This window comes from Calliphora vicina, chromosome 4, assembly GCF_958450345.1.
Source record: "Calliphora vicina chromosome 4, idCalVici1.1, whole genome shotgun sequence".
NCBI lineage: Eukaryota > Metazoa > Arthropoda > Insecta > Diptera > Calliphoridae > Calliphora > Calliphora vicina.
In genome coordinates, this window is record NC_088783.1 from 55,947,411 (window position 1) to 56,091,589 (window position 144,179).

At 30.2% G+C, this 144,179-nt stretch overlaps 2 protein-coding genes across 2 annotated transcripts; both read left to right on the forward strand.

Annotated features, from left to right (window-relative positions):
* Nucleotides 1-20,050: 20,050 nt before the first annotated feature.
* Nucleotides 20,051-73,955, forward strand: LOC135957109 (uncharacterized). Its single transcript, XM_065507783.1, has 3 exons — nt 20,051-20,405; nt 67,270-67,493; nt 73,818-73,955. The coding sequence occupies exons 1-3, from the start codon at nt 20,097-20,099 to the stop codon at nt 73,879-73,881; spliced, it is 597 nt and encodes a 198-aa protein (XP_065363855.1). The 5' UTR covers nt 20,051-20,096; the 3' UTR covers nt 73,882-73,955.
* Nucleotides 73,823-93,027, forward strand: Scgdelta (sarcoglycan delta). Its single transcript, XM_065507782.1, has 5 exons — nt 73,823-74,810; nt 77,558-77,678; nt 82,692-82,953; nt 91,567-91,690; nt 92,146-93,027. Exons 1-5 carry the CDS (start codon nt 74,601-74,603, stop codon nt 92,332-92,334), a joined length of 906 nt encoding a protein of 301 aa, XP_065363854.1. The 5' UTR covers nt 73,823-74,600; the 3' UTR covers nt 92,335-93,027.
* The last annotated feature ends 51,152 nt before the right edge of the window (nt 93,028-144,179 follow it).

The window sequence follows — 144,179 nt, forward strand, 5'->3', positions numbered from 1 at the left end:
TGCCTTTACTATGTTTAAAATTTTGATAAGCTACTCGGCCTTAATGTGTTTTTCGGAAGTGTTCCTTACATGAAACCTATGACCAATTATGAGCAATACAATGAGTCATAAAATCAGCGATTTTTGTGTACATTAAGATTGTAGATGTCGAATTTCAAACTGATTGCGGCATTTATAAGATATCTTTGGGGCTATAATCAAATATGGACGGATATTTGCAAAATTCGGTAATTTAATTATACCCTACACCACCATAGTGGGGGGTATTATGCGCTTGTGCAGATGTTTATAACGCCCAAAAATATTAGTCTAACAGTCTGTCCTTCCGAAATTGGAATTATCGGTCATAAATGTTTAATTTATAAATGTATCTCCACAAATTGCGCTCCAAATAAATTTTATATATACAAAATTCATGTCAGCAAATTTTGTTAAGATCGGTCCATAATTAGTCATAGCTCCAATATAGACCCGCTTCCGAAAATCATTTTAACGTGCATAAATCGCTTAAAAATGTTGGTATACTCACAAAATTCAACATAGTAAACTTTCATATAGACATGAATCACACGACCTAATTTCATGGTGATCATTCCATAATTGGTCATAGCTCCCATATAAGGCCCACTTCCGAAAATCACTCAAAAATATAAATTATTAAAATTTTAAAAGAAAAATGTTTTTGCTATTTTACTTAGTGTAGGGTATTATATGGTCGGCCGTGACCGACCATACTTTCTTACTTGCTTTAATATATAGTTGATATGTGTAAAATTTTGGTCCGATATAGATATTTATAAAATTTTTATATAAGAGATTTATGTGCATTTAAGTGAACCGATCCATATTTCACCATAGCTTTAGTTTAGCTGAACTTTGTATGGATTCTGATATTCTCTGGCCATTTATATAAGATAGAGCCATATTCCGGGAAGAATTTTGATATGTGGGCAAAGATAAATCATGGACCGATGTCCACCATTTCCAACGGAGTAAGTTCTTTTATTATAGAAGTGACATGTGGAACATTTCATTGTAGTATCTGCAATTTATTTAGAGAAATGCTAAAAATATTCTTATAAAATATCAAAATTTTTGGGGTTGTCTTACATTTTGGTCCATAACTTTTGTTCCAATTATATGTTATATTTATATTATTATATTTCGACCCCATAAGTCCTTCCTTCGTGGCCCTATCGAACTATTAGCAGACATCGCTATAGATGAAATTGATAAATTATGACCTGAAATGCTTAATAAGTATCACTTCAAATTCGTTGTAAACTAATGAAAATATTCTTTTATAATATTTCCTAGAAAAAACTATTATTTTTCCATACTTTACGTGATTTGTTAAAAAAAAAAAATAAAAAACCGGACAAGTGGTTCTCATATGTATTAGAATTAGTACATATATGAATGAATATGTGTATGCATGAGTGTATTTGAAAGTAATTGTTTGTATGTTTGTCTATTTTCAGTTTAATTCTGATTTTGATTGCAAATTGTATTTTGTGACTGTTGATGGACCATGAATGAATAAATGTTTATGTCACGTTTCTTTTTTTTATGGATTTTCTACATACTCTGCCATTTAGTTTCACATTTGTTATCTTTCAGTTCGTTATTAAATGCTTGTGGTTAGAGTTTAAAAGACAGTTAATAAATGAACAAATATATGATGATGATTTTTTTTATAAATAATACTAAAAAAATAAAATTTTACACTTAAATTTTTTCCTTATTTAAATAGATTTAAATATTTTTGTTTTTTCCTCCGAATCCGTTATTTATCATATAAATATTTATGCTCTACAAATTCTAATCCATTTTTATATGAACGAGCACGTTTTGTTAACTACTCTTACAAAAATGTATGCATATTTAGCGATAAGGCAGACCAAATCCAACATATAATTATCCTTTATTCAATATGTGGTTTTAATTTATTAAGTGACCAATTTGTGATAAATTTGAGTAATGGTTATAGAAATGTATGGAATTTGTTAAAATTTTGTAATGAAATTTATAATCACTTGATAATTATTGGCTAAATAGAAAAGTATATGTTAGATTTGTTCCCAAAAAGGTTGTCAATGTTGCCAAACAAAAATGAAATATTAGTTTATTTCATCATTTTCATGTCATTACAACCACAAAGAAAAAGAACTAAGAAAGTATGGTTGGCCAAGCCCGACCATATAATACCCTACACTGATTAAATGAGCATAAAACATTTTTCCTTTAAAACATCAATAATTTATATTCGTGAGTGATTTTCGTGGCTCTTATATGGGAGCTGTGACCAATTATCTATGGACCGATCACCATGAAATTAAGTCGTGTGTTTTCCAAAATTATTAAGAGATTTATGCACGTTGAAGTAATTTTTGGAAGCAGGTCTATATGGGAGCTATGACTAATTATGGACCGATCCTAACAAAATTTGGTGACATGAATTAGTCCGTGGTCCGAAAAAATTACATGCACCAAATTTGATTGAAATAACTTCAAAATTGCGACCTGTACATTGCGCACAAGGTAGTAAAACCCTGTACTCAGTTTGTCCATTTTGGTGACAGATTTTTTTTTATGGGCCCCCAAAGTTTCTGAAAATCTGTGGGGCCTCTAAAAAAGGTGTCATCAGTTTTTGGTTAACAGCTAATTCAGACTTTGTGATACGGCTTAACTTTATATGGCAATAATATAGCTAAGAGTCCGCCAAATAAATTCTGTTAAAATTTGTTTCCAAAAAATAACTTTTTCGTGTACTTTTGTTGAAAAAATATAGTAAGAAAAAATTTTTTTTAACTTTTTTTAGAATAACTTCCAGGGTCTCCTAATTTTTCACTAACAATATTTAGCAAAGTTGTAGCTACGGTAAAGTTGAACAACACTTGAGAACATATCAATGCATTCTGAACGTGTCTAGTCACTCTAAATAGCACATAAAAATCACTTTGTACCTTAACAATTTTCGTTTTTACTATTTTTTGACGCTAAAACAAAGATTTCTTGTTAAAATAGTATGATCAAGTCCACCCTTCTATGTTGTGCTGTATTATTTACTCGGCTGAGGTGTTCGGAATGGGGATCAGTGAGTGGACCCTCAATGTCACACATTTAAAAAAAAAAAATCGCCAAAAAGCGATTTATAATCCGAATGAGCTGAAATTTAAAAATATAGATAGTCCTTGAGAAGATCTACAAAAATATGCTTTTATCTGTAGGTTATCTCTTTTAGTTCAAGAGATATTTAGGTTTAATTTTTTTTAAATTTTAATCGATCTTTATTTTGTATTTTATATATGATGGGCCTACGAAAGGTCGAAATTTGTTTTTTATATATGACGTATATTTGCGATAAAATTCTAAAGAAAATAAAACATATCTGATAACAATTATTTTGTCCCTGTAAAAAGTTACACGCATCCAAAGTTGAAGCATCTTTTTATATAAGGAGTGAGATCGAAAAATTCTTAACATACATATATGTTTATAAAAAAGAAACCACTAAACTTACAGCTTTAATTTTTTTTTTATTTGATTGAAATTATTATTACAATTTACAAAAAAAATTATTTTTATAGTTTTAATCACTAGTGATGAAATTTTGAACCTTTTTCGGAAACCCTTCCATTAACGTTTTTATAGTGCTTTCTGTCACTTTGCTCGAACATGTAGTCCATCTCCGTTTAAAATCTACCACACTTTTGGACACCTTTTTTGTACTCTTCAATTCTCTTTTAACAAGAGCCCAATATCTCTCCACTGGCCTTAGCTCCGGGCAGTTTGGAGGATTTGCCTCTCTTGGTACAAATACCACATTATTGTTCTTGTACCACTCAAGGGCTTGTTTGCCATAGTGACAGGATGCCAAGTCAGGCCAAAAATAAGTGGACACATTATGAAGTCTTATGAATGGAAGCAGCCTTTTTTGTAAACATTCCTTGATGTAAATTTCGGTATTTATAGAGCCCGTTGTAACAAATGAGTGGCTTCTTTTGCCGCAACTGCATATTGCTTGCCATACCAAGAACTTTCTGGGAAATTTTGTCTGCTTTTGGGTCCTAAACTTTTCTTCAACATTCCCTCGAGCATCAGCAACATAAAATTTTTGACCTGGAAGTTGCGAAAAATCTGCCAGAACATACGTTTCGTCATCCATTATGCAGCAAGAATATTTTTTTATAAAACTTGACTTCAATTTCCGTGCTCTGTTTTTGGCCTCTAAATTTTTAGTAGCGTTCCTGTCAGGAACTTTTTGAGCCTTGTATGTTTTTAAACCTGCATTAGCTTTAACTTTTCGTACCAAATAGTCCGAGCACTGAGCTAACCGGGCTGCTTTCCTACCGGATGTGTTGGGAGCTCTTTTGAAAATGCGTTCTATTTTTTTGGCTTTAGAAACATCATGTGGACCATTCCTTCTACCTGAACCAGGTTTTCTATCAACTGACAAGTTCTCCCGGTACTGTTTAATAACATTGGAAACAGTTTGACGGCAGACCTTTGTATGCTTGGCCAACTTTTTGTAAGACCAAGTTGGGTTTTGTTGAAAATATTTAATAATTTCAGTACGCACTTTTTTCTGGTCACTCATTTTAATCAGATTAACAAAAAAATTAATATAATTGACATTACACATAATAACTGACATGTTTTTCAAAGGTAACTTGATCAAAAAAAAATTCAAATAATACTTGGGTTAAAAAATGTAATGAAAAACGTGTGTTAAGAATTTTTCGATCTCACTCCTTATTTCAACTTTGCATGCGTGTGTCTTTTCCCAAAAAAGTGCCCATATTTTTACTTTTATAAAAAACTAATTTTCTTCGTGGCAATATACACTTTTCTATGATCTGGAAAGATAACTTAATGCAAAAACGTATAAAGTAATATTTGACTAACTTAAGCGGACATTGTAGCCCCCAGCCCTATCCAAACTTGGCCAATTTTGAAACAAAATTTTAGGTTTGAGTAAAAAATTCTAAAAACGCAAAGCACCGATCCTCAAAAGCTCATCATATTTGTATAGCCCTAAATATTGTTTATACACATACAGAACGTTTTTACTATCATATTGTAAATAATTCTAAAAAAAAACTCAGTTTTTGGAACACATTTTCCCCGTTTTAGGAATTTCGATGTTTGAAAACAAAGAATGGCAACATTGGTGATGCTATTGACTTAAGAACATTTAGATCTATATTACTTCCGAATTTTATTGTGATGTCTGTAACTGTTCAAATTTTACATTAATTCAAAGTTTTTATTTTTCTTGATGGAAAATCACCATTTTGAAATATTGTTAGTTTTTATGGTAAAATACGTCCGAAAAAACACAAAATTAATCCATTTCACTAAAGTGTCAATCTCCAAGTCATAAGGTTTCCACAAACCTTGCCCACTTTAAAAAATTTTAAAGTTTTTTCATATCTTGCATCAAGCTGGTCTTGCATGATCAAGATTTGATAAAGTGATGCGCCCGGATCATACCGATAATGATTTTTCCATTCTTCGTTATTCCAGCACAATAGAGAAGTATACACTCGAACATACATTTTTAACAAAAAATTATTGTTTTAGAATCAAAAAATAGTAAAAAACTAAAAATTTTAAGCTATAAAGTGATTTTTGACAGCTATTTAGAATGCCTAGATATGTTCGGATTGCATTGATATTTTCACAAGAGTTTTTCAAATTTTTTCAACAAAAGTGCACGAAAAAGCTATTTTTTGGAAACAAGTTTTAACAAAATTTATTTGGCGGACTCTTAGCTATATTATTGCCATATAAAGTTAAGCCGTATCACAAGGTCTGAATTAGCTGCAAACCAAAAACTGATGACACCTTTTTTAGAGGCCCCACTGATTTTCAGAAACTTTGGGGGCCCATAAAAAAAAATCGGTCACCAAAATGGGCAAACTGAGTATAGGGTTTTACTACCCTTTGGCAGTAGAGTCGAACCTATACTGTCATGATCTTGTGTTTTTCCAAAAGTCTCCATTTGTTGCATAGTGTTATTTGTGAATATTTTTGCATTTCTTTCTGGACGAAATTATAACAGAAAAATTAGCATAAATTACACTTACTTTGATTAATGATCCTTATCTATTAAAAATTATTTCCGATAACTTCTTGTCAATTATAAAATTTTAGAGCAATTATATACTGCCAGAATCTTTTGTACCTTCTCTCTATATTTACAACCGCCTGAAAGCATGCACCACTTTTCTAAGACTTTATTATATTTCTTAACGAAATTTTGCCAAAAATTTTGCTAGAACAATAAACAATAAACTGAATTGTTGATTAAAGTTTTCTTTGGTTGTAAATATAAATTATGCATTGTTTTGTAGAAATGTAAAAAAAATAATATAAAAGTTTAATGCCATGCTCTACTACCACCAAAACGCATGAGTGAAAAACAATAGAAACAAATTTTTACTAACACAGCCTCATATGAGTACGAGTGTAATCGGAAAAGTTCTTTCGAAATATGAAAATACAATTCATAGCAAACAAAGTTTAGCGCCATTTTGCAACCACTGACTTTAGAGAACAAGAAATGGGTTAAAAAGCGGAATTGTGGTCTAAAGAAATTCCATGAATATCAGTATAAATATGTATTATGTCTCTGAAACTAATTGCTGTTTTTTAATCGAACAAATGATTAAAAAGCCGTTGGAAAAACTGTAACGAATAAAAGTATATAATTTTCAGAAGAAAATATTAGATTGTAATGAATTAAATGTAATTTAAATATTTTCTTATCCTGTTTTCGTATCTTATTTCGGTAGGTATTATAAATTAAAAGCATTTAAACGTCTTTAGCAAAAGTTTTGTTTGTTTTCTTGTTAAAAAATTATTTTTTTTTCTTTTAATATTCTTTTTCACATGCCATCATAAACCATAAAAGACTAAATATATTTACGTGTTCATAAATACATGTATTGTTGTAAATTTTACTTTATTTCTTTTAAATGTTGTTGTTAATTGTCCTTGCAACATCGTTTGCATCCATAGTATATATATTTACATACGAAAGTAAGTGCAGCCCTTGTAGTTATAGTAAATAAAAAAAAAACTGAAGCTGCCCAGCAGTTAAGCAAGTAGTCAATGTATCCCTTATAGACAGTTACTGTCACTAATCTCTGATTACTTGGCTGACTCCAATTTATTTATTTTTGATCATTTGATACGTATGTGCTCTTTGTAGATCAGAGAGAAGTCAATTGATTATTTCATACATCCCAGGTAATCTAGTGTGAAGTCAATTGTCACTTAAGTGTCTTTAAGTAACCTATAGTGTAGTCACTTTAAAAGTTTATTTTGTACTGCACTTTAGGAAGTAGTTATTTTACCAGAAGCAATCGATTATTGAACAGTTATTATAAGATGTCTTGTTAACAGACTATTTAAGATCAATAATTATCCGTACATGTTAAAATAGTTGTGTAGCTGAGTAACTAGTAAGGTAGCTACTAAGGTTACTGACTCTACGTAACCAGTATGAGAGTCCCATGTGTTGACTACTTTGGATCAGTTTTCAGACAGTCCCATTGTAATCGAAAAGGGTCATGCACGTGTTGAAAAACTAGTCACATAGCTAGTTATATAACTCATTGTCCCCTTAAATGATGGGTAAAATCACTAGTTCAGGACAGTCTCCTAAAACTGCTGGGTGGTGATGCTGGTGTTGCTGCCGCTGCTGTAACAATGTTCTAGTATGTGTATTTTTATAAGTGTGTGTAAGCACTATATCTATTGTTTTTTTATTTTTTTTTTTTTGCACATAATGCACGAATATGAACTGGTTCTCTACAAGTACACTTAACTTTTTCTAAAGAGTATTGTTTATATTTGGTGAAAAAGGGCTGTAACTCAGATTTTCATTTATGTTCAAAACATATGAGCAGTTTTCTTTTTACTTTTTTTCATACTTTACATGAGTGAGGTTCTGTTATTGTTGTTCAACTTTAACCTCATATATAAAACAAAACAATAGTTCCCAAAACGCGTATTCTTTATGAATTTATTTGTTCTTTTTTAACAAAAAAAAATACTTTAGGTTAGAAGTTTATGACTGCTTTTATGCATTTTTAATTTTTAATTACAAAAAAACAAGAATTTATATATAAGTGTATAAAGATAGTGTAAAATATGTACTAAAGTTATAATTATTTTTAAGAAATTGGTCAATATGAAATGTTATAGAAATAAGTTTGTTTATAAGAAATATCTCAAGACAGTAAAAAACGGTTATTATTACTTTACTTGCATACTTTATAACACTAGTATCAATATGTAAAAATGGATGTTTGTATGTGGGTATGTATGTGTGTATGTATGTATGTTCCGAGTGAACTCAAAAACGGCTCCACCGATTTTAATGAAATTTTCAGGGAGTCTTCAGAATAGCCTGGCGGGTAACACTGTAAAGTCAGATTTTTGATTTTCGGTACGTGGGCGGAGGGGCGTGGCATTATCAAATTTTTACATTATACTGCTAATACCATCTATATATATAAAAAACTTCTGGACCGATTTTGATGAAATTTTCAGGGAATCTTCAGAATAACCCAGTAGGCAACACTGTGAAGTCAGATTTTTGATATTCGGTCTGTGGGCGGAGAGGTGTGTAAAAATCTAAATTTTACATTATACCGTTAATGCCATTATATATAAAAACAGATGTCTGTATGTATGTTCCATATGGACTCAAAAATGGCTGGACCGATATTGATAATATTTTCACGGAATCTTCAGAAAATCATAGCGGGTAATACTGTAAAGTCATATACATAAATACTTTTTTTATTTCCAAAGTTCAGACAATGTCAATTTTCATTTTGTTGCTTAATATCATTCTAAAAATTAATGATTTGGTGTAAGCGAAAAAAGGAATATATTCCAACACATGTGCGGTACTATAGAAGTTCTTTTATATTATCAATCGATGATAAACAATTTTGTTTACTCTTTCAAATTAGGTGCATGATTAAAAAATTTCCATATGAAATCTATTAAAAAAATAATATTTTGAATAACTCTCCGCATATCACTTTTAATAAAAATAACGGTTTTATTCAAATAAAATTTGTTTTCGAAAGGGCATCTACGTCTAGAGTCGCAGATACGGGAAGAAAACGAGAATCACGGCTTCAGCAAATGCGTCGCAGTGCATCTTCATCGAGTGCTGCAGAAACACCTCAACAGCATATAGTTGTTCGCTCCCGAATGGCTCGATCGAGAGAAAGAATCGATTTAAAGTTGCCGGGATTTTATTACAATAAGTATGATGACTACAGGAATCACAACGATGTACTAATTGGCGCAATGAACAAACATTACTTACATTGCAGCATTTTGAAGTTCCCTAAGGAATCCCTGGGAATGTGCTGTTCGAACGGTAAAGTTATTCTGCCACCAGTTATTGAGCCGTCTGAGCTGCTACTAAGTTACATTTCCGGCGCCAATCCTATTTCCAAACACTTCCTTCAAAATATCCAAAAGTACAACACATGCTTTCAAATGACGTCGGCTTCATGAACACCTTTAAAGTTCAAGGCCAAATGTATCACAGATTTGGATCATTGCTCACGACTTTTGATCCCTCCACAAATGAGATTTCATTTCCGGACTTCTGCCAAATGCAAATGAATATTCAAGACGTTGTCGACAAAGTATTCCCAAGTCTTACAACGAACTACAACAATTCGGATTGCCTATGGGAACATGCAATTTTGGCACCAACAAATTATGATGTTAACAAGATCAATAAGCAAATGCAATTGAAACTGCCTGGCAAAACAATAAAATACAAATAGATTGACAAAGTAATGAACGAAGAACAAGCCTTTGATTATCCTACTGAATTTTTTAATTCATTGGATCACCGACTTTGTCCGAAACTGTGTATTAAAATCGAGATTCAATATAAAATAAATGTTTTCTAAGGGCCAGCAACGCGGACCGGGTTCAGCTAGTTCTTAATAAATGCGAAATTAACCCCCGGCTCTCTTTTGCTATGTCTTATTTCAGACTTTCTGGTTGAATTTTCCGTTTTGGCGTATTTAGGGGCTTATAGTAAAATTTTACGGATAATATTTTTGCGGAACATTTTAACCCCTTAAATCCCTGTTGTAATGGCGTTTTTTGCTCATTTTGAAAAGAAGAACAAAAAGACCCATGCCTTGTGGAGTTAGAGGGTTAACATATTCTACAAAAATATTCTCCGTAACATTTTACATAACTTTTCTGAACACATTTTATACCTAAAATGTATGGATCACATGGTTTCTTATGACGAATAACAATTAGAATGTGCCAGAGTTGGGAAACTTTAACAGCCCCTCAAATGAAATTCAGATGTAAACTTTCAAAACGCCGATACACGTGTCTTTTTTTTGTCTCCTCTATCAAAATTTATTGGTCGGACCTCGTAATTTTTTTTGGTATTGTATAGAGTAATTATGAGTACTAGTTGGTGCATTGTTTTTCTGAGTACTTTCCAAAAGGATACATTTTCCCTTATTGGGCGAATCCATCCATGAAACCGGATGTGTCATCTCCAATTGCAATGAAAAGTATCACACATATTGTGACTGCATACTTGTCCAAAAATATGATGACTTAAATATCAAAAAAATAACTGCGAGACTTTCTAAAAATGTACATTCATAATTTTCCATAACTTTTAAACAATAAAATGTGTAACTTAAATTTTATTTTTATTTTTAAAGATAAAAAGTAACTGGCCTACCTAAACAAAAGCGTAAGACGGTTCGTTTTTTTGCTCTTAGATTTAACGCTGAAATGTCATACCTAAACAACAGCGGCAACGCTACGTCAAATAATAAAAACAGGGTTATCAAAAAAAATTAATATAACAACCCTGATTATTTAGACAATAACCATATTTCTGATAATATAAAATATATAAATGGGGCATTTCATGTCAAGTGAACCAACTTTTGAAATCGATGTCTTCCGATCGGGATGAAATTTGCACCAAGGTTAGCTCTATTGGATAGTAACTCAGACACAATTTTTCAACAACATCGGTCGAGAACTCTCTGAGTTATAGGGGGTAAAATTTTGACAATTTGGTCAAACAGGGGTTTGTTCTTATCCATGTAACTTATTACCTATTGTTCTTAGCAAAATGTGTCCCAAATAGTATAGATAGCTATTTCTTCGATCTTTCGAAAAAAAATATTTAAAAAAAAAATAAAAAATTTTTAATATTTTTTTTCCGAAATCAAAAACTTTTTTGACTTTTTTTTAAAATACGCCCTTTTTTTTCTTAAAATAAAGTTTAGATATTTTCCTTGAACACCTACTTGGTCGCTTAGTGGGATGCGAGTGGGATATCTATCAAAATAAATATTTTGTAACTCAAAACATAAAATTTTTGACTTTTTTTGCAAAATCAAAAACTTTGTTGACTTTTTTTTTTCAAAATGGACCATTTTTTAATCTTTTTTTTTAGGTCAAACAAAAGCTTAGATATTATCCTTGAAGACCCTTTTGGTCGCTTAGTGGGATTCGAGTGGGATATCTATCAAAATAAATATTTTTTAACTCAAGACTTACAATTTTTGACTTTTTTTTTGCAAATACGATTTTTTTTCCAAATGGGCCCTTTTTTTAAAATTTTTTTTGTAGTCAAAAGAAAGCTTAGGTCCATTCCTTTAAGATATTTTTAGTCCCTTAGTGGGATGCGAGTAGGATATCTATCAAAATAAATATTTTGTAACGCAAGACATACAATTTTTTAATTTTTTTTTGCAAAATCAAAATTTTTTTCCAATATGGGCCCTTTTTTAATTTTTTTTTTTGCTCAAAAGAAAGCCTAGGTCCATTCCTTTAAGATATTTTTAGTCCCTTAGTGGGATGCGAGTGGGATATCTATCAAAATAAATGTTTTAACACAAAAATTGTATGTCTTGAGTTACAAAACATTTATTTTGATATATATCCCACTCGCATCCCACTAAGCGATCAAAACCATCTTAAAGGAATAGGCCTAAGCTTTCTTTATAGCAAAAAAAAAATTACAAAAAGGGCCCATTTTAAAAAAAAGTCAAAAAAGTTTTTGATTTTGCCAAAAAATCAAAAATTGTATATCTTGAGTTACAAAATATTTATTTTGATAGATATCCCACTCGTATCCCACTAAGGGACCTAAAATATCTTAAAGGAATGGACCTAAGCTTTCTTTTGAGCAAAAAAAAAATTTTTAAAAAAGGGCCCATTTTGAAAAAAAAATTCGAATTTGCAAAAAAAAATTAAAAAATTGTTACAAAATATTTATTTTGATAGATATCCCACTCGCATCCCACTAAGGGACTAAAAATATCTTAAAGGAATGGACCTAGGCTTTCTTTTGAGCAAAAAAAAAAAATTAAAAAAGGGCCCATATTGGAAAAAAATTTTGATTTTGCAAAAAAAAATTAAAAAATTGTATGTCTTGCGTTACAAAATATTTATTTTGATAGATATCCTACTCGCATCCCACTAAGGGACTAAAAATATCTTAAAGGAATGGACCTAAGCTTTCTTTTGACTACAAAAAAAATTTTAAAAAAAGGGCCCATTTGGAAAAAAAATCGTATTTGCAAAAAAAAAAGTCAAAAATTGTAAGTCTTGAGTTAAAAAATATTTATTTTGATAGATATCCCACTCGCATCCCACTAAGCGACCAAAAGGGTCTTCAAGGATAATATCTAAGCTTTTGTTTGACCTAAAAAAAAAGATTAAAAAAGGGTCCATTTTGAAAAAAAAAGTCAACAAAGTTTTTGATTTTGCAAAAAAAGTCAAAAATTTTATGTTTTGAGTTACAAAATATTTATTTTGATAGATATCCCACTCGCATCCCACTAAGCGACCAAGTAGGTGTTCAAGGAAAATATCTAAACTTTATTTTAAGAAAAAAAAAAAAAAAAAAAGGGCGTATTTTAAAAAAAAGTCAAAAAAGTTTTTGATTTCGGAAAAAAAATATTAAAAATTTTTTATTTTTTTTTTTAAATATTTTTTTTCGAAAGATCGAAGAAATAGCTATCTATACTATTTGGGACACATTTTGCTAAGAACAATAGGTAATAAGTTACATGGATAAGAACAAACCCCTGTTTGACCAAATTGTCAAAATTTTACCCCCTATAACTCAGAGAGTTCTCGACCGATGTTGTTGAAAAATTGTGTCTGAGTTACTATCGAATAGAGCTAACCTTGGTGCAAATTTCATCCCGATCGGAAGACATCGATTTCAAAAGTTGGTTCACTTGACATGAAATCCCCCAAATATAAAAGAAAATAATATATGTATACTATTTTAAATATTTACACTTACCTCCATTTTCTATAACAAATATATATTTTTTTTGCTTATTTGTTTTTCCTTTTGTATGTATGTGTTTACATTTATTGTGTTTTGCAACTAACTTCACTATTAAACGCGCTGTCAAAATTGGATTTTCCAATTGCAAAGCGTTGCCATAGCGTTGCCGCCGCGTTATTTCGGTATGCTACATACAAATTGTATGGGCATGAGAATTTTTGACAATTAAAAAACGCTTGCCGCCCGTGTTAAGTATGCCAGTAAGAGTGTTATATTCTGCTGTGCCGAGTATTGTATACTCACCATCAATACGTAGTTTTTACCATCTATAGGGAAAATGTATTCCAAAAACTTAGTTTTTTTAGGAAAATGACTACTGCGACATTATTTACCGTGTGATACTGAAAAAACTTTGCACGTATTTAAATAAGATATAGAGTTATACAAATATGGAGAAACCTTTTTAGAATTTTTTACTAAAACTTATTTTTTTTTAAATTGCCTAAGTTTGGATAGATCTGGGGGCAACTAGCTCCGCTTAAGTGAGCCATGTTTTACTTTACACGTTTTTGCATTAGGTTCTCCTTTGGTATCATATACAAATTTTATAGAGTCCCGAAGAAATTATTTTTCTACAAAAGAAAAAATGTTGGGATTTTTTTTGGGAAAAAACTTAAAAAATACGGCTATTTTTACATGCTTCAAATTTTGATACTTGTAACTATTTATACGTACGAGATAACTGTTAGGAAAATGTTTTGATTTTATAAGAATTTTACAGAAAATATAGCTCAATAGGCCCTTCATATCTAAATAACGAAAAAAAGATCGAGCAGAATTAAAAAAAATAAATAAACCTAAATATCTCTTAAGGACTATTTATATTTTAAATTTCAGTTAAGTCGGATCTCACATTTATTAAGGAGTAAGGAGCTTTATTTACAATTTTCCGGCAAACATTTTCATAGAATATTTTAATCCTTAAATGTCCTCAAAAATTTTACCCAAAGTTCTAAAATATATCATTTATATTCGAATGATACATTTTAGTTAATAAAATAATTGTTCAATGTTTTAAAATCTCTTGATTTATAAAACTTTGTGCTGCTAAAATAAGTATTTTCAAAAAATTGGCAATACTCCTCCCCTCTTTTCTGATAAACCCCCCCCCACCAACTCACAAACATTTTCAAAAAAATCTCAATCTATATTCTCATAGCTCTTTCCACAAATACCATTTTAAAAAAGTTGCCATTAACCCCCTCCTCACTTTTTTATAACTCCCCTTCTAACACACCAACAATTCTCTAAAAAATTCAATTTATAGTCTCATAACAATATCTACAAATAGCATTTCTTCGTTTGTTTGGCGTTTTCTTAGGGCTCTGCTATAAGTAAATTTTGGGTAAGCAATTGTATATGTATGTATTTGACATTCGCTATCGTTATAAAACTTGCCACATTAAGCTCTCATGCTTTGGTAAAAATAGTTACAAAAAAATTTGAGTATATTTCTAGAAAAATGAAAATTATTTGCTTCGGTGCAATTAGTTGCAAAAAATTTGAGTACGTAATGAAGCCTGACCTTCCCACAAATAACCAGATATGTATCATTCCTTGGGAAAATGCAGGAAATGTAAGTTCTATACTACAGAAGACAAACAACTTTTTCGTAACTTCACAAAGAACATTACTAATAAAAACACGAAATTTTACATATAATATAAATATCTAGTAAAATATTTTAAGTTGTTTTTTAAGTACACACCTCCGATATTGTAATCCATTTTGGTAAAATCTTAGTTATAACCAATTTTTTTAAAAAAAAAAAACTTTTTCCTTATGTAATTTGTTTTAATTATTTAAAAAATGTAAACTTTCATAGCCGTTTATATATAAACTGAGTGGCCAATTGGGATACATTTTTTGCATTTATGTCGTCGAAGTGTTAGGAATTGAACTGTAGATTTTTTTTTTCAAAAAGCGAAAGTTGAACATTTGAATTTTTGCCGCAAAAATTGGAAATGGGCACATAGTGCATTGTTGAAATTTGAGCAGTTTGAAGTCGGCAGCACAGTAGTATATAAATAAATAAATCTCTAACTTCTAAACGTTTAGTTCAATTTGTATGAAATTTGACATAAGCAAAGAGGAAGCTCGACAAGACTTGAGTTTGGACAAGTTTTGAGTTTGGACCTCATTTTTACACACATTGCTCCAGTTTTTTTGATATCAGAGGGTCTAAATATTTCCCGAATTTCTCCATTTTTATTTTATTAGACCAGTATGACAGTAGAGCATACTGGTCTTTACTTGGTATAAAAAAGTGTACAAAGATGATGTGCTCAGTCAACTTGAAAAAAAAATTCAAAAATTCATTCAACGCTAAAAAATTCATAAAATGTCATATTTACAATTGCACAAAAAAAAAACTTTGCAAAAACAAATTTTTAATTAAAAAATAGAAAATTTTACAAATATGTATATTAGAGTTAATTTAAAAAATTTGATTTGCGGGTATCATAATTTTTCTAAAGGTTTTTGCGGAAATAAAAATAATGGCTTTCTTTTTTTTGGAAAATTTTCACTCCTTGTGGTAGTTCAACGCACATAAAGACGCGCATTTTGAGCACATTTTTCTGTAGAGCAAACCCGGTTGAATATATTGCAAATCTAATTTAACCAGTCGATTCTGAATCAAAAATTTATACAATTGATGTTTTTTGAATCCTTAAAAATAGTTTCAAAAGCCCACAACAGTGGCGCAAATCTCATAAAAAACAAAAAAAAGTATTTTAGATTTTTTAAATATATGTATGTACATGATGAAAGCTTATTAAAATGGTACCAATATTTCCTTTCTATCACAACCTGTTAAAAAGTTATGTGGCTTCAAAGTTATTTATTTAACAAGAAAATAATAATTTGTAAAAAAAAGTTTAGAAATTTTTTTATTAGCTTGCCTTAACAAAACTTTAAAACTGCCACATAACTTTTTAACGGAGTGAAAATTTTCCAAAAAAAAGGACGCCATTATTTGTATTTGAGCAAAAACCTTCATAAAAATTATGATACCCGAAAATCAAATGAAGTGACCTGGTCACAAACGAACTCTAATGTATGTCTATTTAGCAAACGATATTATGCCATCGATTCTCGAAAATATTAAAACGTCCATTGCGACATATAAAAATAAATCATTTTCAACTCTTATTTTTAAGGTTTTTTTAGTATTTCTTTTCCAAGTTAAAATTGTACACAAAAAACTATGACGATGGCAGTTTTTCCAAAAAAAAATTTGAGGTTTTGGAAGAGTTTTTGTCGAAATTTTTTTTTCGTGTAAATTTAATTTTTTTTAAATATATCCTATCCAAGGTAAAATTCTACGCTTAAAACGATGGCGATATCATTTCAAAAAAAAAAACCTTCGACCAAAACTAGTTCCATATTATTATTATTTTTTCGAAAAACCATCCATTGATTTCAACGTGTGAATTTCTTTAGAAATGATATCGACAAATTTTGGTGCTTACACATCGGCTCACCCTAATATACAAGTTAACAAAAAATCCAATTTTTCAAAAAAAAAAAAATCATTTCTGAAAAATTTTAGATTTTTGTAAAATTTTTACTTAAACTTGGTTTTTTGATAAAATTATCGTGTTTTTGTGAAAACAAAAATTTTACATTCAATAGTTAATTCATTTAATATTTAAGCGTTGATTGGAATCAAATAAATGTTTGTCATTTATTTTACAAGTTGGAAAATAAATTTTGTCATGTTTTTTCTTTTTTATTTCTTACAACCACTAAGCTAAAATTGTCTCGCATTAATCACTCTCTGACTAATATAAGACACAAAATACTTCTTTAATATTCGGAAAAATATTTATCAATAAGGAGCTAAACTGTTGCTTTTTTCCTCAAATATTTGAAAAACTAAAATGCAATTTCAAAATTATTGTTAGAAGATGATTTTTTGAGTGATTTACGAAATTCAGAATTATTTCATAATAAAACGCATTTAACGTTTTATTGATTACATTTTTGTTGATTAAAATCTAATACAAATTTAAAGCTTCTTGAAAAATTTTAAATATTTTCAAAAAATATGCACATGTGATATGAATGAGATGAAAAATAATATTTTGTATGTTATACTTATTTAAGTCCCTAATTTTAGGCGGAGGTGGTAAGTACTTGCCTCCGCTGACATCACCGTGTTAAATAATGTGTTAAAATGTCAATGTATAAGCGGTGAAGAGTAGTTATATTAATTAGATTGTTAACTCATTACTTTTCAATGTAAGTTTTTAGCTGGGAATCTTATCTTTTTTTTCGAAATTTTTTAACTTTAAATCTTTATTATTTTAAACAAATTCATGTAAAAACAAGTAAGAGATCTATATTCGGCTGTGCCGAATCATATATACCCTTCACCAAATTATACTTTAAAATAATTTTTTTTTAACATTTTTAGGTAAACAAAATTTAATTTTTTTTTAATTGTTTTTCAAATTTTCTTTTTCCAAATTGTTTTTCAAATTTATTTATAAAAAGAAGTTTTTTCAAAATTTTTTTTTTAGTTTTTAATTTTTAAAAAAAATTAATGACAAAAAAAATTTTTTTAAGAAAAAAATTCGTGTTAACAAATATTTTTCCCGATTTTGACCCATTGCAGGTCCAACTTACTATAGCCTTTTCTACATCGTTGCAATGGACTTTGAAATATCTATCATTAGATATCCATATTGTCTATATTAATAACTTAGTAATCCATATATAGATCAAAAATAGGTCAAAAATCGAGGCTGTACCGGTTTTTTGCTCATATCTCCGTTATTTATGGACCGATTTTGCTGATTTTAAATAGCAAACTTCTCGAAAGCATGTCTGACAGAATTCTTGAAGATTTGGATCTCGAAGATATCTGGGGTATCCAGAAAATTGATTTCAACAGACAGGCAGACAGACGGACATGGCTTAATCGACTCCGCTATCTATAAGGATTCAGAATATACATATATACTATATAGGCTCGGAAATGAAAAATGTATAAATTACAAACGGAATGAAAAACTTATATATACCCTTCTAACGAAGTTGAAGGGTATAAAAATTAGAAATGTTTCTATAACACCCTGATAATTTCTAAATAGTTTTATGGATTGTTATCATTTTAATTTCAATTAAACAAAAGAAAAAAATTAAAATAAACTTGAAAATATTGCTAATTTTCTGCAAGTATTAAAAATATCTGGCCACTCTAAATGTATAAAACACGTGCTATTTTACAACAACCCCCAAGTCTGTGTAACAAACTATAAACTGTTGCATTATTAATAACAGAGAACGCACGTGTTGCTGTTTACAAATAAACAAATGTAAACAAACTTTGTAAACAGAGAGTAGAGAAGAAAAACACTCGTGTGTTTTGCTCTCCTAAACACTCACTCTCCTAAACACTCACTCTCCCAAAGTCTGCATCTATTTATATGAGAAAAAGAAAATGAGGAAAAAGAAAAAGCTTTTTTTCACAAACAAAATTGTTTTGCTTGCAGACAACAATAACCAAGTTAAATACAAAAAGAGAGCACAAAGAAAATCTGTTGAGTATATTTGAGTGTATTTCTAAAAGTACTGAAAGAAGAAAAATGAAGGAAACACGAACAAATTTCAGTCGTGTGTGAGTGCTGAATGTGATGAAATTTTAGCAAATAGAAATACGACTTTAGTTTTTGGCAAAACGTGCGCGTGTACGGTTGTTTAGCTCAAGACGGTAACCCAAAACGTGCTCATGATTTTTCTCTATAATTTTGTTTAACTAAAAGCAGGAATACTATTTTGAAAAAGTTAAAAATTTTGTGAAAAAAGAAAAACCAAAAATTAAACTTGAATTTCCCAAAGATAAAACAAAATTTAATTATTTTTTTTTAATATTATGGTTTGGCAGTGTTACTAAATAAAGTGGGTCTAGTTTTTTAGTGTTACTAGTGGTTTAAAGTGTTTCAAACTGATTATTTTTAGCATTTAAATGACTTTTTTCCAAAAAAAAAACAACAGTCAATGGCCATGTGTATGAATAGTTTAGTGTGGTGTGAGAGATAGTCTTTTTTTTGGAAGCTGAACGCACAATTTATTCCAAGTGCGTGCTATAATCGTGTCAGTATTTAAATAATTTTTTTTTTGTTTGAGATTTTACAATGGCAAATGTATGAATGCAATTTTGTTTCATTGCCACATTACAATGCAACAATAACAGATGCTGCTACTAAAGCTGAAAATTGCAACGGCTGTTATATGTTGCATGACACACATATCATTTCAACCATTTTATATTCCAAAGTGCAATTGATTGGAAAATCATTTAATTTGACGTCAGGCCAAACACACAAAAAATAAAATAAATTCTTACAATTGAGATAATAGCAATACAAAACAATTTTCTGTTCATGCATTTACTTGTAAATGGAAATGTAAATGTACAATTTCAGTTTAATTTCATTTTCACAATACGAACAATCAAATAAAAATAATAATAAATTTATTCATTTATTTTTCCATTAATCCCCTTTTTTTGAATAAATAAATAAATAAATATTTGTTTAAAAATCTCTTGATAAATGCATTGCTAAACTTAACACAAAAATTACTTTATTTGCTTAACAACGAATATTTTAAATCTTTTAGCTTTAATACAAAAAAACAAGAACGAATATTTTAAACCAAATTCACTTAACAATTTCATGCCATGTTGCATGCTGCAGCCGATGATTGTAATGCACAGTTAAATTTTAATTTATCTTCATCATCTCTGTCTAAACAAAATTTGGATATAAACAACCAGACCAGTAGTCAATTAAATCTTTTGGATGCCTCCAATGAATCTTCAAAAAAATCCCCTAACAATTGTCTAGAATCAAAAGAAAATCTTTTAATTTCATTTTCATTGAATGCGGCCAAAAGTGATTTATTGCCTTCATCTCATAGTGCTGAAAAATTGAGTTGGAAATTTTTTGAACAAGTCGATTCACTTGATAATCAGTTAAGAAGTGATGTGGTAAGTAATATTCAATATTTTTGTTTGCTTAAATTTACATGAAACATAAAAAACTGGCATTTATGTCTATATTTTTTATATATAATTCACCATAAAAAGATCTATGAAAATATTAATGGGAAAAGTAAATGGAAAATGTTTTTCCTAGGAATTGAAATAGGTTTTTAAAGCTGTTTTTTATATATAAATATTAGACCTGCCCTTAAAAAATAGAGTTGGTTTGGTTAAGCTTGACCGTGTTTTTCAGAATCTAGAACTAAATGATGTAACATTTGAGGACATTTGGATAATGAAATCGATTTAAAGATATAAAATTGATTAAAATATATTTCCCTTTCACAAACATTTGGCTGTCTAATTCATTACACGAAAAAAATATGCAAATTGGAGTCCATAGAGTTCGGTTTTTTTTCTTAAAGTTACAAATTCAAATTACATTTTAGTGTGAAAATAATTTTAAAATAAATTATTTTATTTCAAATATATGAGTTTATTGTCTCACGATCAACGTAATGAGCATGAAGAAAATTAAAATTATTTGAAAAAATTGCGTTTTTTGAAACGACATTTAAATCCTTTTTTTGTAAGCTAAATTATGTATCTATTCAATGACAGAAACAACCAAATTCAAACCAACATATTAATAATTTTTGTGGATATGTAACTTTAAGAATTTCGTTATTTCACCAAAAGGAAGAGATAGAGAAAAATTATAAGTATTTCCGTACTCCAAGCTCTTAAATACGACAGAATTGCTATATGGTGTTAGTTTTAATTCAATTGCTTTCTGAGAACGAACTTACATTAGCTGGGATCCAACTTTTTATTCATTTGATTTTACATATTCGATTTGAATGATATTTAACCCTTTGACGACGAATGCAACACATATGTCCCATTTGCTTTTTTCGTCATTACAGCCACAATTTTCATTGGATTTTGATCTAAGCGATGTTGTTCGATGCAAAACAAATGTGTTCTTTGGTGTTAATATTAATACTAAGGTTATGTTTTTAAGTTTGGCTTAAGGGATTCCCAAAGTCAGAAATTCGTATATTTTTTTTAACAATTTTATTTTTCTTATATCTCGAGTTCTAATTGATACTGTTGGATAAACTTTTAGTATTAGATGTACCAATGCCTTACGTAAATTTATTGACCAACGCATTTTGAATCGGTTCTATACTTTTCCCTAGGGGACTGAAAATATGATGGGACATATGTGTCCCATTCGTCGTCAATGGTAAAAACAAAGGAGCTTTTTCTTTAAATTTTTTTTATTTTATTTAATATTTTATAATTTCTAAACAATGAAATAACAAACAATTCAGTAAAAAACATTAAAATGCACAAAATATTAATTTAAAATTATGAGATCCTGTATATGGTTCATAAAATCTAAATCAAAATCGAACTTATTTGTGATAAAAATCAAAACAATTTCTATTCCAGTAAAGCACTTTTGTTTTGTACATGCGAAACAAATTGTGTTTGTTCGACTATCAATTCAGTTTTTTGTCCTGACTCCTCCATTCTATCTTGTCCAGCTACAGCCATCCAAAAACAGACGATCTTCGATTGATCATAAGTTTATATAATAATATTGGATTATTGGAAATGTTATCGAAATATAACATTTTCCAAGTCTGCTGTCATATCTTGAACCACGAATTCGCCAATGTCAACCTCTCTCTGCGTTTTTGCCTGTGTATATATATCAGTTTTATATAAATAACCAATTTAAACTTGTAACTACACCCAAGCTTATGGGTTTGTCTGTCATATACTGCGGCCCTTTGCGGCATTTGCCTTGGGTCAAAGTTTTTCCAAATGCTAAGTTGAAATGATTTATTACTGGTCGTATTTTTAAGGCCCAGTGGTATAATTGGTCGACGGCTTAGCTGTTCAGCATTGATAGCAAAATGTAAGTTTGAAAGAATACTTTCAAAACTACCTCGAATCATAATCTTGGACATAAACGGTACTGAATATATTCCATCGTAGAAGAGTACAATCTTATTTCTGCCAATTTATGGATACTCATTGCTTTCAATCTGCTTCACTTATGGAAAATATTATAACTTTCTGCTGGGTATAAAACCTGCCCGTATATGCAATCAAGGTCGGTATAAGCTTTCGAAACGTAATTTTGATTGTCTTTTTTCATCTGGAGTTTAATTAAAAATTCTTTGGCCGCTTTAGGTTTGGGAACACTTTATGCCATTGTTCAATTTTATTGGTTTTGCAATGTAAATAAAGCAATACTCGACTTTTTGAAACTAAAAAAAAGCTTTTAATTGTTCAATGCATTTGTTCCCAAATTTTTACCTTTGACGACGAATGGGATACATATGAGCCATGATTTTTCTCGTAGAAGGAGTAATAATTTTTAAATTTTGACAACACTTTAGTCTCGTAATGTCGCCTTTCCGAGTAAGAATCCGCAAAAAAAAATTTAAAATTTCCAGCGGAAAATTCTTCGTCGTAAAAGGGTTAACACATACCAAAACAAGTAAGAAAGTATGATCAGACAAGCCTCTGAGTAAATAGCAAACATTTTGCTTTTAAAATTTCCATAATTTATTTTTGTGATTTTCGGAAGTAGGACCGTATGAATATTATATAATTATAAAATATCACTCATAAGTATTAAAAACGCACAATTTTTCGTTGTAAATAGTAAAATAAATGCTCAGAGAGATATGAACAAATTAAAAAAGAAAGTATGGTCGGTCAAGCCCGACCATATAATACCCTACACTAAAGCTAGGGTTGCACGATTGCCGCAATACATTAATTAGTAGGACAAAAATACGATTGTCCTAATAAAATTCTCTGCAGTTACATGATTGCCTCAAAATTCATAAATTTGGTTGCCGTAAGTTGCCGCACAACGATTAAGGGGCAATAATTGCCGAATTCCAGTTACATGATTGTTATGGTATGCGGCAATACTGAGAAACAGCTATTGTGTTTAATTACACTTTTTTGTTTTGCTAACATACTACAGAATACAATAATTATTTCTAAATCTGTAAAAAATGTATTAAATGAAGTGAAAATTATTTCTTCTAAAAAGAAAAAGAGACTTTGTTTTCATTTTCTTTTTTAAATTTTGATAAGCAGATTTTACATTTGCCCGGGAATTCTCGGGAATATTTTTTTGTAACTTTTGTAACTAACCGATTCGTTACGATGGACAAATTTGTTTTCTATTTTAATATATTAAATTCATAGATTGTCAGTTGGCAAAGAAGCATTACGGTTGAAATAACCAAATTTGATTCACTCAACTCAAACCACAGTAGAAAATTCGGTTAATAAGAATAAATACAATTAAAATTTTATGTTCTTAAAGGAATTATTAAGGTGATTAACAGTCCAATTTTTAAGGATATTCATATTTAGATAAAATAATAACAATAACAGTGGTTTAAATTTGTTTATCTACAATCTGATTTGAAAAATTTCTATTTCGAAACTAACTATGCATGTTTTATAGATTAAACATAGTCGAAATTCTTAAATTTTTTAACTAAACGAAATCTATTGATTTTATACCGACTAAAACTACGAGTGCGACAATACGAAACTAATGCCACTATTAGATTAGAAACTCTTAAAATGGCTAGACGAATATTTTACAACCAAATATAGTTATTTTAAACCTCTTTTAAAATGCTGGTAAAATTTATTCGAAAACAATATTACTGGAGTTTGTGTCCAGTGGATCAGTTATTTCTATTATACAATCATCAAACTCCATATTTATACTACAAGTATATGGGGCATTTCATGTCAAGTGAACTAACTTTTGAAATCGATCGGGATGAAATTTGCACCAAGGTTAGTTCTATTGGATAGTAACTCAGACACAAGATCGGTCGAGAACTCTCTGCGTTAGAGGGGGTCAAAGTTTGACATTTTGGTCAAGCAGGTGTTTTTTCTTATCCATGTAAGTTATTACCTATTGTTCTTAGCAAAATGTGTCCCAACTAGTTTAGATAGCTCTTTCTTCAATCTTTCGAAAAAAAATATTTAAAAAAATAAATAAAAAATGTCAATCAAAATAAATATTTTGTAACTCAAGGTATACAATTTTTGATTTTTTTTTTTGACAAAATCAAAAACTTTTTGGACTTTTTTTTAAAATGGGCCTTTTTTTCTTAAAATAAAGCTTAGATATTTTTCTTGAACACCTATTTGGTCGCTTAGTGGGATGCGATTGGCATATCTATCAAAATAAATATTTTGTAACTCAAAACATACAATTTGGACTTTTTTTGCTAAATCAAAAACTTTGTTGACTTTTTTTTTCAAAATGGACCCTTTTTTAATTTTTTTTTTTAGCTCAAACAAAAGCTTAGATATTTTCCTTGAAGGCCCTTTTGGTCGCTTAGTAGGATGCGAGTGGGATATCTATCAAAATAAATATTTTGTAATTCAAGACATACAGTTTTTGAAATTTTTTTTTTTGCTCAAAAGAAAGCCTAGGTATTTACCTTTAAGACCTATTTGTTAGCATAGTGGGATATCTATCAAAATCAAAAATTGTATGTCTTCAGTTACAAAACATTTATTTTGATATATATCCCACTCGCATCCCACTAAGCGACCAAATAGGTGTTCAAGGAAAATATCTAAGCTTTATTTTAAGAAAAAAGGGCCCATTTAAAAAAAAGTCAAAAAAGTTTTTGATTTCGGAAAAAAAATATTAAATTTTTTTTATTTTTTTAAATATTTTTTTTTCCAAAGATTGAAAAAAGAGCTATCTAAACTATTTGGGACACATTTTGCTAAGAACAATAAGAAAAAAGAAAGAATAAGAAATAAACAACTGCTTGACCAAAATGTCAAACTTTGACCCCCTCTAACTCAGAGAGTTCTCGACCGATCTTGTTGAAAAATTTTGTCTGAGTCCCATGACCCATATACATAATTCTATATAAATAATAATAATCAATTGTCGTTCGTTGGTAATTGCATCAGTTGTGAACGGCCGAACCGATTTATAAATTTTTTTTTTTTAAATTGTTGGTCATAGTCCAACTTAGGTTTTAACGGAATGAAAAATTGACCGCGCCCACTTTTTCAATTTATCTAAAATCGGAAAACGGCTACATTTAAGTTTTTACTGAAGGAAATTTAAGTTTTTACTCAAGGAAAAATTGACCACGCCCACTTTTACGCTCACTTTTTTCGATTTATCTAAAATCGTCGTAGTAAAATTCGTAAGGAAAATTTACCACGCCCACTTTTTTTCGATATATCTAAAATCGCAGAACGCCTGAACCGATTTGGCTATTATTTTTTAAATGTTCCCAATAGTCCACAAAATTTGTTTACGCCCAATAATAGCCTAACTAATACGCCCACTTATTAAATGCTGTAAATATGTGACCAAAGGTAGTGACATGGCATCTGGAAAATGGTTGATCAACCGCATTGACCAGATTTGTTGATATGTGCCGGCAGGATAACTTTGGCCGAACGCAGCTATACTCCGAAATGCAAGGAAATTTCAGGTATTCTCGATTTATTTTCCAACGACACATTAGGTCCATCCGAGAAACGATGAGTGTTTCTATTTGCGTTGGCCAAAAATCGATTTTTTATATAAAAACTCACAATATTTAAAATCGCTAATAACTTGGCCCATAAGCGTTTAATCAAGAATAGCAGCTCGATTTGTGATCACTCATATTTCTGAACAAAAATCGATTTTTTATATAAAAACTCAAAATAACTCAAAATAAAAAAGCGTTTAATCAAGTAAAAGGGCTAGATCTGTGATCACTCATATTTCAGTCCAAAATTCGCTTACTTATAAAAAAAACTCAAAATATGTACATTGATTTTTACATGTATGCTGTTGTTGCTTGGACAGGACAACGTCTGTCGGGTCAGCTAGTTTTTAAAAAAAAATCGGACAACCATTGGCCCGCCATATCTAAAAAACATCGAGAATAAAAAAATAAATAAATAAACTTAAAAATAGTAAAATAAACTAGATATTATTAAGCACTATTTATAGTTTAAATTTCAGCTCATTCGGATCATACTTGAATTTTTGGCAATTTTTTTAATAATCGTGAGACCTGAGGTGTCGTATAATTTTGCTAAATATGCGAAAAGAGCTTTATTTAACACTTTGGTATCTGTGTGACCCCCAATCAAATTTTCCGTCAAAAATATTCGTAGAAAATTTTAATCCTCAAATGTTCCTTATGAAAGGACTTTTTTTGATTTTATCGAAATAAGAGTCAAATTGACCCCTAAAGAGAGGAGCTAGAGGGTTACGATCTTACACAAAAATGATCCCCATAAAATTGCACAATATAACTCTGATAATAAGAATTCTCTCAGACATTAATTTACAATACCATTTTTCATATAAGTAGATGTGAACCTCACATAATATATTTGAATATATTTGAAGCCTATTATATATCTCAAAATATTTTTTGTATATTAAATGCATTTTCTAACTACATATTAAAAATTATGGAATTCTAACTTAATAAACCCCACAACAATGAAGTATCTCTTTAATAAAATTAATTAAAAGCCTATAATATAACTTTATTGCTCTCGTAAGCCTTCAAGTACATGCAAGAGAAATTATACATTAATGGCTCATACTTAATGAACGCAGCAAAATATCAATATTTAATAATTAAAATATTTACATAAACATTGCAAAATCACAAACACTAACATGCATTAAATACCTTAAAGCATTTAATTTATTTTGCCAACAATTGCTACAAAACGTTTTTTGTTTTGCCCAAAAGTTATTTGCCAAAAAAAATTATATTTATTATTAATTATTACACACATTGAACTTTAGAGATGACAAACAAATAAATAATAAACCTTTCCCGGCCAGTACTTGTTATAGGCTTGTTTGTTTGCTCTTAAGCGAGTATTTTGCACAACAAATTGTGTGTTTAAAATAAACAATAAATTTTATTTAAAATATTAAACAATCAACTACAAGTACAAGGGCAAACAAACTATAAAATGAAATGAAAATGAATGTATGTCGACAACAATAACAACAATAACAACAGCAATAATAACCAAATAAGAGCATTTTTATCCTTTTTATGCTCAAACTCATGTGTCGCAATCAATTTTTAGCTTTAAGGGAGCAAAACATACAGCCTGACTGCCTGTGTGTCTGTGTGTTTGACTGCTTTAAAAAATTAAATTAAACAACAACTAAATGAATTAAATACAATTTTCTACTTAATGTAGTGTATGTAAATAATTGTATCTGTGTGTGTGCGTGAGTCTGGTTGAGTGTGTGTGCATTGAAATATAAGTGTATTGTAGTGTTGGTTTAAGTTTGTTAAATGTTTGTATTAAATCTACATAGAAATACACTTTACAACTTTTGAAAAATATATTTTTTTTTTATACACTTATAAATGAATAAGCATTTCATTGTAGGTATTTTAATATGTGAATGCGTTTGTTTGCCAAAATTACCAAATTCACATTTAAAAAGTAACATTTTTGTTTGTTAATTTATTAAAGGATTTTACAATATATGCCAGCAAAAATATTTAAGTAATGAGACCAAGAAGAAATAGTTTATAACATTAAAATATTTCACCTCCACAATCATCTCCACAGATTCATAATACATTTTAAAATTTATCAAGGGCTTATAAAATCAAATTTCTATATTGACCATATTAAAAAAAAACATACCTTTTAGAGTCAAGTGGATAATCCCATTTTCATTCTCTTAAATTTCGAAAAACTTGCGATTTTATTCACATTTAATTTATTTGTGTCTTTAAATACTTGTATTTTATAAATCCGATTTTAATGATATTTACCAGAGTTATAGTGCAAAAGTTTATGTTTATCAAATCATGAAAATGATTATAACCAAAGTCGTTTATATATCTTTTAAAGATTTAGAAGTTGTTTACTCTTTTAGATTAGAACTTATGAACAAAATTTGTCGTTTTGGTGCATAACTCCTAAATTAACAATACTATATGATCAGGGATCGTAACAATTATGACATTTATAATAAAAATCACAATTGTTATTTTCAGATTTTTATTTTTTTTTTTTGTCAAAAATAGTTGTTATTTTTTGATTTTTTTGTCAGAAATATTTGTATGCAGATATTAATTTTAATTTTTGAGTGTTATTTACAAATATGTAAATATATGTAAATAATATGTAAATAAAAATTAAATTTAAAGTTTCAACGATTTATATAAAAAAACATGTAAGAAAGTATGGTCGGTAAAAACATTTTTCTTTTAAAATTTCAATAATTTATATTTTTGAGTTATTTTCGAAGGTGGGCCTAACATGGGAGCTATGACCAATTATGGACCGATCACCATGTAATTACGTGTGATTTATGTCTATATTAAAGTTAGCTACGTTGAATTTTGTGTGTATACCAACATTTTTAAGCGATTTATGCACGTTAAAGTGATTTTCGGAAGTGGGCCTTATATGGGAGCTATGACTAATTATGGACCGATCCTAACAAAATTTGGTGACATGAATTTTGTGTATACAAAACTTATTTGGAGCGGAATTTGTGTAGATACATATATAAATTAAACATTTATGACCGATAAAGTCCAATTTCGGAAGGACATTTGTATGGGGGCTAGGTGAAATAATGGACCGATTTCAGCCAGTTTCAGGCTTGGTCCTTGGGCCGAAGAAGTAATATGTATCAAATTTGATAGAAATATCTTTAAAATTGCGACCTGTACTCTGCGCACAAGGTTTACATGGACAGCCAGCCAGCCGACCAGACGGACGGACGGACGGACATCGTTTAATCGACTCAGAAAGTGATTCTAAGTCGATCGGTATAAGGTGGGTGTTAGACTAATATTTTTGGGCGTTATAAACATCTGCACAAACGCATAATACCCTCCCCACTATGGTGGTGTAGGATATAAAAATTGAGTCGAAAAAATTCGTTCGATATTTCTGTATGATGTAATCAGTGTTGCCAATTCATGGTGAACAAAAAGGGTTAAATACTTAGAAAAAAAGGCTAAAAAAGGGCTAAAAAAAGGTTAAAAAAAGGCTAAAAAAGGGCTAAAAATTTTAATTAAAAAAATACATACATTTGACACAAAAAACAACTTAGAATGTTACATTTGGCTATGCCGAATAGACAAACAAAAATGTATGAATATAACACACGTTCAAATGCAAGAAAATAAGAATATTTATTCCTGTATGTTGATCCTTAACTTTAAAATAACTTAATATGGGGCCACACGTATATCATATGCCGATGTTTTTAAAGCCTCGTATTTCTGGCCTCATCTGGCCTGCAAAATGCTCCTATGCAAATTTATTAATATGAAAGACAAATTATGTATAAAGTAATCCTTTGTGATAAATTCGATGGAGAATATTTTGATAAGTGTATATATGGCAAATATGCCTCTCATGTAATGCAGAAACAAATATCATATCATATCAAAACTAAGGTAGCCAAAATATGCAAACATAAATATTTAATTTAAATTTGGAAAAAGTTAATTTTCTATATTTGATCAGATAAAAATGATCATACCTAAATTATTATCGATAATGAACTGAATTTTCCTTTCTAAATTGGTTGGATTGTAGTCTTTGAAAACGGTATACTACATGTCATGTGTTATAAAATATTTGTTAAAGTACTATATTTACTTCAATACATCGCCCAGATAAAGTTAAAAGTAATCTCTTTAACACTACATATGATTATATAAATGCCCGGACCCGCGCGTAATACATTAACATATTTATTAACAATTTGTATTCAAATAACGTCCAAGAAGGTCCAGCAATTTGTATGTGCTTAAATTGTTTACTGGTTCAACTTTTTTAGTTAATTTTTGTCATAATATCCCTGCCAATTTTTTTGAACTGATTTTACTAATTTTCAACAGCAACAATTTCAGATCATTAGATTAAATATATAATTTTCATTAGAGTAAATATATATGGCTAAATGAAACTAAAAAAGGCTAGAAAAAAGGCTAAAGGCTAAATTATTTTTTTTGTGGCTAAACAAGATTGAAAAATTGCTTGAAATTCTACATCGATTAGTGTAAAAATTTCCAAAGTCAAGTTATTGCCAGTTTTATATAAAAAAAAACATTTTGTTGAATTCGCCACTTTTTACGAAATATTCATTAATTTCACATACTTGAAAATGTACTGATAAAAACTGCGCTAATTTTTTCTCCAAAATTATCTTCACGTATATGAGTTATATTTTCAGTATGCTAAATTAACGTATATATTTAGTAATTAGTAAGCTATTAAATAAACCATTAATCTTTATTTTTGTGATCGCTCTGGAAATGTTATGGTTAGTTCTAAGTGTGTTTTTTTAAGCCGGATATAACTTGAAATTAAAAAAAAAATTCCACAAAAATGTAAATTTTAATCAAACAAATTTGTTATTCCAAAAACAAGGCATTAACATTAGAAAATGATTTCGGACATATGCCCACCAGGGCTGTGAAGCGCATTATGGACGTCCACTTTCGGACCACTTTGGCATTGAATTGATGGTATGTCACAAATAACACGAACAATGTTGGCCTCCTAGACTTCAAGCGTTGCTGGTTTATCAGCATAAACCAGTGACTTCACTTGGCCCTAGAGGAAATAATCGTAAATGACAAATCGCTCGAACTTGGTTGCCAATTGACAGGTTCATTGCTCGAAATCAAGTTATCGCTAAATTTTGATTTCAATAAATCGATAGTTGAAAAGACATCTTTCCCGGATAAACGCAATCCATATTTTCAAAAATAAAATCATGGATCATGGTTCTGTAATGATATTCATTGACCGCAGCGCGAGCTCCGGCTTCATTTCTAAAGAAATTACGTACGATGATGCCACCAGCATGTAAAACATACCAAACGGTGCATTTTTCAGGATGTAATGGAGTGTGTAGAGTTCATTGTGGATTGGTCTTACTCCATATGCGGCAATTTTGTTTATTAACAAACGCGTTAAGCCTAAAAATTGCTGAACTCATTTTTTTGAAAAAACAGTCGTCAATAATATGACTTGAACACTCATAATTGTATTATAATAATCAATATCGTGATGAAATTGGTCATAAACTAGTTTTATATGAACTTTTTACCAACTTTTGTGAGGATCGCACAGTGGGCCAGAATCGAAATTTTTTGGAAATAAATCTGGCATTTCTAAACGGCTAGTCCGATCGGGATAAAGTTTGAGTTGAGTGTAGCCAAGGAGTATTCGAGTTTTAGTTATTAAAATGGGCCCTACAAATAATCCAGGAGCGGCGCTCAAAGTAGGGTACCTTCGACATGTAAAATTTTTAAACACGTGCCATTTTTTTGTTTCCCATCCCATTTCAAAGAATTTTATAGTTTTGGCTAGATCTTGAAAAAACATGCTTGCATGTGCTATTTATCTCTAACAATTTCCTAGTTATAGGCATTTCAAAATTGAAATTTTAAAATGTTGCTATACCTTGGTCCGCTTTTTTAAAAATACAGGGCGCACTTTTGAACCGTATGGACTCAAATTTGTTTGTTAGTTAGACAACTAAATTACCAATAACATAAAAAAGATTTCAGAGCAATATCAATTACGAATCCAAAAATAACAGATTTTCAATTTAAAAATTCAAAAAATAGTATATTTTTGCTGTTTTTTGGACAAAAAGGTAACATAACTCCTTTTTTATTAAAAAACAACTTTCTTTAAGAACATATAACAATTTTATGTTTTTCTATAAAGTTTCTTTACGGAGAACATTTTGGTATAAAAAAGATGTTCTATTTTTCGAATGTGTCGGCCCTACGCCCTTTGGAAATTGACCTATTTTTTTATCAAAATTTCAAATTTGGGCCACATGTTCTAAAATCCCAAAGCTGGGATCAGAAAACGGAAAGCAGTTTTGGAAACCCTGATGTGTTCCCTATTTATCCCTAAATTATTTTCCGAGCCCCGAAGGAAATGTGGACCCTATAGACAAAATTGTAAAAAATACCATTTTTGGGATTTTCACTCCAATTTTTAGGAATTGCGGGATTCCCTTTGACCTTTTGACAAGTTTTTTTACACCTTGTTATTTAGAATGAAAACTTAAAAAACGCTGAAAATTTCATTGAGTTTCGTTAATAAATAAAGATTTTATTACATATTACATATTCATTGAGTTTCTAAAACTAAAATTTATATCAAAATTTTAATTGGATTGCAAATATTTGGAACAATTTGATCCATATTTTTTCCGAGCTATATTTTTTGGTTAGATAAGTTAATTTCTGGTCTTACAAAAAAAATTTCAAGTCAATATCTCAATTAGATTCAAAAATATGCCACTTTAAAACTCCGTCCTTCAAAAATATTGCAATTTTCTTACTCGTTTTTTTTGCAAGTGTGTATCCCACACATCCCTTATTTAAAACTTATCTTTTGAAGTATGTCCGCAGTTATTAGTAAAATAAAATATATTGTATTAAAAAATAATTGAAAATATTTCATGAAAAAACTTTATTGCGTTTGGTCCGTGAACTTTTTTAACAACCGCAAAAAAAATAACACCGTGTTTTTTTATATTTTTTAATGCTCTATTCGACTATGCTATGCCAATTTGCATATTTGCAAAAATTGTCAATAGTTATATCCCTAATGTACACTTATGAATGTGATATTTTTTAGATGTCATATTGTTTGACCTGAAACTGTCTCGATCAAAAAGTATATGATTTGAAAAACACTTGCAATGCATAATGACTGTGGTAAATTAAAATCATTAAAATCACAGATGACAAAACCGTCTGCTGTCCGCTTTGGGATGGTTCATCCTAGATGCACTTTTGGAAACAGCTCTTAACTCTAAAGTCTCAAAAATTAGAGTTATGACGAAGCTTTATGATTCCTATTAAAAACATGAATATATTTCATTTGGGAAAATACATTTTAAAGCGGCCAGTAATTTAATTTAAAATATACGATTTCAATAATATTTACCAAATAATTACTGTCAAAATCAAATAAATAAATAAATTCGCAAAAATTGTTGGCCATATTATATTGGTTGAGCGCATATAAGATTCAGCACTAAGATTCGAAAAAACACTTTTACTTATTCTCTGTTTTATAAGATTTTATTAATCACATTTTTGAAACTTTCTTTATATGCAGTTGGTACTATTAAGTTGCCTGTTGTAACACTCAATATTCTTTAATGCAACTACAAACATTTTACACAGTATTTAAGGATTAAAGGATTTATATTAAACACAAGAAAAGGAAACAAGCAAACTGACACACTCTCAACAGTACAGTAAATACACACCACAGAAATGCATATGGGAATTTGTATGGAGATATAAAGCAATGCAGAGTGTGTGATGAAGATACCAAAGACACAGAGAGAGAGAGGAAAATGAAAATAATATTTACATAGATCTACCTTATGAAGTGTTATTTTAACCAAACATACATACAATCATACTTACAGGTACAAGCACTTACTCTCACTCATTTACTCGTATAAATACAGCATGTATAGAGTAAACGAATGTACGAGTATAATAGGATAATATTTACAATTCACCTTTATTGAAGTGGAAATGGTTGTAAAAAGTTGTTTTTGCTAGAGCTGTTATTACTGTATATCTCTGTGTAAATGTATGTAATTGTAAGTAACTGTTGGAAATTCATTTAAAATTTACATACTTACTCCATGTATTATACTCACGTTGATGGTGTATGAATGTTTGAATGTAAAAAGAATTTACAAAATGTTAAAAAACAGCAGCAACAAAAAATATGTTCACTGGCAAATGAAATATTTTTGAAATATTTGCATTGCAATGCGTTATTAAGGGTGTGGGTGGGGGTTTTGTGCTACATGTATTTAGCAGTTAGTGTAGGTACGGCTCAAAGGTAGGGGGAGAGATAAAAATAAGTGTCATATTGTTGGTAACAAATGAAAATTATTTGTGTTTCCAATCCCCTTGTATATGCCCGGATAATGCTGCATGTCTGCAAGGCCAAAACAAAATGAAACACAAATGTGTTCCAAAATAATTTTTGTACAACAACTTCATCGTTAACTTTTTATTATGAATCTACTTATATTTCTATAAACCTTTTACAAAAATTTTGTTTTTTTTTTTAAATAATGTCATTGTCCTCCATATGTTAACTAAAGAAAAATTTGGCATATCCTTGTTAAAATACGTAGACTTATGGTAATGCGTGCTGTGTGTTCAAGCAAATGTGGGTGTTTGTCTGTTGTACGTAGCATGTAAGTAGGGTAATGTAATGAATGCAAATTCGTTCTAGATGATTTACAATCTGTAGACAAGACACCATTCTTCTTACATTCCATTAGACATTTTTTGCAGCACATTTTACCAGAGTGTTACACATATTTTGGCCAAATAATTTAGTCACTAACATAATTCTTGTTGTATAGATATATATATGTAGATAGGAAGTTTGTTTTAGTTTTGTTACAATTGTGTATCAACATGACAGTAGACAATGTCTTTATGAGAATATATTCGAGGTAAATTACCAGGGAAGAGCAAACAATTGTGTATTTTTAATAGTAATATTTAGTAAAATTTACATGCTCAAATCTTACGATCTTTAGATCCTATTCCAAAATAATGGTAATAAATATATACAGTATACTTCCAGCACAGGCGACTATTGAAAGTACGGCTGATATTAAATATGAGGTTAACGCTCTGGTAGTCTAATTTGAGAATACAACCTGTTTTTAAGCTATTCTTCCCTCAGAGATAGGGTTGACATGGAATTAATCTATGATCAGACGAATGTTACTTTTTCTTTTTTCTGGAGAAGCTAATTCGCTTAATTGGATATATATGTATATATGAATACTGTTTTATTCCGAAATCATGCACTAGATTCAATGTGGTTTTCATCCCAAAGGGTAGAAGAAATCTTTATGAAACCGAATGACTTCAGATGTAATAAGTAGTCTATCATTCTTCCTACTGCAAACTTTGAAGAGAATGATTGATATTCATCAAAGAATGTCAATTATACCCAATCTACTATAAGCCTCTTAAAATGCCTATAAATAAATAGAAAATTTGTCGAGATGACACTTCACTAGCACATGAGTAACATTCAGTTGAATAATTGAAAGGTCTTACGTTAGTGTCTTTCTGGGACATAGAGCGAGTCTTGAATAATGTCACCTGACATTCGATAATGTTATTATTGTCCTCTAATATAGAAAAATCACATAGAATGTGATAGGCATCTCAGACAATCTCTGCTTGGAACACTTTAAGTGAACTAAGGTATTGCAGTCCGAAAAACTTGTACTATTCTCGAGGGAAACTCCCCATCCTAATGGCACACAGTGGTATAACAAACAAAGAGGGAAATAATTCTGTAACTTCTAAACGGTTAGTCCGGTATAAATGAAATTTTAGATGCGCAAAGAGTGTTTTAAAGTTTAAGTTTTGCATTTGGACCTCATGGGCTCACCAGGGGCGCGGTTAGGGGGTCCCCAAAGAAATTTTTAAATCTCCTCTTCGACCGCTAAAACCTCGTCGAAGTTGTTAATTATCTCTTAAAGCTTAGGAGATATTCGCATTTGAAAATTTAATTTTCAACATTTTTACCCACCCTACTCCAGTTTTTTGATAACATGGTGTCCAAATTTGTCCGATTTCCTCCATAACTATAAATGTATGTTTTGAATAAAGATAGAATTGTTTAAAAATAATGACTAAGACCAAAGTTATATGTATTTGAATTTAAAATAAATTAAAAATACGATTTTTCGCTAGTTTTTTGGGAAAAAAAATCTTTTTTTTCTTTTTAAGTCATCTAAAAAATTTTTAAGAAGATGTGTTAGGAATTTATACTATTTAAAAAGCTAAGTTTACACTAAATATTTCTAAATGAAAACAATTTTGAAAATTATTGATGCCGAGGGGACCAGTTTCATCCAAAGAACACCTATTTTTTACGTAAAATTCAACTTTAAGCCAACAATTCTCAAATCGCATAGTCAAAATCAAAATACAACCGACTTCGCAGTGTCTGAGAGTTATTTTGGATTCGAATTTGTCCTGAATTTATAACATTCAGGCGAATGTGTCTATAAAAGGATCATAGCAAATGGGGCATTACACCTACGAATACTGTCGAACTGAAATGTGTGTGTAATTTAACTCAGACAGGTTATATGTGGTTAATATTCGAAATTACACTAAAAGTCATACCGTTCTGAAATATCTTTAGGATTTATACATGACATCCAACCTTAATCTAGAATGCCGGACATTTCTGAACGAGATTGCAAGACATTCTACAGTTGAACGGTTTTATCTGGAAATCAATTCGAAAAGGTCATGTTATATTCTTGGTGCACAACCAAGAATATAAAGGTCATGGCCCATAATCATAGTCAAACACTAGTAAAAACCTGCTTTTAATTATTTAGCAACTATAGTCAAAATTATAGTGTGTTTTAAATTGAACCGACTTTAACTGGGTGCCACCTCAAATGTAGAAAATATTTTCATACAATATACAAACAAATATAGACAAGTGGCACCGCTGAATTTTTAATTTATTAGGAATAATTTACAGCTTGAATTCGCTTATTATGTCGACTTGAATTCAATTATTTCTTGAACTTGAATTACACATTAATTGAAGGGTGGAATTCAATTGTATTAACACTGTAATGTTCAACTTGAATTCAAGTTTCCTTTACACTGGAGAATGCTATTGAAATCAAGTGTAATACAACTGTATTTCAACCCTTGAAATTTGAATGTATGACTGGAATTCAAGTTGTTTTACACTTGAATTCCAGCAAGAATGCTTATTGGGAATATACAAAAAAATATAGACCAGTGGCACCGCTGAACAGCTGACATAGAAAATTAAAAAAAAAAAAAAGTAACAGCGAAATCTAAAAAAAAATCAAATTGTGGTGGAAAAATAAAAAAAAAATCAGATTAATATCATAATTAGGATATTTTGGTTCTAATTTTATTGACAGCTGTTCAATAATTGCAAAATCTCTGCCAATATCTTGTAACATAAACATTTTTGTTTGTTGACGAACTTTTTAACTTGGTAAAGAACAGCTGATGCTGTTGTTAAATGAATTAAAAACAGCTTCAGCTAGTTTTATATTTAACGTCAAAAGTATATTTTATCTTGTCTATGGTAAACCTAAAGTCTACTCTTAAGTAAAGACGACTTTATTTCTCTTAAAATATACTTTATTTCTGACTATAATTATGGGCCAATATCTTTAAAATGCTGCTGTCAAAATTGTATTTGACGGATGCAAAATTTAAAAAGTCGATTAATATTTCTGAAAATTCCATTTGTATTTCAGAAATACTAGCAATACTAATGGAAGGTGTATAAATAAGGCATTTACAATAGATGGCGTATTTTTTGAACGCTTATCTATCATTTATTCTTTCTTAGTTATTAGAAATTATACTGTAAACAAAAAAGTTTTTTTTTGCTTCGAAAATATCGAATTTTGTGCCAACACAGCGTCATATGCAGAAAGTTTTGCTTTCTTTATTATGAAGAAAGTGCAACTGAAGCTCAGCGATTGCTCACCAAAGCTTATGGTGAATGTGCTCCATCGCACAGTGGTCGGTGCTGTATGGAGTCGGCGGCCAAAAATACTTCCAGTGTAGGTATCAACTTGTAATTTCGGTCACGGCTTTATAAATATGTCAGAACTGTTTAATGATAAAATGGGAGTGTTTGATGACTCATACCCACCCCCTACCATACCTTGGCATCCAAATTCACCACAACGCTCAGTGCGAGGTTATGACATTCTAGTTAATCAAAATTCCATATCTCGGTAATAAATAATAGTACATTTATAATTTTTGGTACAATATATAATCAGAATATTACACAAATTTTTTTCAAAAATGGGCGTAATTGTACAACTGCCACACCCACTCCCCATATAAGTGAAACTATAAACTTTTTAAAATTGATAAAAAATTAAAAATCAATAAGAATTCTTACTAAAAAAATTGCAAACTAAATCTGGGTGTGGTCCGCCCGCTCATGTGAGTTTAATAAAATCGACTCCTTTTAGGCAAGCCAATCAGAATATGTATTTTGAACTTTTGTTTTTATACGATTGCATTTTTGCCAAAATTTTGAAATTTTTTTGCAATTATAATTTGAGCGTGTTTCTAAATTACTTTCTTCAAATGTGTAGCACTCATTTTTAATATAGTTTTTCAAGACATCCTTCACTTTTCGAGCTTTTTCAGCATTTTAAGCACCAAATATCAAAAATATGTGAGCGCGAAAGTTTGCAATTATAAGATGTGACTACTGCAAAAACAATTTATAATAAGGACCAAATTCATAAAGTAAAAACACAATTCTTTACATGCATAACAATAACAAAGCAACGCGAACATAAACTAACAAAACACCTCACAAAAATTCAAAGTTGGACATCGAAAACAACGAGGCCGCTTTGGTGTATGGAACATAAATCAAATAGATGCAAAAGGATGCAGCTGAAATTTTCAATTTTAGAATCTTGCAATATTAACTAATAAACCAGAAAAATCCCATTGGAGACATCAGGGGGAAACACAACTAAAACTCTAGTTGAAATTTCAATATATGGTCGAACGAACACTAAAAATGACACTGGGCAAATATTAATTTTATAAAAAATACACAAGAAGCTAAACACATTGTAATTATCTTAAAATTAAGTTAATACCTTCCAATTCAATATTCATTTTGATTTATTTCAAAAAAAACATTTTTTTATATGGTTTTAATTAATTTAAAGTTGCGCCTAATTTTCCACTTTTTCACTCTGCAAAAACCAACTGTCAACATGCTCTCACTTTTGAATCTATTCTTGAAGAGTATAGTTGGAATAAAACAAAAACAACTATAAATATTAAAACCTTGTTTTTATAAGAAATAGTGATGACACATTTGGTGACAAACTTTTCACTTTGTTTTTTTATTTTTGGCCTATGGGATCGACCAGTGTGCATCGGTTTCAATGTGCGAGAGGTGAGTTGTGCGGTTCAGAATAATCACAGTTAAAAAGAAGTGCGTTTTCATCTTATAGGTCCTTTTTTAGAACATTGGAAAAACTAAAAATTTATTGGATATTCTATGTTTTCTACATAATGTCGGTTAACCGAAAAACCGGCAATTTTTCGGTTAACCGGTAGAAAATTCGCAGACTATGCGGCTAGACATGAAAGCCTAATATTCTATCATGACAACGTTCCACTAAGTGTTGAAAACCCTATTAAAAACTATTTTGAAAGAAGTGGCTGAGAAGTTTTGTCTCACCCGCATATAGTCCAGACCTTTCCCCGTCCGTCAACTATGTGTGTCGATCGATGAAAAAACGCTGTCTCTTGGATACGCTTCTTTTCAGAACAGCACTATCCGAAATTTTCATGATTCGTTCTTGGTATGACCAGCTCTTTTCCAGAAAAATGAGAAAATCTCATATCAATGGCCAATACTTTGAATAAATTTATATTGTACAAATGTTTCAAAATAAAAGCTAAAAGTTTGAAAAAATTCCGCATTTTTAGTCAGGCACCCAATAGTCCAGACCTTGCCCCTTACGACTATTATATCCGAAATTGGCTTGATTCGTTCCTGGCCTCAAAAGATGAGCAGTTCTTTTGGCTGTTTTACTGCCAGAGAGATGGGAAAAGGTCATAGCTAACAACGGCGAATATTTTGAATAAATTTATATTGTACAAAGATTTCAAAATAAAAGTTTAAGATTTCGCCTCTATCGTTTTTGAAAGCATGGAAAGCATGGATGAAAGCATGGATAAATAGTTCACTATTTACTATACTAGATGTGCACTGTTTTCTAATTTTATTAAAAAATGATATCTTAACTTTTATGATTTTGATACACTGTCAGTCCAGGAATCATTCCATTTTTATACAGACCTGAATTTATGATGGCTATTAAAACGAGTTTGTGCCACTTACAAACGTTGCCTTATCACAGGGAAATATAAAACTCTTTAATGAATAAAATGTCACTAAAAACTAATATTTGAAAAATATATGACACATGACCTTTTCAAAGTTACAGTGACTCAAACGCAAAATCGGATAAGAGTTTGTCTGATATAAATGTGCTCTAACCATAAAAGCATGTACCAAAAAAATTGTTTTTTTCGCTTCCATTTACACTCCACATACCTATATCTCTAAAAAATAACAAAAACTAAAATTTGCATAATTAAAACTGTAAACTTTTGCATAAAAACCAAAATAACTCAATTTCTTGCGACAAACACAAAATCGGACAGAGTAAAATAGGTATTCAAAAGTAGGCGATAAATATGTAGTTGCATATCCTTTGTTGCCTCGAATGACATGTAATCGGTTTTGAATCGATTTTACCATGTTTTGGCATACTTCCGGCTCTATTGAGGTCCATGCTTTCAGTAAGGACTCTTTTATCTGAACTAACGTGTTAAATTTTATTTGATACACCCTCCTAGCAAATTTCTCTAAAAGATGCTCAATTGCATTAAAGACTGAGCTCTGTGCAGGAGTTTCTATAAGTTCAGAACAGTTATGGACCAACCAAATATTTGCAACACCTAATGTGAGCTTGGGATCGTAGTCTTGATAAATGGAAAAGATGTTTTCTGTATCCACTTTTTCGCACTTTGCTCTAAATTTTGCTTCAAAATGTTGAGATAGACAAATTTGTCCATTTTGCCATTGATAAAATGCAAACTGCATACTTCGCTCAATATGCCAAAACATGGTAAAATCGATTCAAAAGCGATTACAGGTCATTCGAGATAACAATGGATATGCATCTAAATATTTATCGCCCACTTTTGAATACCTATTTTACTCTGTCCGATTTTGTGTTTGGCGCAAGAAATTGAGTTATTTTGGTTTTTATGCAAAAGTTTACAGTTTTAATTATGCAAATTTTAATTTTTGTTATTTTTTAGAGATATAGGTATGTGGAGTGTAAATAGAAGCGAAAAAAACAGTATTTTTGGCACATCCTTACATGTTTAGAGCACATTGTGTTAAATTTAATATATTTGTAAAATTGGTAGTACATGCCAGGCTAAAAATCAAAATATCTGTAGGCAAATGTTTACAGATTTACCAAACTCAAAAATTAAAACAAACAAAAATGCCTTTATAGAAAATAGAATAGTTGCATTGTTCCACTATTAAGCTATCGTAGCAAACATCTCTATATACTCACTGTCTCTGTGGTCTGTTGCTCGCTCCTTAAATCACTTAAAACCTTTCCAAATATAACTCTTAACGCAACATATTTACCAACAATAACTACTTTAAGGCCAAACGAACAACAAAAATATACTTTAAAATAAATGTCCTGTTGTTTATTTTTTCCACTGTAGTTTTCAACCAAAAGGCAACAATAATATCAACAACAACACATGTTTATGGCATAACATTACATGAGTGTTTGTGTTTTTGTATGAGTTCCATATAAATATCAACAGACACTTGCACACCGACAGTCGAAAGAGTAGAAGAAAGGGAAGAAAGAGAAGCAGAGAATGCATGAATGTTAAATGGTAATTTAATGTTTCTATTCTCTCGTAATTTTATAGCTCTTATATGAATGTTTAACTACACTTATGGTACAAGTATGACAACATAAAATGACTATGTTTTGGCGTATGTGTACAGCATTGTATGTAAATACTTACTTTAATGTACAGCAGACAAGATTGTCTTCCTAAACGAGGGTATTAGTAAGATATCCTAATAGATTTGAGGGAAAATAGACTTATTTAAGCATAAGAAAAAGGACTTTTTAAACTAACCTCATATCTAAATATGTGTATAGGTTTCATTATATTGCTTTTTCGTCTGCTTATTTTGAAATTCTTATTCAAATCATGCGTATGTAACATACGGTGCCTCTGCTATTTATATAGACCCGACTCCTATTATGTACAAATATATTTGAGGCTAAACATACAACATTCATAGTTGATGTAGTTGTTGCTTATATGTATATTTCCAGTACTTTGCTAAAGGAACATCATTATTTATTTATTGTTTGTTGATTTTCATTTGCTGTTGCTTTTACTTACTTTAAGATTTTAGTCATTTGCCTAAAGCTGTAGACCTACAATAATTTGTCTTTCGTTTGCTGTGCAAATTTGTTGTTGTTCTTGTGGCCCTCTTGTTTAATTTATTAATATTTTAATTTGTTGCTATAAAATGTTATTAATTTGTATGTTTATAAAAGATTATCCGTATTAAAAAATGTTGAGATACATTATTTAAAGACTTGAATAATTAAGCTATAGAAAGATTAGAAATATTTAAATTCGAGAATGAATAATTAATTATAGGAATTTTTGAGGAATATAAGGGAGCGTATGATTTATAAAATATTACTCATACTATATGGTAAACGTTTAGCTTATCTTTAATAATATTTGACACAAATTTTGATGGTTCCAGATTCAAAATAAACAAATTTATAATTTTATCATTTTGTCTACCATTGCATTTTTTAATAGATATTCTCATATCACGATGTTTTAGGCTTACTCTCTTATATTAAAAAAAAATAAGAAAAAGCTCTAAAATTTCGCAAAATTTTAAAAAGAGCATAACACGTTCACATCTTAAAATATATTAATGCACTTCCGATTCGGAGATGTACATCTTTTAAATGCTAGTGCCAAATTTAATTAGATTATTTTAAATAAAATTTAACTAAAAACAAGTAAGAGTGCTATATTCGGCTATGCCGAATCTTATATACCCTTCACATTTGTTGTGGATGCATTATTATTTTTTATAATTAGTATATAATATATATATACTATATATGTATGTACATTGCCCACTTTCAGCGTACAGCATCCTAAATTTATCAAGAACACAAAAAACAACAACAACGCCAAACGAAACAAAACACCAAAAGAAAAAACAAAATACGCAATGCAATGAAACCAACACAATTGTATAAAAAACAACAACAACGCCAAAAGAAACAAAACACAAAAAAAATACGCAAAGCATGCACATCCAAACATGCGTTTTGTTGCTTTTTTGTGCTTTTTGATGAAATTTTCAAAGGTTGTCTCGGATTTTTGCTCATATCTCCGTTATTTATGGACGGATTTTGCTGATTTTAAATAGCAAAATTCTCGAAAGTATGTCTGACAGAATTGTTGAAGATTTGGATCCCGGAGATATCTGGGGCCTTCAAAAAATTGATTTCAACAGACGGACAGACAGACAGACGGACATGGCTTAATTGATTCCGCTATCTATAAGAATCCAGAATATACATACTTTATAGTCGGAAAATTATATTGAAGAAATTACAAATGGAATGACAAACTTATATATACCCTTCTCACAAAGGTGAAGGGTATAACAAGGAGGAGAGCTATATTCGGCTGTGTCGAATCATATATTATTATTATACTTAGATATATGTACATATACAACTTTCCAAAGTTGTTTTTAATATTTTGGGAAAAAAATTTCCAATTGTTTAAATTTAAATTTTTTTAATTTTTTTTTTTTAATATTTAGCGATGAAATAACATTTGTTAAAAAAAAATTCGGGTTAAAAAATATTTTTTCCGATTTTGACCAATTGTAGGTCCAACTTACTATAGCCTTGTATACGTCGTTACAAAGGCCTTTGAAATATCTATCATTAGATATCCATATTGTCTCTAGTAATGACTTAGTAATCGAGATATAGGTCAAAAATCGGTAAAAAATTGAGTTTTATAGGATTTCCGCATAATCAACTAACTTATGACTGGTCAAACAATATTCCGGGAGGATATTTGTATGATGGCTATGTAAAATTATGGACCAACATTGCCCATTTTCAACCACCAAATACATAGCTATATCGTCTTAGAATTTCATAAGTACCCATAATTTTGTAATGATGAGTCAGCTTATAACTTTTATTTGACAACTTGAAAACAAATGGCAAAAGTTCACTTGATGAATTCACTAAATGTAAAATATTCAATGTCAAAAAATTCAAAAAAAAAAAATTGAAAATATTTGAAAACAAATCATAAATTTCACAGAAAAAAAATTAAAAAAAATTAAAAACTATTAGGTGTATGCATTCAAAATGCGAGATTTTCTCTAATTTTTAGCTTTAATTTTGAAATATTTGCAGAATATAAATTTGTTCACCTTTTCCCATCTTTCTGCAACATAAGAACGAAGAGAGAGCGTTTTGCTATGACCGAAACAAATCGGACGGGATATGGTCTGTATTATAAGTCGGCTAAGACAAAACTTCCCAACCGCTTCTATTTATATAGTTTTTAACAGGTATTGCAACATTCGGCCGAGTGTTATGATGATGGAATGGAATGAACTGCTGTAATATGTGATGGTCAGATTACAGCAGTTGATAATAGATAGGACGCTTTCGCTCCCACCAAATACATATGTATACATATGATTCGACTAGTTGGCCGGGTATAAAAGATACGCCATTTATTTATTAAGTCAAGATCCCAACATTAGATTTTTAAAAAAAATCCAATTTTAAAAACAAATTTTTGAAAAAAACAAAATTTCTATAAAAATTCAGCAATGTAAATAAAAACCAATTAAGAAAGTATGGTCGGTCAAGCCTGGCCATTTTTCTTTCATAATATCAATAATTTATATTCGTGACTGATTTACGGAAGTGAACCTTATATGGGAGCTATGATCAGTTATGGACCGATCGCCATGAAATTAGGTCGTGTGATTTATGTCTATATGAAAGTTAGTCATGTTGAAGTTTGTGTGTATACCAACATTTTTAAGAGAGATTTGCACGATAAAGTGATTTCCGGAAGCGGGTCTATATGAGAGGTGTGACTAATTATGGACCGATCATAACAAAATTTTGTATATATAAGACTTATTTGGAGCGGAACTTGTGGAGATACATATACGATTGTAGCCAGTTTCAACAGCCTTGATCCTTGAGCCGAAAAAATAATATTTACAAAATTCAATCGAAATATCTTCAAAATTGCGACATGCACTTTGCTCACAAAATTTATATGGACGCCAGCCAGCCACACAGACGGACATCATTTAATCGGCTCAGAAAGTCATTCTAAGTCGATACTTTAAGGTGGGTGTTAGACTAATATTTTTGGAAGTTAGAGACATATGCACAAACGCATTACACTCTCCTTGGATATAATGTAAATTTCGCGGTTCTTTTACATTTTCAACCAGCACTACATTAATTCGTGTTCGTCATAGTCTTTCAATATTTACTTAAAATTCATAACAATTTGTTATTGTATGTAAATAAAAGTGAAAGACCCAAACCGTGGAAACACAAACTTTATATAGGCTATAAAAGTGTCCAACGTCTAGCGGTTCCTATTTATGTTGGATGTTAAAAACTGTGAGTACAGACATCAATTTAATGCAAAAACTCTCAAAGAATATTTTAAATTTGTTAACATTTAAATAATCAAAAGAAGTGCAAAATTTGGATTTTTTTTCATTTCGAAACACAAGAATATTACAAGCCATCTAAATTAAGCTTCAACGATTCTCTAAAATGTTTGATTTTCTTCATATAAGGAATACAAAGGTACGTATGATTATTAAAATATTACTCATACGTAGGTGGTAAAAGTTTAGTTTTACTGTGAAATGATTATGGTCTATGGATATTTTCAAAGAAAACTTATTTGAGACTTCTCCCCATTACAAAATTAAACTGCAATTCATTAAATCCTTTGAAGCAGTTTTCAAAGATAATCTATTTCAAGTTTTATTTATGCAATTTAAATTTACAAAGCAGATTTTTATTTACAAAACAACACAAAAATAGGTTAAATAAATTTTGAAAAGGGAAGAAATTTCATACAATTATTATAATAACGTCTGCAACAATTTAGTTGTATAAAAAACGTCACACACGATTTTATACATAAGATTTGAAATCCAATGCTTCTGCAATAAAATTCACTTCATAAATCACATCCTCAATATATGTATGACCAGATTTTCCTACTACTACTGTTTTACCTATTTAATATTGTATATAAAAAGAAAAAAGAAAAAACTTTGCAAGTCGTTTACTTCCGCAACCAATGAAGGAAACGATTAATAAACGCAAACAAATGTCTGCAACAATGCACAGTGGGGGCCACCACAAAGAAAAGGAAAGGCTCTTTTGTAAATTGTACTCTTGGCCATTAATAAAATACTAAAATGTATCAAGTATTCTTTGGAATACATTAAGACAGATTTTTTTTAGAAATAGTTTAACTTTAAACTAAGATCGAAGTAAATTGAAATAAACAAAGGAAAAGGAACAAGTTACAAAACAAAATAAAATTTCGCAAATTTCCCTCCGTCTGTCTGTTAATTGTATAATATGCACTATAGAGAAGGACTTAGATGATGCCATTTTCCTTTAAACTGTGCAAAATCATCTACAGTTCAAAATATATTTAAGTTTGACTAAACAAATTTTTATTTTCATTCTTCCCCACTGTGTAGCACGATGCTTAACTAAAGATTTTCTATTTCTTGCAACAACTATACGTGCCACAAAAATGTACACACTTGATATACTATAAATACTCACACACAATACACCAAAATACAAAAAAAAAGACATGTAAACATTTTTAGAAATTCACGTGAATCGCTTGAGATTTGCGTGTTTATGTGTACAAAGTGTTGCACAATAACAAATGTGCATCATAACCAGAAGGAAACATGCCACAATAGAATACAACATGTTAAATATTCTATGAAGACAGACATTTGAACTTGTCGCTTATTTGTAATGAATGAAACTTGTATAGAGTGGGAGGTAAATTTAGATAGAAATGTTGAATTGTAGAATTTTTTTTGAGGAAAACTTATTTAAAAGATTCTATTTAATATTTATGAAAATTTATAAGAAGTTTTGCTTTTATTGGGAGCAAACTGTTTATTTGCAAATGTTTTGTATGTTTCACTGATTTTGTAAGAGATTTTATTTAAATTGTTTAAATGGTTCTCCTGAGAAAAGGGGTGATTGTGTAAAAAATAAACTTTTTTTAGCGGAAACTGCTCAAAGTTTGATAGAAATACTTAAAATGTTGTTAAATAAATTCTTTAATTAAAACAAGTAACAGAGCTATATACGCCTGTATCGAATCGAAAATTATAGTTTAGAATGATTTAGCACGCGACATAATTTTCCGTTTTTAAAATAACACACACTTACGATAGCGAACGTGACACAGTACACCATTTTTCATTGAAATTGAGAAAATTCCAAATGAAATTGAAAATTTCAAATTGAAATTGAGAAAATTCCAAATGAAATTGAGAACTTCCATCTAAAATTGAGAATTTCCATTTAAAATTGAGAAAATTCCAAATTAAATTTAAAATTGAGAAAATTCCAAATTAAATTTTAAATTGAGAAAATTCCAAATGAAATTGAGAATTTCCATTTGAAATTCAGAAAATTCCAAATGAAATTGGGAAAATTCCAATCGAAATTGAGAAAATTCCAAATGAAATTGGGAAAATTCTAAATAAAATTGAGAAACTCTATATAAATTATTTTAAACTAAACAAGTAAGGAAGTATGGTCGGTCAAGCCCGACCATATAATACCCTACACTAAGTAAAAGAGCAAAAACATTTTTCTTTTAAAATTTCAATAATTTATATTTTTAAGTGATTTTCGGAAGTGGGCCTTATATGGGGGCTACGACCAATTATGGACCGATCACCATGAAATTAGGTCGTGCGATTTATGTCTATATTAAAGTTAACTATGTTGAATTTTGTATGTGTACCAACATTTTTAAGCAATTTGTGCACATTAAAGTGATTTTCGGAAGCGGGTCTATATGGGAGCTATGACTAATTATGGACCGATCATAACAAAATTTGGTGACATGAATGTTGTGTATATAACACTTATTTGGAGCGGAATTTGTGGAGATACATATATACATTAAACATTTATGACCGATAAAGTCCAATTTCGGGAGGACATTTGTATGGGGGCTAGATGAAATTATGGACCGATTTCAGCCAGTTTCAATAGGCTTGGTCCTAGAGCCGAAAAAATAATATGTACCAAATTTCATCGAAATATCATCCAAATTGCGACCTGTACTCTGCGCACAAGGTTTACATGGACAGCCAGCCAGCCAGCCAGCCAGCCGACCAGACGGATGGACGGACATCGTTTAATCGACTCCGAAAGTGATTCTAAGTCGATCAGTATACTTTAAGGTGGGTGTTAGACTAATATTTTTGGGCGTTACAAACATCTGCACTAACGCATTATACCCTCCCCAATATGGTGGTGTAGGGTATAAAAAACAAAATTAACGATTATATCAGATGTGGAATGATGTGTTTGTCTAGATAGAGAGACCAATTTCAATTTATTTTGTCGTATAAAACATGGTTGGTCTCGTGTTGAATCCCGAACAGTTCTTTCGATACCTATTTCCCATGGCCCCGACATTCACCTGATAGATGCAATTGGTACCGCATGCATTATTCAAATAGATAGTCGCAGAGGTTCGTTACTGCCGGAAGCGCAAACGAATGTTGAAATGATTTGGTTCAAAATCAAAAATATTGTAAAGTCAAAGTTGTATATAAGTACCAACCGTAAATAATCCTAATGTAGGAGAGCAGAGGATTTTATATCTTCAAGAATTAATTAACGATTCCAAGTCCTGTATAACTACGCGAGATTGCAGTAGAGCTATAGAACATACAACATCATTCCACCAAAGCGCTTTGGAATTGCAAGATATGCCTGTTGGTCAATAAGACTGTACATACATATGTTTTTTGTTTAATGTACATATATTATAATATTCATTTTTGTAGAGTAAAATAAAATTTTCTCAATTTCATTTGGAATTTTCCTAATTTCAATAAGAATTTTCCCAATTTCATATTGAAATTCTCAATTTCAATTGGAATTTTCTCAATTTGAAATGGAATTTCACAATTCCGTTTGGAATTTTCCCAATTTCATATTGAGATTCCCAATATCATTTAGAATTTTCTCAATTTAAAATGGAAATTCTCAATTTCATTTAGAATTTTCTCAATTTAAAATGGAAATTCTCAATTTCATTTGGAATTTTCTCAATATCATGTAGAATGTTCTCAATTTCAATGAAAAATGGTGTATTAAATTCAAAATAAAATTTTGATTTGTATTGAAATGTTGGGTACAAGTACGCGACATTTGAAATTAATGTTTCTGTGGAAATATCATTTACCTTTTTAAATTTTATGTCATTTTAATTATCAATAATATACTATAAGAATTTTAAGTTTGAAACTAATTAAATTTAATTTCAAGAAAATCAGAACAACATAGTTTTATTTCCATTATTAAAAGGAAACTGGCAAAAAAAATATTTTCTTAAAAACATGTTCAATTTAAATGCAAAACAAATTATCATTAAATAAACATTAATTAAAAATGATTTCCTTTTTGCAAAACGACAAAACATTATAATTAAAATGAAATGTTCAATAGATTTCTAATAAACATTTTCGAGAATTAAACAGTTTGTATACAAAACCATTGAAATAATACCAAAGTCAAAGCTGATAGCAAACAAAAAAAACATTTATTTATTTTTAAGTTTAAACAAATACAAATAAAAAGTGTGGGAATGTTTTTTCTCTAAATTGTCTATTTGTATAATTTATGATATTGTATTTGCTTTTTATTTTTACTAAACAACTAAATTTCATTTTCCATTCTTTTGAAGCCATTATGAACTACAACATGATTGAAGGTCAGTCAAGACTTCTCATTAGTTTGTTGTAGGTAAATGTTTGAGTTTGTGAGTTTTTCCTGCAAAGTTTTTTTTATTTTTGTTAATGATTCTTAATTTTCAAATGGAAATTCATTTGAAGAACATAAAAAAACACAGAAAAACATTGAGTTTTTAATGATGATGACTCATGAATAAAAACTATTCAGTTTGATTTGATTATTTTTGTTGAATATTGTTCTTCTTATTTTCATTTATTTTGCTTATAAAGGTATTTTCAGAGTTTTTTTTAAGTGTACTTGCTGGTATCATAATAAATATTAGATGGCAGCCTTAAAATTAATTTGTTTCTTAGATTTCAATGTTAAAGAATTTAAATTTAATAATTATTATCTACTTTATCTTATAGTGTCCCTTAGAATTAAATGTTTGAAATGTTGAAACGGTACTCGCTAAATACTTTCGCACTGACTCAACGTTTTGTGGTGCATTTTCAGGAGGCAAATATGCAATTTTTTCAGTTTTTGTTAAAATTTTGCCATTAAAATTACTTTTGCAATTTAATTTAAAAGAATCGAAATGTGTACGTAATTTTTGGTCTAATGAGATATAAAAGATATAAATTGGTTAAAAAATGTTAAAGTTATTAAAAAATCGCCGGGCCATTACCGTATCTCAGGCCACTAGAACAAAAAAAACGTTAACCCTTAAATCGTGAAAGTCAAAGTCAAATTTTTCAATACTTGGAATTTCTAATGGAAAGATAGCTAAATTTTATATATTTTTGGGTCGCTTTTGATGAATGAAGTAAAGTATAAAAAATATAATATAAAAAATTCCTATAACACAAGCACTGCAAAATGCTTATTTACATTAAAAAATTTCGTAAAATCTTTAGATAAGAGAAGCTTTAGATAAGACGCTGCATTTCAATATTTATGCAGCGTGTTCTCGAGTCTTTCTGAGGCTAAACTAAAAGAAGGGATATTTGTCCTCAAAAAAGAAAAATTTGGGTTGATACTAAATTTGAGTATCTATTAGTATCTATTTGGGGAATAAGATAAGTCAAAATTACAGAGATATTGTTGCGAATTTATTACATAATTTTGAACTGATGGGTGTAAATATGTCCCTCAAAATTCACTTTTACATTCTCATGTTGATTTTTTTCGTGGAAAACCTCGGACACATGAGTGACGAACATGCAGATCGTTTCCATCAAGATTTTGAGTTTTTCGATAGGAATTATCAAAGTTTTTGGGATCAGAATATGCTAGGAGACTACTGATGGAGTGCCGTGAGGTAGAAAAATGAAAATAATTATAAAAAGAGGACTACAACACTTCACTTTAAATTTTTTTGTTCTAATTTAATGAACATTTTTATATGTTTCGTTTTTAATAAATATCTCAAAAGTTTGACGTCCAGGATTTTTTTTAATATTTTTTTCGAAGTTAGAAGACCTAAATACACAAATCCCCATATGTTTCAATTCATGAGCAAAAACATTGTAAACTAGTGTTACTGAAAGGTTAAATTAAATATGAATTTCGTAAACAAGTACCTATATTTCCTTACATATATAAGATTATATGTCAGCCATTACCAAAAAACTTCTAAGTAATCATATGCTATGAAAATCCATTTTAGACCTATGTTTTCTATGCCAACATTCCTAAGAATTCTTCGTAGAATATTTATCCCTCTAAGGGCCATTATTACAACTTGCCGTTATACTTAAAGGTAACTTTAAGCAATAGAAAAAGGTACTCCTGAAGGTACCTTTAACCATAACGGCAAGTTGTAATAATGGCCCTAAGATTTTTAACTTTTCTTGCATCCATATAAATCGTCCCACCACAAACTTTTCCAAATTTCAATAACACAGGTCAACAGCAAAAAAAGGCTTCACTAACCACTATATAGATTTGATGCATCATGGTTACCTAAGTACAAAAATGGTAAAATCTTTGAATTCTATGGATAGATTTTTTTTAAATTTTATTTTTTCTAAAATTGTGAATATTTTTATATGTTTCTCCATATAATTTATGATAACTCAAAAAGACTAAGTCCGCTACAGTTGAAGCAAACATAGAAAAGTTCAAATTTACATAACCTTTAATCTGTTTATATAGTGCGTTTTAATCGGCTTAGTAATTTCGGAATTATAATAACAAATTGAAGCAAAAAAAATATATTTTTTATAAGAAACTATAAAATTTTTTGTTTTAAAAAATCATGAAAAATCGAAAACGGCAGAAATTGTTTAGATTTATTATTTTATTACAAAGCCACATGTAATAGGAATAAAATATGATATCGATTATAAAAATCGATGGATTACTTTCGAATTTATTCACAATTAAGTGAATTCGCTTATTTTCAGAAAATTGTATGTGTTTACAAGCGTGTACTTCGAGTGTAAATTTGTTATTGTAACAAAATTTTTAACAAAAACAAAACACATGTAAAATGTACTACATGTGGCTTTGCAATGAAGCAATAAACCTAAACAATTTCTGCGGTTTGCGATTTTTCATGATTTTTTCATGAAAAAATTAGCTATTTTCAAGTAAAAAATAAATTTTTTGCTTCAATTTGTTATTATAACTCCGAAACTACTGAGCCGATTAAAACGCATTATATAAACGGATTAAAGGCTATGTAAATTTTAACTTTTTTAAGTTTATTTTAATAATTTTGAACTAAACCTTTTTCAGTTATCATAAATTATGTGGAGAAACGTCTAAAAAAATTCTCAATTTTAGATAAAAAATTTAAAAAAAAAACTTTTCCATAGAATTTAAAATTTGGACTATATTTGTACTACTGGAACCACATAACTCAAAATTGTGTAGTGGTTTAAAAAGCCTCTAAAAATTTTTCGATTTTGTTGCCCCGTGTAATTAAGACTTTTCTATCTAAAACCAAACAAATTAAATTAGTTTTCTGGATAATGGATTTTAGTTAAAACCAAAATATGTTAATTAACAAATAGTCTAAACAAACTGACCATTTAAACTAAACAATTTACACTCAAATATTTAGTTTTTATGATTTCGCACTTTTAGCTGTTATTTTTATGGCTAAAAATATTAAATATGAATAAAATCACAAAACATGTGTTAACTAATTGAATACAAGAAAATAAAAAAAAAACTAATTGGAAATAAAAAATTATGAAAAACATTTGTTTACAGGCTTATTCATAATAAAAACTAAACTCCGAATAATCAGGGTCAACGGTTTTTATATGTAGATTATCATAAAAAAATATTGCTCATGGTTAATTCTCTAAAAAATTGATTTAAAATTTTTTACATAATTTAGCGAACAGATTTTCAATTAGAACTGTCAAGACACTTAGGGCCAGACTAACAGAAATATTATAGTATAATTTAAAAGGCCACCCTTTATTGCAATAAATACATCATGATTCCAAAGAAATATATAGATACCTGACTTTTCTGTGCTCTCAAAATTTATTAATGTGAACATCTATACAAAAAACCAACTATTTATACTACCCAGACCACTTCTTCTGAAGGGTAAACAAATTCGATATAAATAATAAATAAAAATGAAAAAAAAACAAAAAAGCTTTAAATAAATTTTTATTTATTGGCAATGTGCGTGAACATAAATAACCCCAGGTGGCATGTAAAGCTAACAAAATATATTTTTCATTCATTCTTTCATTGCGTTTAGTTTTCTTTTACTTAAAATTTTACTTTATATTTAAATTTATTTCCAACATTTTGCACTGAGATTTCAACACCTTTTCATGGAGAAAACAAATAAAACATTATGAAAACAATTTAAATAGATGTACGCATACTTAAATTTAAATTTAATTAAGCGAAATAAATTTCTAAGAATATTTATTTTTTTTTGAAAAACCAAAAAAAAAGAATCAAATGACCTTTAGAAAAAATTGAATTAAAAGAAGGATGAGGAAATGGAAATTATTTATAGATATATATTAATAATGCTTTGTGTGATTTAAACCAACTATATACAAGATATAAATATAATTGGGGTATTCACACGGTCAACTATTTGGTCATATGCCGTAATATATTATGATTAAATTAAATTTTTGTTGTGTTTCAAACAAAAACGTTCTAAACTATTAAGACTATTTGAGCTCTGTTTATTGTTTTGTCATAAAATAATACTTTTTTTGTTTAAAGCACAACAACAACTATCATAATATATTTGGACATTATGACAATATGACAAAGAGCAGACCATGTGAATACCCCAAATATCTTTAAGTCTATTACAAATAAATATGGATTCTGAGAGAAGGCTAATTCGATTGACATGAAGTTTCACATAGGAGTAGCAGAGAGTAAAGACCTCTCAGTAGCGGCACTATGTTGTCTCAAAGTAAGGCACCTCTGACATGCAAAATTTTTAAAAGCGAATATTTTGTAGTTTTTCATTGTTTAGGCCTATAAAACATGTAGTTGCGTTGTCTATTTATCTCATTTCAATTGATACTTAATGATTTAGTTAAAATATTTTTTTATATAAAAGCTCCATATTGGCCAATCTTTCAAGATTAATCAACAAAATCTGAAACGTAAAAAAATACCATTAAACATTATCATATTCATCTGCTTCAAAAAATGCAGTAAATTTTGCGCAAATTTTATCATTTTGTAGCTGAATTATATTTCAGGATTTTTTATTTGTACTTCAGAAATTTCCAATTGAATTTCAGAAGTTTCTAATTGAATTTCTGAATTTTATAATTTAATTTCTAAAAATTCCAATTATATTTCAGAAATTTCTAACAGCAATGGCAATTTCTGAAATACAACTACAAAATTCTGAAGTAAAAATAGGAAAATAATACGTGTGCCAATATACTTTGCGCACAAATTTATATGGACTAGCATAACCCGGTGCACTACGCTACCCCTACCCTAGGAAAATTAAAAAAATATGCATGGAAATACGTAAATAACACATACAAAATTTGAGAATCTCTCAATTACAGTTCACTTGATATTCGAAAATAGTGCTCTAATCTCAACTATTTTTAAACCTTTTATGTAAATATCTTTACTTTAACTTTCCTTTATAAGGTAGGGGTCATTCCTACTACGCCGATCATGCTTAGCTAAACTTCGAACAGGGAACAGGAATAAATTCGTTTTTAGCTAATGGTAATAAATTGATTAACACCGAGTACCGAGTTTAAATTCTTTTAGAATTATAGTTCTCCAGATATTCAAAATTAATTATTTACTTTGTGCCACAACCACTAATGCAATCCCGACCATTTTCAGCCAATCTGTGTAAAATGGTAAGAGAGTAAAATGTGTGTAATGTAATGTGTGTAAAATGGTAAGTTTGAAGGACCTTGCAATTATTACTTTCTATGGGAGGTGACTCACATCCTTTTCCGACCTCTCCCATTTTGATCTAATGCCATCTAATCTAATTCCGTCTATATTCATTATTAATTAATTCGCTAAAAGTTTAAACACTTTTACAATTATAGTTCTACAGATATTCGAAATTAATTATATACTTTGTATAGGGTATGCCACGCCCACTATTCCAATCCCGAATAATTTCAGCGAAACTATGCAAATTTATTAAAGAGCCATTTAGACTAAGTTTGAAGAATCTTGCAATTATAGTTCACAAAATATTTAGAAATAACTATTTACTTTGTAATTTCCGTTTTTTCCGACCCGTCCCATTTTTCATTAAACTTCATGCAGTGATAAACCGTTGAAAATCGTCACAATTACAGTTCTGCACATATTATAAAATAACTATTTACTTATCTACAATTACATATTTACCCCCATATGCATAAACAGTTTTTTAAATTTGTCAAAGGTTTATAAAACAAATTTTCAAAATATATTTATTAAAGCGAATTTAAATTACTAAAGTCTTCTTCTTAGTTTTCTATAACAACTCTCACTTAAAACAGAGCGAAATCAATACTGTTTAATTGTTTCTCTTATTTATTTACAACAACAAATTGGACAAACACGCATTGCTTTGTTTACCTTTTAGCTTAAGGTTCACATGTACACGTTTTTGCATATGTGTTAGTAACATCTTTAAACGCTTATAACTCCTAAGAAACTGAACTCACTTCTGTGAATAAATCCCTTTAAAATGGTATATTTCTTGCCCAAATTGAATATATAATGTGAGATTAAAAGGGGTCTAAAGAAATCGACTTGCCTATTAATATTATGATGATGATAGCCAGTTAAATCGAATCAGAAACTGATTTTAAATTTGAATTGATAGGTATACTTTAAGGTGGGTTCATCAGAATAATATTTTTGAGCATTACAAACATCAGCACAAACCCACAAATTATATGAAAAAAGTTTCAAAGAAATATCTTTCACGAGATCAAAAATACTTAATTGAATTTGAAAATTGAGAAAATGTTGAATTTTCGTATTGTTTAGCCGAAAAATTAAGTAGGAAAAAAATTCTTAAGGAATATATAATGCCTTTATATTATTCTGAAAGATATTTTAAAATTAATAGCTTTAGAATAATTCCGCTTCCTTCCGAATTTAACCTAAATTGAATTTATTCTAAATATTCTAAAATCTCAAAGATGAGATTTCAAAATGGACAACAGTTTTAGATACTATGCCGTATTCTAAATCATTCATTGAACCAAATGTGGACTTTATGATTAAATTCCAATATTTGAAGCCTCGGTGTCATTTTTGCAATAAATTGATCAATTTCTCAAGCTCATATCTTGCAAACATTTCGGAATTTTCATTTACTCTCTGAGGTAAAATTGTAGCCCTTGTCATAAAGAACAAAAAAAACTTCATCTTCAAGATCAAAATCGCAAACAACTTTAAAAAAATCGATTTTTGTTACCTTTTTTCCCCTGTTCAGGTCCATAGGTAGCAAACCGTTCAAAATTCAAGGAAATAATCCACTACAAAAATGTACCTAAGATCTCAATAAACAACTTTCTAGAACATACAAACTTCCTGGGAATGATTCTTAAAATTCCGAACTGTTTGCATGATATGAGCCTGAGAAAATTATCACTTTTTTGCAAAAATGACACCGAGCCCCCAAATCTTTGGGGGCACATAAAAAATGTGCATGACGTTGAGCAAAACTGGGAGATACGGGCCATTTTTTTTGGTATTTTATCACGTATTGGTGTTCGTATATGATTATATTTCCATGACTCAAAAAATTACACAAAGTGTAATTTAATGTTAATAAACAATCCTTTTACTGAATCTATATATATAAAAGAGTAACGTGACTGACTGATTCATTCATCATCGCACATCCCAAACCGCTAAAGCAAGAAACTTGAAATTAGGGAAATGGATTGCTTTTACAACATGTAGATCCACTAAGAAGGGATTTTTTGAAAATTTGGTCATTAAGGAAGACAAATGGGGCAAAAACAGGTAAAACCTGTACCTCTATATCTCCAAAACAAATAAACATAGAAATAATATTTTTAATGCGTCCGCCTTTTATCAAAAAAAATATAGGGTAAAAACAGAGAACCCTCTGTTAACATGTATATCTCCTACATAAATAAACATAGAAATCCTATTTTAAATGCATCTGGCTCAGATCAATAAAGACTAGAAATCTTTTTAGTACTTTTTTGATAATTCCTAAGGCCTAAAAACTGTATTCTTTTTTGGTACATTTTTATCAAAATGTATTTTCTCAATAAAAATTCACTGAACTATTACTTTCAAATAGTACGTATTACTGATAATTAATAGGTACTTTTTTGAAAATTATTTATGTAGGTAAAACAGGACATTTATTATCTAACATTAACGAACTTATAAAATAAAACAGACAATCCTAAAATCCTTCAAAAACTAACTCACTATTTGAAATTTGATTGCAAACGTGTAAAAAAGGGAAAAAATCCATTTAGAACCGATGTCGGTGTAGTTTTCGTTGCGAGCAAACATTGTGAAAAGCTAAAAACAAGGCAGCAAATGCAATATATATAAAACCAATAAATAAATAATATGAAACTTTTCATTATATTACTTGAACTAATCATTATTTCAAACGTGACGGGAAAGTATGTCGCATACTAAATCCTACTTAAATTTGTAAAAAAAACGAATGAAAACGTATACGGTCAATATTTAAAGATGTATAAAAATAATCGCTTTAAGAAATTATATTCCAAATCGCAGATTTTTGCATTTTCTAGACGCAGTCGAAAATTGGTTCTATTTTATATCACAGCTTAGAATCTATATTTATCGCTAATATATTCTATACAACAAAATGAGGAAACCTACTTTTTGCACTAGACATTGAGCTAGTAAAATTCGAAATTGGGAAATAAGATAAAATATTGAAGACGAATGTCGCATTCTTGATCGTGAAAATTACTATATTTATATTTATTTATTGTGTGTTTCAAACTAACACAATTTGGAAAATTTTTGAAAATTAAAATTCAAACTAATATAGTTTAGAGAACTGTGTGCAAATATGTGAATGTATATGTATTCGTTTTACTTTAGTTCTACCATTTGTAAATTGAAAATTCTAATTCGTTGAATAATCAAGTCTTCCTGGGAAAAAAATTATTAATTTCATTAACTAGTAAAATTCTCCACTTGCTCATAGGGAGTTTTCCAAAAATAAACTTTTCTACTCCCTTCAACTGTCCTTTATTTTATTACCTACATGGCGCTCAAACTTTTTGTATGACCCCACAAAATGAATCTGAATGCCACCTACTCACACATTTGGATTTAAACAAATAACCAAAAGTGTTAATGCTATACTGCAAATGAATGTGTCGCTGTCATGCTGTGCAAGTGCTGCTCTTGATTTTCTATTTAACCATGGAGTAGATAGAGTAGATAATAAAGATTTTTCGTTGATGATTTTTTTTAGGCAATTCTGTTGTGTTGTTTTTATTAAATATACAGAAATCACGTTCATGTTTGTATATGATTATTTTTTGTTTCGCTTGTGCGTTTCTTTTGTTTTTATTTTTGCTATTTTGACTGCCACTTTTGATTGTTTGTTCACACTCAATTATAAAAATAATTATTTCGACATGTTTGTGTCTATACATAGACATTTTTAAAAGCACACATGCAGTCATATTGGCGTTATTAGTTTGAGGGAAAAGTTTTTTTCCGAAAAAAAGCTGCATTAAACATACTATCACTAAATTTTCAATAATGAGTAGTCATGAAATTGTTGAATCCAAATTCGAAAAATAAAAATTTTAAATATTTTTTGTTATTTTTAATGAAATATTAGTCTTAAGTTTTAAATTAGTGTACAGAAATAAACTTAAACCATTTTGAACTTAAAAATTTAGTGCACAATTTGATGTTGCACTCAAATTAGTGCATACAAAAAAGTTGCAATAAACTGATGATTGCATTTTTTTAAATCAACTAATTTAATATTGAGTGCAACATTTTTGAACTCACTATCACTAATGTTTAGTGAGGCTGCTAATTTTCAACTCAGCACTAAATATGAACAAAATGATTGCACTAATTTTGCACTATCACTAAGTATTAGTGCAAACTGCAAAATTAGTGCACTACCCCCTTCTATGATAGTAGAGAGGGTATTATGCGTTTGTGCCGATATCTGCAAAGCCCAAAAATATTAGTCTAACACCCACCTTAAAGTATACCGATCGACTTACAATCACTTTCTGAGTCGATTAAACGATGTCCGTCCGTCCGTCTGGTTGGCTGGCTGTCCATGTAAACCTTGTGCGCAGAGTACAGGTCGCAATTTTTAATATATTTCGATCAAATTTGGTACATATTATTTTTTCGCCGCAAGGACCAAGCCTATTGAAACTGGCTGAAATCGGTCCATTATTTCTCCTAGCTCCCATACAAATGTCCTTCTGAAATTGGACTTTATCGGTCATAAATGTTTAAGTTATAAATTTATCTACACAAATTGCCCTCCAAATAAGTTTTATATATACAAAATTCATGTCACCAAATTTTGTTACGATCGGTCCATAATTAGTCATAGCTCCCATATAGACCCGCTTCCGAAAATCACTTTAACGTGCATAAATCGCTTAAAAATTTTGGTATACTCACAAAATTCAACATAGTTAACTTTAATATAGACATAAATCACACGACCTAATTTCATGGTGATCGGTCCATAATTAGTCATAGCTCCCATATAAGGCAAACTTCCGAAAATCACTCAAAAATATAAATTATTGCAATTTTAAAAGAAAAATGTTTTTGCTCTTTTACTTAGTGTAGGGTATTATATGGTCGGGCTTGACCGACCATTCTTTCTTACTTGTTTTTCATTTGCATTATAGCCATGTCCGTAGCCCCCAAATAACGTACATTCATGATTCATACATCAATATATCCGCTATAGACCCGGTTCGGTTGCTAAAAGAAAACGAGAAATTCGGCCCACAAATGACTGAGATATAAGGAAAAGACCAGGACAACCTAGACTTTTGATTTATGCCTTGATTACTAAGTCATTAACATAAGCAATATGGATATCTTATGATAGATATTGCAAAGACCTTCACAATGGTGTATATAGGGCCTTAGTATGTCGGACATATGTGTACTGGGTTAAACTCGGGAAAAATATTTTTTAACCTGAGTTTTTTTTTTCGCAAAAAAATTTTTTTTTGGTAATAAATTTCAAAAAATGATTTATTTTTTAAAACAGTTCAAAAAAAATAAAAAATAAATTTTAAAAAATTGTTTTGCCATAAAAGATTGAAAAAGATTTCACCAATAAATAAAAAAAAATGAATTTTTAAATTTTGTTTACCTAAAAGTATTTAAAATTTTTATTTTAAAGTCTAATTTGGTGAAGGGTTTATAAGATTCGGCACAACCGAACATAGCTCTCATATTTGTTTTTAAATGGACCCAATTCTGTAACGATCATTGCAATATTTAATATTGTAAAGTGAATGGTTGCATTCACAAACTCTTCAATAGTGATCGTGATAAAACTTAAGTTAAAATTTAAACCAAATCTCATTTTCCCCAACCAACACTTTATTTAACCAAAAATATACATATATATTGAGTGTTTGGGTGCTGTGTGGTAGTTTGCACAATAAATTGAAAAAACGAATACAAAACAAAACTGGTAGACAACAACACAGACAAAGTGACAGTTGGACAAAATGAAATGATGCATGGAAATAAGCCAAATTGTCATACATATTCCCAACTACATACAATCATATATACAATACGTATATACATTAATTTGTTAATACAACTGCAAATAAAATAAAATACACTTGACCCTGCTTTTGCTACAATATTTTATTGGAATGAATATCGGCATTTGAATGAAGGTCTATGTGTATTTTCTTGATGCTGCTGTTTTTTTTTTTATAAATTTTCCTCAACAACTTATTTGTGTTTATTTATACACACAAGTGTATACATTTTTTGCTTGCTGGTATTTTATTGAAACATATTTTTATACATTTTGAGTTGTTTTTTAATTCAAGGTAAATTCAGAAAATGTATGGAAAATATCACTTATTAAGGCACATGAAAGGGGTTGAAATAATTGCTGTTTAATAAGTTGACTTTACTACTTATAACAAATGTAGACTACTGCTTTGTTATTTTATTTAGTAAGAAAATTTTAAAGAACATTAATAGGCAGCACTGATACTCCGTGATAAATTAGTACTTACATATATGCTCAACTATAAAGACTTCTTTCGACGCACAGTGGCGCCATTTGAGCTTTTTCGTTGAAAAAATCATAACTTTTGAACCGAATGAGAAAATGAAAAAATGTAAAAGACATGCGATAGATAATTGATTCACCTATGAAATTAGTGTTTGAAAAGTTTTCTTTTTAACTTTTAATTTTTTTTAATTTTTTGTAAAATATTGCTCTCAATCCGTAAAAGAATGGGTTTTCACGGTTATATGTCACAAGTTGCCCATAAATGCATGCAACACATTTTTGGAAACATGTTCTTTTTAAAAATTTTACCTCTAGCAAAAAATGTTTGTAAAAAAATATCGATTTACCTATACAAACACAAAGCAAACATTACAAATTTTGTATTCATTTCTTAATAAATAGATCTATCAACAAAATAAAAAAGAATGATGATCCTTTACGTATTTTTCGAGATACTGTATCTGAAAGCGTACCAAATTACTTAAAAATGGTCTGCGTTTTTGATCACTGAAAATCAGTCAACTTTGAAGCGCTATACATATCTTCTGAACCAAAAAACTGATTGTAATTCATTGAAAACGTTGGATTATTACCTACAAAATAAGTTTATTTAATATTTTTTAGGGGCACATGAAATTTTTGAATTTTGCAACCTCACTTGTTCTATAGGTGCCACTGGTCGTCGTTTGAAAATTCATTTTTAATACGAACTTTTACTTCTGTCAAGGTTGTGTGGGAACAATAAAATCGGAGAAAATGTTGTTTCCAATTTAAATTTATTTTCCAAAAACTTTTGTTGATGCAAAAATGTGGACATACAGAAAAAAGAAATTCATAATTGTACGGAATTTTTTAATAAATTTTATTAATCGAACATGACTTTTTCCCAAACTTTTTGCGTTCAGAATAAGAACATGTTCATAAATATTTTAAAATTGTACATGACGGATATTTTTGCTTTTTTTACAAAAAAAAATGGTTGATATTTTATAACAAATTGCATTACAATTGCACTACGTAATGATTTAGTTAAAATATGTTTGTATAATGGCCCTATATTTATCAATCATTCAAGACTAATCAACAAAATCTGAAACATAAAAATTATTATTAAACATGCATCATTTTGTAGCTGAAAATCATAAAAAATAAAAAAATCTAAGGAAAATTTCAAACTTTTTTAAACTATGTACATGAAAATATATGTGTACATTAGGCCGGGTCGAATTGTATGGACAATAAAAAAGTAAAAAATCGTATAGCAGAAACGAAATCTACGGAAAATTCTAAGAAAGTTTCCTGAAGAAACCATAGGTGTAAAATCAAATCCTATCTTCGCTTTCGTCTTTTATCCAATAAAAAAAACTATTAAAAAATAATATGTACTGAAATATCATTGGATAAAAGCCGAAATGCGCAAGATAAGATTTGATTTTAGACCTATGGTTTCTTGGGGAAAATTTCTTGGAATTTTCCGTAGAATACGTTTCTGGTATATATGTTTTTTCGTGAAAAAAAATCGACCCACCTTAATGTACATACATAAATGAAAATTTAAATATTTTTTGGAAGTCTCCTAAATTTTATTTGGAACAAAAATACGAATAAAATCATACTATTTATGAAATTATTTATAAATGTTATGAATTGAATTTCAATGAAATCAAATCATACTATTTATGTTGAAGTTTTTTTCTGTGAAATGTTGTTTCCAATTTAAATTTATTATCCAAAAACTTTTGTTGATACAAAAAACTTTTAAATTTGAATCGTTTTTGGTGGACGGTTTAAGTGAATTTGATAGACTCTTCAAGGAAGTATTTTCATTAGACTGTTCAAAATAGTAACTTTGGTCGACTGCTCAAGACAGTTCTGCCAACTATACAATACAGCGGGTTCGGTAAACTACAGGCTCAGTGCTCAAAATAGGTCCCTTTATAAACAGTAGAGACAGAGATTTAGTTTGACTGCTCGAAACTGTAACTGTAAGATAGTTTCTTCGTTTGACAGAAAAATGACACTTCAGTCGAAAGTTTTAGGCAAGAACTTCGTTAGACCGTTCAATGCTTCTGGTGCTACCGACAGTTTAATGAGCGCCTTCGGCTATTTAAGAGGCTTTATCTGACGGTTAAATTCTACAGGATATTTTTATTATTTACAACAACTACTGTTTTCAACAGTCCACAGTCAAATATTGATGATGGTTCATCATCTTAATTCGACTGTAGAAAACATCGACTTTAGACGACCAATTAAAATATATAAAAATATGTAGTACAGTGACTCTACTTAAGACGCTATTATATATTAATACACTATATTCGTTCGACTATTCACGATGCCATATTAAAACGGTTTTGATCGATTGCTTAATGAATTAGGTTCTCTCGATATTTTAACACAGTTACTCCGATCGACTGTTCACTAGAGTTTTTGTAAAAATTTTACCGTTAAATAATTACTTTTGCAATTTAATTTAAAAGAACCGAAATGTGCACGTGATTCTCGTTCTAATAAGATATAAAACACAAAAATTGGTTAAAAATGTTAAAGTTATTAAACAATCGCCAAGCCATTAACGTGCCTCAGGCTACTAGAAAAAGAAATGTAGGAACAAAATTAACATATTTTAGGAAATAAAATTAAGTAAAAATTTAAAATATATCCATATTTACTTGTATATGAGTTTTTGTCTTCGTAACATGGCCAAAAAATTAGTTTTTCTCGAAAATCGCAAAATTTAAATCGCAGGTACGGATATTTTATTTAATACAGCGTCTTCGATCGACTCTTCAAGATATGGTCGATCGTTTAAGACAAAGACTTCTTCCACCAGTTCGCTACAGTGAATTCGGTCGGCTATTTTATAAATCATCTTCGTCCGACATCAACACGGTAACTTTATTCGACTTTGCCTTCTATAGAATATTCAAGATTATGGCTTTGTTCGATTGCTCAAGACAGTTGGTTTTTCCCACCTTTCCATACTGCGTCTTCGGCTGACTTTTTAAAAGACACTTATCAGCATCTTCAGTCGACTGTTCAAGATATTGTCTTATTTCGACAGTTGAGAACATCCACTTTAGTCATCTAGTTATGACATTGATCTACCTCGTCAATGTATCAGGTTCTACCAGCAACTCATTTCATCCCATTCGGTAGACAGTGAAATGCAGGATTTTCGTACGACTGTTCAATAAAGTAAATTTAGTCGAGGTCTTTAATCAATTATGCATGATAATGGCTTTGGTCGATTACTAAATATATTGGATTTTTCCGAACTTTCGATTCAGTGTTATCAACCGAAGATAGCGACTTCAGGCTGCTGTATAAGAAGCAGACTTTGGTCGTCTTTACGTTCAGTACTGCAGGTTCTTCCTACTGTACAATAAAGCGGCTTCGGTCGACTGTTTAAGCGACTTTGGTCGATAGTTTAATACAACTTCTTCGGTTTAATATATCGTCCTCTTGAGGCTGTTGAGAACATCCAATACACTCGTCCATTTAGGACAATGAGCGTGATAAACTGTTCGATGTTCAATATAAGGTTCTTCCGGTTTTGTTCACTATTAAATAATGTGTATTCGGTCAACTGTTCCAGATATTGACTTTGGTCGATTGATCTAGGGAGCAGGATTTTTAGATTTTTCCGTGTCTTTGGCTGCAAACAATGATATTAATCAACTGTTCGGTACAGCAGGTTATTTCGACTACTCAATACAATGAATTTGATCCACTTTTGCAGATATCGACTTCGTTTGAATGTTGGGAGAAATAAATTTAGTCTGCCGTTTAATACAGCGACTTTAATCGACTGTTCATAGCAGTAGGTTCATCCGACTGACCAATACAGCATCTTCGCTCCACTATTTAAGATACTGGGACCGATTGATCAATAGAGCAGGTTCTTCCTATTGTTTTAAACAGCGACTTCGGTTGACTTTTGATGACAGTGTTTCAATGCATTCTGACTGTTTGCCACAATCAAATTTGCGTCATTAGTAGTGGAAGAGCAAAAAATCTCATATCTAGTAGGAGAGGTTAAGTAAAGACCTCCACCATTTAAAATACCACAAGGAAGGGAAGACTGCAAAGAAAATGAAAATAAAATTAAAATTGTTATTATTATTGACTTTAACCAATATATTCGGTCAGCTGTTGCAAACTACAACATAGGCCGAATTTTCAAGCCAGCAATTTCTGTCTACTGTTTAACACAGATACCCCGGCCGAGTTGTTATTAAAAGGAATTCAGTACAGCGTCTTCTATCAGTTGTTGCGAAAGCTTACATTGGTCGTATATCCAAAACTTTTCTCCTCGGACGACAGTGACGTAAAACAAATTCGGTCGACTTTTCACTAAAACGTATTGAACTGCCAATTGTTCAATAAAGCAAACTATAGCCCACTTATTTTGATACCAATTTTAAAAATAAAACCTCTATCAAGAATTCGATATAATATCATCGTATTCACATCCAATATATTCAATAAACTAACTGCTTCTTAATTCCCCGATTAATATTCATATATAAGTAAACTTCATTAAGTAAACCATTTAAGTGACATTAAAATTTTAAAAACAAATCGACCTCCCTTATGTACGGTTAATTCGCTATAAAAGTTAATTGTTCTTCCCCATCCAACAATATTTTAATTTCATGAAACACACAAAAAAAAGTGCATTAAATTATAATATGACTATTTTAATTCCGGTTTTTTGCTCCAATAATGTGTGTTTTTAACAATCTCATCAATTTATTGAGATTTAATGATTTGTTTATGTATATATCTCGCAAACGTACATCCATTAATGTTAAGTCCGAATGTTTATATTGGCTACATTATCGGCCATTGATTTTACATTTGTACATATTCGTACAGGCAGCCACAGAGGCTGGCAAAAGCCAAAAGCTACTTGCAACAAATAACCAAACATTAATATATACAAAAAAAAACTCGCACACATCCGACAGACGTATGTATATACAATGTCAGACAGACAAAAGATAAACAGAAAGACAGACAGACAGACAGACCGACATATGAACTCAATCAGTTGTCAGTACATCATCATCATTTTCGATGTCAATTATATTAAGTGGAATTCTTTTGCACTGCTCGTATTTCATTTTTTTTTTTCATTTCGTTTTTAATGCCAGCAAGTTGGAAATGGTCCAGCACATTTAATTGCTTAAGATATTAAAGAAGACTATTTTTTAATACTATAAGCTTAAGAAATAATAATAATAATAATTTTAATTTAATTTTCTGTTTCTTTGCAGTCTTCCCCTCCTTGTGCTCTTTTAAATGGTGGTGGCCTTTTCTTAACCTCCCCTACTACAGACGAGATTTCTTGCTCCTCCACTACTAATGACGTCAATTTGATTGTGGCAAACAGTCTGAATGCATTAGGAATGCATTCGAATCATCAACAGCATCATCATCAGCAACATACACTTGGACAAACTCAGACACAATTACAGACATTGCCTCAAGGCTGTAATCGGTAAGTTTATGGCTAAAATATATTTGTACTTGTGTGTAGATATGTATATAAATGTTTTCAGTATTAATGGTTTTGTTTTTTATTTCATTTACTCATAGTAATTTCTTTGTTTTTAATTTTATTTTTCAATATGAATTTTTGCTTTAATGACTGCGTTTTTATTTTCTTATTTTATGTGTTGTCATTATTCATTAGACCAAGCTACTTGCTACATTTACGGCTACATTTGTTTTCTGTTTATTTCATTTCGTTTATGACTTAAATGTCATAATTAAGTTGCACTCATACGTAGTTCATAAATTATATTTAATATTCTTTTTTATGAAATTTATTGTGGAAATTTAGTACTTAAAAATACTATAATATTCTATATATAGAGTGATGAAAACTATTGCAAAGTGTTGCCAAATTTGTTTTATACCCAAAATTTTACATTATTCTTTTGAAAACTATGATCATTCTTTGAGCAAATATTTTATATAACCTTGACCTTTTTTATAACCTACACCACCATAGTGGGGAGGGTATAATGCGTTTGTGCAGATGTTTGTAATGCCCAAAAATATTGGTTCTGAGTCGATTAAACGATGTCAGTCTGGCTGGCTGGCTGGCTGGCTGGTTGGCTGGCTGTCCATGTAAACCTTGTGCGCAGAGTATAGGTCGCAATTTTGAAGATATTTCGATAAAATGTAGTACATATTATTTTTTCGGCCCAAGGACCGTGCCTATTGAAACTGGCTGAAATCGGTCCATTATTTCACATAGCCTCCATACAAATGTCCTTCCGAAATTGGACTTTATCGGTCAGAAATGTTTAATTAATCTATGTATCTACACTAATTTCGCTCCAACTTAGTTTTATATATACAAAATTCATGTCACCAAATTTTGTTACGATCGGTTCATAATTAGTCATAGCTCCCATATAGACCCGCTTCCGAAAATCACTTTAATGTGCATAAATCTCTTAAAAATGTTGGTATATACACCAAAAAAAATAAAAAATTTAACATAAATAACACTCATACAGACATAAATCACACGACCTAATTTTTTGGTGATCGGTCCATAATTGATCACAACGCCCATATACGGCCCATTTCGAAAAGCACTCACGAATATAAATTATTGATATTTTAAAAGAAAAATCTCTTTGCTCGTTTACTTGGTGTAGAATATTAGGGCTTGACAGACCATACTTTCTTACTTGTTACTACCTTAAGTGTCTTTCATTATGCACTTCCTATATTTAAATTTCAACAAAACACAGTATTTGTGAGATATCATCAACATTTTGTATTCTTTTGAAATGCCTAACGATGTCATTATGTGTGGAATATAACATCGTGGATATGTCCACCGAAGTTTTGCTGGGTTGCCGAAATATCCAATTTTCCATGACTATGGCGCATGAATCAGGCTGAATTTGACCCATGACATAGGTTTGTTGGGTTTGAGGGTCGATGCTTATTCGCATAGACCTGCGAGTTAAGAAAAAGTGTAACAGGCTCCAATCGCACGATCACAGTAGCCAGCTCACATCGCCCCCAAGTCAGATGACCATGCCCTCAAATCGCTCATGCATAATGTCCAATGTGACATCAGGTGTGTGGCAAGTAGTGCCGTCCTGTTCAAACCACATGTCGTTGATATCCTTTTCATCCTATTCAGGCCAGCAGAAGTTGGTTGTAATCGACCTACAGCGCTTACCGTTGACGGTGATGACCTGGGCAATGTCGTTCTCAAAGAAATATGGTCCGTTGAGGCCGCCAGCGCAAAATCCACACTAAACAGTTACTATTTCCTGATACATTAGATGCTCTTGGATCTCATGTGGATTTTGTTTAGTGATGTACACATTCATTAAGAAATGGACGTTGCTCGAAAAGAACAATCATTTAGATTGAACAAATTTATAATGCTCACGTGTTGCTATACGCTATATCCGAACATGGTGATTTGACATAACAAACAACGACAGATGTACCTTCAGCATTATGGCTATCAACTGTCAAAGTTCGGAAGTCCCTATTGGAAGACCCTTTACAATAATAAAATTGCAAAAATCTCGTAATATTTCCAACACAAGCGATATCAGAGTACTAATGTTGGATACTAGAATATAATATCTTAAAACTTAGCGATTTTGTCTCTATACTTAATTTTTTATTTAGAAACATTTTGCATCTAATTGTGATACAAGTAAGTGACTTTGGTCGATTGCTCAAGACAGCATTTTGTTTGGATTTTTCAATATTCTCGGCATTGAACAGCTTCTATGGTCGAGTGTTAAGTACAGCAGGATCCTCCGACTGCTCAATACAATGAACTTGCTATACAATTCAGGGCAGGGTGGACTGTTGAAGGAATTATTTTTAGTCTATCGTTTATGATATGCACTTTAATCGACTTTTCTATACAGAAAATTCGGTCGACAGTTTAAGAGACTCCCGCTGTTTTATTCAACAAAATCATTGCGAATTTTAACAGCTTTTGAAGATGGTGATTTTGGTCCATGGATGGACTGATGACATCAACTTTGATCGTCTACTCAGTACTGCAGGTTCTTCCGACTACTCAATACAGCGAAATCCGTCGACCTTTTATGAGACTATAGTTGTTAGTTTAATACAGCGCTTTTCTGCGTCTTCTTTCCACTGTTGGGCGCATCCAACTAAATTGTCAGTTTTAGACAAGAACCATGGGCTTTAGCTTTAATTTTGAAACATTTGTACAATATAAATTTATTCAAAGTATTGGCCATTTTTAGTAATGACCTTTTCCCATCTTTCGAATACTCTATTTTAAAGTGAAGCGTATCCCAGAGAGAACGTTCTGCGTCGATCGAAACAAATAGTAGTCGGACGTGGCACAATCTTCACTATAAAGCGGATGAAGCAAAATTTCCCATCCAGTTCATTTGAAATTCTTTTAAACAGATATTGCAAAATGTGGCCTAGCGTTGTTATGATGGAATATTACGGTTTCATGTCTGGCCCCATATTCTTGGTGTTTTCGACCAATGCAAGCTTCAAGCGAATCAGTTGCGTTAGATACTAGTTCCCTGTTATGGTCTGGTCAGATTTCAGCAACTCATAATAGAGATTTCAGCAACTAATAATAATTACCTTAGCACCATGGATATTTGGCTTTGGTGTCGATTCAGCTGTTGGGCCGGCTTTACATAGGATCTCTTAAATTCGGATTATCGTAATGGATCCATTTTTCATAGCAAGTAACGATTCGATGCAAAAATTATTTTCAAACATCACTTCGGACATGCAGAATCGTCTTTCAAGGTCTTTCCTCATCAATTCGTATGCTACCCAATTTCCATGCTTTTGGATGAATCCTGCTGCTCGCAAACATTTCGAAATTTCTGTTTTAGTAGCTGCCAATGGTTTTGCAAGCTCCTGTTGAGTTTGACAACAATTTTCATTGTGTAATGCCTCCAATCTTAAAACTTTGATGGTTGGTCTGGTCGATCTTTGTCTTCCATATCAAAATCACCACTTCTGAATCGCACAAACCATCTCTCGCACGGTGATACCGATCGAACTCAATCACAATAAGCATTGGTGAGCAATCGGTGTGCTTCATCAGCATTTTTTTTTCAAATTAAAGAAGTAAAGAAATACTTCGCGCATATGACGCTTTGTTGGTACAAAATTTTACATTTTCGAAGCAAAACAAAAAGTTGTTGTTTTCACTATAATGTTCAGTAACTAAATAATAATAGAGGACAGATATGTACCCATCAAAATGACATATAAGTTATTTTAAATAAAAACCGCGTTTAAAATATAAGCCAACTATTCTATATACCGCATTTTTAAATCATGCACTCAATATTTTAATAGCCTATTTTCGTTATAAATTTGTTTCTGAAATAGCAAATTGCTATTTGGTCAAAATAACTCTTCTCTATAGATTTTGGCTATTTCATCCAAATAGCATCATTACTATAGATGTTGGGTATTTTAGTTCAGACATTTTTATTCTATAGCTAAATAGCATTTTTTATAAAAGTCGGTGATATTTTGAATATTATAATCTTTTCTATAGAATTTTGATGCTATTTTGAAAAATATACCAGCTTTTCTACAGAAAATGTTTGCTAATTAGCCCAAAAAAATTCTATGAAAAATAAAATTTGCTTTTTTCCTATAGAAAATAATTGCGTCTATTATATAGAATATTTTAACTATTTTAAAATCTTTGATATTTTTTATATGTTTTTTTGGAATATTAGCAAATATTAGCATCATTTCTATAGCATATTTTCCATAGAAAATGTTTGATATTTTACAAAATAGCATTTTTTGTTGGTATGTTAACAAATATCATCATTTCTATAGAACTTTTGTTTGACATTTTAGCAAAATATTATCTTTTCTATAAAAATATATACTATTTTTCCAAAATGTAATATTTTCTATTGACATTTTCTTCTATTTTGAAAATTAGCACATTTTCTATAAAAATTGTTTTGTATTTTTCCGAAATATTTTCTATAAATAATTTTTGGTCTATTTTTCCAAAATATCATATCAACGTCCTAATATTTCACAATGCACAGTGGTCGGTGCTGTAAGGAGTCGGCGGCCAAAAATACTTCCAGCAATCAGAATATGTATTTTAAACTTTTGTTTTTATACGATAGCATTTTTGCCAAAATTTTGAAATTTTTTTGCAATTATAATTTAAGCGTGTTTCTAAATGACTTTCTTTAAATGTGTAGCCCTCATTTTTAATATAGTTTTTCACGACATCCTTCACTTTTCGAGCTTTTTCAGCATTCTAAGCACCAAATATCAAAAATATGTGAGCGCGAAAGTTTGAAATTATAAGATGTGACTATTGCAAAAACAATTTATAATAAGGACCAAATTCATAAAGTAAAAATATTAAAAGTCCGTGGAAAAGAAAAAAACGAACGAACACTAAAAATGACACTGGGCAAATATTAATTTTATAAAAAATACACAAGAAGCTAAACACATTGTAATTATATTAAAATTAAGTTAATACCTTCCAATTCAATATTCATTTTGATTTTTTTCAAAAAAACATTTTTTATATGGTTTTAATTAATTTAAAGTTGCGCTTAATTTTCCACTTTTTCACTCTGCAAAAACCAACTGTCAACATGCTCTCACTTTTGAAGCTATTCTTGAAGAGTTGGAATAAAACAACTATAAATATTAATACCTTTTTTTTATAAGAAATAGTGGCATTAGGAGACAAACTTTTCACTTTGTTTTTTTATTTTTGGCCTATGGGATCGACCAGTGTGCAATGGTTTAAATATGTTGTCATTGACTTTCAAGAAAAAAATTCGTAAATATTATAAAATATTAGGACATTATGATAATATGACATGAGATCTTGTGAATTGACCAAATATTTTACCAAAATAGCATCTTTACTCTAAGAAATGCTTGGTATTTTGCCAAAATAGCATCACATCTAGAAACTGTATGCTATTTTGAAAAATAACATAACTTCTATAGAAAATTTCTGCTATTTTACCAAAATAGCTTATTTCCTATAGAAAATGTTTGCTATTTTGGGTAAATAAAATCCTTTCTATAGAAAATGTTTGCTATTTTGCAAAATAGCATATTTTCTAAAGTTTTTTTGTTGCAGTTTTGCCAAAATAGCACATTTTCTAAACAAAGTTTTTGATTTTTTGTTAAAGTAATATTTTTTTTTATAGAAGCGTATTACTAATTCAAAATATGCCTTAATTAGCAATATTCGCGCTAATTCGCAATATTCATATTCGCAATATTCAGTCTTATTTTGATTCAATTCTACAAGATTTTCAAAATTATTTTAAAATATTTTTTTTGTTTGTAAAATTATTCTTTCTTATAAATTTACAAATGTTTGCATTTTGTTTTTATTTTGCAAGTTTTAACCAAATTAAGTAGACATACATAAATATTATTTTCAATTACTAGATATGTAGTATGTATTTTAACTGTTTGTATTAATAGAATGAATTTTCAAATTAAACCCCGTTAACTGTTTAAATTTTTTTGCATATTATCTATTCTATTTATTTCTAACCTATCCTTGCATTTAACCAAAAACAACACCATTTCAACTTCATGAAATAAAAACCTAAATCGATTAACTAAATTCCATCATTAAACCAACCAACCACTATCAAACCAACTTCATCTCAAAAAAAATAAAAATAATATAATCCAAATATTAAAATAAACCTAACAAAATAAAATAACAAAACTATCCCGTAGTAAAAGTAATGGTTATGCGATCAATGGCACTATACAAACTACCGAAATTCTTTCACAGACTAATGCGCCAACAAACTCTACCACAACTACGGCTACAACTGCAGCAACAACTTCAGATTTGAATATTCTACCACAACTAAGGCTGACACCACAACAGCCGAACCAACAGCCAGAACAGCAAACAGCTACGTTTGTATTTACTTCACCCACTTCCACGTTTAAACGTAAGAAGCAACAACAGTTGTTGAAAGAAGAACAGGAAGTTAAACAACAAAAGCAACAGCAACAAGAACATTATAACAATAACTTGTATAAAATTGGCAAAAGCCAAGAAAGGCCAATAGGCACCACTGAAAGTGCAACAACCTTAAATGAAGATTATCAATGCAGGACTACAATACAAAGCACAAATAATAGAGGAAGTAATTTAACTCCCAAACGACAGTCTCTACTATTGCAGCAACAACGAACCAACAACACAACAACAGCAACAAATGATACAAAGACGGTGATAAACAATAGTTTAGGTGTTACACTACCAGACACCGTTACATATGCCCCATCATCGTCATCTACATTCACATCTTACATCAGCGGAAACGGAACTTTAAACAGAAACTCTAACGGTAACGGATCTACGCGTTTAGCATTCAAAACGCACACACTGCCAGCCATAACAAAAACATCCACCCATTCAACATTCATTACGGATGGTGTGGTGGATTTGGTGGCGGCTACCAACCGAACAGCAAAATCAAAAGGAATCGCAGGAAAAGGCAGTAACATTAACAGTAACAGCAACAACAACAAACTGTCCGCATCGTGTAAACGTCGTCAGAAAATGCAAGCCAGCAGTAGTGGCGGCAGTGGTACGACAACAACAGCAAAGGGCAACAGTACTTCTAGTCTAATGGATGACATTGAAATGCATTTGGGTTTAATTGGATGGCGCAAAAAGTGTCTGTACACTTTACTTGTGCTGCTAATGCTACTGATAATCATAAACTTAGGACTAACGCTATGGATATTGAAGGTCATGGAATTCTCAACGGTAGGTAAAGGTCTAACGTTATTTTTTTGTATGTAAATTTTTTTCTGTTTTTTTTTCATTTTATTGCATTACATACATTCTTTGATTAGGTATTTTATGAAAAAATAGTAAAGATGAAAATTATATAAACGAGTGCATCTTTCATTCCATGAAAGATTTATAGGAATCTCCACAAAATTCGCTCCAAATAAGTTTTATACAATATACGTGGAAGTCATGTGACCTAATTTTATGATGATCGGTCCATAATTAGTCATTGCTCCCACATAAGACAAAATTCCGAAAATCATTTAACGATAATAAGTCTTTTAAAACTGTTGATATCTACACCGAATTAAACACAAATATGTTTCATATAGACATAAATCACACGACATAATTATAAAAAAATAGTTAAAATCAGATGGAGAACAAAAATCTGGCGTCATTTTTAATTGTTCATATATCCGAGATATCCAAATTTAAAACTTAAACTCAGCTACACCTCCTCTATAGTTTGTCCATTTTGGTGACCGATATTTTTTTATGGGCCCCCAAAGTTTCTGAAAATCAGTGAGACCTCTAAAAAAGATGTCATCAGTTTTTGGTTAACAGCTAATTCAGACTTTGTGATACGGCTTAACTTTATATGACAATAATATAGCTAGAAGTCCGCCAAATAAATTTTGTTAAAATTTTTTTCCAAAAAATAGCTTTTTCGTGCACTTTTGTTGAAAAAATATAGGAAGAAACATTTTTTTTTTTACTTTTTTTAGAATAATTTCCAGGGTTTCCTAATTTTTCACTTACAATATTTAGCAAAGTTGTAGCTACAGTAAAGTTGAGCAACTCTTGAGAACATATCAATGCATTCTGAACGTGTCTAGTCACTCTAAACAGCACATAAAGATCACTTTGTACCTTAACAATTTTCGTTTTTACTATTTTTTTACGCTAAAACAAAGATTTTTTGTTAAAATAATATGATCAAGTCCACACTTCTATGTTGTGCTGTATTATTTACTCGGCTGCGGTGTACCTAATGGGGATCAGTGAGTGGATCCTCAATGTCACACATTTAAAAAAAATCGCCAAAAAGCCATCTTTGATTCGAAAGAGCTGAAATTTAAAATGTAGATAGTCCTGGAAAAGGCCTACAAAAATATTGAATTTTGCTCGATCTTTTTTTTGTATTTTCTATATGATGGGCCTACGAAAGGTGGAAATTTGTTTTTTATATACGACGTATATTTTCGATAAAATTCGAAAGAAAATAAAATAAACCCGATAAAAATTATTTCGTCCCTATAAAAAGTTACACGCATCCAAACTTGAAGCATCTTTTTATATATTTCAACTTTGTATGCCTGTGTTTTTTAAGTTTTTTCCCAAAAAAGTCCCCATATTTTTTTTTTTTTTTTATAAAAAACTAATTTTCTTCATGGTTATATAAATTTTTTTATGATCTGGAAAGAGAACGTAATGCAAAAACGTATAAGTTACAATTTTACTAACTTAAGCGGACATTGTACCCCCCAGCCCTATCCAAACTTGGCCTATTTTCAAACAAAATTTTAGGTTTGAGTAAAAAATTCTAAAAACGCAAAGGCCCGATCCTCAAAATCTCGTCATATTTGTATAGCCCTATATATATGTTCGGATTGCATTTATATGTTAACAAGTGTTATTCAGATTTACCGTTGCTAAAATTTTGTAAAATATTGTTATTGAAAAATTAGGAGTCCCTGGAAGTTATTCTAAAAAAAGTAAAAAAAAAAATTTTTTCCTATATTTTTCAACAAAAGTGCACGAAAAAGCTATTTTTTGGAAACAAATTTTAACAAAATTTATTTGGCGGACTCTTAGCTATATTATTGTAATATAAAGTTAAGCCGTATCACAAAGTGTGAATTAGCTGTTAACCAATAACTGATGACACCTTTTTTAGAGGCCCCACTGATTTTCAGAAATTTTGGGGGCCCATAAAAAAAATCGGTCACCAAAATGGACAAACTGAGTATAGGGTTTTACTACCCTTTGGTAGTAGAGTCGAACCTATACTGTCATGATCTTGTGTTTTTCCAAAAGTCTTCATTTGTTGCATAGTGTAATTGTTTAACACCAAATACAAATTTTACCAAAAATTGTTATAGCCTTTGTTAGTTCTACTTTTTTCCTTTGCTATTCCTCAAAGTTATATATTCGTTATAGATCACGGAGTTCATATATCCTTGTCCGTCTGTATGTTGAAATCAACTTTCCATTGCCCAAAAATAGTTTGTATTCATGATTATTACATCAATATATCCGCTTTCGTTTGCTATTTAAAATTGAGAAAATCGAACCAAAATTGGCTGATGTTTTACCTATTTTTGATCCATATTTGGATTACTAAGTCATGAATATAGACAATATGGATATCAATGACGCCATAGTAAGTCAGACCTATAATGGATCAAAATTTTTAAGATTCGGTAAAGCCGATTTAGCACTCTTAGTTACTTTTTCTTCACTTCTTTAAGCAATTTTTTACCAACATTAATTTCACCAAAAATAGTTTTCTCCAAAAAATTCAACTCAGCCAAATATATCTCCACTTTCCTTGTGAACTAACAACAACAATTTCATATCTTAGATCTAATAAATATTATATATTAAGTCCAGCCAGTGTTGCAATATATTCGCATTATTTCATTTTGTATTGTTTAAGGTCTGCTGTGCCTCTCATTCATATTTGTATTTTTAATTATTTTTCTTTACATTTACAGGAAGGTATGGGCCAACTGAAAATTGTTCCTGGTGGCATACAACTAACTGGACAAGCTTTAATTATGGACATGTTAAGAGCATCCACAATACGCTCAAGGCATGGGCAACCTATAGCAATAGGTAAGGATAACAGTTACTATTTTATATTAATTTGTTTTCTTCTATGTATTCAAATGTGTAGACAAACACATTTATGCTATCATATAAATGCCTAATTCGCCAAATTGATTAACTACAGTTATTGATATTTTATATAAAATCGAAACAAAGGTTTTAATAAATTGTTCCTGTCTTTATGCAATATATTTTCTTAATTTAATGTCACATGTTACTTAGTAATAATATATTAAGTAAACACAATGTTCCCTCTTTAGGGACTTACTCCATTTGGCAAATAAGGCATCCACATTTCTATGTATATTTGGCACATTATTTATTCCTTTTATTTACTTCATAAACAACATAAGTAAATTTTATGTTGTTTATTTATTCATATTTTACATGGCTGTACATTCATTTACTTATTACTCGAATTAGTAATTTACATAAATTTTACATTTGTTTTGGCACATACAAACAAACTAATAATAATCATAAAGATCCATTTGAAAATGTGTGTAAGAATCTGTTTAACATCTTCTTTATTTCCTGTAAAATACTCACACACATTACCATTTACATGTTACGTTAGTAGTTTGAATGTTTGTATTTATTCCTAATCATTATTTGTGTTTGTGCGTATGAGTATGTGAAAAGGAAATTGTTACCAGTCATTTGACTTTATTGTTTATTTGTATAATATTTAGTCGTACAAGTGATATTTGCTTTAGCATACAATATTATTTACCTTGAGGTCATAATTTGTAAAAATCATGGCTTTCATTTGTTTGTATTTGTCCAAGAGTTAATGAAGTGGAAGTAGTTAGTATGTAGGATCATAAAATGATAAGTCAAACTTTTACTTACAATTATAGATAAGGGATATATGATTAGGCTAAGGAAAATTAAACAACATGAATTTTTTGGAAAGAGGATTTCATGTGTAAATATACACACATGTATCCATTTATTATAACTTAACTGTTATGCGATTCTTTGTTAAAATTTAATGTCTAATCCAATGACAATTTTCCTAACATAGTAACGCATATTTTTCCGAAAATTCTCCTCAAAAGTCAGACCATTTTTTTAACCTATTAAATAATTTTCCATAGAAAGTTTCGTCCACACAGTGATGGATTTTCTATAGAAAATATCGTCATCGGAGACACTGATTTGCCATAGAAAATTTCTTCTTCGCAGACTCTGATTTTCTATAGAAAATTTCGTTCTCGCAGAGACTGATTTTCTATAGAAAATTTCGTTCTCGCATAGACTGATTTTCTATAGAAAATTTCGTTCTCGCAGAGACTGATTTTCTATAGAAAATTTCGTTCTCGCAAAGACTGATTTTCTATAGAAAATTTCGTTCTCGCAGAGACTGATTTTCTATAGAAAATTTCGTTCTCGCATAGACTGATTTTCTATAGAAAATTTCGTTCTCGCATAGACTGATTTTTTACAAAATATTTTGTCCTCGCAGATACTGATCTTTTATAAAAAACTTCGTCCTCGCAGATACTGATCTTTTATAAAAAACTTCGTCCTCGCAGATACTGATTTTCTATACAAAATTTCGTCCTCGCAGAGACTGATTTTCTATACAAAATTTCGTCCTCGCATAGACCGATTTCCTATATAAAATTTCATTCTCGTAGAAACCGATTTCCTATACAATTTTGTCCACACAGTGACTGATTTCCAACAGAAAACTTTAACCACACAGTGACAGATTTGCTACTTAAAAGGATGAAGGATTTTAAATAGAAAGTTCGTCCACAGATTGACGGATTTGCTATTAAAAATTTCGTTCACAGAAAGGAGGATGTAGAATATTTCCTATAAAATATTTGAGACTGAAGAATTTTCTGTACAAATTTGGTTCACAGAGTGAAGAATTTTCTGCAGAAAATTTCGCTCACAATGTCAAGGATTTTCTGTAATAAATTTCGTCCACAGAAAGAAGGATTTTCTGTAGAAAATTTCGTTCACAAAGTGACAGATTTTCTATAGAAAATTTCTTTCACAAAGTGACAGATTTTCTATAGAAAATTTCGTTCACAAAGTGAAAGATTTTCTATAGAAAATTTCGTCCACAAAGTGAAAGATTTTCTATAGAAAATTTCGTCCACAAAGTGAAAGATTTTCTATAGAAAATTTCGTCCACAAAGTTAAGCATTTTCTATAGAAAATTTCGTCCACAAAGTGAAGCATTTTCTATAGAAAATTTCGTCCAAAAGTGAAGCATTTTCTATAGAAAATTTCATTCACAAAGCGAAAGATTTTCTATAGAAAATTTCATTCACAAAGTGAAAGATTTTCTATAGAAAATTTCATTCACAAAGTGAAAGCTTTTCTATAGAAAATTTCATTCACAAAGTGAAAGATTTTCTATAGAAAATTTCATTCACAAAGTGAAAGATTTTCTATAGAAAACTTCGTTCACAAAGTGAAGGATTTTCTATAGAAAACTTCGTTCACAAAGTGAAGGATTTTCTATAGAAAACTTCGTTCACAAAGTGAAGAATTTTCTATAGAAAACTTCGTTCACAAAGTGAAGAATTTTCCATAGAAAACTTCGTTCACAAAGTGAAGAATTTTCCATAGAAAACTTCGTTCACAAAGTGAAGAATTTTCCATAGAAAACTTCGTTCACAAAGTGAAGAATTTTCCATAGAAAACTTCGTTCACAAAGTGAAGAATTTTCTATAGAAAACTTCGTTCACAAAGTGAAGGATTTTCTATAGAAAACTTCGTTCACAAAGTGAAGGATTTTCTATAGAAAACTTCGTTCACAAAGTGAAGGATTTTCTATAGAAAACTTCGTTCACAAAGTGAAGGATTTTCTATAGAAAACTTCGTTCACAAAGTGAAGGATTTTCTATAGAAAACTTCGTTCACAAAGTGAAGGATTTTCTATAGACAACTTCGTTCACAAAGTGAAAGATTTTCTATAGAAAACTTCGTTCACAAAGTGAAAGATTTTCTATAGAAAATTTCATTCACAAAGTGAAAGATTTTCTATAGAAAATTTCATTCACAAAGTGAAAGATTTTCCATAGAAAATTTCATTCACAAAGTGAAAGATTTTCTATAGAAAATTTCATTCACAAAGTGAAAGATTTTCTATAGAAAATTGCATTCACAAAATGAAAGATTTTCTATAGAAAATTTCATTCACAAAATGAAAGATTTTCTATAGAAAATTTCATTCACAAAATGAAAGATTTTCTATAGAAAATTTCATTCACAAAATGAAAGATTTTCTATAGAAAATTTCATTCACAAAATGAAAGATTTTCTATAGAAAATTTCATTCACAAAATGAAAGATTTTCTATAGAAAATTTCATTCACAAAATGAAAGATTTTCTATAGAAAATTTCATTCACAAAATGAAAGATTTTCTATAGAAAATTTCATTCACAAAATGAAAGATTTTCTATAGAAAATTTCATTCACAAAATGAAAGATTTTCTATAGAAAATTTCATTCACAAAATGAAAGATTTTCTATAGAAAATTTCATTCACAAAATGAAAGATTTTCTATAGAAAATTTCATTCACAAAATGAAAGATTTTCTATAGAAAATTTCATTCACAAAATGAAAGATTTTCTATGGAAAATTTCATTCACAAAATTAAAGATTTTCTATAGAAAATTTCATTCACAAAATTAAAGATTTTCTATAGATAATTTCATTCACAAAATTAAAGATTTTCTGTAGAAAATTTCATTCACAAAATTAAAGATTTTCTGTAGAAAATTTCATTCATAAAATTAATGATTTTTATAGAAAATTTCATTCACAAAATTAATGATTTTCTATAGAAAATTTCATTCACAAAATTAATGATTTTCTATAGAAAATTTCATTCACAGACTCAAGGATTTTCTGTAGAAAATTTCATTCACAGACTCAAGGATTTTCTGTAGAAAATTTCGTCCTCAGATTGAAGGATTTTCAGTACAAAATTTCGTCCTCAGATTGAAGGATTTTCAGTACAAAATTTCGTCCTCAGAGTGCCGAATTTTCTATAGAAAATTTCGTCCTCAGACTGACGGATTCTCTGTAGAAAACTTGGTTCAAAGATTGAAGGATTTTCTATAAAAAATTTCGTTCACACAGTAAAGGATTTTCTACAGAAAATTTCAAATATTTTTATCATTTCTTATAAAATATTTTGTATCCTTGGCTTATAAATTTCAAACTAAACTACACATAAATTACTGTGGGTGTTTTAGTTAAACTGGCCCACATGACTTAAGCATACATGCTCATCACTCATTTACTTCACACATATAAAAAAGAAAATAAATCACAGTAAAAATCACCAAGTCATGCCAGTCATAGATCTTTTAGCCAGAAAAATATGAACACTAGATTTACAATTTCAGATAAACAAGAAAGATAGATGAGATTTGTGGAAAGAAAAAAAAGAAAATCTGTTTTAAAAGGTAAATGACACCTTCAAATGAATAAGAGATAGAAAAAACTAAGAATAATAAGCAAGAAAGAAATTGATAAGGAAATGAAACCACAACTACATGCATACACAAACACTAAAACACTTAAACTATATTCACGCATTTACAGAAATAATCTGCGAGAAAGGAAAGGCATAGGACAGCCAGGTTGTTTTTTAGGTTTCCTTTCAAATGTACAAATATATTTTATCAAACTGTTTAATCTCTATAAAATATTAGCGAAAGTTAAAGACAAAGTTCTCTCTTGAAAAAAAAACAAGAATTAGGGGACAAAATATTACATCTTGCAAAAATGTCACGAAAAAGCAAATATTTCCCAAAACCACAAGATGTCATGATACATTATCAATGATATGTATGTTTGTTAAACTATATTTCCGTTTGGTATGATTTTTTTTTTTATAAATGTTTTATTTCTTATATATTTTTTTACCTATATTTCCTTATAGTTTAGCGTTAACTTGACTTTGAATGGCTACAATTTATTCTTACAATTTTCTTCGAATTTTTTTTGTTTATTTTTTTTTCTTGAATCATCATCAACAGAATCATCACGTAATTTTTCAATCAATACACGTGACACGAATGGTATGCTCGAAAATCATTTATTCCTGGGACACGATAAGCTTGAGTGCATGGCGACAGGTTTTCGTATCAATGATACAAACGGAAGAAATTTATTTTCTGTAAATCGTAATGAAGTTACAATCGGTGCACACGCTCTAAGAATTGATGGTGAAGGTGGTGCCATATTTCGAGAGTCAATACAGACACCGCATGTACGTGCCGAACCAGGACGTGAATTAAGGTGAGTTGAATAGTATTAGTAGACTAAAATTATATTGTATGATGTTTTATTTAGTGGTTTATTAGTGTTTATTACTAAGTATTATTACTAATATTTTTGTTTTCATAAATAAATTATTTAAAAGAAGGAAAAATGTAAGTTGCAGTGTTTGGTATTAATATTAGCTATGTTCAATAACTAAAAGTTGTTACTAGTTAGTAACAATTGTTACTGGAAAAGCGTTCATTAACTCAAAAAACTTGCAAGTAGAGAAAAATTCAAGAGCGTATACATTTTAGAGAGTGCTCTCTCGTTGCAAACTATTACAAGTTCTATTTTGAACTCGTAATAGTTAGCAGCTTATATTTCATATATTTTGTGTTATTGTTTATTTATTTTCAATTTTATTTTTGTGGTGAAAAAATATAAAAAAAGAATTTTCAATAAAATTGAAGAAAATGTGAGTATTTATACATTTTAAAAGGAATAAAATATGAAAATTGTGTGTATAAAACAATTGTTACTGGAAAAGCGTTCATTTACTTTTTACTATTTTTGAGATTTTAAGAGAGTAATTTTGTAAATTTTGATTTTATTCTGTCGTTGCAAGTATTTACTGGGAAAGTAAATGAACAGACCTATTGTTTTTAGAAAACAGGAATCATTCTATTATTTACAGTGGCTTTATTAAGGCTTTTAATAAAATTAATAGCAAATACATAAAAGTTAATTTTTGAAATGCCTGCTGATATTATGGCCAAAAGAGTTTTCCCTACCATACCATTGAACTGTATTGTATGAACCCATAACTATGATTATATGACTGTACATTTTAAGTCTATTATAAATCCCTATATATTCTTTGATAGAAGAATATTGCGACTGGATAGTTGAAATGTTGAAATGATATTCACGATGATCTAGCAAACAGTGTCGAACTATTGCTCTGAGAAAAATTCCGCTGAATAAATAGTGGGTCAGAAAAAACATATACTTGTATTAAGTTAAATAAAACTTAAAATTCAATATAAAAATTCTCAAAATTATGTAAATTTATTCAAATTCATTAAACATTAAAATATTGGCATATTACTCGGTATTTATATATTTTACCACTTTATCCGGATATCCTCTCATTTTACAGTTGCTTCCGTTAACTTTTTTGACAATGTGGTCCACTTACGCTTAAAATCGGACATGTTCTGGGATACCATTCCTGTGTTCTTTAATTCTTTTTTTACAAGAGCTCAATACCTTTTCACAAGCCCAAGTTCTGGACAGTTGGGTGGATTTGCTTCCAGTGGCACAAAATTGACAATATTGTTTGAATTCCACCCAAGGATATTTTTTCAATAGTAGCATGATGCCCAATTGGCCAGAAATATGAAGGAACTCTGAGCTGTTTTTATAAAGGTAAAAGCCATTTTTGTAGACACTCCGTAATACATACTTCTGTGTTTATTGTGCCTGATGTCACAAATGATTGGGTTCTTTTGCGACAATTGTAAATGGTTTGCCACTTCTTAGGGGAATTTTGTTCGGCATTGGTCTTGAATAATACCTCGTCCATCAGCCACATAACAATCTTGATTCCAATAATTCATCCATCACACAACAGATGTACTTTTTTATTCAATTTTACCTATAATTTTTATCTCGTTCTTTTGCTTCTAAGTTTTTTACCGCATTGCGACCTAGAACTTTTTGAACTTGTACGACTTCAACCCAGAATTATCTTTGGCTCTGCCCACAATTTAACTTTACGAACTTCTTTTCTGAAAGAAGTGTTCGGTATTCTTCGAAAGAGTTAGAGCTTTTTTCTTCCTGATCCAAGTTTTCTTTCAATGTTCAAGACTTCCCTATACTGTTTAATGGCTTTTGAAAGAGTGTGACGAGGAACTATCAGATCTTTTGCTAAAATAATAGTTTTTTGGACCAAGGATAAGTTTTTGCTGGACTAGTGTGTATAAGTTTTTTCTCACTCACTCTTTATACTGTAAAAACTATCTTCTGTTAAAGTTGTTAGAATAATTAAGACCAGGAGATAGCTGATAATATTTACCGTCCGGCCTGATAAATTAGATGGTTCGATATGCTTCCTGTCGATCATAAAAGGAACAAAGGCCTACAATGAACTCTCTCCATTTGGCCTTTCTGATGATATGTGTTTAATATATCTCCAGCATAGGCTGCTTTCAGATCCTTGTTATTGTCTCTACGACTCGAATCACCAATTTGCTAAGGACGTACTGTAGCAGAGAATATTCTCAACTATCTCCTCGTCTTTCTTATTTTAACAACTTTAACAGAAGACTAAATGGTAGACAATTCAGCGGAATTTTTCTTAGAGCAAGCGTTGCATTGGCATCATGAATGCATTTTTTGACAACAAAAGCCAACATAAACTCATACGAAAGATTTAATTACGAATATTAAAATCTACAACCCAAGTAAATTTTGTCAAAATTTTAAAAAAAAAATTAAATCGTGAATAAATTCGCAATTTTTTCGAAATTTAAAAAATAAATAGTCGTGTGATCCAAATGAAAGTGCGCGTATTATGTATGAGATTACTTATGTTTGCTGAACAACACCCGTGATAATATCTGTAAAATAAGGATAAGCTGCCTACATTCCGTCGATGTTTTGAAGTATCGATAAACCGGGTAGCAGTTTCATCACCTATAAGATTAACCGCCCTTCTTTGAACCCGGCCCAGCAGCTCTAGACTTGATCTTGAAGCCCAATTTTTGGACGAATAAAGCTAGTGTATATACAAAGAAGGTCGGAGTGGGAGAAATATGTCAGATACCATCTTAAAAAACCCAAGCACCTAAAAGTTTCCTTAGCAACATCATATATATGACGATTCCAAAGGAAGTCACACTGTATTCTCGTACCTAAAATCAAAAGGTTATCTGACACACCAACAGTTGTGTTACCAATACGAAGAATTGAAAACAGCATCGCTCATGTGCGTAGATTAATCCTCTGCTAGTTGTATGAGAAATTGTATGAGAAATTGTATGCCAATTGTATCAGCTGTTTAGAAATTGCAGATTTATTTTCAAAATATTTTGATTATGCCCTACTAAGCGATCGACTTATTCGGGAAAAACACCATAAAATAAATTTTATCAAAATTTTGATAAATTTAGCATTTTAAGAAGTGTATCGGCCTAAAGGATCTTCTTTAAAGATTGAAAGTCACAGAAAATGTAAAAATATGCTACTGAGCGGCAAAATTATAATAGGTATATGTCAAAATGTAAATTTTAAATTAAATTCTAAATATAAATTCTTAGATTCTTAAAATTAGTTTAACAAAATTTGTTTAAAGTTGGAAATTACTTAATGTTTTGCAAATGACTTAATAAAATTTATCTTTTTTGGCAGCGGATGATTTTATTGTAGTTTGACAAAATATCATATCACAGCTTTTGTAAAAACTAACAATGTGACTCAGAGTCGATTGGTATACTTCAAGTGTTAGACTAATATTCTTACGAGTTGCAAATAGAGCTATAGACTATAAAACGAGTTAGTTTAAAACTAACTTTTTAACTAAAATACGTCTACATTACACCTTTAGAAAATTATTTAGTCTGATTATTTTGTAGGTTAAAAATAGCACCGCCAGGCAAAAATGTCTAATGCTTTTTAATAGACTAGTTTTCAATAATTGAAACATGTTCATTGTGTAGACTGCTGCCAGTAGTGCCAGTCAGACAACGTTGAAATTGTTTACATTTTTTTAATACTTTTGAAAAAAAAATAACAGATTTTTTCAAATTGTGAATTTAAGCCCAGTACAAACACCAATATACTCACACATACACACACTTCAACAAACACATGTCATTAAACAGGAAATACTCGTACGAGAGAGACAGACAGACAGAAAATAGAGTTTATTAAAAAGTGCTCAAAGGGTTTTAAGTGACAAATATGGATTGTATTTGTTTACATATGCATGTCAGTGCACATACAAAACCAAATAACTACATACACTTGCAAACGTATACAGACATACACATACGTTGATCCTCACAACATGGTCCATGAACAAACAGTTTGATAAAATGTGGTATGAATACTTGAATGGATGAATGAACGATTGCATGAATGTTTGGATTTTTGCATCAACACTTTAGGCAACAGCATCCTCGTCATCTACAGCAACAACATAAATATGTATATATATCAGTGTAATGGAGTGTGTGTGTATGTGTAAGTACTTATGCCTGTGTGTATTGTATAGTAAATCTATCAACATGATGTTATCATCATATCAAGCAATTTACTTATGCATTCTTTCAATGATTTTTTTGTTGATTTTATATTTATGTATTTTGTGAAAGTACCAATAGGATTAAGGATGCAATGCATCTGTATGGAAACAGTAGGACGGAAAATAATTAATACAAAAATATAACTAGCTATCGATAGAATAAACGATATTGTGCTGGACTATCAATCTGGGGGTTGCGGGTTCGATTCCCGACAGAGACTCTGGGTATATCTGCAGTCTAGTAAAACGCTTCGCTGTTTGTGTTTGTTTTCTATAAAAAATAAAAAATAAAATAATTTTATGCTCCAACGTCCGGCTGTCTACTTGCTCCGAGAATCATTCCGATGCATCAACTGCGAAGATATTTGAAGATTGAAGATAACATATCATGTCTTCTGTAGAAGTTGTTAGAATAAGTAAGTTGAGAATATTCTCTGTCACTGTCCGGCCTAATCAAATAAGTTATTCAAGATGCTTTCTATTATGTCCTGTGTTTTCTAAAAGAAACAAAGGACCTCAGCAAACTCTCTTCCTTCGGCCCTTTTGATTGTTTGTTTTATCTCCAGCTTAGTCCGCTTTGATCAGTATCAGATACTAGTTGATGTTTCCGGGTCCAGGTCTGGTTAAGGCCAAATAGTGGCAGACAATTTTCTCAACTATAAATTTCTACAGAAGACAACATCTACAGTTTATTCTACGACATGTTTATCAGAACAATCGATCGTCTCTGATTGGCAGAACATCCTGAATCACCTTGGTTACCTGGAAACAAGTGGAGTCCAAGTGTGGAATATCAAGCTAAATAGTTAAAAGATCACCGGACTCTTAGGAAATTATTTAATGTAGTAGATATTTCTGACGGAATTCAGGGCTGCTTGGATGTCAGAATAGATGCAGGTATCAGCTTAACCCAGTATGCTAAATGATTAAAATTTGTTCCGAAAATTAATCACTTTTTTGTACAATTTCATCGAAATAAAATTCGATATATTGGCGAGATTGTGCGCGTTTTATTGTGTAAAGTGTAGAACAATAGTGAATAGAAAAGTTGTTAATATTACGATTCCTATGTTTATCGGAATGTTACACTCTTTTCGAAAATAAAAAAGTTCTGCGATGACTCCTATTCCTCAGCAAAGTTACTGGATATCCTACTAAATACTCACTTCTCAGACTGCAAGGATGTTGCTAAGGATATTGTGATATCATATTTCTGGCATATCACTTTCTGGCTTCACGGAATATTTATGCTCTGTCTCTCTCTTAACCATATTCCGGCTAACTAGAGGAGTGTCAAGGTCTTTTTTTTCCCAAAATCGGCAAAATATGTCATAGGAATGCGAAGGACTTTCGACCAGTTAGTCTTTCATCTTTCCAACTTAAAACGTTGGAAGGACACATCGACTCTCATATAAGGCATCTACTCTCAAGCAGTCAGTATGCCCACTTTAAGGGTCGCTCTACAGAGACAGCTCTGAATGAAGTCGTAATACACAACGGCAGCCTTCCTAGTCATAGAGAGTTCTTTAAATAATTTAACTAATCTTGCAATTTAACATGTTCTTATTAACCTGGATATTGAAGAGTACATCAGCGACTGGTTAGTATCCATGTTGGAATCAAATCTTGGTAATAGCGATAAGTCCAAGCAGGTTGGAGGTTGGACTTTGGACAAGCGTTCTTAACTCAATTCTCATTGAACTATCCAAAAAAGGGATAAAAGTTGTTGCTTATGTCGACGATGTGGTGATACTTACCTATGTCAGGATTGTTTCCGGATGTGATTAGTGATATTATGCTCACTGCCTTAGGATTTCTCAACAATTGGGCAACGGGGAGTGGCCTTTGGGTAAACCCAAGCAAAACAGAATTTGTACTTTTCACGACAAAGACCAAAATTCGGGGTTGAAAAGCTGCAAAATCCCCCTTTCAAATAATGCAATACATCTAGCTATTATCCTGGACTCTAAAATACCAGGGAAACTGAATACTCAATACAGGGTTAAGAGGACATGGTCGCCCATTACACATGTCGTAAGAAATTTAGTAAAAATTACGTTCCAAAATAGTAAATTGGATGTATACAGCTAAAGTACATCCAATTCTTACTAATGGATCTCTTGTATGGTGGACTGCAACTACAAAGAACTGTGTTGTAGATCAACTATATAAAGATCGGCCAGCATTGATATAATGGACGCTCTAAGAACTAGTCCTTCAGAGACACTGAACACTATATTGCACCTTGTTCCAATAGACCTTCATATAATGGCCATTTCTGCCTGCAGCACAGCTAGACTTCAGTCATCTGGATGTTGGAGATCTAGAACATATAGCCACGCGAGTATTCTGGACCTTCTGTCTTCGATCGTATACCAACCTTCAAACTACATTGCTACATATAAATATTTTGATAGGTTGTTCATAGTCTCAATTCCATTCAGGAGTTAGTGATGTGGGGTAATGTAGTGTACAAATATGACTCCAGGATATATTCAGACGGTTCTAAAGTGAGCTGTGATGTTGGTTCTGGTACTACCTAGGTATCTCCGTCTTCCGATTGAATATAGTGTTTTTTAGGCTTCATCTTCATTGTCAGGCAATGTAAAAACACTCTGTCAAGATTATATTGAGCATAATTTGGCAATGAATTGGCTGAAGAGTTTGTCAGAATGGGATCTACTTTAGATATATCCAATGCGGTTTCATTAGCAATTCCACTGTGCTAATACTAATATTATCTTCAGACAGTTTCTTTCAAAGCCAACTTAGATACATGTAGGCTGGCCTAGTTAATGTGGCCCTCTTTAAACGAAAACCGAACTATGCAACTAATAATCCGCAAAAGAAGGGATATATCAAGGTTGCTAGCAGTGTTAGCGGGGTACTGGATGCTAGACAAGCATGCAAATTCACCTTCTCTGCTAATGCCCAGCCCTGAGTGTCAAAAGTCACAAATTCCTGGTCAGCTACATAATAACCAACCTTAGTGAGGTATCTGGGTCTAAACTTAATATCTCACGGCTACAGGTTGGCTCTAATAACTTCGACATTTTAGAACACATTACGATGTCAAAACGGAGTTCTTTTGGCTCTACTTGACAGTTCGCGCGCTGGGAACTACCACGAAAACCAACCAACCACTTACTATTAATTGATAAAAAGTGCGGACTTGAAACATTGCATACTATGTCGTATGTAGCGAACTTAACCCTCTAACCCGCAATGTTGAAAAAGCTAAAAACAAAATTGTCGAATAATTCTTTTTAGGGTAATTATGACCCAATAAACTCAGAACAGCCATCAGAAACTAATTTGCAAATTAAGTTTACGAACCAGGTGCAAAAAAATGAAGAGGGTCTCAAGGCATTGTTGCCGGTTTAGATGTAAAAAAGAATAATTATTATACGATTTTATTGAAAAACTAATGCAAAATAACTAATAAAAAATATTTCGGAAGGATCGGGCGACTAAAAATGACACACAAAATTCCACGTGCTAAAATTGTGACATCACTCACAAAACAGCTGACAGAACAAAAATTAAAAATCAGAATGCATTTCGACCTTCGAGGGAAATGTTAACAAATCTGTAGCTAAAGTCAGCGTCAAATTTAAAAACGAAAAATTGGAATTACTTTTTGAGATAATTGGTGTTTTGTAATGCATGCCTTGAGGCACTATTGCGGGTTAGATGGTTAACTTTTTATATTTTTCTAAATTCTCACTTTAATTATTTATTACTAGTTGACCGCCCCGGCTTCGCCCGGTAGCATTTACTAATTTTAGTTCTTCAAATTTCCCTGTTCTTATTTATTTGCATATAAAATATCTAAATTTGTACTGCATACTTTAGGGAGCTTTTATATTACAGTTGACTGGACTCAAAAAAAAAATGTCCGAGTTTTACCCGGAAATTTTAAATTTTTTTCTTTACAAACCATCTCCTGAAAATTTCGAATCGAATAAAAAAAATCAGCCAAATCGCTCCAGCCGTTCTCACGTAATGCCATTATATACATGGACCATTTCATTTTTATATATATAGATTATTATCTAAAATACTCGTATCTGCTCAATTATTTCTCTGCCCCACTGTCCACCTGCCTGTTAATAGATTTTTATAATTTTTTTTTTTATTTATTTACAATTTCTCCCCCAACAAAAAACTCTATATGCAGTGTTTCTGGCACAAGTGTTAAATTGATAATTTATTTAAGAATTTTATTTTAGTTTCTAATTGTTTGTTATTTTCTTTTCAACTCATAAATAGAAATTTGCTAAATATTTATTGGACATTTATTTATTTGTTAATTTTTCTATTTTGTCTGTCTATCTTTAAAGATTGGAATCACCCACACGTCAATTGGAAATGACAGCTGCAAAGGATATAAATTTTCAATCACGTGCAGGAGGTATTGAAATCTCAGCACTGGAGGATGTTAAACTGACAGCACTGGATGGCAGTGTAAGTATGCAGATTATTTTTTAAAGGCTTTTCAATGAATTTGTAAAATAAATATTTATGAGAAATTTAAGAGGTATTAAAATTGTTTTTGAGGGTAAGAAATTTAATATATAGATTTCAGGGGAGAAGATTTTCGACAGTATAAATAATGAAGAAATTTTGTTGTAATTAAAAACAATTAAAGAGCGTTTATTCATGTTTTAGAAATAAAGAATTGATGTATATAAACTACTGCAGTTAAATATCTCTAAAACTTAGTTGAAACTAAAGACTAATAGATTCTGCAGTTGAGCTTTGTCCATCCTACAGGAAGAGTCTGTGGACCATCTCATTTGTGTATAGTCATAGAGGCTTAACAATGCGAAACATTTTTTTACTATAAATTTTTGCCTAAAATCTGTAAAACTTTTCCTACTCCCTCATTTATTTTTTTACTCATTTCTCTCACTTTCCAGCTTCGCTTTGAATCCTCCAAGATTTTCATGCCCAACCTACGTACGGTGCAATTACCCCTGCCGGGGACACCACAAAGTCGTGAGCATCTGCATCGTGTTTTTCAATTGTGTGCCTGTGCGAATGGTAAACTATTTCTGGCGGCACCGCATTCAATATGTGCCGGCGATGATACAACCGTCTGCAGATGATCAACTGAAGAAAACTAACAGGACAATAAACAGAAGCAAACAAATTAAAGAAAGTAAAACACAACAACAGCAAACTTTATAAGAAATAAATAAGAACTGACAATGCGCCTGATGCAGGGGTTTAGATAAATACACTTAGAGAAAACCAACATAAATTATAAAACATATTTAAAATTAGATTTTTAAATATAAATATATAGACATAAATAATAATAAAAGAAACAAAAAAAAACAAAATAATTAATAAGCCGCCGAAAGTTATTTGAGATGAATTTTGTATGTTGATTATAACCAAAAAAAAGAATGTATAATTTATTTTTAGTATTTAGTAGAGTATATTATAAATATTGTTTGTTATTAACTAAAAATAAACCAAATACATAAAATGTATGTAAATATTATTAAATATAAATTAGTTGTTGATTTAGTCCCCAAAAAAAAATAAAAACAAGAATATTGATATAACTAGCAATTATAAAAGGAAAATTAATAACAAATATGGCAATTATTTTGAAACAAATTAATAAATTTAAAAACCCAAAAAAAATAAATAAATTGAAAAACTATTTATAAATGAGTATGTGTCTATTAAAATTTATAGCCATGAATGCAAAAATACATGTATACTTATGTAAATTTATATATATAGAAAGTATATTAAACCCAAATACATAAAACATATTTATATATACATATCTATACATAGTTACATTTACATACTCATAATCAAAGTCAGCAGCAATACGAGGGTGTTAGAAAGAACTTTAGCAGGTTAGTAAAATATTTTTAATTTGAAAAAGATTTAAAAGATTTATTTAATGATCTTAATACCTATTTTTATTTGATTGATTGTTTTTTTATTAATAACACAGTGCAACATTTTCGAAGTCGTCCAGTGCAAACTCCTTCTCGTGTGGAATTTCTCGAAGAACTTATAGAAACTATTGGGTGAATGACTTAAAAATAAGGAATTTTCAATATATTGATATCATTTGAACTCGGTTTTTGTTTGTAATAACTTATTTGGCATTTCCTGGGGTCACGAATGTACGTTCGTATGATTTTGATGTCCAAAGAATATAGAAAACAAAAATTTTCCTAGCAGTTTTTTGTGCGATTCGATAGCATTTTGGTATGTTTAGTGCAAAAGATGGATTTAATCGAGTTTAAGTTTTCAGAATTATAGTTATAAACATGTGGTAACGAACGTACGCAAAATAGAAGTCAAATTTGGCTGACAGTAGTGAAATGTAAAAATCTGCGATATGGAACGGAATATTTAAAAGCGATCAATTTATTTTAAAAGTGTATTAATGTAGGTCTCTATCTGGTATTAACACAATAAAATATCTCCATTGGTTTTTGTTTAATTGGCTTAAGTATCTGTCGCCAACATACGATTTTTCCATGTATTTTTTTATTACACTGCTACAAAATGACACTTTTTGTCAGAACTTCAAAAGCGACCTAATGGGGGTTGTAGGCCTAGGTGAGAACATCTAAAACCGTTTTCAAAGATTTTGAAACACCCTCAAAATTTTGAGATATTTTGAAAAAAACTGTTTTAGTGTAGGTCGTAGTACTTTAGTACCTCTAACTCACACATTTTTAGACCCATTTTAAAATTATAAACAATTATGGATAGATAAAGAATTAAGCTTTCATAAAATCTATGCACAAAATGTATATCAAAAAAAATTGCGTAAGTTTTTATTAAAAGTTTCGCTTTATTTTTATTTTTTTTTTTTCGTAATTTTTCATATTCAGCAATAGTTAATTTAATTTATATGGGAAAAAATGAGATATTACTTGTTAAAATCGGTTTATATTTGCAAAAGTTATTAAACGTTTTTGAAAAAAGTTCGCAGTACAAGTTTACCTTGCAAATTCAAAATTTTACAAATATTTTTTTTTCTACAGTTTTTTGTTTATTATACCCTACACCAGTGGAGCGTTTGTGCAGATGTTTGTAACGCCCAAAAATATTAGTCTAACACCCACCTTGAAGTATACCGATCAACTTAGAATCACTTTATGAGTCGATTAAACGATGTCCGTCCGTCCGTCATCCGTCTGGTTGGCTTGCTGGCTGTCCATGTAAACATTGTGCGCAGAGTACAGGTCGCAATTTTGAAGATATTTCGATAAAATTTGGTACTTATTATATTTTCGGCCCAAGGACCAAGCCTATTGAAACTGGTTGAAATCGGTCTATTATTTCACCTAGCCCCCATACAAATGTCCTTCCGAAATTGGACTTTATCGGTCATAAATGTTTAATTTATAAATATATCTCCACAAATTGCGCTCCAAATAAGTTTTATATATACAAAATTCACGTCACCAAATTTTGTTATGATCGGTCCATAATTAGTCATAGCTCCCATATAGACCGGCTTCCGAAAATCACTTTAACGTGCATAAATCGCTTAAAAATGTTGGTATACTCACAAAATTCATCGTAGTAAACTTCCATATAGACATAAATCACACGACCTAATTTCATGGTGATCGGTCCATAATTGGTCATAGCCCCCATATAATACCCACTTCCGAAAATCACTCAAAAATATAAATTATTGAAATTTTAAAAGAAAAATGTTTTTGCTCTTTTACATAGTGTAGGGTATTATATGGTCGGGCTTGACCGACCATACTTTCTTACTTGTTTTTATTTACATATATTCGCTGGGGGAGAAATTACTAAAAATGGTGTTAATTAAAAGTTGAATAACTTTTACAATTTTAATCCGATTTGAATAATTAAAACCATGTTTTATTAACAACTAAATTTCCTATATACATTGATATAAAGTTTTATAAACTTTCATATCAAAATAAGCAATGAAAAGCGAATTAAATCAAAAAAGTTGATAAATTTTGTTTTTCTTTTCAATATTCTTAACAAAAACAATACTTATAACTTATAAATGCACGTAATTTTAAAGCGTAATCAGTTTTCTTTCCAAACCCGTTAAAAATTTTAAAGTCGGACAAAAACTAAGCTACAGGTCGATAAGTCGACGAACATCACTGAAAACGATTTTTTCAGAATAACTTCTAAATTTGAGGGTGTTTCTGAAATTTTTAGAGACAATTTGTAGTCTACTCAGCAAGACCTATAACCCACGCTAGGACGTTTTCCAAGTTTTTTACCATCGTAGCACCGTGTTATTATCACCATGATTTCCCCATAAATATCTTAAAATTTCCTTAACAAACAAGTAAGAAAGTATATAATACCCTACAAAATTGAATAATCTGTATTCGTGAGTGATTTTGTAAGTGGGCGTTATATGGGAGCTATGACCAATTATTGACCGATCACCATGAAATTAGGTCGAAGTTTATGTCTATATTTAAGTTATTTATGTTAAATTTTGTGTGTATACCAACATTTTTAGGAGATTTATGAACGGAAGCGATTTACGGAAGCAAGTCTTATGGGAACTATGATTAATTATGGACCGATCATAATAAAATGACTTCGACATGAATTCGGAATATATAAAACTTATTTGGAACAATATTTGTGGAGATACATATATAAATTAAAGATTTATTACCGATAAAGTCCAATTTCGGGAGGACATTTGTATAGGGGCTAGGTGAAATAATTGACCGATTTCATAGTCTTCGTCCTTGGGCCGAAAAAATTATATGTACCACATTATATCGAAATATTTTCAATCAAATACGATGATTATCAACATTTTATTTTTTGATCCTGGTTCATTAATCGGAGGAAATCCCCATATGTCATTTATTCTCACTTAGTTATTGAACATTATAGTGTAGACAACAGAGGTTTTTTTTTTGCTTCGAAAATTTCCAATTTTGTACCCACAAAGCGCTTTACTAGCTAAATTTTAAAAAAACAGTGCAGCCGAAACACACCGATTGCTCACCAAAGCTTATGGGGAGATATGGTTTGTTCGGTTCAGAAGTGGTGATTTTGACACGGAAAAAAGATCTCACAGGCCAGTCAAAAGAGTTTGAAGATCTAGAATTAGAGGAGGCAATTCATCATGAATATTGTTGTCATACTCAACAAGAGCTTTCAAAATCCTGCAGCAGCAATTTAAAAAATCTTGCAACCATTCAAAAGCAGGGAAGCAGGGATAGGCCATGAAAGACGATTTAGCATGTCCGAAATGTTGCTTGAACGCTATAAAAGGAAATAATTTTAACACAGACTCATTACCAGCGATGAAAAATGTATACATTACGATAACCCGCAGCATAAGCCAACCAGTCGAATGGACAACAAAGCCAAATATGCATGACGCTAAGACGATTCTTTTTAATTGGTGGGAGCAAAATTAATGATGATATTATGTGGTGATTTTGACACGGAAAACAAAAGTTTGAAGACCAAGAATTGGAGCCACTACGTCATGTAGATAGTTTTCAAACCCAGCAAGAGCTCGCAAAATCATTGGGAGCTACTCAATCAATCCAAAAGCAGGAAAACTGGGTACCATACGGATTGAAGCCGAGGGAATAGGCTTCAATCCGCTAAGGTAAATCTCTGTATTTGGTGGAAGCAAAAGGAAATATCCATGGCGCTAAGTTAAATCTCTGTATTTGGTGGGCGCAAAAGGATTCTATCAATTATAAGCTGTTGAAATCTGACCAAACTATCATAGGGAAACTGTACCCAATGAAACCGATTCATTTGAAGAGAGCATTTGCCGAAAAGCGCCCAAAATATGCGGCCAGACAAGAAACCGTAATATTCCATCCAGCTTCAACCGCGTTATAGTCCAGACCATGCCCGTTCGACTACTATTTTCTTCGATCGATGTAGAACGCTATATCTGGAAACAGAGTATCCGAAATTGACTTTATTCGTTCTGCGTCTCAAAAGATGAGCGGTTATTTTGGCTCTGAATCCATTTCTGAAGCCATTGTTGAATAAATTTCTATTGAACAAATGTTTCAAAATTTGAAAAATACCACATTTTTAAGTCATACATCCAATAACGAAACACTATTTGGGTTTTGCAGGTTTTAGCAGCTGTTCCAATTTTATGACCTCAAATATACTTTGCCTAACACTTGATTTTTCCGCAAAACATGTCATTTTTCGAAAACCAATTGGAACTTGGTTTTCCTGTCTTCGGCATAAATGATGCTATAAACTAGTAGATACAAATCGTGAAACAAACTAACCCAAAAATACTCCATCTAGTGCCTCAAAATTGCTTAAATGTAAAATAAAAAATTATATAATTTTTGACCATTTTTGTCCCATGGCTATCAAACAGTGGGAAATTCAGTAAAGTAATCTTCAGAAAAAAATATTCCTCAAAATATAATTCATAATTCTTCAGAATCTTATAGTACTGAAAACGATTTTCTCGAATTTTCAGCACTTAAAGCTGTAATCGAGGACGTTTTAAGAAAGAATCGTGTACAGAAAGATGAAACAAAGAAATTGATGCAAACCATGCTCAGTTTCTTTCATAAAATCAAGGCCCATTGAATCGGACGAACAAGGTCAGCGATTCTATCAGTTCACCATGCCAATGGAAAAACGATACAAAAGAAACTGGATGCATTGCTTTCAGAATTTTTTGGTGGAGTCCTAAGGTATTCCAATATGAAGATGCTGGCATCGAAGTCGCGAAAGATGATAGATTTGAAGGATACATTGAAAAGGATGTATCATTGCATGAGCTATCAAGCTAAGATTAACCATCAACTTCAAAGAATATTGTCTAATTCATGCGTCTTTTGTTTTCGAAATATTTTTCATATATTTTTGAAGTTGCGATGTAAAATACAGCTGGAAAATATAAAAAAAGCTTTTTCGAATATTGTAATATTCAGAAAAATTATGAGCTATAAAAAAAGGCACTAGATGCAGTTTTTCGGATTAAGTTGTTTTACGTTTTTGTTATCTTAGTATATAGCTAAATTTGCGCCGAAGGCAGGAAAACAAAATTCCAATTGGTGTCCGAGATATAGCCTTGAGAAAATTTGCTAGTTTTTCGGAAAAATCAAGTTTTAATCATAATATACATGAGGCCATAAAATCCGAACTACAGCTAGTTTCGATAAGAACTTCGAGAAGTTCCACAAGAGAAGGAGTTTGCATTTTATGTGTTGCACTGTGTTACATATTAGAGGAAATCTCTCTTCGTTGCAAACTACTTTTGCTAGATTTGCAACGTATGCAAGTTTTGCAGAGGTTGCTTTCAACGAAGAGTGAAATCCTATAATGTTAATACATTTTTTACGAATTTAAATCATAATTCTTTGCCCTCGTATCTGAAATCATTAGGTAAATAGTTCATATGTATAAAACTGAGGCCTATTAGTTGTAAGCTTTAAGAGAGAGTAGTTATAAAACCCCTAAATAACATATTAAAACAACAAGGTTTTAAGTCAAGAATTATAACAAAAAATATTTTATAAAAATTATAAACACCCAGAATTTAGCTTAAGTAAGTTTTAGTTTATTGCTATGTTAACTATTTGTTTTTAAATAAATTTTAGTTATGATGTACGTGTTTTGCTTAAGAAATTGTATAGTTAAATTAAATGAAAATTATAAAACATTATTTTTTCCTTTATTTTATTTCCTTTTAATTTCTAAATTATTTTGCCCCGTCTAACCATAAAAATAAATATATTAACAAAAAAAAAAATAGTTATACACCAAAATCAAAGAGCTTCTTTTAATTAAAATCTAAAAATATATACTAAACTGAAAAGAAAAAGCAAAATAATTAGTTCGTAATGAAATATATACTCGAATTAACAAACAAAATATGAACTAAAAACTATACGAAAGTTATGCAAATAATAATTATGCGAAATTTATTATAAAGAATAGTTGTTTTTATAAGTTAAATTTGTTTCAATTAAAGTTTTAGGCAAAAAGAAAAACAAATTATGTATTTTGTTTTAAATATAATTTATATTTTTGGTCAAAGATATTGCGTATGAGTATTATACAATTATCAAATATCACTCATACGTACTCAAAACGCACAACTTTTCGAAGATTGAAAGTAAAATAAATGATCAGAGAGGTATGAACAAATAAAAAAACAAGTAAGAAAGTATGGTCGGTCAAGCCCGGCACTACACACTTTACACTAAGTCAATGAGCAAATATATTTTGCTTTTAAAATTACGGTAATTTATTATCGTGAATGATCTTTGGAAGCGGGCTTTATGTGGGAGTTTTGACTAATTATGAACCGATCACCATGAAATTAGGTCGTGGGATTTATGTCTATATGAGAGTTATTTTTGTTAAATTGTATGTGTATACCAACATTTCTAAGAGATTAATGCTCGGTAAAGTGATTTTTGGAAGCAGACCTTATATGGGAGCTATGACTAAATATGGACCGATTATCATAAATTTAGGTGAATTGAATTCCGTATAAATACTACTTATTAGGAGCAAAATTATATATATAAATATAAATTAAACATTTATGACCGATATAGTCCAATTCCTGTAGGACATTTGTATGGGGCCTAGGTGAAATAATGGACAGATTCCATTATTTCCATTTGTATGTGACAAATCTTATCGAAATTTCTTAAAAATTGAGACCTGTACTTTGCCAGACATCCAGACGGACGGTATACTTTAAGGTGGGTGCTAGACAATATTTTTGGACGTTACAAACGCATAATACCCTCCTCACTATGTTGGTGTAACTACACACGTGGCTGGTTCCAAGATGATAACGTGCGGTTATGAAAAGAACGAATAACTTGAAATGGTGTTAGCATTAGAGGAGATCAATTGCTGCCATATATATCAGTGCCTCAAATATTTTAAAATCAGTTATATTTCTACAACTTGAGCGAATTTTTGGAATCTGTACTGGCTTAAATTTTACGTTGCGCATAACGATATGATTTGTTTTGATCAGGATTAAAGACGTGCACAGTTACAACTGTTTGTACAAGTTTCTGGGTGTTTACTAAAGTGAGTGAGTATTGATGAGTATTTTGTTGTTTCTGTTATAAGTTGGTATTGTTATTATTTGTAGCAGTTATTGTATGAGTGGATAAAAAGAGAATGAGAGTAACATATTGGTTTTCCTATGTTTCACACAAGCAAATACTAGTAGATAAAGATGGAATACAATAAGTAACTTATTGTATGATGCAAATAAAAACTCGTGTGTATGATTTATAGAAATTTTACCAACAAATAAGTATGTATGTCTGTTTCTTTATTTGTTTGTGAATTATAGGAGCCTAAACCACTATAAATATATGAAAAAGCATACAAATTTTCTAAAGGGGGCAAGGTTTTTGGAACTTTTGAGGAGTAAATAAAGGCCTTTTTATATAAGTATTTGACATTGTTGAAAACCTTACGACTTGAAGATTGATTGATATTTTAGTAAAATCAAATCATTTTTTGGGACGTTATTTACCTAAAAACTTAAAAAAATATAATATGGTGATTTTACATGGAGAAAAATATACAGTTTGAATTAATGTAAAATTTTAACGGTTAAAGATATCATAACAAGATTTGGAACTAATATAGACTCAATTATCCTTAAATAAACCACATTATAATTTTTAAATTTTTTTATTTTTAAATACCGAAATTCCTAAACCGGGTAAAATGTGTTACAAAAACTGAGTTTTTTTAGAAAATTGCCTACTGTGATGTTATTTACCGTGTGATAGAAAAAAAACTTTGTAGATATTTAAGAAGCATATACGGTTATACAAGTATGAAGCTTTTTCGAGGATCGGTGCTTTGCCTTTTTAGAATTTTTTACTCAAATCTAATTTTTTATTTAAATTGGCCAAGTTTGGATAGGTCTTGGCGGTGTTGTGTCCGCTTAAGTGAGCCAAAATTTACTTTACACGCTTTTGTATTATATAAAAATTTCCGGATCATATAAAAATTGTATATAGTCCCGAAGAAAATTTTTTTCTACAAAAGAAAAAAATATATGGTTTTTTTTGGGAAAAAACTTCAAAAATACGGCACTTTTTACATGTTCCAACGTTGGATGCGTTTAACTTTTTATGGGGACAAGTTAATTGTTAGCAAGTTTTTTTTATTTTATTTAGAATTTTATTGCCAATATACATAGGTGATATTTTAGAAAAAAATCGACCCTCCGCCATATCTAAAAAACCATAAAAAAATCGAGAAAAATTAAAAATAAATAAACGTAAATAACTCTTCAACTAATGGAGATAACCTGCACATGTAAGCTTATTTGTAGATCTTCTTAAGCGCTATTTATATTTTAAATTTCAGCTCATTCGGATCATAAATGAATTTTTGCCGATTTATTAAAAAAATTGAGATCCGAGGTGACCAACTTTGAGGGGCAACTCACTGGCCTCCATTAGCGCTAGGAAACTGATCAACTGCAAATCTACTCGAAAATACCTCAGCTCCAACCATGAGAAATTTTGTATTAATATCTCCAATAGTTCCCGAGATACCGAATTATTTCCAGAAATAAACGTTTCTAAACCGTTCACATACACATCAACTCACCAAAGTTCACTTGTATATTTGTTTCACCTACAATATTTTATAATACTTGTAGTTACAACAGCTATTTGTGTGCAAAAAAGAAGTTTATGACATACTCAATACAAAACAATAAACAACTGTTTTTGTTTTTAAGAGTATAGTGTGTGTGCAAAAGCAAAACCATACAACATTAGTTATACTCATTCTCATATTTATACCCATAGTAACAGCTATGTAAGGAGTGAGATCGAAAAATTCTTAACATACATATATGTTTATAAAAAAGAAACCACTAAACTTACAGCTTTAATTTTTTTTATTTGATTGAAATTATTATTACAATTTACAAAAAAAATTATTTTTATAGTTTTAATCACTAGTGATGAAATTTTGAACCTTTTTCGGAAACCCTTCCATTAACGTTTTTATAGTGCTTTCTGTCACTTTGCTCGAACATGTAGTCCATCTCCGTTTAAAATCTACCACACTTTTGGACACCTTTTTTGTACTCTTCAATTCTCTTTTAACAAGAGCCCAATATCTCTCCACTGGCCTTAGCTCCGGGCAGTTTGGAGGATTTGCCTCTCTTGGTACAAATACCACATTATTGTTCTTGTACCACTCAAGGGCTTGTTTGCCATAGTGACAGGATGCCAAGTCAGGCCAAAAATAAGTGGACACATTATGAAGTCTTATGAATGGAAGCAGCCTTTTTTGTAAACATTCCTTGATGTAAATTTCGGTATTTATAGAGCCCGTTGTAACAAATGAGTGGCTTCTTTTGCCGCAACTGCATATTGCTTGCCATACCAAGAACTTTCTGGGAAATTTTGTCTGCTTTTGGGTCCTAAACTTTTCTTCAACATTCCCTCGAGCATCAGCAACATAAAATTTTTGACCTGGAAGTTGCGAAAAATCTGCCAGAACATACGTTTCGTCATCCATTATGCAGCAAGAATATTTTTTTATAAAACTTGACTTCAATTTCCGTGCTCTGTTTTTGGCCTCTAAATTTTTAGTAGCGTTCCTGTCAGGAACTTTTTGAGCCTTGTATGTTTTTAAACCTGCATTAGCTTTAACTTTTCGTACCAAATAGTCCGAGCACTGAGCTAACCGGGCTGCTTTCCTACCGGATGTGTTGGGAGCTCTTTTGAAAATGCGTTCTATTTTTTTGGCTTTAGAAACATCATGTGGACCATTCCTTCTACCTGAACCAGGTTTTCTATCAACTGACAAGTTCTCCCGGTACTGTTTAATAACATTGGAAACAGTTTGACGGCAGACCTTTGTATGCTTGGCCAACTTTTTGTAAGACCAAGTTGGGTTTTGTTGAAAATATTTAATAATTTCAGTACGCACTTTTTTCTGGTCACTCATTTTAATCAGATTAACAAAAAAATTAATATAATTGACATTACACATAATAAGTGACATGTTTTTCAAAGGTAACTTGATCAAAAAAAAATTCAAATAATACTTGGGTTAAAAAATGTAATGAAAAACGTGTGTTAAGAATTTTTCGATCTCACTCCTTATATGGTATATTTGTTTTGACAATACTTTAAGTTACACTCTTGCACGTCTATAATCAGGATATAGATCTCCTATGCATTATACAAAATTTTGAATTTGTCTTGTGTTAGTCGTAAGCTAAGTTTGATTTGATTTACTGTAGGAAAAACATTGAATTACGTAGACTTTTAATTCAAGACTTAATTTCAATTGGTTTCATTTATAAACCACTGCAGATTTAGGTATCATATTAAATCTCTTAACACTTTCACCATCGCAATTTTCTCCTCAATATTTCAATTTGTAATTGGCATTCACAAATGTATGACCAGATTTCTCTATTCGATATTCTGTTCAGAAAATTTTTAATATTCTTCAGATTTCACACATGAATTAAAAATTTTGATTTTTTGCAGTTGAATATTGCTTGTAACTTCAACGCCATGCTAAGTAGGCCGAATGATTGTCAAGATCTCATGATGAGATTTGAAACACAGATAGAACAAGTAAGAAAGTATAATCGGTCAAGCCCGGCCATATAATACCCTACACTAAGTAAAAGAGCAAAAACTATTTTTTTTAAAAATTTCAATAATTTATATTTTTGAGTGATTTTCGGAAGTGGGCTTTATATGGGGGCTATGACCAATTATGGACCAATCACCATGAAATTAGGTTGTGTGATTCATGTCTAAATTAAATTAACTTTGTTGAATTTCCGTCCGTCTGGCTGGCTGGTCCTGGCTGGCTGTCATGTAAACCTTTTGCGCAGAGTACAGGTCGTAATTTTAAGATATTTCGATCAAATTTATATATATTATTTTTTCGGCCCAAAGACCAAGCCTATTGAAATTGGCTGAAATCGTTTTTCCGTTTTTCATCGTTGCATTTCTTATGGTATTTTATGCTACGTTAAAAACCAACAGATATAAAATGCAACCTTCTTTAACCACATCTTTAACAGAATCCTTGTCACTTACAGAATTTTTTTGAAGTATATATGGATATGGATAACTCTATTAATTAGCTTGGTACGAGTATGCCTTTACAGGTGAGCAGTTTCCAGATTGCAGTTTGGGCAAGTGTATTAAAAGCATTTTCTAAATCGATGAAGATCAGATTGTGAGGCGTTGTTCTATCCATTGATGGCTCAGTTATAATTCGGAGGCTAATTTACCCGTGATCTTTTAGTTCTAAATACATATATTCTGTTCGCAATGAGACTCTTTGTCGAACAATTTAGTAAGTCATCTGTTGATAATGTTAGTATTCAGTTAGTGTTCCATGTTGTACCAAAGTCGTGGTATCACATTCTGGTGAAAGGAGAAAATTATTTGGGAGCCTAAATTTAGCAGATCTGCATTGGTGTTTTCAGTTCTGCTTTGGATTTCTCAAAACTTTAGACATTATTAGGAAAAGGGAATACTATTTTCAAGGATGTGAAATTCCAACACAAACACATTAAATAAATTTTCCACATATTCCATCGATTTGGATACACCGTGAAGATAAGCATTAAATAAAATCTTGAAATAATAATGCATCTATATTAGAGTGTCCCGCACCCGCTGTAATGACCTAAAATACCACCAAAAAATATTTTAGCTTGTTATAAGAAGGGCAACCCGTGCCCTTTCGATTTAGTTTTGAGGTGCATTTATAAGGGGAAACATTTTTTTTCAGTTTTTTGAAAATGGTTGCTTAAACAATTACTTTTGCAATTTAATTTAAAATAATCAAAATATGTACGTAATTGTCGTTTTAATAAGATATAAAAGACAAAAATTGGTTGAAAAATGTTAAAGTTATTAAAAAGTCGCCAGGCCATTAACGTGTCTCAAGCCACTAGAACAAGAAATGTAGGAACAAAATTAACATATTTTGAGAAATATTAAAACAAAAGTTTATTCTTACTTAAAATATATACATATTTACTTGTATATGAGTTTTTATCTTCATAGGATAAAGTTAACCTATTTGCAGGTATAACTAGGGTTTTTAATTTCCCGACCATTTTGATTTTTTTCTACATTCCCGGGTATCCGGCTATTCCCGAAATATATAATGGTACTGTAAATTAGGAATATTATAGCCAAATTTCTTATAAAAAGTTAGTGTTATAGTTATTAAATATCAGAGCTTCGAATTAATTAATAAAATTTGAGCTTAATTCACTAAAATCTTAATCCGTGATTAAAGAATGTCAGCCTTTCATTCCATAAATCCATTCATAACATTGAATTTTTTAGATTCATTCCAAAGCCTTTGTTTAAACTGAATTAATTTTAAAGTTAATTAATAACAGAATTTATTCAAACTTTGAATGATTAAATTTTTGTTTAATGAAATCATTTAAAAAATTAATTGAAAATATTGTCTTAATCCTTTCTGTACTAGATTTGAATTGAAGAAAAATTTAATCATTTAATAAAATTTTGAAATTATTTTGTTATGAATTTGAAGAAAAAATTTAAAAAAATTAGAATGATTCAATAAGAAATAAATTCTATAAATAATGAATTCAGTTTATAAATTTTCATACGAAAAACCCCAAATAAATAATAATAATAATAAGCGGTCTATTATTGCCGAGATATGAGCAAAAAACTGTAAACAACTGTTTACTGTTTTTTGGTGAAAAAAAATAGAGTTCCAACTTGTTTTCTACGTATTTTCGTCAGTTTTTAATTCCCGGGATTCCCGGCTAAAAATCCCGGGAATCGGGTAGTGAAAAATAGGCAAAATTCTCGGGAAATTTATACCGGGAATTCCCGGGATAAAAACCCTAGGTATAACCAAAAAAAATATTTTTTTTAACGGCAGTTTCAAAACTCCAATTTCAAATTAACATCATAGGGAATAAAAATGTGAAAAAAGTATATCAATACCTCTTACAATTTTTCCGTACCTGAGTTATAAAAAAATTTGTTTTTCTCGAAAATCGCAATTTCGAGAAAAACTAATTTTTTGGCCATATTTTGGCGAATGACCCCAGTTATTAATTCTAAGTAAAATCTGTTCAGAATGTTATAGTCCAGGTTATTTTAAATATAGTCTGAATGTTTTACTAAAATCGGAAAACGTTAACCCTTAAATCGTGAAGGTCAAAAGTCAAATTTTTCAATATTTGGAATTTCTAATGGAAAGATAGCGAAATGTTATATATTTTTTGGCCGATTTTGATGAAACTTAAGAAAAATATTACATGAAGTCTAGCATAGATTCTATATATTTTACTACAAGATATCCATACAGAGGTAGTTTTGAAATAGAAAACGACAAAAATTTAGAAGATTGAAGGCATAATTTAAAAATTCGCAATTTTGAATTATTAAATAACAGATATAAAATTTATCCCACAAAGGTCCTTCCAAGGATTAAAATATCCAATTGAATATGTTCGAAATAAACCATGGTAAACATGAACAATTATATTTTCTTCTCTGAGTGGTAAGCAAAAATGAACACAGGATTCCCATAATTATGAAGCAATATGTGGGAAAACATGTCTCTTCTTTTTCTGTCATAATTGGTAACTCTGAACCTTCTGCTGAACCATTATCACTGATTAGATATGTTCAAAAGTTTTTTTTTTAAATTCTTAATATTTTTCTATTATATGTTTATAATTTCATTAATAAATTAATTTCAAACCACTTAAATTAATATCGCTAATAATTTTTGTGAAGTAAATCATTTCTACAGTTAGTAAACTTTAACCAATGTAAATAAATTGTTTACAATTTATATCTAGTGCTACTCTTAACACAAACACAATTAATTTATTTAAAGCTACTTTATAATCTAACAAATACAAAACTCATGTTTTTGCTTTATTAATAATTTTTAATTAGTTTAATCACAAACATTTATTTAATAATTTTAACAAAGCAAAAATTAAAAAAAAAATAAAATTAAACTAAAAAAATAAATAATTTTTTGATACACAATAAAACCACAAAAATAAAATGTTAGAGCAAAAAAAAATAGAATAAAAATAAGAAAAAAAATCTAAAACAAAAAAAACTGTATGTAATAAATATTATTTATTATATAGTATATATAAACACAGATACAAACAAATATATACAGAATAAATATATATATAAATGATTATAATACATAAAGAATGAAAAAATACCAAATAAATAAAGAATATGGAAAAAAAACGTATATAAACTAGAAACAACAAAAATAAGCAAACAAAAATACAATAACAAACCAACAGAAAAAAAATATAACAACAAAAGTCTTTTAATGCTTTAATTTTATTTGACAGGAAAAAATATGGCAACAACAATAACAATAACAAAAAATATAAAATGATTTTGCGCATTCTTCCTTTAATATATTACAGATGTACAAACCTACATTAGAAATGTATGTAGTAGAATTTGTGTAACTCCTAAAAGTATGCTTCGAAAAACTCACGCACAAACATACACTTACTTATTATGAAGAAAATTTACTCTTATGAGTATGAGTAAAAATATATAACTCACTTATCATCAGTATCATTATTATGGGATTTATTTCTTTATTCATTTAGAAGTGGTGGGTGCGTCTAAAATATTTTTTGAAGTACTGGGTGTTGCTGCGGTCTAAAAACTCTTCGCTTTTTACAGCAGTTGTTGAAAAACATTCTATTCTATATATATTTTGAGTCTGCTAGTGACGAGCATGAGTAGAATTGTGTCTGTAAAGTTTCAGCTGTTTTTATTATTGTTTTGGGAGTGTAACTAAAATTTTGTTCTTTTTTTAGTTTTATAATCCACAAATTGAGTTATTTTTGATTTGAAATATTTTTCTATGAATGTTGTTGTTGAGTTAAAGCTTTAATAATTTTGATAAATATTTCATTAGATGGGTATTGTCTGCATAGCAGACAATGCAATGAAATGTGTCAGGGAAAATGTTTGTTCTATGTGAATTTTGTTTGATTTATTTTTTATAAATTGAAAATCGTTGTTATATTAAATTATACATGTTTTTTTGTATTTGATTAGATTGTCTGGTTTAGTCTATTTAGGGATTTTTTATGTAGAAACATAAATTTCATTATTCTGTAACTATTTACATGTATGAGTATGAGCTATATTTAATTAACGATATCTCACTCATACGTAACCTGTTTAGAAATTGTTGGACATTTAAATATTTTTTAAACCGAAATCTTAAAAAAAGGATCAACAATTTTTGAAAATTTTAATTGCAACCACCCAGATTTGTTCTTGAGTACATTTAGAAGATATTTATGCGTGAATTAAAGCGATTGGATTGCATTTGAACAATAAAGCAAATACTTATAGTATTTGATAATGTGATTTTAATTAACACACAGGCCTTATATGTAATCAATAAAATGTTATGGACTGATCATTCTAAAATATATTGTAGAAGAGTGATTAAGTTTGATAAAGTAATTACTTATTTACCGTGATATTTTTCCGATAAAGTTAATTTTATAAACGAGCTTAATATGGGAACTATGATAAATTATATTAGCATTAGTTTGAGTTAGCTTAAATATTTAAAACAAATTTCGAGATCATTAAAAAGTAGTTTCTGAAAATAATATACAATCGATTTATATCAATATAATGCTAAAGAAGAAAATAAATAAAACTTGAAAACATGGCCTGCTTGTGAAATGCTTTTCTAGAGGAAATGAAATTAATGAGTTTATTGAAATTTCAAACATAATAACCAAATACAAGCAACACCAGGAAAAAATAATTGTTTACATGTTATTTTCAGTAGATTTTTTTAAATTTTTTTATAAAAAACCCGCAAATATATTTCAAAACTGAGTGATTTTCATAAAAATTGTTTACATTGTTTTTGGACGTGTTTCTGAATCAGGCTATGAATTCTTTGATTGCAGAGATTTTTCTGTAATTTTATATCGGTACTCAGATTACACTAGACCTTATCCTACAAATGATTGTGGTACTACTTTTGGCTGAAAACTATACGCAGGTATTTAAATGAAACCAAAAGTTTCATTTCGGTTTTTTAATAGATCGTATGCTAACATTAATTAGTCAAAGAAAGTATTCAAATTTGGAACATTTTAAGGCATATCATGTTGATGGGCGGTTTTTTCTACCACCGCGATCTTTGATATTATCTACATTGAAATATATACTCCAACAATTGACCTTTTGGAAGTAAACAATTTTAATCACACCATTTTAAATACAATATCTTTGGCTTTAAAATGGAATGAAAAACTATACTGGTATTTAACCCATTAACGCCGAATAGGTAGAAAAATACCCAAAATAGAGCAATTTTAGAAAAATTCTAGGAGAGCGATATAAAAAGTCTTTTTTTTTGGAATAGATAAAGTAAGAATTGAGCTACTTAAAAGAATTTTTTCTGTGATATTAGGTCATTCCTTGGTGGGGAACTAGAGGGCCAAAGTTGAGTAACTTTACAAAATCACAAAATTTAAAAAGAAACGGCTCTAGAAAACATCAGGAGTGGAAGTCCCCCATGCTCTCCTTGTGCCTAGTAGTCTTAGATGTCCTCTATCAATAAACAAAATAACAAAGTGGTTAGACCCACTTTCTTAAGCTACAAGTACGATTTTGTGGATTGGGTATATAAATACCCACTTCGGCATATGTGGGTTCTAAAACATATAAAATTTGAATTTAATTTTTCAAGTAATTTACTTTTTTTTTAGAAAATCATAATAAAAAACATTTGAAGGTATGATAATACATGACTATATAAAATATTTAGATGGCGAAAGGTTGACACATCCTAACTAACATTTTTTCGACCATGAAATAATGATGCCAAACTTGTTCTTTTATACTGATGGTGATTACCACAATTATCTTATGTTGGAAAAAATGGTAGTTATGTGTATTTGTAGGGGTTTTTAGATCCCACAGTTCAAGGTGGCATTCCGAAAGTAGCAATCTCATATACTTTCAGGTTACCAATAGCCACAGAATTAGGCTTGCCCTAGGAGGAAGTCAGTTGACTCTTTGGAGAGTCAACTGACAACGATTTATTATGACAAGTTAAATAACTGCTTTCTAAAGTACAATACAAAAAAACAAGTTTAAAATGTCCCAATCTCTAGATTTCTTAGGATCAGTAAAGTGACGACTGCCTCCGCCATGCAATACCTGGGAATGTTTAAGTAACAACTGTCTTTACTTTGCATTAAAACGAGTGCATTCTTGATTTCAATTTGTTATTCATTTGTGAAAACTTTACCAGGACCACTATTAAGTTACCATGTTACCATGGTTTTAGTAATAGTCATAGAAAAGTTGAATAGGAGTGTTGCAGAAATTCCCATATGTTTTCTATATAATGTTTCCTCGACTTTCTCTTCATTAATAAAAATATGGTTCTATATTATTTTGAACGTCGAGGTACAATTTTAGATTTTATAAATACACTTCATTTCAGAATTACCGGTCTTTTCATTAGTTATTTAAATTTCATTAGGCATTATAAATAATATTTTCTAAAAGTATCAACCTTATCTGATTAGAAATGTCTGTATTTTGCATCATTATTTTCCTCATCCATTTATATTGTTAGCCAACAACTGTGAAAAGTTTAAGATGTGGAAGAATTTTCGATAAATTCTAGAACTTTGTCAATTTTTATCGTTTTATTATTGAATGGTGAAGTCAATAGATTTTTTATTCAGCCAGACTTATGTAGATCTATTGATGGTTAATGGTTAATATAACACAGCTAGTTAGATATGTGGTTTCAACTTTTCACCATCAATATGATAGCTTGGCAGACGCGAATCCTGGTTAACCCTTTAGGGGGGAAAAATTAAAATTTGTTCCACATTTTTCTTTTTTTTTTTTCTTTTTTATATGAAAAATAAAATAGGTTTTTTGGGGGGAATTCCTATTTCCCCCCCCCCCTTCTGTATCCATGCCTGTAGCTAGGTATTGATTAATCTAGAACGTAATCATCAAAACATGGAAAAAATGCGTTAAGGGTTTCCTTTTTAAAAGTAGCTAATTAAAAAAGAAGTAAGAAAGTATGGTCGGTCAAGCCCGACCATATAATACCATACACTAAGTAAAAGAGCAAAAACATTTTTCTTTTAAAATTTCAATAATTTATATTTTTGAGTGATTTTCGGAAGTGGGCCTTATATGCGGGCTATGACCAATTACGGACCAATCACCATGAAATTAGGTCGTGTGATTTATGTCTATATGAAAGTTAACTGTGTTGAATTTTGTGTGTATACCAACATTTTTAAGCGATTTATGCACGTTAAAGTGATTTTCTGAAGCGGGTCTATATGGGAGCTATGACTAATTATGAACCGATCGTAACAAAATTTGGTAACATGAATTTTGTATATATAAAACTTATTTGGATCGGAATTTGTGGGGATACATATATAAATTAAACATTTATGACTGATAAAGTCCAATTTCGGAAGGACATTTGTATGGGGGCTAGGTGAAATAATGGACCGATTTCAGCCAGTTTCAATAGGCTTGGTCCTTGTGCACAAAAAATAATATGTATCAAATTGCGACCTGTACTCTGCGCACAAGATTTTCATGGACAGCCAGCCAGACAGACGGACGGACAGACATCGTTTAATCGACTCAAAAAGTGATTCTAAGTCGTGGAAAATTTCGTCTTTTCAACACACAGGCAGACAGACGGAAATTGCTAGAATCTTATCAGGACCCTGGTTTTTTTGTTTTACAAACGGAATGACCCCCATCTTTTTTGATGTTGAGTGTAAAAATAAATTGCATTATTTGGAAACTGCTTGAGTATGCGTTATATTTAATTCACGATATATCATTCAGCTTTGTGTGTTTCTAAATTATTCATCCGATTGCAAACTATAAAAAAGAGCCCATACATTTACAAAATTTAACATGTATTCACCCTGTTGAAATACAGGGTAACCAGGCTGTTACAATTTTTCCAGAGTACGATTTAAATCGTATCTGAGCTAATTTTATGTTGATAGCTACATTTACAAGATATTCATGTGAGATTTAAAACAAGTGAATTTTATATAGGATCTTTGGCCAATTACGGCATGTGTTAATGTGATTTTAGTTAAAACACAAATTTGTTGTTATAAGAAACATACTTGGACCTAATTTAGCTTTCTTACATCATATTTATGAGATAGAGTGATTTTCCAGAGTAGTGGTGCAAATTTCTCTCTCACATCAAAGTGATACAGATCAAACTGTAACAAATCGCAATATCTTTCAAATGCTGTTATCTTTCATTAATTTAATGCATGTGCAAACTCTTCAAATCTTGCATCAATTTTGGCATTCACTTTATTTTAAATGTATATATATTCTTAGAAAGCAATTCAGCATAGATTTTGATATATTAATAATAGAGTAATAGAAATATTATCCACAATATCATTTTTAGTAGCATATTTTAACAAAGTCTTTAAAATATATGCCAACCACAAATAAAGAATATTTTATTTCCCCATGTCCTTATCTGCCATTTGACTTGCCAGCCTGTATATTACATGAAATAAACAACATGTTGTTGCAATCTTTGTTGAATATAAATGCACATACATACATATACATTTGCAACAACTGACAACATGTGTTGGGTAAAAGTTAACAAGTTTCATTAAGTGTTATTAATACTTTAATTAATTACTTGCATACAAAGTACTCTTTAAATAACCAATGCTGCTGCTGGTACTGCTGCTTCTTGTCTTCTCTGTTGTTGCCACAAATAGTAGCAGTAGAAGAAGAAGAATGGAAAATTATGTTTCCATAAAGTCATGTTTAAACACAGACAGTGGCAGTACAACAGACAGACAGTCAGTTTGGAATATGTGTAGGTAAGCAGTGTTTGGTGAACAGCATTAAACTAAAAGACTCCTTTACGGTTAGCAGAACATATGATGAGCCTCTATTATAAAATCTTTTACAAAACTCATACTCTTTCATATGAATATCCTTAAAAGAGAAAAGCACATGCACAAACACATTTTCACTTATATTTATTTATAGAAATAAACATGTAAACATGTTTATGTACATATGTACGTACTTACAAGTAGTTTTCCTGTAATTAGAAAATTTTATGACGGTTTCCTTGTTCAGCTTCTTTTGGCTTTTGTTCTACAACGACTTAACCAACACACACACATAAGTTTTCATATATAAATTTCCATTCATGAAATGAAAACTGTCTAATAGGGAAACTAGTTTCTGTAAAGCCAAGAATAATATCGACATTTACATCCTTAGTAGCTTCCCGTACCACAGTCTCCTGTCATTATAGCCTTTTTACTTTACAAACTCTACTCTTTCATGCTTTTTTGAGTTTAAAACTTTTTTAAATAAAATCTTTAATATAAACAGCGCACATGTGTGTGCGAACTTATGTCAATGACATGAGTTAAAATAGCTCCCTGCTGATAAAACAAAAAGGCATAAAATAAAACAGACCTTTTTGAATATTAATAGAATAATTAATATTTTAGTACAGAATTTTTGTAAAAAGACAGCCTTAAATTATGCTTTGTTTTTTATTTAGTTTGGTTTTCTGTAGGCGTTAGTTAAACAAAAGAGCCATATACCGACATTTTGTTTGTAATTAGTTTCCGGTTGTAAGTGTTAAATGAAACCCTTTTTTTGGATAGATTTTTAATTTAAAGAAATCTGAAAAAATTAAAAATTAATTTTGCGGAAGTAGTGCGGCTCCTAATAAAGATTTATTTGTTTCACAAATTAAACAAGTTTTGCTAGAGTTGATGTGTCAGTGAGATATTTAAAGCTAGGTGTCATCATTAGGACAAGTATTTTCAATCATTATGACTCCTATTATACAAAACAAAATGAACTTGATTGTATTCTAAAGAACTCTGCACTTTCTTGGGTGTTTCAAAATTTACGCAAGATTTGAATTAAACAGAAAGCACACTTTATTTCTTTAGATTTTTATACACTTCACCTTCGAGAGAAGGGTATATATAAGTTTGTCATTCCGTTTGTAATTTCCACAATATAATTTTCCGACCCTATAAAGTATATATAATCTGGATCCTTATAGATAGCGGACTCGATTAAGCCTTTTCCTGTCTGTCTGTATGTCTGTCCGTCTGTCTGTTGAAATCAATTTTCTGAAGACCCCAGATATCTTCGGGATCCAAATCTTCAATAATTCCGTCAGACATGCTTTCGAGAAGTTTCCTATCAGCAAAATCGGTGCACAAATGGCTGAGATATGAGGAAAAACCAGGACAACCTCGATTTTTACCTATTTTTGATCTATATCTGGATTACTAAGTCATTAATATACATAATATGGACGTATATAACACCATACAATGGACCTACAATGGGTGAAAATCGGAAAAAATATTTTTCAACCCGAATTTTTTTTTCACCGAAAATTTTTTTTTTAATTTTTTTTAATTTAAACAAAAAAAATAAAAAATTTTAAAATTTAAAAAAAAAATTATAATAACAATTCGAAAATTTTTTTTTCAAAAAAATTAAAAAAAGCAATTTTGGAAAAATATTTTGTTTACCTAAAACTATGTATTTAAATTTTATATTTTGAAGTATTATTTGGTGAAGGGTCTTAAGGCCCAACTATAATGTGCATAAGCTAGCTTAAGTTAATGTCAAAACCGAACGAAAAGACTGTCAAATGCTGAAGAAAATCCGAAGAAACTTTTAGGTGGCCATAATGTACTTATGTGCATTCAAAACAATTTAGCCCCATTTGCACATTTATGTGCAACACGTAATTAAAAAAATACATATTTCTTATTATTTTATGAAAATAAATTAATTTTCTTCATCCTTTTCATTTTTTCTTTATTTTCTTTGTATACAATAAACAAACTTACGGAATGTGCGACCAGCTTCGCTCTTTGCTTAAGCAAATAAAATTTGACGAAACTTGACGAAACTCTCTTAACTACATTATAGTTTGTCACATACGTTTTATATGTATTCGAACAGTTGCTTAAGTTGACTTAAACTATGCATATTATAGTTGGGCCTTTAATTGTTATTTATTATACCTATTCCGTTTGTAATATATCGAAATATTGGACGTAAAACCAAAAATTATATATATTCTTGGTTCTCATAAGATTCTATGACGATCTAGCTATGTCCATCCGTCTGTCAGTCTTTCCATCTGTCTGCCTGATGATACGATAGGGCCCAAACGAAAGGAGCCAACTGGCTGAAATTTTCACAAATACTCTCTGTTTGTTTGGTATTGAAAATAGGTAATATCGGTCCATGATTTCACCTAGCTCCCTGGAATAATGATTGAGCAGTCATAAATATATTAATTATTCGATACTGAGTATACTTACCAACAATATGTGATTTTTTTTATTTTTTGACAATAAAATGCATGCTTAGTTGGCATATACTTCAAATAACTCCATCAATATAAATCCAATGCCAATTCTGATCACCGAAACGAGATAGTACACCACCAGGAAATGTATCATACAATAATTGTATTGTTTCAATGGCTATATAGCGTGCGTCACCGTCACACAGAGGGATGGTTTCATACATTTTTGTGCAAAAATTATAATTATTATATTATAAAAAATTTATTTATGGGGAAATGCTATATTTTTTAAATATGTTAAAGGTAAATTATATTATCAGGAAAATTATGCATATATAAACCACTGACTTGCAAGAAAATATAATCAAATTTTTGCTTAACACCCTCTCATGGACTTTACTTTAATTTTATAATAATAAAATACAATTTTTCTCAAAACTATAAATGCACATTTAATTTTTAAACATTTCTCTACAAAACTGCATCATTTGATTTTTTGAATTGAGTGGTCGAAAAATAGTGTTTTTGGCACATATGTTAAACCATATGTTGTCTACATCATTATTAATCCATTTAAGCATAAGGAGACCTATCATATCTCAATATCGACCACCAGTAACAGTCGCTGCTTGACCAGGCATTTTTTCGTACAAGTATGGTCAAGTGATGTACAATCCACATGAGAGAGTGATATGTCGTAGATGCATATATTTTTCGACAATCACTAAAAACACCAAATTTTGCAATTGTAGTTGACAATGTACTGCATAGCTTACGATAATTTTTCTCAAAAAATCAGCATTCACTTGTTTATGATCAATTATAAATTCTTCTTTTTCAGTTTTTGTGTGAATTAAACTTTGTAAGTATTTATATACAGATTGTCAGTGATATGCAATTCTTGTCCACAACGTCCATTACTACCATCAACACTCTCACTGTGCTCTCTAAATTTGATACTTACTTCATATTGAACGAAGTTAAGTCAATAATTGTAAGACATTTACAGACTGTGATCGCCAAATTTCATTATTTTTGAAACACTGTTCCACACTTCTGCCCCATAAGACCAAAAATATTTTCTTCATTTTTCTTATAGTAATTAAATATTCAAGAATCAGCACAAATAAGTTTATGCGCAGAAATCTAGCTACCAAATTGTGGGTAGATAAATAAGCCTATGATTACCAATATCATCTACTTTAGAAAACTGTATAACAAATAACAAAAAAAGTGGTTTAAAGTTAGATATAATTTAAATTATAGGAAATTGAATTTTAATTAATAACAACGTTCATAATTTAACGTAAACAATAAATAAAATCCATACAATTATTTAACAAAAAATACCAAATTTAATGTTATAACAAACACAATACATGTACTAAAATATAAATATTTACCCGACCACCAAAAATTATGAGTATTTTGTTGGAAATATGAAAAAAATACTAAAAAATAAGGCTTAAATAAATACAGTAGCAACACAACAACATAAATAGCACCATCACTACTTTGTAGAAGAGTGGCAACAAAATGTATGGCATGATGTTGAGTATTCTGTCAAGGACACATTTGTTTTTGTCTTTGTTGCGAGGAATACATAATAGGGTATCCAAATTATTCGATGTTTCTTTTGTTCGAATAAAAATAATAATTCCAATAAGACTTTTTCTAATTAAGTAATATATTAAGTCTAAAGCCAAATTTAATAACACCACTTATACTTATTGGCTGTATGACTTAAAAATGTGAGATTTTTTAAAATTTTTAGCTTTTATTTTGAAATATTTGTACAATATAGTACTGGCGATTGCTAGGACCTTTTCCCATCTTTCTGGCAACATATGGATTCCGACCCAAAAGAACTGCTCATATTTTGAGGCCAAGAACGAATCAAGTAAATATCGGAAAATCTGTTACAAAGTGAAGCGTATTCCAGACAGAGCCTTATGAATCAATCGAAAAAAATATTAGTAGGATAGGGCACGGTCTGACCTATAAAGCGGGTGTGGCAACCACTTCCCACCACTTCTTCCTAAATAGTTTTTAAAAGGTATTGCAATATGTGGCCGAGCGTTGTCATGGTGGAATATTACGGTTTTATGTCTTGTGAGGACCCAAAAACTTCAAGGAATTTTGATCCCACACAAAATAAATTTATATGAAAGAATTGGCTAATACAATGAATTGAAAGTAACTATTATTGTTTTATTGGGCAGATGATGGATGACATCCATCATAGTGGGGCGGATTACATCCGCCAATATTTGGGTTTAATTTACTTTCAGAGATCCGGAGGACGATGGGGTACAGGAGGTCATACAAGCCGTACAGTCAGGGGCAGGTGGTGGGTACAATACTGGCTGCGAAAATAAACAACAGAGTGTCTACAGCAGAATATCAACAGCAGAGGGTGTCAGCAGAGAGGAGTCAACAGAGAGAGAAGTCAACATAGAGAAGTCAACAGAGAGGAGTCACAGAGAGGAGTCAAGAGAGGGTAGTCAAGAGAGAGAGAAGATATTCAGCCGTATTAAAGAGGACACAAGACAAAGAAGGAAGTAGCCAATAAATACAACAAACACAATATATACCAGCAATACAACACACACAGGCAGTCCGCATCACAAACAAACAGAGTAACACACACAGAGGATCAAACAATTGAGATGAATTTTGTTACAACCGCTACCGGTTCGAACATTTTTTTACTGCATTAGCTACATAGCTACAATAGTTGTAGAAAACAATAATATGTATTTAAACTAATGTAACAGAGCAATCGATCTCTCTTTTGTGTTGTACAAGTGAACGGGTAAGACGTGACAAGCCGGTAAGATAAAGAATAAACAAGTTACAGAGCAGTGCTAGGGAGTAATAAAATTCGGATTTGGTAACACCGATCCTTTGTATAGTGAGTACAGGGCGCTGGTTTACAATCAGCAAAACAAGGCGGATTACATCCTACCTTGCCCGAAACAGATTTACATCCGTGGAGGGAGGAGATTAGGGCACTGGCTCAGGGCAAGAGTGGTAGATATTTTTCTTGGAAGTAACACTCGGAAAAATCAGGGACGAGTGTAGATTCTATAATTACATTCTAGAATATTTTGAGAGTAGGAACTAGTGGACAGGAGTGATAGGGCATCGGTACGTGTCACCCGGGAGTTCACGGAGCAACAGCAAATTGTTCTCAATAAAGAAGCATTTGTGGCTCAATAAATAAACTGAAGTGGAAAAAAAATAAACAAAGAAAAAGTGATTTAAAGTTTTATGTTAAGGACCCTGGACTAGGCTGAGCGCTACCCCAGCTTCAAACCCGGAGTAACCGGAGGTTCCTTACAGTCTGGCCGCATATTCTGGGCGTTTTTCGGCAAATTCTAGCTTCAAACGAAGCAGTTGTTTTCGCTACAGATTCCATGTTGTAGTCTGGTCAGATTTCAGCAGCTCATAACAGATACTTGTGTTCCCACCAAATACAGAGAATTACCTTAGCGCCATGGATATTGGGATTTAATGTCGATTCGGCTGATTTTCCGGCTGATTTATTGTAACGGATCAATTTTTCATCGCATGTATTGATTCGGTATAAAACTTATTTTCTTCATTTCGGACTCTATATTTGTAAAGAGTTTTGTATATATAGTCAGCAGATTTGAAATTTATTAATTTAAAATATATAATGGTTTTTGGCTTACCTATGCAACTTTGGCTAGGATTTTAACTATTGGCGCCGTTTGCCGCCGATCTAGTTTTAACATAGAATTAATGCTTAAATTAATATCTAAAATATATATCCAAACTAGCTGTCTCTTTCTGTATATAAACAAATGACTTGCAAAAATTTTGAGCAACTCAGAAATTTAAAAAAAAAAAATTATCAACTTTTTTGATATTTATACAAATACGTTATACAAATTTATAACTATAGATAGAGAAAATTTAGTTCTTAACAAAACAGTGTTTTAATTTTTTTAACCGGATGAAAATTGTAAAAGTTATTCAACTTTTCATTAACACCTATTATAGTATTTTCTCCATCAGCGCATATGTATAAAAAAAAACAAATTACAATGTAAATTTTTTCGAAAAACTTTAATAACTTTTGCAAATATATACCGATTTTAACAAGTAATGTCTCATTTTTGTCCATATAAAATTGTCTTTAAAACACTATACAAAAAAATAGGTTTCATAAAAAAAAAATTAAAATAACTATTGTAGAATTTGAAAAATTACTAAGAAAATAAAAAAATGCTAAAGTTTTTATAAAAACTTACATAATTTCATGAAATATTAAGACATTTATGGATGATTAATTTAATGTCTCTCCATAATTGTTTAACATTTTTAAATGGATCTAAAAATATGTGGGTTAGAGGTATTATAGTACTATTACTTTTATACAAAAACTCAAAAAAAAAAAAATATCAAAAATGTATTTTTAACCGTTTATAACTTTTTTTTAATAATTTGATTTTTATGATTAAAAACACATATAAAAGCTTAAAGTCCCACCTATTCAAAAAAAAATCTTACAAAAATCCTGATCCATTCAAATGTTACAGATCTTTGATCCGAAAATTACCAAAATTTTCAACTGTGCGTGGGCGAAAATCACCACTTCTGGACCGCACAAACCATCTCTCGCACATTTAAACCGCTGAAACACATTCACCATAAGCTTTGGTGACCAAAGTAAAACAAAACTTCCCACATATGACGCTTCGTTAGTACAAAATCGACATTTTTGAAGCAAAAATATTGTGGTTGACACTATAATGTTCAATATTTCAGTGAGAATAAATAACAGATGTGTATCCTTCAAAATGACAAAAACAGCGTTCAAAAAACTACATTGGTAAGCCCCGAATTTTTAAGTCAAACATCCAATAATATTTTGAAAAAAACATAGCATAAACATTTTCCAATCTTTGGCCTTTTTGTGGTCTATATTATGCAGACCAGGAGCTCTTGGACTCAGTAATGACAAGGGATTTTGGAGTTGTCCCCATGTTGAAAGTTCAGTAAGTATGAGATTACCTTCTCTCTTTATATTCCTATATGTTCCCAGTGTTACTTAACTACAGTTGCTTGGATATTGTACAATTTTAGATGACAGCCCACTAATTCATTCATTCAGATTTACAAATTGTTGTGTTTGATTTTGTGATCATTGTGATAAGTAGCTCTTTTTTCTGTAAAATATATATTTCACTTTATAAATTTTGTGATTGAATACGAAATTTTATTTTCTTTATGTATGAGAGAAGGACTATATTTAACATTATGTATTTGTCAAATTGAATCAAATAAAATTGTTTGCTTTATTCGATTATTCTACATAAAATTTTTCGATATTCGCTCTTCGTAAGAAATTCTTTAATTATGTGAACGAACATTATTCGAATGGATACCCTTGGAAATACATACAGAAATATAATGAAAGAACTAGATAGGTTGTATGTGTATTTGAAATTATGTTAGAAATTTCATAGGTTTGTTAAATACAAACAACGACCCGGACTCTAATACGAGTACATACCTCTTGAATGTGAATATATGCACTTGAGCTTTTTACTTACATTAATTAGCGTTTGAGAATGAGTATGTCTAACACTTTTTATTAACTCAATATATAAACACGTTGCCAGACTGGATTCCCAACATTATTATGCTCACAACAAAATAAACATTGTCTAACTGAAGATAACAAAATTATTAGATTTTGATATTCAAAACTTTTTAATAATATATTTGACAAATCTATAGTCAAACCGGTTTTCAAATTATTCGAAAAACCGGGTTTTTTCCAATTTTCCGGTTCTTTTAAACCGGTTTTTACAAAAGGACGGTTTTCGAGTTATTAGACAAACCGGTTTTTTTGTCTCAAATTATTCGACAAAATCGAATATTTTTTAAAACTTATTTTAAGATTTTATGCGATTATTTTTAATAATTTTAATACAACAAGTAAGAGAGCTATATTCGGCTGTGCCGAATCTTCTATACCCTTCACCAAATTATAATTAAAAATAGTTTTTTATTTATTTAAAAAAATTTTTTTTTTAATTTTTTATTTTTAAAAAATCTTTTTTGGGGAAAAATAATTTCTGACAAAAAAATTAAAAAAAATATTTTTCCGATTTTGAGCCCTTGTTGGGTACAACTTACTATGGCCTTATACATACATGTCGTTGCACAGGTCTTTGAGATATCTATCATTAGATATCTATTGTTTATATTAATGATTTAGTAATACAGATATGGGTCAAAAATAGGTCAAAAACTAGGTTGTCCTGGTTTTTTCCTTATAACTCAGCCATTTGTGGACCGATTTTCTCGATTTTAAATAGCAATCGAGCCGGAAGAATTCCCGATATATTGATGTATGAATCACGTATGTAGGTTATTTGGGGGCCACGGAAAGTTGATTTCAACATAGTGGCGGACATACGGACATGGCAATATCGACTTCGCTATCTATTACGATCCAGAATATATATACTTTGTGGGGTCCCAAATGAAAAATGTAGAAATTACAAGCCAATTGAAAAAAAGGCTAAAAACCGGTTATTCGAACCGGTTTTTGATAGAAAAAACCGAAAACCGGTTTTTAAAAATTATGCTTTCTCAAATTCAGCATTTCTCATATCTGTTTAAGTGCTTAGCCTCTTCATTACATTAAATATTATTTCGGTAAGGTGAGTGCTTACTTTGAATCAGGTCTTTATTTCTCAGAAGTTTTCAAAATTGTGTAAAAATTTTAACGGTGAATATTAACATAACGAGACAAAATTGTTTTAATAAATAATTCAATATTTCAAGCATATTTTAAACAATGTATAATTTGAAGATCAGTAATGGATAGAAATGGACCAATGGTTCACTAAACTTAAAGGATGAGGAAAATATATTTTGAACTATTTTGTTGAGAATCATTAAAGGAATTATAAAATGAACAATTTTAATACAAAACTTCCTGACATCCCCATTAAATATTACCAAAAATTCTAACAAAATATTTATGCATAGTTTATTTATAATAGCGATAGCGACATACCAACATAATACTTGGTAGTAAATTGTTATAAAGTTTCAGCAAGTAAATAGCATTTATACCCATAACAAACTTACTTCACACTACTTTGCACAATTGCCAACTTCCATAGCAAGGACTTCATTTAGTATTCCTAAAGAGAGTGAGTAGCATGAGTTATTTAAGAGAGTGTTACTTACAACAAGTGCGACAAGTAGTACTTGAATATGCAACATAATATACATAGGTACTTGGAAATATGTACAAGTAGGTATGTAAGTAAGGATGTCTTTGAAGTGGGCAATTAACTAACTTCAATACAAATGCAATTGTATATACATACATATGTACATTGTACATATTTGTGAATGCATACATATCCTTGGCAGTTAAATTTCACACTCATACATGCAAAATATTTATAACTTGTCTTACACATTCATAGACACTCTTGCAATTTCACCCATATAATTGTTAATAAACAATGCAACACTTTGTTATTTAGTTTGTTAACGGTCATGTTAAACAAGTCTGTCGTATACTTGTAGCGTTTTGAATTTTGTATGGGAATTTAAGTGTGTGTGTTTTTGTGTCAGTTGTGTTGCATGTTTGCACATGTAAGAATGTTGCAAATTTATGTTAACAGGAAATTTCAAAAATGTTTGGTATGTAAAATGAAAATTGAAAGTTTATTGTACAGGTTTTAAATTGAGCTGATAGAGAGTGACATTTCAGACACAAATTATGTTAAATGTGGCATTCAGTTTACCAGGTAGTGTTGATCAATATTAATGGAAAATCGAAAGTTATTTTGGCTGTATTTATAAAGGGTATTCCAATAGAGACTTCCGAACATTAACAGTTGATAGCGGCATTATTGTTGAAGCGACATCTGTCCAGTTGGTTATGATTTATTCAGTTTGGTTTGGCAAATCAAGCTGCTAACTTTGTGTATGTGCACGATTATTGCTAATACAGGGCCATCTTTGGAACATCCCTCTTTATATATTATTATTATATTAAACTATTAAAACATTTATTTAGCTAATTAAATGATAACATCTTATTATGGTTTATTTTCTATTAAAGCATATAGCAAAATAAGTAATATAAAGAAATTATTAGAAGACTATGAAGAAAAATGTTAAATGACAATGCTGTTATCACTTCTGATAAGGGTAATAATATATTTAGAAATGAATGACCATATCATGTATGAGTTAATATTTTCATCATAAAAACTAACTAACCACAAATAAACATAATATTACACATGCTTAGATGGCCAGCTTGGAAAACGAGTTACAAGAAAATTACAAAATTGTGAAGTGAAGCAAAAATAATGAAGAAAATTATAACTGCTACTTACAGCTATTTACAAGTCATATAAAAAATAAAAAAAAAACTATATTATGGTTATGAGGACTAAGTAGTACCCTATAGTAAGTAATAAATCAGATTTAAGTAGTTCCTAGCAAATAACATGTTTACTACTTAGAAGGAAATTCATATTATGTTTTTCTATGGTAATTATTTCCTTTATCATCATAAGTACGGAAATAGAAGCTATTGAGAAAAATTAAATGTTATTCGTGGGAATTTTAATATTCTATAACTTAAAAGCAGAGACCGAAAATAACGCGTCCACTTTCATTTTAATGGTAAATTCCCAGTCTTAAAAAAAATTAATTTTTAAAAAATCATAAATATTTTGAAAAATCGTCAATTATTATAAAAAAATCGCCAATTAAAAAAAAGGAATTCGACAATTTTATATAAAAATTATAAATTTTTAAAAAAAAAATTCAAAAATTCTCAAATTGATAAAAAAAAACATTAATATCGGTAAGCTGGTACGTATACTTAATATTTGATACATCAATATTACTCATACTCACGGATTAGTGGGTTTTCAAAAATATGCTTGCATACTTTTAGGATGACAAAAGACAATGCTTGCATTAAACAATCTCAAATTTCTTGATATATTAAAGCCTTATTTTATAAAATTAAACAGTTTAAAAAGTATGAAATTTTTATTAGAAACAATGAGAACTTTTTCCAATTTAATATTTTCCATAGAAATTTCATTCGTTACATTTTACAAATTTAGTTCCTCAGCTTCAAAATTATTTCTTTAAACAAAGAATAACACAGTGCAACACGAAAAAATATAACCAAATTTTAAGTAGTTCCTAGCAAATAGCTAAATATTATGTTTTTCTATGGTAGTTATTTCCTTCATCATCAAAAGTACGGACATAGAAGCTATTGAAAAATATCAAATATTATTCGTGGGAATTTTAATATTCTATAACTTAAAAGTAGAGAGCGAAAATAACGGTTCCACATTCATTTCAGTAGTAAATTCAAATTAAAAAAATAATTTTTAAAAAAATCATAAATATTTTGAAAAATCGTCAATTATTAAAACAATTCGCCAATTTAAAAAAAGGAATTCGACAATTTTATATAAAAATTATACATTTTTTAAAAAAAAAATTCAAAAATTCGTCAATTGAACAAAAACACCATTAATATCGGTAAGCTGGTACGTATAATTAATATTTAATACATCAATATTACTCATACTCACTGATTAGTGGGTTTTCAAAAATATGCTTGCATACTTTTAGGAAGACAAAATGCAATGCTTGCATTAAACAAACTCAAATTTCTTGAAATATTTAAAGCCTTATTTTATAAAATGAAACAGTTAAAAAAGTAAGACATTGTTTGAAGAATAATGGGAACTTCTTCAAATTTAATATTTTCCATAGAAACTTCATTTGTTACGTTTTACAAATTTAGTTCCTCAGCTTCAAAATTATTTCTTTAAACAAAGAGAGCCGTGTCTCCCAGTTTTGCCCAAAGTAATGCACTTTTTTTATGTCCTCCAAAGATTTGGAGGTGTCATTTTTGCCAAAAAGTGATCATTTTGACAGGCTCATATCTTGCAAACAGTTTGGAATTTTGATTAACTCTCAAATTGTCAAAGTTGTAGCCCTTGTCATAAAGAACAAAAATTGTGAACATATAAAATCAAAAAAACTTCATATTTAAGATTAAAATCGCAATAAACTTTCAAAAATTCGATTTTTTTACCTTTTTCCCCTGTTCGGGTCCATAGGTAGCAAACCTTTCAATACTCAAGGAAACAATCGACTACTAAAACGTACCTAAGATCTTAATAAACAACTTTCTAGAACATACGAACTTCCTAGGAATGATTCTTAACACCGTTTAGGTAGATCAATATAAGTTAGTTAGAAAAAAATAAAGGAATTAAGTGTTTTTGGCCATATACTATTAAATTATTATTAACTAAAGCATACTTTTAGGCTGCTTTAACAAAAATTTATTTCTAATTTTAGAATTTTTAACGTTTTTTGCGATTTTGATCTTGAAGATTAAGTTTTTTTGATCTTTGGGGCCCATAAAAAATTGCATGACACGGGTATTTTTTTTAGTCTTTTACCATGTACTGGTGTCCATATATAGTGTATATCCATGACTTAAAAAATAACACACAGTGTAATTTAAACAAGTCACTTACTTTTCCACTTAATCTAACACTTTATTTATTTATACTTCTTCTATTAACAATTTATGTGCTGATTTTAGTATAAAATGACAAGAGAATTATGTTGCATTTTTATTCTCCTTGCTTCTGTGCTGTTACGGCCAAATTATTTTGAGTGAATTATTTTTTATCCCAAAACGTATATCGCAATTTTGGTATCTTGATTATGTGGTCGAGTTTTTTTCGGTTTCTGCTTAACCTTTGCCTTACCAACGAGTTTTATGTACATCATTTACTAATACATACCGGAATGATACTGCACTTCTATATTTTTGGGTGATGAAGCATGGTTTGTCATATAAAATTAAAAACTTAAAATTTTGCAAAACGCTTACTGCTTTTTCATTTGACTAAGTAGATCACAAAGCCACCAAGAGGTCTTCATTTAGCGCTAGAAAAAACTAAAAATGTTATTCAAAAGAGCTTAACAATTTGTACAGTAAGTAAAACATTCTCCTAAATTGGACCAAAATTAATTAAGTTATTAAAGAGCGAAGGTTAAAAGTTAATAATTCTTTCAAAAATTGTTCAATTCCGAACCTTCAAAAAACAATCCTTATGACAGTACTTACAATGCTGACTATAGAGTACAAATATATAAAAATAAATAAATAAGACTCTTTACATGTTTGATTATTTTCACTCTACACCATTTCTAATTGTATGTCTAAAATTTTCAATTTAATTTCAGAAAATTCCAATTATTGACTGTATGAATTAAAAATGTGGGATTTACACGCCATCTATTGTAAATTCCGTATTTTTAATTCATATTTTGAACTTGGTTGTTGTTTTTTAAGGGTGCATAGCTGCCATTAATTCTCACTTAGTTATTGAACATTATAGTGTAAACAACAACGTTTTTCTTTGCTATGAAAATTTTGAATTTTGTAACAACAATGCTTTATATGCCGATTTGTTCTGTTAGGAAGTGGTGATTTCGACACAAGGTAAAAATCGGCCCGGCCAGACAAAAAACTTTGAAGGTCAATAATTGAAGGCGTTACACCATGAAGATTATTTTCAAACACAACAAGAGCTTGTTACGCGCGGACCTAGATGACACTTAATGTTCACCCAGCCACTCGGGTACGCTTGCTTTAAGCACGATCTAGCTCGTCGGATATGGGTGGATTCTTGTGGCTAGTTAAACATAGTCCCGCATGACACAAAAAAATCGTACCCGAATTCCTTAATTTGATTTTCCCTTACATTTATTACGAACTGTCCGATAAAACTGTCTGATGTCTATGACAGCCTCTACCATTCCCTATCCATCCTTAGCTGTAATGGTAAACAAAATAAATAATTATTTGGCTACAGCCCCTAACTCATATCCTACGTTCGATTTAGTTTAGTTGCATGACAAGATCATACTCCCGTCTGTCCGATTGTCTGGCTTGTTCCTTCTCCATACACACTGTTATTTTAGTTTTAGTTATTCATATTTATTTCTTTAAAAAACATTTCCCCTTTTCTTTACATTTTATATCTAAATATATTAGCAATGTTAGTTTTTTTTCTTATTCTAATTTCCTTTTTTTTTTTTTATATATTATATTAATTAATTTTTTTTTTGTTTTCTTTGTTTTATAACACTTCAAGTTTTTGATTTTCAAACAGTATTAATTTTTGTTTATAAATATAATTAAATTACGTTTGAAGGGTTAATGTTAACATCTGCATAAAAAAAATAAACGAAATTTTATTTGTTTCACTCACTCGTTACTCATTTGAGCTTGCGCTCTTTGCCAATATTCGCCTCTGTTTTTTTATGACGTCATTATACCTTTAAACAGCACTCAGAAAAAATTTTCAAATTCGCTTGTGTGTCTTCTTTGGTTGTTGTTTGCTTCACACATAACAAAATCTGCTGGTGTGTTTCTTTGTTTACGTTGTTATTTTTTGTTTGCTTTAGTGTCTTTTCTTTGGTTTTACCTTTATGTTGTTATTACGATGGCATTGGAATTTTTTTACATTGAACAATGTTTGCAAATGCAATTCTTTGCTTTTTATTATGTCTATCAGAATTGTTTTGTTACTGTCCCTGCTTCTGTTGTGTAAAATAAATTTTTTTTTTGTGGGGATAGAATTAGAGGGGCAAAATAACTGCCACGTGAAAATAATGTTGGGGAATTCGTCAATAAGCGTCAGGTCTTGTGGGCACGCAGCTTAGTCCCCAAATAAATTGTTCAAATGTGCAAATTGTCACAGAACACGTGTGTGTGATTGCTTATCAAATGACCGAAGAGACTCCATTACGCAGGCCACGTTTTTTCGTGAGACACAGCCCGTGGAGTCGCCTTATATGTGTTGTTTCTAGATTGTTGAACCTAGTAGGAAATCTATATTAGTCCAACATATATTTATTGGCACAAAAGGAAACTTACTTGAACTTTAGTTTCAAAACGTTTTATGACTTGCCGGCCACACCTATCTGCCGGAAATTGGCTTTGGTGGTTTAAGGGATGGTGTGGTAGACTGTTTGCCACAACAATTAACTTCCAATTGTCAGGTGTTTTCTATTATTAATTTATATTGGTAGCTTAAGAGACACCGAAATTAAATAAAAAATTTTAATTTGTCAATTTATCCTTTGTATGCTGCTTTGTTAGTTCACGTGTTTGCAAGAAAAGAATTTTTGCAGCAGCGAATTGTCAACTCGTTACCTATTATGTCAAATGCTAAAAGTTAGGGTGCGTTCGGAGACAAATAATTGACAGAGCTGGGCTTTGTGAATTTTCCTCGGTATTGAAACAAATGAGTAACCGTTGCTAACAAATTTACATATTTTAATTGGGTAGTGCTTAAGATAATAATTATTCTTTTCTTGTCTTGTATTTCACTTATATGTTGCTATAAATATTTACTAACGATATAAAATACTTATACAATAATAATACGGAATATATATAAATTATTATGAATTTTTTTTTTTTTTTAATTACTTTATTTCGCAACAAGCTTGCAAAATCATTGGGAGCTACGTTTGCGAGCAGCAGGATTCATCCAAAAGCAGGGAAAAATCAAAATTATGCTTTAACGCTATAAAAGAAAATCATTTTTGCACCGAATAATTGTTTGCATTACTTGCAATTGTGTGTGAAGCCGGGCCAAGTAGCCGCATAGACACCAATGCCAAATATACATGGCGCTCATTGTTTTGTGGGACTCCCAGAATATGAGCCCAGATATGATACCTTATTATTCCATCATGACAACGATCGGCCAATAACTGTTAAAAACTAATTAGAATGAAGTGGTTGGAAAGTGTTGAGTCACCCGTTTAAAGTAGTTTCGATCGATGCAGAACGCTCTCTCTGGGATATGGTGAACTTTGGAACAGAGTATCCAATGTTGGCTTGATTCGATTTTGACCGCAAAATATGGGCAGTACGGAAACCATATCGTGGATTCCAAGCTCAATTTCTGGAAATTTCTGAAATACACATTTGTGAAAAAAGAATATAAATTTCTGAAATTCCATTTAAAATTTCTCAAATACAATTCGGAAATGGTGTAGTGCTTATGTATGTGAACTTAACTCTCTTAACGACTTTGTATGTGTATTAGTTTGCAAAAGTGAAAATATGTATGAATGTGTGTGTGTGGGAAAAAATGTTGATTTTGCATTTAAGCTTATTAACGCATTAAAAATACACTAACTGGCTGACGGACAGACAGACAAACTCATTCACTAACTGAGTAAAGTGAAAATTAATGAATAAATGTATAAATAAAGGAATAAAGAAATGTGTGGTTGGCTATGAGCATTGACTCTGACTTTGGCCATAGAGACGTTGATAATTTTATTTAAGTAGAAAATCTGTTAATTAAGTAAGTAAAATGTTGTGTAATAAAATTTCATGCAATTAACCGGAAAAAAAAGATCAAGAAACTAAAATAGATAAAATATATATTAAAACAATAAACCGTATATTTACAGCTTATTTTACCATGAGCAAATTGAGAGAATATTTTGTTAATTAACTGAAAAAACAGGAAAAAACTAACCAGGCAAAGAGCTACACTGTTAATGACAGTTAAATAAAGTTTTCTTTTTTTAATATTTCGGTAAAAAAAAAATATAATTTTCGTTTGTTGTTAGTTAAAGGTTTTGTGGTCGATAAAGTACAAAGAGATTTAATGTGGCAAATATTTTGAATATTTTTGTTTAAAAATAGTTACTTAAAAGTAATTTTGTAATAGTAATGTTAGAGAGTAGGTAAAGGCTACTACGGTTTTCAGTTAATAAAAGAAAATTTAACCAACTACTTACTTGTAGATTTATAGAGACTTTTTGTGAAATTCATGTTTATTTTGTTTTAATAAAATAAGCCAACATTTCATAAAAAGACATGCATATCTCGTGACCTTGAAAGAAATTTGATGAATAGAGAACTAGAAATAACACAAATATCCTCCCGGATATAATTTTCAGATAACTAGAAAATACGCTGCTAAATTCTATAGGGATCGATCTGTTTAACTATTGGCCATCCAATAACTCCAGTCCACTTTCGAAAATCATTGGCCGAATTACCGCATTCGTGATCTAATGTCTTCATTTGTGAAACATAAAATTTTAAATTTTCAGCTCAAGAATAATATTAAATTTAAGGGTCTTACTTTATCATATGGCAACATTATATACTTTGCTTTACATTTTCGCATTTCAATTTAAATAAGTAAATGTGCTAGTATGTGATTGCATTTCTGCCTACTTAAGTCGTTCATTCCGTTTTCAATGAATGGAAATTTTACACATATAAAAAAAAGAGTTTCTAAACTCCAGAACTTTCCACAGTTATGTATATTCTGACACACTCAAACTCACTTACAGTCTGTTCATGTAACATTTGGAACAATACAACGAGTAGTTTGCCTTTTGGTGACACTATTGTTTGTACACTGGGGTTTGTATATTGGTGTTTCTCTTACCACTTTTATTTTTTGTCACATTTCTACTTTACATTATTGTGTGTTGCTGACTGCCACATGCACACAAACACACACACACACCCTTTTGGCAGTGTTTTGTTTTTAACACTGAGCCTTTTTGCCATTGTTTAAACTTTACCGTCTATTGTGGTTTTGTTGCTGCTGTTGGTGATGTTGTTGTTTTTATTTTTAGTATTTTTTTTTGTTTGGTTGCTGGTAACATCAGCATCAGTCTTCTTACATTCAGCAACAGCAGTCAGCACTGAAATTGTAAGCAATTCGAAAAATAACAATAAAACCTGAAACTAGAAAAACATTTTTACCAAAATAACATCATTATAGCGGCAACAATTGCAGGCAGAACAAAAAAACCAAAGTTATTTTTACCAAAAGTAGTCATAATAAAAACTAAATAATAATAAAGGGCTCAATATATGCATTTTTATTTATTAGGGGTAAGAAGTTTTTTAACACTCCTGAAATAACAAACATTTGTATGCCACAATACAATTGGAGGTATTTTTCATTCAATTTATAGACACAGTCGTTTAAGGTTTTTTTTTCATTTATTTGAATGAAAAATATGGGATCAACTTTTGCATTGTGATGATGGCAACGACATAAAGGTTCTAATTTGTTCATTGATAAAATCGGGAAAATAATAAAAAAATTTTATTTACATTAAGGATTTTTTAATTTTTGCTTTAAAGGAATTGAAATATTTTGTCAGGGACACAATTTATTGGGATGATGCGGGATTTTTTTAGTTTTTAGCTTTTATTTTGAAGCATTTGTATAATATAAATTTATTCAAAGTATTGGCCATCATTCTCCCATTATTCTGGCAACATATGGATTCCGATCCAAAAGACCTGCTCATATTTTGAGACCAAGAACGAATAAAGCCAATATCGGATAATCTGTTCTAAAATGAAGCGTATCCCAGAAAGAGCGCTCTGCATCGATTAAAACAAATATTAGTCGGACGTGGCACAGTCGGACTATAAAGCTGGTGAGGCAAAACGTCACAACCACTTCATTCTAAATAGTTTTTTACATGTGACCGTCATGATGAAATACACGGTTTTATGTCTGACCGCTCATATGAGCATTATTCGTCAATTCTCTCTTCAATCCCATCAGCTACATTCGGCATATGTTCCCTGTGATGGTCTGGTCAGATCTCAGCAGCTCATAATAGATAGAACCCTTTTGCTCCCACCAAATGCAGAACATTAACTTAGCGCCACACAGAGGGATGGCTTCATACATTTTTTGGCAAAAATTATAAGGAGTGGTCGTAGAGCGCTAATGCACCGAGAATTATATGGATCAAACCAAGAAAGAAATAAAATTTTATCAAAATCGACAACGCCCACTGCTCATACAATCCAAATCGATTTTTTCGCATAAAATTTTTCCTATCCAGGTAAAAGTCTACAAATTCGGTACATATATTTTCTGAAACAAACGAAGAACGTATGTCGAGTTTCAATAAAATCGGCCATGCCCACCACATAACGCCCATGCAATCCAAATGCAATAAATTGTTGTGTAAAAATTATAAGGAAAGGTCGTAGAGCAATGAAATTTGGTACCGAGAATTATATGGACTAAATTAAGAAAAAACTAAAATTTTATCAAAATCGACCACGCCCAACGCCCACTGCCCATACAATCCAAATAGATTTTTTCGCATAAATTTTTTCCTATCCAAACAAAAGTCTAGAAATTTGGTACAAAAGAAGAACGTATGCCGAGTTTCAATAAAATCGGTCACGCCCACGAAACCCATACATAGGTAAGAATTTTTTGGATATTTCGTTTATTATTCGACAACAAAATTTTAAGTTTTCTCCTGTTCCGAAAACTTTCGAAAACAATTTTTTTTTTAATCGAAACAAGACACTCCAAACTTTCATTTTATTAAAAATAAACAGTTTGGGAAAAAGTGGGGCTAAATTTTTTTCCATTGAAAATCAAAGATAAAATAATTCTTAGAGACTTATAGATTTCCATATCTTCTTAAGGGTTTATGATATTCTAATTGTCAAAGGTAAATGGTATTATTAGGAAAATTATACACATATAAACCACTGAATTGCATGGACTTTACTTAAATTTTTTAAAAATAAAATTAAATTTTTCTTAAAACTATAAGTGTACATTTCATCATTAAACATATCTCTACAAAACTGCATCATTTGAGTTTTGAAATTGAGTGTTTGAAAAATTTACTTTTTGATACCAAAATTCCTCTGTACACCATGGCTATTTGGCTTTGGTATCGATTCGACTGGTTGGCTGGGCTTCACACACGATATCTTATCGTAATGGATCCATTTTTCATCGCAAGTAATGATTCGGTGCAAAAATTATTTTCTTTTATAGCGTTCAAGTAGCATTTTAGACATAAACAAGTAAGAGAGCTATATTCGGCTGTGTCGAATCTTATATGCCCTTCACCAAATTATACTTCAAAAAACAACTTTTAAATATTTTTAGTTAAATTTTTTTTTTACAAATTTTTTTTTTCAAATTATTTTAAAATTTTTTGGTTTTTATCAGTTTTGAAATTGAGTGTTTGAAAAATTTACTTTTTGACACCAAAATCCCTCTGTATGCCATGGCTATTTGGCTTTGGTATCGATTCGACTGGTTGGCTGGGCTTCACACACGATATCTTATCGTAATGGATCCATTTTTCATCGCAAGTAATGATTCGGTGCAAAAATTATTTTCTTTTATAGCGTTCAAGTAGCATTTTAGACATAAACAAGTAAGAGAGCTATATTCGGCTGTGTCGAATCTTATATGCCCTTCACCAAATTATACTTCAAAAAACAACTTTTAAATATTTTTAGTTAAATTTTTTTTTACAAATTTTTTTTTTCAAATTATTTTAAAATTTTTTGGTTTTTATCATTTTTTGGAATTTTTTTTTTCAAATTATTTTAAAATTTTTTAAATTTTAATTTTTTTTTTTTAATTTTTTTTTTGATTTTTAATTTTTTGAAAAAAAAAATCGGGTTAAAAAATATTTTTCCCGATTTTAACCCATTACAGGTCCGACTTACTATGACCTTATATACGTTGTTGCAAATGTCTTTGAAATATCTATCATTAGATATCCATATTGTCTATATTAATGACTTAGTAATCCAGATATAGGTCAAAAATCGAGGTTGTTCTGGCTTTTTCCTCATATCATATCTCTTCGTAGACCGATTTTGCTGATTTTAAATATGAAATTTCTCGAAAGCATGTCTGACAGAATTATTGAAGATTTGGATCCCGTAGATATCTAGTTCAGAAAATTGATTTCAACATACAGACGGACATGGCTTAATCGAATCCGCTATCTATAAGGATCCAGAATATATATACTTTATAGGGTCAGAAAATTATATTGTGGAAATTACAAACGGAATGACAAACTTATATATACCCTTCTCACGAAGGTGAAGGATATAAAAATCGTCTTTCAAGGTCTTTCAGCTTCAATTCTTTAGTAACCAATTTCTTTGATTTTGGCTGAACTGAGTAGCTCTCAATGATTATGCATGCTATTGTTAAGTTCGACAACAATCTTCATGGAGTAATGCCTCCAATTCTTTGTCTTCAATTTTTTTGGCTGGCCTGGGCGCACAAACCGTCTCTCGCACTTTGACAACGATGAAACATATTCATCATAAGCTTCGGTGAGCAATCGGTGTGCAATGAAGTAAAGCAAAACTGCCCGCGTTCGTTGGCACAATATTCAACATTTTCAAAGCAAAAAAAACTGTTGTTTACAGTATAAACACTAAGTGAGATTAAATAACAGATATGTACCCTTTAAAAAACCACATTCAAATTCTTTTACACATAATATTTTAAAAATAATTCACCACCAACATTTTAACTCACCTCCTACCATGCAGATTTATTTCCATAATAATATTTCAACTTCCCCAAATACCCTGCTGTTATTTCCGTTAACAGATTATAGTTTATTATAACAGCGGGCGTTGGAATAATGCAGACAAATTTTGCCATAGTAAGGGGTCAAAGTTACCCCTGTTGGAGTATTTAAATCCAACAATAAGTTTTTTTATGAGTTCTAGAGGTAAATATATTTTAAAGAGTCGTTTTTTAAAAAAAGGCAACAGTAGCTTACAAACATATATTTTATTAAGTTAATAAATCTTTTAGTGGCACCGGAAGTGTAAAGTATTATTTAAACGGAAGTTGTTGGTGTTTAGCACTTGATTTGTGTTTTATGTTAAAACAAATGAAGTTGAGTGTTTGAAAATTTTAAATAAGCAAGAGAGTGTAATGTATTAAAGTTAAATGAATTGTGGTAAGCAAAATAAATTAAAGAGTTAGAACGACTTATATGCATACTTTTGACTGTTTGAATTTTTAATTAGATAAAATTAAGGGAGTAATTAAGATTATTAATTTAGAATACGTATCAGACTTCCCAAAATACGACAAAATTTAAATTAAATAAATCTAAATAGTTAGTAGCTCTTCAAACTAGTTTAAATACATTAGAAACGACCTTCGACCTTGTAAATCATCCCTAACTTTTTGATAATGTATGAATTATAAAAGCTCTTTAAAGTAGGTGCCTACTACTCTAGTTGATTGTTCGCACGTAGTGAACTACCACGCAAACCAACCAACCAGGTCTCTGTTTTTGATACGAGTATCTCAAGCATGTAAATCATTAACAGGATCATAATTTGGTAAAATTGGTATTATGGCCTAGCTTAATATTGTCCTGTATAGCCGACATCTCTAAATAAAGTTTTCTATAGACATCATGAACACTGATATTTTATTAGTTTAAACCTACTTCACCTTCAAAAAAACTTGCGTTGTTTACCCTCGCGTGTTGTTATCCATACATGCGATATGTCTACGTATTTTACACTAGCAACATATTTCTATTTGTAGTCAAGATAATGATTTACCATCAACAACATATTTATCTTTATATAATGTTTAATCAGCCGACGAAATTCATTTTGTTTTTCCAATATCTAGTCAAGTCACTAGGTAGTTTGCGTTTTCTGTAACTTATAGATATATAGATATATAATTTATAAAAATATTAATTTTGTGTGATTTCCCACACAATGCTGAGATGAGATTTAAGCAAGGATGGTTAGATATTCAAACCAAATACCCTTAGAACTACTAGATTACTCTAATACCACAGGACACTGCACAAATTCGAGCTCATTATAAACCTTAATTAACAGACAAGTGAAACAAATCTCATTCTATATTTCTTGGCCTTCATCGTTGTACTGCAATTCTGTTGTTCAAATTAAGTCGTGAATTCAACTCAAATCACCCCTAGACAGACAGGTTTTTCAATAACTATTTTTTGACAAACATTTTACGTCTTTATGCGTATTATATGCAGAAAATATCCACTAAAAACCATATTTTTCTGGTCTCCTTACAATTGAGTTCCCATTCCGCAATGAGGCAATGCTGGTTACCAAATATGTTAGACTTCTAGTCCTCGAAGGTATTGAGGTGATATGCAATATGTTTAGATGTGGCATCAACAGTACATTTGCCGAAAAAAAATCCTGAAATTACATAGAAACATAGAAATTACATATGTGTGAAAACCCACACAAGAGGGTAAGCAACGTTACTTTTTAAATATATCGACATCAACAATTTTTTTAAAATAAATTAATGCCTTTTCTGTGCTTTATTGATGCGGCAGGAAAAGTCAAGAAATTGGTCTCCCACACAAGGTTTAGCTGAGGGTTTACTCTTCTGTTCTACAGTATCCATTCTAGCAAGCTCATCCAACCTGGGACTTAGATGGATGCGTTCGCACCTTTGAAAATACATGACTTTCAGAATAAATATGCAGATCAAACATCATGGAATTTATAGCCATCAGTTAAATATGCATAGTTAACACACCTTCGTTTAAGAATAGGTACCAATATCGTATAGAGATATTCATGCATCATTCATGCGTATAATCCACCATCCTTTCCTTAACTTCTGTATCCAAAAGTACAACTTAGATGAATTGTCGAGTTCATAGGCACTTGCTTTCCTGTCACATTTGGTGCATAAAAATATAAAGAGCATCAGTAAATAAATTCCACAGTATGGTAGCAACAAGGCCAATAGTTATACCTTTTGTAGTATTTATAGATAGATCCCTTTATTCATAGCAGATCAGCAAACGATAACCACATGCAGATGGACTTGAATCCCACTCGTCCATAGATTCTAAACTCAGCGCTAACAGCAACCTTAAGGGTTTGTCGAGAAACAAATCATTTTCTATTTTACTCATTGGTCCTGGATTATCAAGCATCTCTTCCATGCTGTAGGCATACGGTTCTCATTAGACTCAACGACTATGCACAAACTAGATGGTCCACAAACTCTACTTGTTGTCAAGCGATTTCTATAACGAACATTCCGCTAACTTATTCTGAATGTTCGCCAGTATTTGTCATAAAGATGAAGAGAAGGAGATGGTTGAGAATCTTTTTTACCACTCTTCGACCTTAGAGGATCTGAGGCTCAGGTTGCCTCTTTTTGCAGAACCTAACGAATCTGTCAAAAATTTACGACAATAGTACACAGAGAAAACAGATTCGTGATAGCAACCGAATTTGTTGTCAATCGAATGATTCGGTTGCACACATAGAATTTTTCAGTTCTAACAACAGAAAGTCAGTTGATAAAGAAGAATTTTAGTTGAGGCAACCAAACTTTAGTTACCCCTACCAAAATATTGTAGCCACAACTGTAAAATTCGGTCACTAACACAGAATCATTCGATTGGCAACAAATTCGGTTGCTATCACGAATCTGTTTTCTCTGTGTATAAATAACTTCGTCCAAGTAAATAAATTGGTTAATGATTCCTTGCGGTTGATTCAAGCTATTAAAACTTGACCGATGTGTCAATATTTAATATGCCTGTCTCTTTAGACATCTAAGACATATTTACATATTATTGATATTTATAAAAATCTTAGTCGTTTTAATTGTTTCCATCGACCAGTCTATGTAAAACAGGTTCATGTCTAAAATACAAAACGAAATTAATAAAATTAACACAATAGTGTTTACCATTTCCATAAACAGTTTTGTATTAACAATCAGCAAAATCGACTGAGTAGAAAAAAAGTCATGGAACAAAGTTTTTCCTCAACAAATATTAAACATTTCAAAATTTGACACAGTCTTTAAACTATTTCATTATAGTACGCACCAGTATTTATAATTTATTTCTCAGAATAGTACCAACAAATCTTTAGCTGGTTCCACCAGCAGTATTATGTTTCATAAAATTATGTAAATGTTTTCTTCAATTGCGAAATAATTAAAAAAAAAACATTTTTTTGATGAAAAAAAAATAGGGTTAAAAAATACTTTTCCCGATTTTGACCCATTGTAGGTCCAACTTACTGTAGCCTTATATATTTCGTTGCAATGGACTTTGAAATATCTATCATTAGATATCCATATTGACTATATTAATGACTTAGTAATCCAGATATAGATCAAAATTAGAGGCTTTCACGGTTTTTTCTTATATCTCAGCCATTTGTGGGCCGATTTTTTCGATTTTAAATAGCAACCGAGCCGGAGGAATTCCCGATATATTGATGTATGAGTCATGTATGAAAGTTATTTGGGGACTACGGAAAATTGATTTCAACATACAGACGGACATTGCTATGTCGACTTCGCTATCTATAACGATCCAGAATATATATACTTTGTGGGGTCGCAAATGAAAAATGTAGAAATTACAAACGGAATTACAAACTTATATATACCCTATAATTTCAATATTTTTAGCTTGTGTAGCCTCTTTCGTACTTACCAAAATGTTACAAACTTCCTGATAAACTTAACATTACCATTTGTATTAAAAAACCATGTAAAGTTCAAAACTGATTTCAAACTTTAATTTTAAATTCACTGAAAATTAAAAAAGTATATAAACCCTTATCATTCCGTTTAGAAAAAATCAAATAAAGAGAAATGTAAAGTTATGCAATTTTCACACTAAACTTGTTATTGTTATTGCTCTTGTTGCTATTTTGTTGTTTATTGTTTGTTAAAATGCCATAAGCACTATTAAAGCAAATCCTTTATAAAACGTTTAAGGATACTTTGCTATCCCTAAAAAAAGCAACAAAAACAATAACAACCAAGAATAAAACAAAACAAAACAAAACAAAACAAAACAAGTAAAAACAATTGTGTATGAGTTACTTAATGGGCCCATTTGCAAATGCTGAATATGTGAATGAATGTGAAAAAGTGTTACTTTCTTTAATTTTTTTCCTTCTATAAGCTGTGGGTATGTTTGTCTTATTGCTGTTGTTATCCTTTTTTTGTAACCCTTTTTACTTGTTTTTTTAAAATTTTTTTCTTAGTTACTTTTTATTTTTGTCAGTATGTATGAGTCTGTTGTATAACTTATGTGCGTGTTAACAAGCAATTAAATACTTATTACGAAAAAGAGCATAATGTTTGTACTACTCAGTGTTTTTTTGTTTGTTTCTACTGAAATTGTTCTATTGCTCATTGCTTAAACTGCAGGTGTGCTTGTCTTAACTTGTTTAAAAACTAAGAAGTCAAATACTATGGTATTTTTGCTAGCCCTATAAATGAAATGGAAGGTATTTCAGTTCGTTTACAAAACGACTAATTTTCTATAGAAAATTTCGCTTACAAAACGACTAATTTTCTATAGAAAATTTCGTTTACAAAACGACTAATTTTCTATAGAAAATTTCGTTTACAAAACGACTAATTTTCTATAGAAAATTTCGTTTACAAAACGACTAATTTTCTATAGAAAATTTCGTTTACAAAACGACTAATTTTCTATAGAAAATTTCGTTTACAAAACGACTAATTTTCTATAGAAAATTTCGTTTACAAAACGACTAATTTTCTATAGAAAATTTCGTTTACAAAACGACTAATTTTCTATAGAAAATTTCGTTTACAAAACAACTAATTTTCTATAGAAAATTTCGTTTACAAAACGACTAATTTTCTATAGAAAATTTCGTTTACAAAACGACTAATTTTCTATAGAAAATTTCGTTTACAAAACGACTAATTTTCTATAGAAAATTTCGTTTACAAAACGACTAATTTTCTATAGAAAATTTCGTTTACAAAACGACTAATTTTCTATAGAAAATTTCGTTTACAAAACGACTAATTTTCTATAGAAAATTTCGTTTACAAAACGACTAATTTTCTATAGAAAATTTCGTTTACAAAACGACTAATTTTCTATAGAAAATTTCGTTTACAAAACGACTAATTTTCTATAGAAAATTTCGTTTACAAAACGACTAATTTTCTATAGAAAATTTCGTTTACAAAACGACTAATTTTCTATAGAAAATTTCGTTTACAAAACGACTAATTTTCTATAGAAAATTTCGTTTACAAAACGACTTATTTTCTATACAAAATCTCGTTTACAAAACGACTTATTTTCTATACAAAATCTCGTTTACAAAACGACTTATTTTCTATACAAAATCTCGTTTACAAAAGACTAATTTTCTATAGAAAATCTTGTTTACAAAACGACTAATTTTCTGTAGAAAATCTCGTTTACAACACGACTAATTTTCTATAGAAAATCTCGTTTACAAAACGACTAATTTTCTATAGAAAATTTCGTTTACAAAACGACTAATTTTCTATAGAAAATTTCGTTTACAAAACGACTAATTTTCTATAGAAAATTTCGTTTACAAAACGACTAATTTTCTATAGAAAATTTCGTTTACAAAACGACTAATTTTCTATAGAAAATTTCGTTTACAAAACGACTAATTTTCTATAGAAAATTTCGTTTACAAAACGACTAATTTTCTATAGAAAATTTCGTTTACAAAACGACTAATTTTCTATAGAAAATTTCGTTTACAAAACGACTAATTTTCTATAGAAAATTTCGTTTACAAAACGACTAATTTTCTATAGAAAATTTCGTTTACAAAACGACTAATTTTCTATAGAAAATTTCGCTTACAAAACGACTAATTTTCTATAGAAAATTTCGTTTACAAAACGACTAATTTTCTATAGAAAATTTCGTTTACAAAACGACTAATTTTCCATAGAAAATTTCGTTTACAAAACGACTAATTTTCTATAGAAAATTTCGTTTACAAAACGACTAATTTTCTATAGAAAATTTCGTTTACAAAACGACTAATTTTCTATAGAAAATTTCGTTTACAAAACGACTAATTTTCTATAGAAAATTTCGTTTACAAAACGACTAATTTTCTATAGAAAATTTCGTTTACAAAACGACTAATTTTCTATAGAAAATTTCGTTTACAAAACGACTAATTTTCTATAGAAAATTTCGTTTACAAAACGACTAATTTTCTATAGAAAATTTCGTTTACAAAACGACTAATTTTCTATAGAAAATTTCGTTTACAAAACGACTAATTTTCTATAGAAAATTTCGTTTACAAAACGACTAATTTTCTATAGAAAATTTCGTTTACAAAACGACTAATTTTCTATAGAAAATTTCGTTTACAAAACGACTAATTTTCTATAGAAAATTTCGTTTACAAAACGACTAATTTTCTATAGAAAATTTCGTTTACAAAACGACTAATTTTCTATAGAAAATTTCGTTTACAAAACGACTAATTTTCTATAGAAAATTTCGTTTACAAAACGACTAATTTTCTGTAGAAAATTTCGTTTACAAAACGACTAATTTTCTGTAGAAAATTTCGTTTACAAAACGACTAATTTTCTGTAGAAAATTTCGTTTACAAAACGAATAATTTTCTGTAGAAAATTTCGTTTACAAAACGAATAATTTTCTGTAGAAAATTTCGTTTACAAAACAACTAAATTTCTATAGAAAATTTCGTCTTATTCACAATGTGAAACAATTTTTATAAAAACTGTCTAAATTTCAGTAGAAATCTTGCTCCAAGAAATGACATAAAGCATTTGAAATTCGTTGTAGCCTTTGCTATTTACTTCCTTATCCTCTGCCTCTCCCTCTCTTTATTTGATTCACGTTTCGAAAGTGTTGGCGTGCTAAATGAACTTTTTATTATGTTTTCCCCTTCACTCCGCTACCAAAGAAAAGCTATTATTTTAGTATTTAGCAGTAAGTGTCTGTCTGTGCGCTTAAAAATGTATTTGTTGCCCCCAAACTGTTTGCGAGACCAACTTGTAAAATTTCGAGTTGTGTTAAGTGAATGTGAATGCGCACGTGGTAATTAGTGATAATTTTTTAATTGCTGTCAAATGTCGATTTATTGCTAAAAGAAAGGAACAAATGTTTCTTACGTTTTCTAAAGATTTTAGCCAATTTGATAAGAAACACAACACAAAGTTTGTGGTAGAAATTGTTAAATGTTTTTTTATGTTCTTCGTTGTTCTTATTTAACTGGAAGTTTATTTAATTTGTTTTGTAAAAGGGGTGCAGTTTTATTGCCCAATGAACCTGCAATCAAGTGATAATAGAATTATTTGTCAACTATGTTTAGTTTTAGAAAATATCGTTATAAAAAACTTGTAATCTATTAAACATATTTCAAAAAAACACAGAAACCAATCAATGAAAAGATGGTACTAATGTATGACTTTAATAACTTTGTTTCATATAATTTAAAAAAGATCCTGTATATAGTAGTACGTAGCACATACAGTAATATTAGCGTTACTAAAAAAACAACTGTTTTGTTAAATTCAAATGTTTTCCAAGTACTCATGAAATATTTTTAAAATTCGAAGGTTAAAAATTACGCTTCACGCTTTTACTATTTTAATATTTTCAACTGTGAAATCCTTTATTAAATTCACGCTGTGGAAACAGTAATATTACTGCAAAAGAATAGAACAAAGAAGTTCAACTTAATCAAAATCATATGCATCGTAAATCCTTTACAAAAACACGGCAGGAAATTTTCATTTATTTTCTTTAGCCTGCATTTGAAACTATTCTTTTATATTAACAAACATCCATCCATACATGCTCTCAAACACACATGTTTCAACGCGTTTCCGTTTTTCATATATTAATAAAAGCGCAATAGAAACAGGAAAACAACAGCGAAAATATTTACTGCGGTTAAATGGAATTATTTTAACGCTAAACTTGTATAAATGAAATGTACAAAAACTGACCATATGCATACAATTTCCTTCACAAAGTGACACTTTTTTTTGTTCACAAAGTGACCAATTTTGGTTCACAAAGTGACCGATGAACCAAATTTTCTATAGAAAATTTGGTTCACAAAGTGACTGATTTTCTATAGAAAATTTGGTTCACAAAGTGACTGATTTTCTATAGAAAATTTGGTGTGACTGATTTTCTATAGAAAATTTGGTTCACAAAGTGACTGATTTTCTGTAGAAAATTTGGTTCTCAAAGTGACTGATTTTCTATAGAAAATTTGGTTCACAAAGTGACTGATTTTCTATAGAAAATTTGGTTCACAAAGTGACTGATTTTCTATAGAAAATTTGGTTCACAAAGTGACTGATTTTCTATAGAAAATTTGGTTCACAAAGTGACTGATTTTCTATAGAAAATTTGGTTCACAAAGTGACTGATTTTCTATAGAAAATTTGGTTCACAAAGTGACTGATTTTCTATAGAAAATTTGGTTCACAAAGTGACTGATTTTCTATAGAAAATTTGGTTCACAAAGTGACTGATTTTCTATAGAAAATTTGGTTCACAAAGTGACTGATTTTCTATAGAAAATTTGGTTCACAAAGTGACTGATTTTCTATAGAAAATTTGGTTCACAAAGTGACTGATTTTCTATAGAAAATTTGGTTCACAAAGTGACTGATTTTCTATAGAAAATTTGGTTCACAAAGTGACTGATTTTCTATAGAAAATTTGGTTCACAAAGTGA

What these genes read in the sequence shown, in the direction of transcription:
- LOC135957109 (XM_065507783.1), top strand. Translation starts at nt 20,097, where the DNA reads ATGTTGCATGCTGCAGCCGATGATTGTAATGCACAGTTAAATTTTAAT. An exon ending in ATCAGTTAAGAAGTGATGTG is followed by an intron (nt 20,406 to 67,269) that starts GTAAGTAATATT and finishes GTTTCTTTGCAG; the next exon opens with TCTTCCCCTCCTTGTGCTCT. An exon ending in TTGCCTCAAGGCTGTAATCG is followed by an intron (nt 67,494 to 73,817) that starts GTAAGTTTATGG and finishes ATTCTTTCACAG; the next exon opens with ACTAATGCGCCAACAAACTC.
- Scgdelta (XM_065507782.1), top strand. Translation starts at nt 74,601, where the DNA reads ATGCAAGCCAGCAGTAGTGGCGGCAGTGGTACGACAACAACAGCAAAG. An exon ending in GAACCAGGACGTGAATTAAG is followed by an intron (nt 82,954 to 91,566) that starts GTGAGTTGAATA and finishes CTATCTTTAAAG; the next exon opens with ATTGGAATCACCCACACGTC. An exon ending in TGACAGCACTGGATGGCAGT is followed by an intron (nt 91,691 to 92,145) that starts GTAAGTATGCAG and finishes CTCACTTTCCAG; the next exon opens with CTTCGCTTTGAATCCTCCAA.